Source organism: Malaclemys terrapin, chromosome 2 (assembly GCF_027887155.1).
Source record: "Malaclemys terrapin pileata isolate rMalTer1 chromosome 2, rMalTer1.hap1, whole genome shotgun sequence".
Taxonomy (NCBI): Eukaryota; Metazoa; Chordata; order Testudines; family Emydidae; genus Malaclemys; species Malaclemys terrapin.
The window spans coordinates 132,582,550-132,723,146 of NC_071506.1; the positions used below are offsets into that span (position 1 = coordinate 132,582,550).

A 140,597-nucleotide genomic window follows, 5' to 3' on the forward strand; every position below is an offset into this window, starting at 1 on the left:
CCTCACGCTGTGTGGGAAAACTGCAGAGCCCTGCATTCCTGGTGCTGGGCGTGGGGTTTGTAAGTGTGTAGTGGGGTACACACAGAGGCATAGGCAGATGTGCAAGTGTAGATACAGGCAAAGAGTACAGCCCCTTCTCTCTCTCACACACACACCGTTGTCACATGTGTTTTAATAGTGCAGATTGTATTTGGAATGCACAGGTTCTCTCCTAGACCTGCCCCTTATTTATTATGCAAAAAGAAGAACAGGAGTACTTGTGGCACCTTAGAGACTAACAAATTTATTAGAGCATAAGCTTTCGTGGACTACAGCCCACTTCTTCGGATGCATATAGAATGGAACATATAATGAGGAGATATATATACACACATACAGAGAGCATAAACAGGTGGGAGTTGTCTTACCAACTCTGAGAGGCCAATTAATTAAAAAAAAAAAAAAAAAAAAAAAAAAACCTTTTGAAGTGATAATCAAGCTAGCCGAGTACAGACAGTGTGATAAGAAGTGTGAGAGTACTTACAAGGGGAGATAGTCAACGTTTGTAATGGCTCAGCCATTCCCAGTCCTTATTCAAACCGGAGTTGATTGTGTCTAGTTTGCATATCAATTCTAGCTCTGTAGTCTCTCTTTGGAGTCTGTTTTTGAAGTTTTTCTGTTGTAATATAGCCACCCGCAGGTCTGTCACTGAATGACCAGACAGGTTAAAGTGTTCTCCCACTGGTTTTTGAGTATTTTGATTCCTGATGTCAGATTTGTGTCCATTAATTCTTTTGCGTAGAGACTGTCCGGTTTGGCCAATGTACATGGCAGAGGGGCATTGCTGGCACATGATGGCATAGATCACATTGGTAGATGTGCAGGTGAACGAGCCCCTGATGGTATGGCTGATGTGATTAGGTCCTATGATGATGTCACTTGAATAGATATGTGGACAGAGTTGGCATCGGGGTTTGTTACAAGGATAGGTTCCTGGGTTAGTGGTTTTGTTCAGTGATGTGTGGTTGCTGGTGAGTATTTGCTTTAGGTTGGGGGGTTGTCTGTAAGCGAGGACAGGTCTGTCTCCCAAGATCTGTGAGAGTAAAGGATCATCTTTCAGGATAGGTTGTAGATCTCTGATGATGCGCTGGAGAGGTTTTAGTTGGGGGCTGAAGGTGACAGCTAGTGGTGTTCTGTTATTTTCTTTGTTGGGCCTGTCTTGTAGGAGGTGACTTCTGGGTACTCGTCTGGCTCTGTCAATCTGTTTTTTTCACTTCAGCAGGTGGGTATTGTAGTTTTAAGAATGCTTGATAGAGATCTTGTAGGTGCTTGTCTCTATCCGAGGGATTGGAGCAAATGCTCATTTTAATTAATTGGCCTCTCAGAGTTGGTAAGACAACTCCCACCTGTTTATGCTCTCTGTATGTGTGTATATATATCTCCTCATTATATGTTCCATTCTATATGCATCCGAAGAAGTGGGCTGTAGTCCACGAAAGCTTATGCTCTAATAAATTTGTTAGTCTCTAAGGTGCCACAAGTACTCCTGTTCTTCTTTTTGCGGATACAGACTAACACGGCTGTTACTCTGAAACTTATTTATTATGGGTATTGCAGAAGCACCTAGCAGCCCCAGGCAGGAACCAGGCGCTCACTGTGCTAGGGGCTGTATAAACGCAGAACAAAACAAGGGGCTCCCCCACCTCCCCTCACCCCAGCACTTTCCCCTCCCCCTTCCACCACCACTGTCACTGGGCCCGAAGCGAGGACGCGCCACGTGGTCCTCCTGGCTTCCGAATGGGCGTGTCGCGGAGCCAGCAGAGGCGTGGCTATGCTAATCGACGCGGGCCAGTGGCGAATGGCTGTGTGCAGGAGGCGGAGCCTCTGGGCTCTCCCCCTGGTACGTAGCGTGCGCCGCCGGTGCCTTGCAGCTTGCGCGGGCCCGTGCGGAGCTGGGAAGTGGCCGGGCTCGGGGCCGAGCGCACAGCGCCGCGGGGCCGCGCCGGCAGGTGAGGGCCGGGATCGGGGCCAGACTGCGGGTGGCGGCCGGCGCTCGGCGCCGTGGCCCCAGGGGCTGCAGCTCGGGCGGTGAGGTCAGGGCCGCGTGGCTAGGGGTCAAGGTGCTGGAGGCGTGCTGAGCACAGGGGGTCGTGGCACTGTGGGGTGCTGGGCAGAGGGTGGTGCAGAGATCGGGGGTGCTGGGTGGGGGGAGTCAGGGCACTAGGGAGTGCTGGGCAGAGGGGGTCGGAGTAGGGGGTCAGGGGTTGCTGGGTGGGGGGAGTCAGAGCACTAGGGGTTGCTGGGCAGAGGGGGTGGGGGGCACGGGGTGCTGGATGGGGGGAGTCAGGGCACTAGGGGTTGCTGGGCAGAGGGAGTGGGGGGACAGGGGTTGCTGGGCAGAGGGGGTGTTGGGTGGGGGGAGTCAGGGCACATGGGGGTGCTGTGTAGGGGGTGTCTGAGGATCCGCAGGTCCTGGCCAGCAGTGGAGGTGAGGGCTGCAGGACTTGTGGGTGAGTTTGCAGGGTCTAGGCTCCAGGAGAACTGGGGGTTGGCACAGGGGGGGATGTGTGAAGTGGGTGTGATGGTACATCAGAGTTGGGATGCTAGTGCCGAGCTGCTGTGATGGGCATTGGCTCTGGGTCCCTGGGGCACCGGAGTGACACCAGGGCAGGTGCTGAGGGCACTAGGAATTGGGCAGTATCAGGGTGGCAGTGAGCGGGTGGTCTGCCTGTGGGGCAAGCGGAGAGGGCCCTGGCTGTGGAGTATCAGTGGTATCTGGGGGTATGACAAAAGGGAGCTAAGCACCAAGGAGATGGCAGGGCACTGAGTAGGTAGAGAGAGTGCAGAGAAGCCAGGTGAGGGGGGAAAGAAAGACTTTATTGTGGGTGGGGAAGGGGGCTCTGCTGGGCCTTGGGAGTGGAAGAGGTAGTGGCATCTTTGAGAGGGGATAAGAGAGGCAGAGGGCTTGGAGAACAGCTGATATCAAGGCCTGGGCAGGGGCATGTAGGGAACAGAGGTAATTTGTGGACATTCATTTGCCTGAAGGGACACTGCAGGACAGGCAGGGACACGCTTGGGGAGAGCAGTGAAACTGGTGGGCTGTTCACAGTCTGCACTTATGCCTAATGGGTGCCAGGAATAATTCCTCCCAGAGGACTGGATGCTGATAGAAGCCAGATATTACACTGGAGGGGCTGCTCTTCTCTTCTTCTTTGACAAATCCCAGAAGGTACCCTAGCTCCAGGTGATTCTCCAATTGTTGGCCAAGACTGCAGTCCTCACATAGAGCACATGCGCTACTCACAGCTCTGGGAGGGAGGTGGAGGGTCAGAAGTCTTGGGTTCTCTCCTGGTCCTACTATTGACCCCCTCTTTGGGCTTGTGCAAGTCACTTACTCTCTGTGTCTCACAGAAAGAGATAGGGTTACTTCATAGGTGGATTGAGAGCTGCTGGGTGGAATCTGCTGCTTGGTAGAAATGCTTGGTAGAAATGTTTTAATCATTCAGACCCTTCCTTTGTGTTTAAATATTTCCCTGTCACAACTTTCCCTGCTTTGCCACTTGGCCCTTGTGGCATTGGGCTGAGGCTGGAGAACGGGGAAAATGGTTAGAAATAGTAGTGGAACTGGCTACTCCCTTATCTCTTGCTGAGCTGGGGGAAATGCAGAAGACCGACTAATAGCATAAATGCTGTGAGGTCAGTTTCACTTTCAAATGCCCATCAGTTCTAATCACCAGGTGTGTTACTAGTAGTGTGGACTTCTTGTTTGTTTGGTTTTTTTTCTTTAAACATGATTTTTAACCTGCTCTCTTCCCTTGTTTGTGAATTGCTGTGATATCCGTAGATGCAAAGCAATACGCAAGGCAAAGGGCAGCTGGTATGCAATTCAGTCCTTGCCTTCTGCAAAGAGACTGCCAACAAGTGGGTTAATTATTGCCCCTGGTGGCAATGATTTTTGCTGTCTGGACACTTGCCTACGGGGAACTAGACTGAGACGCACTATCCCAGGCCATGTAGGACTGTCCGTTTTGAAAGAGAAGGCATGTAGGCCAGATTTAGACAGCCAAGAACCACTTAGATGGGCACACCTATTCCCAGTAGGTGGTAACGGGGATACCATTGGAAGGCCATATGCAGTACTGGTGTGAGCAGGCACAATTCTGGTGATGTCAGTGGAGTTGTTTCTGCTTGCACTGTTGGCCTGTCGTGCATGTGGTGTAAGATTGTGGCGTATTGCACACACCTTTATGGTTGCAGTGAGCAAAAGTGTGGGGAGAGAATGTGCTTTAGAGGGTTGAGAAACATGCCTGCAGTGAGAGAGAAGAGGGGAATGCTAACGCTGGTACTACAGCAATGATGCTTCCTATCCACGCTCTGGGAGGAGAAGGGGGTTAAAAACATCAGTGTTGAAGGGGCTGAATAGTCTGGAGAAGTCTGACCTTAAAGCATGAAGGGAGTGGTTAGGCATATGGAAAATGTGCCCTTTTGACCTTGTTTCAGTAAAAGCTGCAATGACTTCTCCTGTCCCCTCTGCTGGAGGTTTCAAATGCCTTTCATGTTGACACAGCCAGTGTCTTGGGGCTGTTTCTGGAACGTGGCGTGGGTTGGGTGGGATATGAAGAGGGGCGATGCTGAGACATCCCGGGATCTTTGTCAGAGGATTGCAAGCTGATGGGTAGCACCTTACTAGTGAGCAGAAAGGGGAAGGTAGCATGATGTAACACCACCATGTGCTTTTAACTCTTTCTAATTTGCCTATGTTTGAACAAATAACACAAATGCTTGAAAATAATAACTTTCTCACATCAGGGTGTCTTCTTGCCCTGGGAAACATTGGTTCTCCCTCTAGCTGAAATTAACATGTTACTTCCAGGCTTGTGTTCAAGCATCACAATAATGTGTAATACTTCGCATTTCCATTGCACGTTCAAAGAATTAGATACACTTTAAGGACTAGGGTCTATCCCTAGCTCTGCTCCTGACTCACTGTCTCCCTTGGGCAGGTCGTTTTCCTGCTCTGTAAGATGGGGTTAATGACGAATTCACAGGATTCTGATTTTGAGTCCTCTACTCACTGTGTTTCTTCCTGACATTCAAACATCCTGGGGTTTGAGAGCAGTGAGCCAAAGGTGGGGAGGGAGACAAGGACGAAATATTGCTCTCTTCAATTCCAAGTAGGTCAAACGTTGCTGCTTTTGACTGTGTCATTTCCCAAGTGTTGGGGCTGAGCCATCAACAGGTGCTTGGGGGCAAGATCTGACCCGATTGGGACTCAGGCCTGCCACCCCCTCTGTTTAAAAGTAACGCTGCAAATCTCCTTTCAAATGAAAACCCAGCAGACTTTACACCTGTATCAAGAATGTTCCTGGTCAGAGGGCTCAGTGGGCTGACAGAGAGGCTAATGGGTGTTGAATCAAACAGAGGATACCTCAGGAGGTCAATCTCTGGTGGGGGTGGAGAATTCTAACATGAGATGGAACAGGCAGGATGCCAGCCAGTCTAGCTGTGGATTTCTGAATGTGTGAGAGAGGCGGGGAGGTGGTGGTTTTCCACTAGTTGTGTGAGGTGTCTCTTGTAACCATTGCACGTGGGCAGCTGGACTGCTCTTGTTTCCAGCGAGCACTGGAAATTCCTCCCCCTCCTCCGTTCAGAAAGGGATGCTCCAGACTCGCGGCTTCTTTTCTTTCCAGGCTATTGCCCTGTACTGTTAGTCTTCGCCTGTTCTCAGGCTTTCATCGCCTTTCCTTCCTGGGAGGCCCGCTATCCTGTCCTGTCTTTTCTCTAAATGACACTAGTGGCTCCAAAAAAATGAAGTAGTGAATAGGGGACAGGTGGGGGTTGATTCCTCCAAGCATAGGGAAATAAATATTGAAAGACATCCTCCATGCATTTCTTTAGAACCTTTCACTCGGCAGCATGGGAGTAGCTGTCTAGTGACACTCAGGATCTGCACTGTAGAACTGTTCCTGCATGTTGTATCATCATTTTTCCTGCATGCTCTGGACCACGTTTCCTGCATGCACCAGGGATGCCAGGCCTGCTGTTGCCAGTCTGAAAGGGTCCCTTAGAAGAAACTTCTGCAGTCTCCCAGTGCAGCAAAAATGGCTGCAAAGCAACATGGGGTTCTTCTGACTGGGGGTTTGCAACATTCTGAGTGCTACACGTTGTGTAGTCATGATCTAGGAAATGCTGACAAAGGACAAGAGGCACCATGAGGGTGTGACGGGGAATCTCCTTGTGATTAGATCCTACCTGTGGGCCCAGTATACTATCAACTGAGAATGCCTTTGCTAGCTGGAGAAGCTTCTGAACCTTTAAAAAAAATGAAGAAAAAACACCCTGCTCCCCAGTGCCAGTGAGGTTCAGACTGAGTTCCTGGAGATCTAACCCTTTGTAATTCTTGTAGTGCTAGTGAAATGTGCTGGCTGCCATCCCTGGAAAGTGAACCAGCCACAGGGCAGGCACAACATGCGGCTCATCATCCCCTGCCAATGCGTTTCAGCTTCACTCAGGAGGAACTTCCTTTAGGGAAGCGAGGAGCTTGCTCCCCATGGCCCATTCCATCCTTGGTCTCTTCCAAGATTGCCAGCAAGGGCGTGGCAGTGACTTGTGGAACTGACACCAGTCCACCAGCTCTTTCCAGGTCTGCCACTGAACAGGTGTCAGCGGAATGAGTTTTGAACACTAACAGCATGGTCTGGTTTTGAACTGCCAACTTCAGAGTGAGACTGAATCCTGTCACCAATCCTCTTTTGCCATTGCAGCCCCATGTAAACCCTCATAATGTACTATGACAGGTCTCTCTCTCTGGCTGCTCTTGCATTGTTGTGCTCAACTCTGCAGTGGTTATGGGGTATGTTCTGTCACAAAGAAGACCAGGCACTTTAGTTTTACTGCGAGGTAAATTTTTCCAGAGGTCAGCTGTGGGTGGGGTGGGGTTTCCTGACTGTTTATGTGCTTGATGTGTGTTGTGTTTTTACCTTGGGATAGCCCACACATATTAATCATCCTGAGGTAAAAAACACACCACCGTTAGCACTGAAGACAGGACCCAAGCCACATGCATTGCTTAGCAGGCATCTTTTTAAACTCTAAAGCTCTGACATATGTGAGAGCAGTGCTGTAACTTTTACTGAATTGAATAGTCTTTCTTGTTCCACGCCTGCACCTCAGGATACAGAGCTGGCAGAGAGAAACTTGGGAGTGGTGTGATCTTAGTGACATTCTCATAGTTTCCATGCATTCCAGCAGCTCAGACTTCTGGGAAGGTTTTTTTGTGTGAGTGGTGTTAGTTAAAAATTTCTTCTGCAGTCAGTATAATGCACTTACTGTATTTACTGAGCAGATGACTTAGGTTGTCAGTTTTAAGCAAGGCAGGAGGTGGTTAATAGGGTGTATATTTGACCCGGAGCTGTTTAAATATATTTAATCTGGAAAAGGGGGTTGGACAGAGAAGTGGCTGCATTTGCAGTGGAGACAAACATTCGCGGGTTAGTTAGAACTAAAGGATTATGAGGAACTTCAGAGGGACCTAACAACATGGTATCAAATGAAATTCACTGCAGGTATGCTGGAAGCAACAATTTGAATTACTCCTACATGTTGATGGGGGGGTTCTCACCAACAGTCACCATTCAGGGAAACAAACCTGGGTGTCATTCTGGGCAGCTCAGAGAGGAAGTGTTTAAGGATTAGACATCCCTGTAAATGAGGATATAATCTGCAGTTACAGTAGCTAGAATAGAAATGTGTAAGGGGTAAAAGTCTTCACGCCTCTGGGTACCAGCCAGCCACTAACTGCTGGTGATCAAGAAGAAAATTCCTATGGGCAGGTTATTGCAGGGTTTTACACTCTTGTCATTATAGCACTGTGCATTTGGACCATTGATGTGATCTGCTCTGACAATTTCTGTGTTCTATGGTGACTGGCTTAGTATGGGTTGGGGGGATGGAAATAGCTGGTAAACTGAGTGCTGGGAAGGGGGGAGACAAGAAACCTGAGGCTATTCTTCCCTTCTCACCTAGCTGCCAAGCCCATCTAAAAAGACAGAGGGGTAGCAGCTATGTCACACTCCATCTTCCCAAGGGTGAGTATGTGGTCCGGCTGGGCTGTACCTTTTAACCTCAATCTCCTGTCTGTGTGCTGCAGACCTTTACCAGGCCTTGTCCCCAGTCCTTTAAAACAGCAAGGAGCTCTGAGACAGGGTGGGAGCAAGGGGTGGGTCCTGCAGTCTTGAGGGGGATTGGTGGAAGTGTTTGTGTCCCTGGCACGTCCTGAAATCTGTGCTGCACTGCTTCCTGATGCATTGCCTTTCTCCGGATTTGGGAGGGGAGGGGTTAAATTGACAAATCATCCCCCCTAAGCCCTTGCTAAAACCTCCCCTGCCAATTCTCTCTGAAGGAATTCCTGGTGCTTTTTAAAAAACAAAGATTTCAAAGTTGCAGTAAGCTCTTGAGACTGTGAGAATGTCGATCCCTTTTTAATAAGAAAGCGGTGGATGTGGCATAACAACACCATTGGGCGCCTGAGTTTGGTTTGCTTTGAGTAGCTTTGACTTGGCAACAGCAGAACCTCTGCTTCTCCCACCCAGCCCCAGTCAATGTGAGGGGCTGGGAGAACCGCTCCTTGCAGAGCAGACCCGTCAGGAGAGGCCTTGCCAGTTCAAATATGGCTCCGGCCAATGAGCCAAACTTTTATTTTCAGAACATTTGCTTGGGTAGGGTCCAAAAACACCTTAGATCAACTTCTAGAGGAGACCAAAGTCTGTAACACATCAGCAAAGGTTTGTTTTGAATATGGCTGTGGGCCTAGTGAACGGGAGCACAGACCGCATTCCCCTCTAGGTCATAGATAGGTGTGTGTGTGTGAGCAGAGCAACAAACGTCAGTGTCTTAAGTCAATGCAATGCTGGTGTGACACCCTTCAGGCATAGGGCATGTTGCACCTGCATCCCACCCACAGCAGGAGCAGCCACCACTAGGGGAGGGGAAGGGAGATCAGTCCCCCTGGCCTATTCCATCCTGGCCTCTCTGATCTTTTCCCCCCAGACTCATTTCACAGAGAGTACTAAACAGCTGCCAGGAGGGAGCGACTTTGAGTCCCTGCCAGCCTGGGTTGAATACAAACCACCTCCAAGGCCCCATAGTGAATTACACACCCCTACGCCTTGCAGTAATCTCTGTGTCAAAGTATCGGAGTGTGTCAATCTTCAATGCACTTATTCTCACCACACCTGTGTGTGGCAGGGGAGTGGTGTTATCCCTGTTTTACAAATGAGGAACTGATGTACAGAGAGGCTAAGTGACTTTCCCAGGGTCACACAGGACATCTGTGCCAGAGCTAGGAATTGAACATAGATCTTGGGAGTCCCAGTCTTGTCCACTTCACCATCCTTCTCTTGGGCAGTTGAAGTAGTTTATTGAAGCCCAGAGTCCTGAAAATAACTATGCCCACAGCAGGGACTCAAAGCAGCTTTTCCTCAGGCTTAATGGCTAAGATACCCCACTTGCTAAAATACTGGGCACCAGCTGGGGATGTGCTGCTACTCCTGTACCAAAGTCTGCTTCAGCAGCGTATGGCCTGAGATCTGGGGAGAAATCGGGCAAGGCCTAAGCGAAGAACGTAAACCATACTGAAGTGTGCAGATGACCTTCCTGGAGAGAGAGTCAACATTCCCTGGCACCCAAGGTTTTTTCCCTGATAAGGTCTCAGCAGCACAATGTGTCAATGTTCCTGTGTCCCAGAGACACAACTTTCCCCTCCCATGGAAACAGTCCAACTCTGCAGTGCTTATCGGAATTGCAAGCCGTAGCCTCGTTCCTAGACTGCAGCAAGAAGCCCTGTCCGTGCAAGTGTCTTCCATTTCTCAGCCTTGTGGATTTATATGGAGGCTTAATTATTTGTTCTGTGCTGGATGCCATAATGCGCCTCCTGTTGCCATGCTGGGGAATGGGGGGAGGAATGTTTTCCTGACTCCAGCTGGCCATGAACCAGCTGCACAGAAATAGCTGGAGTAGCCACCTGAAGCCTTCCCATGGGTGCCAGGTGGCTTTACCTTGGAGAGATTTGCCATGCAGAGCACAGTGGGTGAAATTCTGGCCCCACTGAAGACAGTGCTGCCACTGCCATTTAACTGGGCCACTGTTTCACCCAACACACTGTGGTGACTTCACTGGACACATGAAACATTACCTACAGTAAGGCATTCTGTAAGTCTGTTTATTAAACTAGGTAGGAGAAGTCCTAGATCAGCTCCTGTGCATGGTCTGGTGACTGTCCTGGCAGTTAAAGGACACTGGTATTGGTCAGTAATATTTATAATGGTATTTTTTTAATAAGAGCCTGGAAGGATTGGGATTTCAACCCTCATGCTTCAGGGCTTCAGCTTGTCTCAAGGTATGAGGGGTCAGGAGGAAACATCCTCTGATGGCAGATAATTCCATAACTACCTTCTACAAGGTTCTTGCATCATCCTCTGAATCAGCTGGTACTAGCCAGTTCCAGAGACAGGATGCCAGGCTAGATGGGAGCACAGGTCTGATCCAGCCTGGCAATTCCTGTGTTCTTATGTAGGCCGCCCTCTTTATGCCTCAGGACATATTGTGCGGCAGAGCTGGTGCTGCCCAGTATTGTAGCGCTGTACAGTTTTATTGATATATTTACCTGGCCCTTGCCAGATAATCTTTTATATAAAAGAAAAATACATATACGCCTCCGCCTGGGGAAGAGGACACTGGGATATGGTTCAACTTGTAATTAGCAGCATGGTTAAAATATAACATAATGGACACCTCTTATTGCTGAGGCACTCAAGCTGCTGCATGCTTCTCCTGGGCTCCCAGACAGCTCAGAATGACTCGCTACAGCCCAGCACCCAGGTTTCCACAAAGCTGCACTGCTGATCGCTGTGCTATCGTCTGCGTGCCTCCTGTCTGAATGTGGGTCTGAGATTTGTGTGAGTTAGGCTGGAAGCCTGTGGAGCAGGGGCCTTGTCTTGAGTGTGCAAAGCCTGCACTGGGGTCACTCTAGGCCCTGGATAGGCCATCAGGGTAACTGACCATATGGGGAGGGGTGTGGTCATAGGGGCCCAGGTCTAAAGCCATCATCACTGAAGGCTTTGAGCAGTGGTTGTAACTTAGAAGATACAGAGGAAAGAGAGGGTGAATAAAACCAGGCATGGTGCAGCTTTCAGGCCTGGAACGCTGCACTCGGCTAACACCCTGGCTGTGGTGCCCATCCATCTACGCAGAGGGGGGTATAAATTCTTGGGGGCAGTAGGCGGGTACAAATTCTTCCCCTGCACCCTCTGTGGGTCTGTATGGAGGGGGCCTTCTGGCGCTCGGTGTCCAAAGGAAGCGAAAGCTGCCGCAGCCAGCTGCCAATTCCTTGGCCTGGCCCCTTCACAGGAAGTTTCCCAAACCTCTGATCCGGCTGCTAGGTCAAGGCTGCTGTGTTCAGCCTCCAGGCACTGCGGGGACTGGGGCGATGTTTGCGCCAGGGCAGTGGTGGCTGCTGGCATGCGGGCTGTGCTCCGGAGAGCTCTGCAGTCTTGGAGGAGGTGTGTTTCGTGGGCTGTCTCCCCCAGGGCCCTGTAGACGTGAGCGTCTCCTGAAACGCTCTGCTGCATTACTGCAGTGGCTCTGCTGGCCTGGTGTGCTGAGAGCCTGACGGCCTCGGTGCTCTGGCGCGAGAAGATAAGAGGTGGGGGAAACAGCCTGCACCTGGCCCATCCCATGCGTTGCAGAAGCACAGAGCCGTGTGATGGGTCTGGGACGAACTCCTTTCAGCAGGCAGCCTTAGCCATGCATGTAGACAAAACCCTTTGCCCCTTGGTAGCTCCTGGCTCACTGTCCCGTCCCCTGGGCAGAGCGTTGTGGCAGCAGGAGAGCAGCATGAAATGCTATGGTTCTCCCGCTGCAAACTCCATCCTCCCTTTACACTGCCTCTCCCCCTTCCAGGGACTGTGAGCTCCGCTGCCCGTGAGCGTTCGGCGTGCCCTGTTTGCCGGCGCCTGTTCCAGGTTACTCCAGCGTGTTTCTGGGCCTGACTAAGGTGAGTGCCCTGCGTCGGGGGAACGCTGCTGTGAGCATGGCGGGGGTTCTCCAAAGCAGGGGAATACCTGTGTGGTTCTGGCAGCGGATGCTCTGGGGCTTCTCCATTCATTCCTGACACCATGCCTCTCGAGGTCTGCTGTCACGGTGGGGGGAGGGGAGTGAGTGAGGCAGTGTGGCCCTGTCTGCCACTCAGGGCTCAGTCCGTGCTGCTTGGCTGGAGAGATGGACAGTCCCCTTCCACCTCTGAATCCCTTCAGTGATGCAGCGCTGACTGGCCTCCCAAGGACAATTCCCGTGTCTGACGGAGAGCCCTTCTGTGGCTTGGGGCAAGTCATGGCTCTCTCTGTCTCAGTTTCCCCACAGGCCAAACGTTGGCAGTAATCCTGACCGCCTCGTGTCATGGGGGTGAATGTTTCTGTATGTGCTGGATATCACTGTCCCAGGGAGAGGGCTGCCAGCCAGGGAGCACTGTGTGGCTGCATGAGCAGTTGAGAAGCTGCTAGGCACAAACCCAGCACAGTGGCCAGTGGAGACTGAAGTGGTGGCTAGTGGCACCGTTGCCTGAGAGTTTGGAAATTACCTCCCAAGTCTGATCCGCAACCTGAAATGCACATCGCCCCCATTCCCGGCTCCTGGAGCTCCCGGCTGCTGTGAGAAGCACTGTGTCCCTGGGGGCTTGCGTGTGCTGCCACCCCCTCATCTGACCTCATGGCGTGCCGGACCCCTCCATTAACTTTCCTGCCCATCTGCATGGATGTTGGTTTTCTCCCTTAAAAAATGTTGACATGACTTGACCTTCCTGGAGTCACTCGACAGCAGCCCTGCAGCCTCTCTCTCCCCTTCCGCTCCAGCTCCTCACATGCCGCAGTTCAGCAAGCAGAGCCTTTCCTGGCAGGCCTTGCGGCTGTGACCCTTCGGGAACGGGCCACGTGGCAGAGCTCCTTTCCTGGCAGTGTCTGCCTGTTTCTCCCTGTGAAATTCCTACATGGTGCAATCTCTGGTATTTAGTAGAGCTGCCATGGACCTGGAGTCCTAATCTGGGTACAGACCAGGGGGGAAGACTCCAGGTACCTTTCCTCTGCCAGAGGGATCGGTGCTTTCGCTACTAACCATGGCAAGTGTTGGAATTCTGTTCCACACTGAATCACTGTCCCTGTGCAGGTGAGGGAGTGCCTGGCAGCGTGGCTGTCACACTAACAGCTGGACGCCTGCAGGTGGCATGGGGTTCAGTGATGTTCAGCTGCAAAGGGAATCTGCTGCCCCCTGCAGGGCACACTGCCATACCTTCACAGGGCGTAGGAAGGCCTGTGTCATCCTCACCGCTGGGTGCACGTTATCTTGTGTGGGGAAGTTGAATAAAGGATAGGACAGCTGGAAGGATGGGGCCTAACCCAGCCAGGCCGAGGTGCTGGAACAATTTGTATAGTGGGGGTGCTGTATAGAATGGAAACCACTTCAAGCCAGGGGGTGCAGGAGCACCCCTAGTTCCAGCCCCTGTGCAGCCAGCCGTGCTCACTGGAGTGGGTCTTACCCAACGAGGTGCTGGCTGCATGCCTTAGCACCTAGGCTGTCTGTGCCCTTTCAGTCCAGCAGCCAGTGGCTGGTGTTGGACACAGAGACCGTTGCAAGGAGCTGTCTGGAGTGATTCCCTTAGTGCTCAGGTCTGCAGGGAACACTAAAGTTAACCACAACTCCTGTCTCCTTTTTCAGGATCGCCTGGTCACCATGATCCTGGGTTTGAGTCCCCGATGCCCCCTCCTGGTGATGCTGCTCTACCTCCTGGGCATCTCCTGCCAGGCGCGGGCTGGCACGGACGCCTCGCCGCAGCCCGCCGTTACTGCAGCTTCCTTCCTGCAGGATCTCCTGCACCGGTACGGCGAGAGCGACGTGCTGACCCTGCAGCAGCTCAAGGCCCTGCTGAATCGCCTCGACGTGGGGGTGGGGCACGAGAACATCTCCCGATCGGAGCCGCAGCGCAGGAACCTCTCCCGGGTAATGTGAATTCCTGTGTCCCCCCCTCTGCAGTGCCCCAGGAGGGACAGCCTGAGCCGCTGCCCCCTCGTAAACACAGTGTGGGGTCACCAGGCCACTGGCTAAGCTTGTCTGGAATGGATGATCAGATGGGCCGTGTTCTCTGCAGGGATACTCCTTGGGCTCACGTGGGCCCTGTGTCACCCATGCAGGGAATCTTCTTGAGCTCCACTCTGGAGACAGTTGCTTCCCCTGCTATATTGGCTTGCTCCCCTTGCTGCCCCAGCTGCTGTACATTGTGTTCAGTGTTCGGCTCCCAGGGAGCCAGCTGGTTAAGTTGGGCAAAAGGTGTGTGGGAGGGAAATCCTGGCCCTTGTGGGTGGAGGAATCCATTACAGGCCAAGCAGAACTGCTGTGATGGTGGGAGACGGGATATTACCTCTTGAGTGGAGAGAATTCTCAGGGAAGGGGGAGAAAAACAGCCCCTGCAGCTAGGTGGTTTGTGGGACCATTAGACCTGCAGAGGGAGCTAGGGCCTCACATGCAATGGGATAGGCCCGAGTCCAATGAGCGGCTGCTGTGTGTGCATTGTGCCAGGAGGGGAAGGTGTTGGGAGGAGGGAGAGGATGCAATCAAGGAGCCCTCCGGGGATGCCCATGTTACCAAGCCGGACAGCAGAGCACAGTCATGGGATGCTCAAGGTCTTTTTCCCCACGCCAGTGCTTCAGCTCCTCCGAGCTCTTCGCCACCCACAACCTGAGCGAAGGGTCCCATGTTGGCCCGAGCAAGTTCCAGGAGTTCTGCCCGACCATCCTGCAGCAGCTGGAGTCTCGGGCGTGCACGGCAGAGAACCTAGAGAATGAGGAGAACGAGCAGACGGAGGAGGGGAAGCCCAGCTCGGCGGAAGGTGAATGGATAGCCAGTGGGCACAGAGAGGGGACCGGGACCTGCTTTAGCTTTAAAGGCATTGCTGAAGTGTGAGCTTTCTGAGCGCCTCTCTCGAGTGCAGGGCATAGATACTTTTTCTAGCCCTCACTGCAGAAACGGGGCATATTCTGGGCTTAATGTAATAGCGCCTGTTCATAACCCTTCTCCTTCCCAGCCTGCCAGGGCAAGCCATGGCCTCAGACCTGCAGCAGGAGCGACGCACTGGGACTGTGCAGTGCATCCAGAGCTCTGTCTTTGGCTGACAGCAATTAGAAAACGGCCCTAGCCTGCCCAGAAAGAGAGGAAGCATGGGATGGAGGGAATGGAATCATGGGATTTTTGGGAGTTTGACTCCCAAGTCCCAGAATTCCACTAGCTTTGCTATACATCCCACAATGTGCAGCGAGAAAAATCCCAGGATGCACTTGGCGATGCAAAGGAGCATGGGATACCCACCTGGAATGCCACAGGCTTAGCATGCACCATGCCTGCCGTATGTGCACAATGTGAATTGAAACGGCACTGCTGTCCCACGTGCATGCTGTTAGTGCAACTTACGTGCCACGCACCAGCTAGTGTGTGTCAGCCCAGTGTGAACTAATTCCCCATATAGACAGGCCCTTTGTTACACGGGAGTTGTGGGGACAGAGATCCTAGACAGCAGGGGTCTTATTTTACATTAAACCACAGCTTTCCAACAGGTAGCCCTTTGAAGGTGCTTTCTGAGTTGAATGTGGAATCGGGCTGGCAGTCGTGATGGGGCTGCTTGTTAGGTGCTAGCCCAATTAATGCTAGATGGCAGAGTGCAGGGGAAGGGTGGTCTGAGTCGCCATCCCCCAGTGTTACGTTACAGAAAGTCACATCAAATGTCCCCACATCTCCGTTTTCCCATCTTTAATCTGTGTGGCAATCCTTACCTGCCTCCCAGGAGGCTTGTCTGAGATTGCAGTGCTTTGGGATGAAAGATGCTGTCAGAATGCACTGTACAGCTATTAAGCCTGTCCTCTTAGTGATGGCTTTGGGGCAGTTGTTTGGAAGCAGAGGGACTCCAGTAAAATCACCCCTCCACCCCTGCGTATGCAAGGCTGGATTTTCTCTTTCCTTAGATCATTGCAAAGACTTTTCATGGTCGGCGGGGAGAGACATTTCTCTTGTGACAACCGTGGAAAGTGAACTTTCCAGGGGTAGCTTGGAATATTGATGGCTTTTCCCCAGTGTAATTTTCTTGCAGGTTCCATGGAAAACGCAGAGGCACTAATGTTTGCAGCCTGTTGAATCCGCCCTCGCCTTCCCTACCAATGGCACTGCAGGGCAGAGAGAGAGCAGCAATTGGACCATAGACAATGCACAGTGGAGAATTTGCTGGGGGATATGTGACTTTAGTTCCCAGAGCAGTCAGTGCTCTCTTGCTCCGTAGTTATAGCAGAGGCAGTGCTGTCTATCAGTGAGAAAGTAGTGATTGATTACCTGTGTTTGTGCCTGCTACCCCAGCCACATTCTCTCTCACACTTGTTCCAAGTTAATTCAGCTCAGCAGGGCCTGTTTTTTATCTTTCACTAGCGGATCTGGTTGCAGGTTAATAAATAACAGGGATTTCTATAGCCCCTTTCATCCAAAGCACATTACAAGCTGTTTACATGAATTGCATTTTGCACACCCCTGAAACCACTGCCACCTCTGAGTGGACCCCGGCAGCTGTCTCAGTAGCTACACAGCAGCGCTGTGGGACAGACTGTAAAGAATAGCACGCCATCCATCACGCGGCAATTACGGGAGGGTTCAGGGAAGCAGCATGCAGTTGCTCAGATTAGAATTTCCCACGAATGCCAGGGTGCTGGTGGTTTGTATTGTGGTAGTGTCTCAGAGCCCAGCCATGAACCCCGTTGTGCTAGGCGCTGTGCAAACACTGCCCCAAAGGAGCTTATCAAAATAGAGTCCTAGGTTAACTTTCCAAAAGTGCCAGGGGACCTGTAACAATCAAAAGTGGCCCAGGCCTCTGGAACGATAGCGCCCCCTATTGGAACACACAGTTATTGTCTCAGGAACTCCTTGTTAGACCATCTCTGATGCCTGCGATTCTCCCCCCGGCTCACAGGCGTTCCTGGCTCTGGCTCACTTTTTCCAGCCTGTTAATGGGCTACAACTGAGCACATAGCCTGGAGCATAATTACTCCCAGTGCCCTTTAAAGTAATTCAGAGACATGGAGAGGCATTAACCAGGTTTATTTCCACACCCTCTCCCTGTCTTGTAACTGTCCCACCGTTAAAGTATCCCAAGTAGCACAGCGGATGGGAGTGATTCTCGGTCACAACAAGGCCCCCTCCTCAGTGAGGCCTGACTCTCCTGGCCTTCCCTGCCCAGCTGTATCCAGAGCTGCTGGCGTCTGCCCCTCCCCACCCCCAAAGAGCCTTGGTAATCCAGCCCTCATTTCTTCTTGTTCCACAGTGTGGGGCTTTGGCTTTCTCAGTGTGTCACTGATTAACCTGGCCTCCCTCCTTGGAGTCTTCATCATGCCCTGCACCAACAAGGCCTTTTTCCGACGGGTCCTCACTTATTTCATCGCGCTCTCCATCGGGACGCTGTTCTCTAATGCGCTCTTCCAGATGATCCCAGAGGTGCAGTAGAACACACCCTGCCCTTCTCTCTGTCTCTCAAGGGGCTGACTCTCCCACTGGCCTTTACAGCCCAGCCCCTGCCAAACATTTCTCCATCGCCAAGGCCGAGGGAAACTTCTCTTCCATGCTGGCTTCCTGCCAGTGGCTTTCCAGGTCCTTCCTGCTCCTCTGAGCACCAGGAAACATTGCATGGTCTCTTCAGGGTTAACGTTTGGTGTTCAGGCAGAATGGGGAGCCCTGTGCCATCCAAGCTTGCTTCCTCCTTCCTTCCTGTGGGGTTGCCTGCAGCCTCTCTGAGAACAGCAGTATCCTGTAGTTGCAGTGCAGCTGGCAGGGATCCTAAGTCTGGAGGGAGGGAGAAGATAGCTCCCTCCCCCATGTGACTCCTGCTGGGTGGTCACACAGCCCCTCTCCTCCTCCCGGTTGTAGTGGTTGGAAATATGGGTGGTCCTAGCTCCAGTGAGATCTCTTCTCGTGTAACAGATTGTAGTAATAAAGATCTCTTGCTCTTTGTGTTCCTGTTAGCATTTAGTTGCCAAAGGGGAGACTTCCCAAAGCCTGCCTGTGATGAGTGGCACTAAGCATAGACCAAGTATATGCAAGTACATCAGGCAGTGTCTGGGAGCTTTAAGAGGACAGGGCACTCCTGTGCTGGGTTGGCAGCAGCTGTGCTGCGTCAGCGTTGGTCTAATGGGCAGAGCCTGGTGTAGGGGCATTCCTGGGACTCATAAGAAGGGTGTGTGGAAGGAAGGAAGGAACAGAGGGTAAAAATGCACAGAAGGAATTGAAGAAACCCTTCCTGCCGGGGATCCCAGCTTTCTCCTGGCTCCCGGTCTTGCTGATTAAAGGCGGCAGAGCCCCTGGGAAGATCGATGCAAAGTGAGGTTTCCTGGTGCCCTGATGGGTTTGTCAGATACATTACAAACTAATTTTTGTTTTAATTGCACAATTCTGGAGCTAAATAAATATTCCCATGTGCTTTACAATCAGGTGTTGGAAACACACACATTCCTCCAGCATCCTGCTTTCTGGCAGCAGGATTTTCTGAGCAGGGTCTAGGTGCTTAGGGACTTCAAATCCATTCAGATCCTCAAACTTTCAGCCTAGAAGTCATGGAATTAAAATAAAATCTCAGCTTTTCACTGGAGTCCTCCTCCCACCGTGATCCCAGGGCTGCTTTGCATTCAGCATGTGTGTGTGCATTGTACTGCCCTGAAGAAGACAGGGTATCTAATCGTTAATTACCCTTCCTTGCCAGTGCTCCAGAGTGCTGTTTCAGTCAGCCGCCTGCTGGCAAGCAGAGGGAATTGGGAACAGCAGGTTTGGTGCTTGTTTCTCTCGGCCCCTTGCAAGCTAAAACAAAGCTAGTACGTTTCATGTTGGGTCTCCCAGGCTTGGTGGTCTCAACCTAACTCCCAGTATTCCTGCATATCCCATGCTGGCAAGGGCTGTTACCACATCTCTAAACCAGAGTCTGATGGAGCCCCTTGTTTGTGGGACTTGGGGAGGTATTTTTCAGCTCCAGAACTGTAACTTTATTGTATTTTTTTTCTCTTAAAAACCAAACAAAATGCCTTGTTTCCTGATCTGATGGGAACTAAAATGATGGCGTACACTCCACCCCCATGGGATGCACGTTGCAGGAGAACTTCCACGGCATGGAACGTAAACACAGGTTAATCCCTTAGGCTGGAAGGGCCTCGTACAGCCCAGGCAGAGTGCTTGGCCTCTCTGATGTTGTCTGGTGCCCAGATACTCCAGTGATGAGTGCACTAGGCATGCACAGGGTGAATAGGCTCTGCTGTGCAATGAGGGTGGAGTGTATGAGATGCTGGCTGTAAAACTGAAGTGCTCCATAGGATGCTGGAACTCTGACACTCTTCTCCCCCCCCCTCCCCTTAAAGGGGCCTTATGCCCTTGGGAATGGCATGTGCCCACTGGGAGCCTGACAAGGTCACCGGGAAAGTGAATCTGTTTTGGGAATGGAACCCTGATTTTATTTCTCTCTTCAAAATACACTTCACGTCCACCTGCCACAAGCTAACCTCCATTCTTGGAGTGTTTATTGTAAAGTAAGAGCCTTGTTAGGATGAGGAATTTCATTCCTTCACCCAAACCCCTGCTTCCCCAAGGAGAGAATCCATCCTCTCGTCAGTCTGTGATGCAGTTAGTCACAGCAGCTGCATCCTGCAGTGTGGGCTGCAGGGCCAGCTCCGCTGATTCACATTCCCTGTAGCATTACAGCCGCGATCCTGCCCTCCCCAAGGGGGCCGGCATGTCAGAGTTCCAGAGCCATCTCGTACCAGGTTTGCTTCTGGCCTCCCTGAACCAATTCCAGATTGATATGAAATCACTAATGAATGTCCCCTTTTCTCCTCCCTTCCCCCCTCTCTCTCTCTGGTGTGGATTCACTTCTTTGCTGTCCTGTGTTGATTTCCCCGGACTCTCCTGCCCTCTGTGGTGTAACTGGGGTGGGGTTGGCACGCACGCTGCAGTCTGGGGTTACGGTTTCCTCTGCGTGACCGTCATCTCCCTCTGCTCCCTGGTGGGAGCCAGCGTAGTGCCCTTCATGAAGAAGACCTTTTACAAGCGGCTGCTCCTCTACTTCATAGCTCTGGCGATTGGAACTCTCTACTCCAATGCCCTCTTCCAGCTCATCCCCGAGGTATGGTGAGGGCCTTTGGGCCTGTCGTGTGTGTGTGTCGTCTGTCTGTCTGTCTGCTGGTTTGAGGAGAAGCCGGTGGAACTTAACGAGAAACATGAGTGACTGTTGCAGGGAGACAAAGATATGGTCAAACCTGGTCTGTGTCTGTGTCTGGTGCTGGAAATATTTAAGGCCCATCAGCAAGGCTAAATTCTGCTGCATGACTGTGTTAAGCTCCTAGCTGCATTGCCATTGACTGTGTGACCATGGACAAGTCACTTTCACCTCACCTTTCAGTGCCTGTGTGCCCAATGGCCCTGATGGTATTTACTTACCTGCCAGGATGAGGTGTCTGGCCATAATCTAGCACTGCTCAGAGGACCTCAAAGCCTTAGGGTACGTCCACACTACGGAGACTCCATAGCTATGCTGGCATAACCCCATATCTTAGAAGCAGGCTGCACCAAGAGAAGGGTTTTTTCCATTACTGTAGGAAGACCATCTCCCTGAGCTATAGTTGCTGTGTTTTTAAAAAAAAAAGCATTTGTCCATCGGCCTACCTACGTCCACCGTGGGGATTAGGTCAGCATAACTGTAGGTTGTTGTTTTTCTCCTCACACCTGAGCTATGGCAACCTAACTTTTAAGTGTAGACCAGGCCTTAGCCATTCTCAGGCCATATAAAGAAAGTGGCTTTGATGTGTGAACAAAGCCAGGCTTGACTGGGTCACTTTTATGGTAGAGAGCAGATGGGGTGGAAAGAAGACTCCATGTTGAGGGGAATCTTAGCTGCCTGTTGGTGCCACTCACGTCCTTTATATAAGGCTCAGTGTTCGTGCTGGCCGAGAGTGCACACGCTCCAGGCTATAGTCTCACTGGTGAGTTCATTGTGAGAAGTGGTTTAGACAGTCTGGGTTTTGAGATAAAAGGGTCCCCAAGCCCATGTGCTAGAACTTGCCGAAAACACCACCTATGCACACAAGAAATGAATAAGCTGAGAAAGGTGGAGTGTTACTGTCCAGAAAACCCCTACTCAGGTGCCTGATAAGTGATTGTTGGTGCAGTTGCTTCTCCTGATTCTGTGCTCAAGAGGAGAGGTCAGCTAAAGATGTTTTCTGGGAGTGGGCTTGCTAATACAAGAGATTTGATTGGCCCACCTGCCTGTGTTTATATTCACACCTGACTTGTGAGAGGAGGGACAGTGAATTTAAAAACCAATAGATTTAAAGCAAAGGCATTTTATAATTAACCTGTGGAACTCACAGCCACAGGATATCAAGATGAGTAGCTGAGTGAGATTTATAGAGGTATTAGACACTTTAGATTAATGTGAGTAGGATCTGCAGTGGCACTGTGTCTGAGATAAAAATGAGATGGGCTAACAGTTCTCATGCATCAGGGCATGAGCTGATTACATCTGGGGTCAGGAAGACATTCCCTTCTAGCATGCAGTAGTATTGCACAATTAGGTGTGTTAAGCCTTTCCCTGAAGCATTCATTGGGGGAGAAAAGACTAACTGAAGTGCTGTTCTGCTGTCCCTGTACTGAGAGCTCCTAGAGACAAGGGTAGGGGAGACAAGGGATGCTGCTGGAGTTCATGGTTCTCAAACCTTTCTCTGTTGCCCCTTGTCTTCAGGCCTTTGGATTCAACCCTAAGGAGGATCATTATGTCTCCAAATCTGCAGTGGTCTTTGGGGGCTTTTACTTGTTCTTCTTCACAGAGAAAATCCTGAAGATGCTTCTCAAGCAGAAAGATCAGGTGAGGTTGAGCTAGTCCCATGGGGGAGCGGGTTAGGCATTCCCAGATGGTATCGCTGCCAGAAAGGTGCTTCCCAGTGGGCTTACTCAGATGCAGTTTTCAAACAGGTGCACTCTGGAAAGGCTGCCTGCTTTACTGACTCTTAAATACTGTGTGAAGAGAAAAGCTTAGATCCTGGGTGGCCAACCTGAGCCTGAAAAGGAACCAGAATTTACCAATGTACATTGCCAAAGAGCCACAGTACTAAGTCAGCAGCCCCCCAGCAGCTCCCACCACCCCGCTCCCAGCCCCTCCCGCCCACCAGTAGCCCTGCCGATCAGCCCCTCCCCGCACCTTCCAATCAGCTGTTTCGTGGCGTGCAGGAGGCTTGGGGGGAAGGAGCGAGGGCATGGCAGGCTTGGGAAGGGGCAGGAACGGGTGGAGTGGGGGCAGGGCCTGTGGCAGAGCCAGGGGTTGAGCAATGAGCATCCCCCAGCACATTGGAAAGTTGGCGCCTGTAGCTCCAGCCCCGGAGCCGGTCCGTATACAAGGAGCCGCATATTAACTTCTGAAGAGCTGTATGTGGCTCCGGAGTCACAGGTTGGCCACCCCGGCTTAGATCTTTGTATAACAAACAATGGTTCCCTTTTTACATTTAGGGGAGGGTGATATTTTTGACAGAAAAGGGGGAAGTAAGAGACAGTTGGGCATGATGCTGTATGTTTCTTCCTTCTCCTGATCCACCCCAAAAGCTGTCACATGCCATCCCAGAAGTAGCTGTAGTGACTTGTGCGTGTGTGTGTAGTTTGTATAGTCGGTTAGCAGAGGTGGAAGTGCTCTGGGATGAAAGATGCTATGAGAATGTACAATCACAATGTTGGGTTTTAATAACCAAAGAGACTAGTTTCCTAGTGGTTTTAGTCAGCTTCAGCATCGCTGTCTCTGCGAGGTTTCCTGTTCTAGCTTGTGGGCAAGCTAAAATAATCAGCATGCCCCAGGCGTTTGAGCCGGAAATGTACAAGTGACTGCATGCATCCATGCTGCATGTGGCTAAAGCCTGTAAATCTCTGTATCCTTCCAGCACCATCATGGGCACAGCCACTACAGCCCTGAGACCCTCCCCTCCAAGAAGGACCAGGAGGAAGGGGTCACTGAAAAACTGCAGAATGGGGACATGGATCACATGATCCCTCACAGAACCAGTGAGCTAGAGTGCAAGAACCCATCTGTGGATGAGAAGATCATTGTGGGCTCTCTGTCTGTCCAGGTTAGTGCTTCTCTTCCCTGGGGTTGTTACCAGTTACAGCTGTTGATTGGAGGCGTTGGCTTAGTCTGCAGAGATGGGCATGACACTGGGCAGCGCAGTAAGACAAATGGAGTTGTCCGCAGTATGATGTGGGTTGGTGACCCAGCCAGTGGGGTTCACATGTGACTTTGGGTGCTCCCTTGCAGGACCTGCAGGCTTCCCAAAGTGCGTGCTACTGGCTGAAGGGGGTGCGATACTCTGACATTGGCACGCTGGCCTGGATGATCACCCTGAGTGACGGGCTCCACAACTTCATCGACGGCCTGGCCATCGGTGCCTCCTTCACAGTGTCTGTCTTCCAAGGGATCAGCACCTCCGTGGCCATCCTCTGCGAGGAGTTCCCCCACGAGCTGGGTATGTGGCTCTTCAGCTGGGCACCCTAACTGCGTTTGGTCCCCAGCCAGCCAAGTATTTAAGCATGTGCTTAAGTCCTTAAGGAAAGAGTGAAAGCACTTGTTTAACTTGAACCTATTTCACCATTTTCTTTCAACCGTCAACAAAATGTACCAACTTCTCAGTCAATGCAAGAGAAGTGTGTGCGTGTGGTGGAGGGTGGTATGTGAAACCAGGGGAGGAAAGCTGCTGAATCACATTGTGTAATCTGTTCTGAAAACCAGGAGAGTTTTTGGTTAAATGTAGATTGTGAGACAGCTGGTAAAACATCTGTTTTGTGTTTGAATATCAAGAGTTATACGTGGAAGTAGATGTAGACCTTGGGCACCTGGTGAATCGGCGAGTCTGTCAGTGTAGCAAAGTTTTGGTTCCTTTGTGCGAGGGTGACCTTGTTCTTGCAGTTAACTGCCTTGATGGGGCTTGACACAAGATGGCTTCTTAAGCAGTGTAGTGCGGTGGATAGGGCACTGCTCTGAGGCTTAGGAGGACCTGGGTTCTATTCCTGCCTTTACTGCCAGCTTGCTATGTGACCTTAGACCAGTCACTTCCCCTCTCTTTTTACTTCTGTTTCCCCAGGTGTGAATCAGGATAATGATACCCTACTCTTTAAAGCACTTTGAGGTCTATGGATGAAGATGCTCTATAAGAGCAAGGCATTGTTGTTATTAATTTTATGTAAGGCCTTGATTCAGCAAGAGGGTTGAGCATTGAAGCATTTGAAGAGACCCATTGACTTTGACTTCAGTGGGGCTACTCACATGCCTCGAGTTATGCACGTGCTTAAGTACCTCAGTGAGTAGGGGGCCTAATTGCTGAGTGCTGTTCTCCAGTGGGATGCTGCATTTGGACAGGAGTTTGCTGATGCATCCATCCCATAGATGGCCATGTGTAGCTGTCTGTCTCCTCCTCCCCTTACATTTTCCTCCCTTTTGCAGGTGACTTCGTCATCCTGCTAAATGCCGGAATGACAATCCAGCAGGCGCTCTTCTTCAACTTCATCTCGGCCTGCTGCTGTTACCTAGGACTGGCCTTTGGGATCCTGGCCGGCAGCCACTTCTCTGCCAACTGGATCTTTGCTCTGGCTGGTGGGATGTTCCTCTACATTGCATTGGCTGATATGGTAAATCCCAAACCAAGAGTAATGGAGGGCTGCCGACTAGGGGATGGGAGCATTGCAGGGTTGTTGTTTTTCCTGCAGTGACCACTGCCCAATGAGCACTGATGAGCCAGGGTCAGGATTATTGTTGCACTGCAAAGCTTCAAGGATGCAGAGCTCTGGGAACTAAGAGGACTTGCCTAACGGCAACATCATGTGCGGTACACCAGGATTCCTGCCCGGCTTTTCACAGTGAGGCCTCTGGGTGATTTTTGAGGCGGGGTATTGACTGGCCTGTGTAAGTCAGGAGTATCTGCAACCCTGGGTACGGAGGGGAGAATGGTGACAATATCGTGTACAGAAGGATGGTTATTCCCTTGTGCCCACCAAATGGAGGGTGTGTAACTAGCCTATAGCCAGACCACTTTGAGCTGTAAATTTATCAGATCTTAGCCTAGCAGGGTTGGACGGGGTCAGATCAAGAACACTTGGCCTTGATTGTGAACAGCTCTATATAAATTAATGCCTAATAAGAGATCTGGGGGATACAGCACTGGGATCTGCAGGTGCCAATTCGCAGGGAGCCTGGAGGGTGGAGAATTTCCACGACTGAAACCTTCCAATTCTTTTCTCAGTTCCCAGAGATGAATGAAGTGAGCCAGGAGGACGAGCGGAACGGCAGTGCCTTGATTGCCTTCGCTATCCAGAATGCAGGGCTGCTGACCGGATTCATTATCATGCTGCTGCTCACCATGTTCTCAGGCCAGATCCAGATAGGGTAGGGACCGGCCTGGTTTGATTGGGCTTTCCCACCCGCAAGCACACGGACTGACGGCACCTGTATGAGACATCAGCGTTGCAAAAGCACTACAGAAAAGAGGCATTTTTTTAAAACTATCCCATAGACTTTGTATCGTTTATTTCAGGGGGGCTGATGAAGCTCCTGGCCCTAGATCTATAGTGACCCAAGGACCTGTATCCAGTGTAGCGTCCCTTCCTCTACTCTCCTTGCATCAAAGGGACTCCTGGGAAGGACGTGTGAGAGGATCAGGAGAATGGACTCTCTGGCTGCATCGCCCCCTTCAGAGAGCTCCAACCATGGACATTACTTCTTCCCTTCCTCTTCGGGTGGCTGCGGATGGGGGATGGATGTGGTGTCAGCGCTGGACGGGAGGCCACTTTACCAAGGCAGACGCTGTGCTTGAGGCTTGTACTAGTTCATCCCTCGTACTCCATCCCTCCACGGGCAATGGAAATGTGAGGCATAGGAACAGCCGTGGGTCCCAGGACAGCCCCAGTATTTACATGCATTACCTGTAGCCTCCAATGCTCCGGTTGTGCAGGTAGCCGGTGTTTCTCTTTAGCATGGGGAGCATGCCTGCCTTTTGGACCTAAATATGGAGTCGAGAGTGGCTCTCTTTCCTCCAAAAGCTTCACTTGCCAGCGTCTCTGCAGTGTGCGCTGGGCTGGAGGAAAGGGGCGAAGTGTGAAAGTGAGATGAAGAGGTCTGGGAAGGTCGCACAGGGAGAGGGATGAGCAAGAACGTATCCTGCTGCTGTGCTGGAACGATCCTTTCCTGGCACAGGTAGTGGATACTGAACTGGGCAGGCAGCCTTGGTTTCCCTGCTCTCCTAGTCACAGCTGTTGCTGCTCTGGTCTCTTCCCACTGGCTGCATGGGCAGCACTGAAGATACCAGGGCAGGAGAAGTGTTTGACATGCGGTCAGACTGGCTTCGGGAGGGGGAAGGGGGGAGTTATGCTGCTCCTGTAGGGGTTTAATGAACTATACAGTTGCATCTGGTGGTCAGAATTACTGTAATGGACGCTTCTGGGTGGCTTCCAGGAGGTAGAACAGCCAAACACCGCTGCCCCTTGCAGGAGTCCCTCCACAAAGAGGACAAGTGCTTAGATCCCTCCATCCTAACTCGGGACACTTTGAGAGCAGAGGGAGCGGAGCCGTGAAGCGCAGCTGCTGCAGGATCTCACCATTGCAAGGGAAGAGCATGGCAGCTGTAGTCAGACCAGGGCGGTGTGGAACACCAGTCCTGGTGCCAGTTTCTCAGGCCTTCCTGCGAGAGCGATCCTTACACTGTGACCAGGTTCACTTGGAATTGGACATCTGGTTTTAAACACTGACACTGCTGAGTTTCAAGGTTTTTTAAAAATACTGTACGTTTCTTCAGGGCACAGGGTCCCAGGAACACAAGCTGTGGAACTGGAACCCAGCTCTGGGTAGCAGTAAGAGTTGGGAAGGGAGTTAAAGGCATTTCAGAGCTCTGCTTCTGGGCTAGCTTTCCTCTGATTCACTAGGTGAACAGACTTATTGTTAATGTTTGGTCCCTTCAGCTTGGGCAGGGAATGAGGTTCCAGACTCTGCCTCCCATGATTGTGAATTTATGGCTGCTGACTAACAGAAGTTCCTGCCTCTGCTACTAGCGTGTTGGGTGACCTTGGGCTAGTCACTCCCCCCCCCCCCCTTCTGTGCCTCAGTTTCCCCATCTGAAAAATGGGGATAATGATGCTGACCTCCATGGTAAAGTGCTGTGAGATCTACTGATGAAAAACACGAGATAAGAGCTAGGGATGATGATTATTCTTATTATTTCTGTGAGGGGTGTCGAGTTTGTTGCTGCCACTCTGTCTCTTGTGATCATTCCGTCTGCCTGATTGGCTGCCTGGTGCGTAAAGGAATAGTTGTTGTCCAGTCCCTTGTCTTGTAACTTGTTGGTTGATGCACAAAGTTGTGTTGCCTTGTTATGCTGTCCTCATGGCAGAGGCTGAGCAGAAGCGATTCCTGATGGTTTCCCCCTGCACCCTCTTCAGAAGAAAGGTGAAAAGCCTGTTTGCTTATCATATCCAATGCTTTCACACCCCACACCTCAAGGATTTAGGCCCCTCTTTGGTAAATGTGAGCTAGGCAGCTACACCCAGGCCCACTGCCTGCCTCCCTTCAATGAGGGCAAGCTGACATAGGAGTAACTCCAAAGGAATAGATCTCATAACCAAAACCACCTGGGACAACAACTGGCAGGCACAGCGCCTCCAGCAGGATCATGACTTGCTTTGACTGCCTTCTAATGCTTAACTTTAACTTGCTCAGTAAAGACTGGACATCAAACCCCAGTCTGCTGTAGCTGTCAGTCATCTGTTCCATTGCACTAGCACAATTGGCTCTAATGGAGAGATACAGCTGGGTGTCATTTACATATGGCAGCAACCATAGTCCCTGTCTCATTCATAGCACTGAGTGTCCTTGTAAACATGTTGAACAGCGTAGAATCCTGTAGTACCTGTGCAATACAGACTTTTGTTCGCATGACCAATTATCCATAATAGCCTACTGGGCTATCCTATTTTAAAAACAGTTTCAGAGCAGCTCTGTTAACTTGGGCAAAGGACTACAACCTTGTCAATAGTATCTCATGTTTACTGCCTGTATCTTAGGTAGCTGGCGTGCTGTCTTCCTCCACAGCCAGGAGAAAGTCTTTGCCCCACGCCATTCTTGCTTTTTATGGCCCAGACCTAAATCCTAGTTAGTTTACACCATCTTTTTATGGTGCTTCACCAAAGAATGCTTGATATGGGTTCACCCAAACTTTGCCAACTCCATTTCACCAAACCCTTCCTTGACATGTTTATAAAAAGACTAGAATAGGGGCCTTTGGAAAGCAGCAGAACCATCTCCTTTCCCCTGGGAAAACCATCATTGTGGGATTCCTGCTGCCCAGTTGAGAGGTGAATGGAATAGGATGGCACTCTTCTGTGAGTCACACGGGGAAAATTTTTGGTCAGGCCAGCTTCTGTCAGCAGCAGCTGACCAGGAGAAGTTCTCATTGTAACAGTGAGGAGGCCAGCTTCTGGGAACAGTACTTGAGAGGGAAACGGCCTATGATCAAAAAGCATGCACTACCACTGGTAGGAGAGCCGCAGCGCTGTATCTGAATTAAGTAATGTCTGAGAGTGAGAGATTAAACCCTGTCTTAAGGGGAAAGGTCTGGGCTGCCTATTCTCTCTCTAGGAAGTATTTAGAAAGCACATGCCATCTAGTGAAGTGCTTCTCAAAGCCGGGCCGCCGCTTGTTCAGGGAAAGCCCTTGGCGGTCCGAGCTGGTTTGTTTACCTGCCGTGTCTGCAAGTTCGGTCGATCATGGCTCCAGGCCAATGGGGGCTGCGGGAAGGGTGGCCAGCAAGTCCCTCATCCTGCACCGCTTCCTGCAGCCCCCATTGGCCTGGAGCAGCGAACTGCGGCCAGTGGGAGCCTAACCTGCGGACGCGGCAGGTAAACAGACTGGCCCGGACCGCCAGGGGCTTTCCCTGAACAAGCGTCGGCCCGACTTTGAGAAGCACTGATCTAGTGCATTCCAAAAGGGAGAAGATGGCTTAGCTTTTTCATAGTGCCAGAGCTCTCTCTGGCAAGGATGGTTCAATGGTACACGGAGAGGAGGCACTGCACTGCCAGCATCTGGGAAATCTGCCCCTCTCCTGGAACAACACCCTCCCCCCCCCCCCCCCCCACCCCATCGTCCTTAGTAACAAACCAAAACTAGAAACTAAGCTGTGCTCCAGGTGGTAGAAAACTCTAGAAGAACTGATATGTAATTTCCTCTGGGCTGTTCCAAGACCTTGAAGATAACAGAGTAAATCCTGAGTCCTTTTCTCTAGTTTCCCGTCAAAGTGTTCTTGGGAGCTGACTTTATCAAGAAATTTGCAGGCTGGAAATTTGGGTGAATTGCAGGGGGTGCAAAGACCTTCATAGGAATGAAGCTCCTGTTAGAGAGTTACCTATGAAACCCTCTAAAAACATTCTCTACATGTGTAGCTGGGGGAAGCAGGTAATCAATGCATTAATTAAAAGGGGTGCTTGGAAGAGGCTCCTGTCTCTCGTTTGTGCAGGATGGTACAAACCGGAAGGAGGGAGGGTGTGTGTGGGAGGAACTGGAGGGATGGCTGAGAAAGGAAATTGACATAAAGCTGAGCTTGTGAGTGTTTTTATTTATATTTCCCTTTACACCTCTGATTAGCAACTCAAGTTCCATCTCAGTATTTTAATATCTCAGGTGTTATAAGAAATACTTGTCGAAACACTTGTTGAAACAAAGAACATAACTTATGTCTTGTGAACTGTAAAGTTTATTTGTAAAATTCCATAAATTAAAATCTATTCTGTAATGAAAGAGAATTGCAAGTGTGCTCTGTGCGGTATCGAATTCTGATTAAAGGCAGTACTGTATTTAGCCTGAAAGGTTGCAGAATAGTATCCCTAGGGAAGAGACTGAAACTTCATTACTTCAGATGTTTAAAACTAGACTGGGGGGTGAGGGGGACTTGAGGGTGGGCTGGAGGGAGCAATCCTACATTAGAAGGCTGGGCTGCATTGGATGATGTAATATGACTTTTCCATCTATAACTTCTGATTACCCTGCTTGTGCGGACGCTGGCTTTAAGTGCAGTGCTGCGTTTTAAACAGAAGATGGCACTGATGCCCACTCATGCATCTGTTGAATACTTTGGTTTATGGTGCCCCTTTCTCACATTTTCACTTTCTAAGTGTTCACCTTCTTAAAATATGTCCATTCAAAATACTGTCTTTGGGCAGCAAGCCAATTGCCTATTAGGACTTTAGAGTCCTCTAGGGGGCTTCGGGATGCCTGGTGGATTTCACTCTAGTTCACGTGAAGCGAGTCTGGGCCAGCAGTGCCTGTGTCATTCTTGCTGCTTTTATTTATTTTTTTTTTTAAATGAGCATGGTCAGTTTCGACTCAATGTCACATTCCAGGCTCTTGTACCATAGCCCAAAACTGCAGTAGCCTGGTTGTAACAACTTTGTTTGAAAGCAATAAAATATTTATTTAAAAACAACTGTTTCCTACTAGGTTTAAACAAACAAACCTTGAACTATCCTGGCTGCCCTTACAATAAATAACCCTGAACAATAATTTTGGGACAAATGTGACTTACTGCTGTCCTCCTATTGCAGTGTTTGAGTTGAGGAATCAAGTATGCTCATCCGGACCGTTGATCAGTAAGGTTTCTTCAGTATTAACGTGGCTCTGTTAGGCATAGACCAGAGCTTCTTGACTGTTTTCAAATCATGGCTCCCCACGTGCCCATTTTTTCTGTCAGCAACTCTGTACCTCAGACTATTGGCTCAGTTTAAATCCCAGAAACTTTTGCAATTTTTGCTACAGTTAACCCCTCTTCTTTGCTAATTTAAAATTACTTTTTTCCAACTGTTTCAATGAGCCATTTTTAAAGTTTTCTCTAAAGATAGATGCCTGTTTACCAATAATTCTCAAACTTCTGGTTTCAGTCACTGCTACCTATCCTTTATCTCTAAATTTGTCAGTCTCGCTCAATTACTCTGCTTGTACACAAGTACTTGCAATTCCCCTTTTCCTGTTTAAAGGTGAGCTTAATATTATTGTTTTGTTAAATGCACACCATTCAAATAGTTTGTCAGGTTAATGGAACCCTGTGTTCTGAGTGTGTGGTGTCTCTTTTTGCCTTTTGACAGGCTAGCTAGAGCCCTGTGGATAGAGCCATCATCCCTAAGTACACTGTAGCCTGTTATTTCTAGGGGGGAGAGGAGGCACTGTGTATTAGCATGTAATGTTGGTGGTTGGACAGAGGGGTGGCGGTAGAGGCAGTGGCCTGTGTACATTGCAATCCCTATACATGTTGTTAAAGGAAAACTACTGCACAAAGCTGGGCGGAGGGGTGCATAGGGGTGTCCTCTCCCTGCCATGTTTCACTGTAGGATGTAAAATCCTGTGATTTGTGCCATGCTTTAAGCCTCTGGCCTGTTGGGTATGAGGCCTTTCCCTTTAGGATGTGCCTTATTTGAAAAAATAAGGCTGGGTTAAGGGGTCTCCTGCAGCTCTGTCCTCAAAGGGGGCAGCCCCAGCCCCCTGTTTCCAGGGGGGCAGGGAGTGAAAGCCTGGGCCTCCAGGAGGGGGCATGAGCTCTGCTCTACGGGGGTGAATCAGGCTCTGAGCTTCCCCCCCTAGCCCTGGTGCCTGGGCTCAGGCTGCCTCCCACCCTAGGCCGCAGGCCCTAAGCAATGCCGGACCCTCAGCTCTTAGCAACCCTGCTCATTCAAGATGGGGGGGGGGGGGGGAGAAGGAAAGGGTTCCCCGCAGCTTGGTCACGTGACCTCGAAGGAGGCCCGTTCCTAAAGGCGCTTGCGGGAGACCATCAGCGCGGGTGGGGGCAGTGCGCGTGCGCCAGGAAAGGGCCGGGCGGGGGTGGAGGCGAGGAACACCAGTTGGCGCATGCGCGCAGAGAAGAACAGAGACGGTAGGTGGCGCCTGCGCACGAGAGGAAATGAGGGGGTTGGCGCCTGCGCGCGCTCTCCTCGGGAGGTGGAGGCAGGTTGGCGCCTGCGCGCTAACGGCGTAGGCTCGGGGAGGGGGTGGGGAGAAGAAGAGCTCGGGAGGAGCCGCTGCCACCGCCGCCCGGACACCGAGCGGATCCGGATCCCTGCACCGCCGTCGTCAGCGGGGCCTGCTCAGCCGCGGTCGGAGTCCCGGCTCCCCGGGGGAGGCCGCGGGGGGAGGGGCGGTCCGGGAGCCGACGCGGGGAGGCGGCACCATGACCGGGCGCGGCCACAACAAGCTGCCCACGACCGAGCGCATCGTGAAGGGTGAGGGGCCGGGGCGGGGCTGGGGGCCCCTCCCGTTCTGTGGCGGCGGGGGACCGGGTGGGGGGGGGGGCTGCCGCGCTGTGAGTACAGAGGGGAGGGGCCTGGGGGTTCCCGCTGTATGGGCCCGTAGGGGGAGGGGGACGCTGGGGCCGTTGGGCTGGGCACCGTTAGAGGGGGGGTTACTGCGCTTGGGAGGGGGCCCCCGAGTGTGCGTGCGGGGGCTGGGGGGCCCTGCGGGTGCACTGTCTGGAGGGAGCAGGCGGGTGAGTGGTGCAGGCTGGGGAGCTGTCTTTCCTTCACAGGTAAAGGAGGGGGAAGAGATCAGGGAGTTGGGGTTTGTGCCCCTTCCCCTTAGGGCGGGCACATGGGCGACCCCACTTGCCCGTTTCCAGTCTGGGCATTCAGACTTACGGAGCCGAGCAGTGGCCAGTGCTGATATTCTTTCTGCTCCAAGAAGGGTGGAGATTTCCCCTTGCTATCCCGAGCCCCTGATGTGCAATGCACCTCGTTTTTTGCCTGCACCTGAGTGTCTTCCTGAAGTCTTCCTGTTTTGACATGCTGTACTTGGTGCACACTGCCCTGTGCTGGGCACCTCCCATAGTAGATGCTATTTTAAAAGAGCTGATGATGTTGGAAGCGGTTAATAGAGAGGAGGGCAAAATGTTAATCGAGAAGTTCCTGGATTAGTTGGAAGCTTGTACAATGTAGATTTAGCTGTCCTAATTAATCTAATGCCATCTCTCATGCCCATGTATTGAAGAACATCTATTTTATACGTCGTATTTGTTTAAATTTTTGCTCAGCAGCCATCACTACTATACAATTGCACAGTTACAAAGGCTGCTCACTTGGGCATCTTAAATTGTTATATTTAGTCACACTACCCTTAACCCATCCTGTTACAGGACTGAGATATGGACAGGAATATGTCAAATTTCACATGTATGGAGCCTCTGCTGACCATTTAGATGCTTACACTGTCACCTCTACCTGCTACTCTAACCTGGGCCCAAATGAATTTTTACCTGTTGTGTTCAGGTGTTAATAGCTGCTGCTTGATACATAGACAAAGTGGAACAGGGTGGCAGCCTGGACCCTGAGGTTCCTGTGAGTTGCTTAGATGTTTAACATTCGGTCTTTTGTTGTGATTTTAGTTTAATATTGCTGCTAGAAATGAGAGGGTAATGTCAATTCAGCTGTCTTCTATATCAACACTATCTTAGTTTACATTGTAGCTGAGCCTTTGGACTCCTTTCTGTGAAATCCTATTAACAGTTATGTGTACATTGTGGATGTACTGGATTGAATACATTCAATAGAGAGAGTAGCTTTGGGGGTTAGCCAGCAGTGCAATATCTAGAAAGCCAGAGTTTGGGAATGGCCTTTGATAATTAGTCCTCAGCCAGGTGGAGCTCACACACATGTAGTGAGTTATTCACTGGAGCTTAAAGGGAGACAGTATGATCATTCACTACACAAATGCATGCTGACAGCATGTAGTGAAGCCTGGGGGATAGTCTCATAAGGAGGTTGCCCTATAGATAGAGTGCTGTGATTATGGATGTCATTCCTGAGGTAGACTATGAACCTTATTTGGACTGGCTGTGGATGCCTGGGGAGGAATTTCATCCATCTTTAAAAAAAATAAAAAAAAATAAAAGGAGAATTTTTACTAAAAGGTGGTGCATTGTTTGCAGTATTTACATTTTAAACCTAAAGAGAAAGAAGAGCTAATTTTGTTCAGTTCCTGCATTGAAAAAGTCTCTCCTGTTCTGTTACATATTTTAATAATGCTTATCTTACGAACTTACATTTCCCAAGGGCTGTGAAAACTTTAGCCTTAATTATGTTCAGTCATAAGCAAGTGGAAACATTGTAGTTCCTCAAGTTTGTCTACTTACAGCTATTATTTTAAAGCAGCTCAATTTTTCAATCCTGTGTTAGGCCCCCTTGTATTTCTGGTTCATCAGATATCACTATTAAGCAGCTCGGCATATAACCAAGTGATGTCTGTTTTAACCAAACATCTTAATTTTCCAACATAGTTAATGGTTTAGACATGGCCAGAAGTAGGTCTCAGTGGAAGCTGTCAGGATGTTACTTGAAGCAAAATCACTCAGCTATTAAGATAGGTGTAGTTTTGTGCTTTTTTTTTTTTTTTTTTTTTAACTAAAAAGGCTTGGCATAGATCAAAAGGCTAGAAATGCAATAAAACTTCAGAATGGTGGAATGTGATACTTTAGTCAGCTGTAAGCCCTCTGAAATGGGACTGCAAATAAAATTTCTCTACAGTCTCCTTATTAGCAGTCTCAGCAGTGAGGTTAAGAATTGGGTGGATCATGGGGACTGACTTCCCTTCTCACACCTATTGGTGGATCATCCAGGACAGAGGTGTGAAGTATGTTGTCAGGGAATAATGCTGTATACCTCTCTTCTGGGTAAATAGGGCATTGATCTACAAAGAAGTAACTTGTAAAAATAGGCCTTCAGACATGTCCGTTGTACAGTAAAGGTTCTATTTTATTCTACATGAAGTATAAACTATCACCCTTGGCTGTAAAATAAATCCTCTGGAAAGTAGTGGTGACAGTGAGAGTAGCTGTCTGCGGTGGGGATCCTGATTTTTTTTCTTAACCAAAAGTTATGGCCTGATGACTCAAGTGGACTGGAGAGAGCAACCTGACTACTGAGCTATATTTATGTTTGTCTTTATGAAGAATTCTTAAAAAAAAAAAAACTTATATTGTTATTTAAACACTTGACCAGATCAAGGCAAAGAAACAAGAGCCTCATCTTAACTTGGTGACTTTTTTTCAAGAAGTGATGTCAGTGTGTTGGGATCACTATGAGGAACTGAATTGCTAAAATTTAGCATTTTCTCTTTTGGCTACAACTACCGTTTCATGTTTCTCAGTAATCAGCGTAATAGCTTTATAATGTAATACTTAACACTTATATAATGCTTCTGGGTAGCCACTAATTTGCAACACTTCTATGAAATAAGGAAGCATATTCACTGTTTTACAGCTGGGGAAACTGAAGCACAGAGAAATAAAGTGACTTTCTTAAGGCCATGCAGTGAATGATAGCTAATGCTGGGATTAGCATTTTAGCAGTTCCTGCTTTGGTTGAGACCACATTGATAGACATCTCCCACAAACAAAAATTGTTTTTTCGGGTTAAGATTGAGTTTATCACATTTCAGAACTCCCTGTGTGCTTCTCTCTCACAAACACTTAAACTTTGTCAGTCTCATAGCTGCATATCCAGTTTATTTGTATTAAGGGAACAGCATAAGAGGGAGTGAGTTTAAAAGCCCTCAGCTTTTCTTTGCTAGTGTTTGACCTGCTGCTCTGACAATTCGCCCAACAAGTTTTATCATAAGAATGTTTAGTTCTTAAGATAAAACTGTTTCCTTTCTTGTTTCAGGAGTCTAGTTCTTGGTTTGGATTTTTCAAATGTGAGTTAGATCTTAAGACCTATGGCAGCACGCCATTGAGGAGTTAGCTAAGAGAGTAAATAGCAAGTCTAGGAAAGAAGGACTCCTAATAAGAGGTAGCCAAAACTTGGAGATTTCAGTATTTATGGGAATGGAAGACACTGTGTGCTGGTCAAGGTGATGCCTTAACAGTATGCTTGTTCAGCTCAGATGAGGCATAGTTTTTGAATGGAATATAAATGCACAAAAGATGGCTCATCTCGCTCTCTTTGTGCATGCCATGTTCTATATATCATTTGTGGCATGGGCAACTCTTAGTATAGGGCAGTATAGGGGTCTGATTATGCAGTCCATATTCAGGCAAAACTCCCAATGACTTCAATGAGAGCTTTACCACTGAGTGAGAGCTGTAGTGTTGATGCTAATTTGGTATATTCTGCTTTTCTGTGGCTTTGAAGGGGTTCCTTCAGATTGTGGCAAGGCAAATCAGGATGGAGCTAGAAAATTTGCTGCTTTACCTTGCTAAGTCAAAACTGTTCTGAGACCTTGCACTTCATAAAAAGTTGTGGTTTTAAATTATATACCTTGTTAACATACAGTATTCTTATTTTGAAGTTGAATATATTTCTCCCCCATCTGAGGTACTCACAGATGCTGTATAGCTATTTCATAACACAACACATGGATAAAAATATCAAACAAATACTAGCCTAAAACTGCATACACTGGGAATGGGAATCTTATAAGGAGGCATAGAGATGGACCTTAATATGAGGGAAATCTTTATTAAAAGAAATACATGTTTGAGGTTCTTCATAATAGCTGCCATAATATTTAATGTTCTCTTTTGTGAGATATAAACTTAGTTTATCTTGTCTAATGTTGTAATAATGACTGAGAATTAATTTATGAAACACTTGGGGGGGGAGAGCTATAGGTAGTGGTTAAAAGTAGGGGCAAAGGGTGCAAACTTGTTTGGGGGACAAGGGGAGCTTTCTCAAACCTTGGGAGCACCATGCTAAAAGTGCCAATGCCAGCTGACTTAAGACACCTCAGTGGGATCCTTAAAAGCCAGGTGGTGTCACAGCACAAGTACTCATCTGGACAAGGCTCAAGATCTTGAGCATAGACATGGCTATACCATTAAGGGCTATAGAAATCTGGAGATATCGCTGAATATTCCTTAATTATTAACTGATCTTTTATGCCCCACAGACTCTTCTTAGCTCAGGTGGTCTTAATTTTATGTGGTTTGAAAAGGGACAGCTTGCAGCCTGGGCTTGGATTGTCTGCTGCAGAATTCATGCTAATGCTGTCAGATCATGTGATGATACATCCAAACATGCAACAGAAATCAAATGCATTGCAGACCATGGCACTCTGACTAATACCTTATGGGAGAGTGGAAGATTAAACTATAATGTGCATCTGGTATTAAATGTCTCCTGCCCAGTCCTGTATATTAGCAGTGGCACCACCAGTTCATGTGTCTAGCAACCTTTATAATATGGACCTGGCTGGAGCAAGTGCCCTAAACCAGGTCTTGGTAGCTAAAAATATGACTGCTCTCTCTTGTCATTATGCTGTTCTCTGATTTATCTGCATTTTAACAGAGGTGTCTGTGCTGCTACCAAAGACTAAAATATGGTAGCAAAGATATAAAATCATTAGAAATCATTGATGAGGCTTTGTGAAAATATAAAAGACTGGGGTGCATTTGTATTTCTTTGGAGAACCACATATGGAGTGTCGGAATGGTGGAACAACATGGAAAGGAGGGGGAGAATCCCATGTGTAAACGACAAGAGTTGCTGTTAATTTGTGAATCGTCTGTATATAATGTGATTTTTCTCTATTCCTCCTATCTGGATATTCTTCTGTGAAAAGTTAACTCCGTTCTTCATATTAAGGTCTGTACCTGCTGCTCAGAAGCCCAGTTCTCTAGCAGTCAGAACAAATGGGTTCAAATCAGCCAGGTATCTTGATGAAATGAAAATGCTTAGCATTTTTCATTTAATAAAAAAAGAGAGACATGACTTGAATCTACCACTTCGAGCTGTAATATAATTTTCAGTGTTTAGCTGGTTTTATGGTTAGAAAATGAAGGAAGGCTGCTTCCTTAGGAATTGAGTCTGTAGGAAGTAGGGCAGGGTGCCTGCTTAAAATAGTAATGAAGGCTGGCCTGTTTGTGATGAACAGAGCTATTTAGGTAAATCCTGGAGTCCCAGTGGAGGTAGAGCCACACATTAATCTCAAGATATTAGCTTGTAGACCAGTAATTGTCTGAGTTTATCTCTGACGACTCTTTATTGGTTTTCAGGCATCTCCTATTCAGTCCCTAACGCTTCTGTACAGATTGCCTTGCAATGCCGGGTATGTTTACTAGCTGTACAGTGTGTTAATGGGTTTAGACATTATTAAGCAGTTTGAAGCAAGGGAGCGGGCTATGTGAAAGCAGCAGTGTTAATATATAAAACTCAGCTGTAAAGCCCTTCTTCAAGACTGGTCTCTTGGCCTGCAGTACTGAGCTGGTTTGGAGTCCTGGGTCAGGAGTACAATGAAAGCTTATGGAGAACAGAATGATTTCTGTTTGATGGTATTGGTGGGCTCCACAGTCTCTGTCTAGAAGGCAGATGGGCTGACAGGATGAAAAACAGAGTTGGGAAGATGGGGGTTAAAAATGGGATGCATGAAGAAAGTCCACATTGATGTGGCAGGCCCCAGGAGGGATAGGAGAATGAAATCCTGTTCTGCTCTTTTTAAAGACTTAATTTGCAGAGAGTGGTAGTGTTGTGCTATCTGGACTGCACTCCTGACTTCAAACCTCCAATCTCTGAAGAGGAAGTCTCACTGGCTTCTCTAGCAGCAGCATCTCCAGCTATGAAGCTATAATAGGTTCTTGCTATGTTCCTATTAGTAGCAGAGGTGGATGTGAGTGTATTGAGTAATATGACCTCTTCCAGCTGGGAGCCTGGGTATGTTACTTATGTGAGACTCCTAGGTTTTATTTATATGAGATCCAGAAATCTAGATCCAGAAATCTAAATCCAGCTCTTCACTGTTGATTTTTTGGGGGGGTGGGGGTAGAGGTAAATGCCTTCTGGCTTCTGCAAGAGCAATGGTGATGGTTTCTGACACTTAAATTTTGAACCACTTCCTCTGCCCCCACCCCAAGCTGAGCAGGACCAGGTGAGATAGAATATGCAGTGTTGGCTCCCATAGCTAGCTACAGAAGGCTTTCGATTTCATAAGCAGGCGAGGGATGGTGATCAGGCATAAAATGGCTTTAAAATGAGTAGTAAGATAATTCATCTTATAAAATTGCAGTGTTCAAATTTGTAACCTGAAGATTTCCTAGAGCATGGCCTATAATAAAGATATGCAGAAGAATTTTCTTTCTGGTGATGGTTGTAGGTTTCTTTGTATGATTACTGTAATGTGATTTAACTTTTTACCTATGTTCACACCTGTAGGATTAATTTTATGGCGCTTACCAGGTTTTATAAGTTATTTATGAATAAGGCTGTAAGAAAGTCATGATTTTTTGGTTCAAAAGTTGTTGCCACGGTTTGTTAAAGCTGTGGCTTTGGTGCAGGGCCAAATGTGAGTGTGCCAGGTTGCAGTGCCATTCACTCAGTTGGCCTGATCTCTTCTCCCTCCCCCGGTCCTGATAGAGGGGCAGCTGGGCCAACTCTGAGTGACTGACGCTGCACCCCTGTGAGTGGATGGCATGATGGAGAGCTGGCCAGACCAAATTTGAGTGAGCAGCATTGCGACCTGGTGCATGTGATCGCGGTGCTACTCAAATTTGTGGAAACTACAAGCAGATGTGATATATGTTAAAAGTTTCTGTTTCTGCAACAAAATCACAGCCTGTGATTTTCTTACAGACTTATATAAGAATCTTTTGATATTCCACCCCATTGTAACATAACTCCTCTTAAAGTGGTGATTGAATTTTGGTGATCTTATAAAAGGGTTTGCTCCTCCTTATCTTTGTACGCTGCTTGCAGGTGAACTGCTCCCATTGAGCTCTAATATAGGCTCTTTGGGACTGGAGGGTTAGGTTTTATAATCCTGTATGTTGCAACATCTTTCTTACAAACTATCAGTGATTACAAGACATTGCCTGGGTGCAGATGACCGAGAGCAGTGGAGTAAAGACACTGTACAGTGATTTAGACTCTGTAACCAGAACTGATCCCAGTGTAAACAGAGCTTACATTGAAGTATTCAGCCATATGGTGAGTATTGGAAGGAAGAGAAATTGAGGCATCCACGATTATACCGTGTGACTTGGTAACTTTTTTGTAGTTGATAATGCAAGTAATTGAAATCTTTTCTACTGGTAGTGATTGTCTCTTGCTCAGTATAATGCAACACTTTGGTCAAAGGTCTGCTGGCTGGGCTCTGCATGCCTGTGTCACAGTTGGCGGTGGAATCCGATGAAAGTGTTTGTGGACGTTACTTTGTTTAGGTTTCCCATATGGAACAGGTCAGCTTATGCCTACAAAGCTGGCTTGAGTCTGATCTTAAAAGTACACTATGTGCAAAATCATGTTCACTTAAAGTAGGTTTAAAACTAGAGCCAACCTCTCAGCCTCCCCCCCCCACCCCCCCCGCACGCCGCTGGTAGCGTCAGATTTACATTTACCAGCAGGTGGGGAATTTGTCTTTGACACAAAGACCCTACTGTTTTTGTATTAATGATCTATTAGTGGACTAGCTGTCAGCTTGCTAACCTTGTGAAAACAGGTGGCGAATTTCCCTGTCTGCTGACATCTAGGAATCCCCTCTCGTCTCCTTTGGTTAGCTCACTTTTTTAAGTAGCTGCAGCTGTTTGCTGTGGACCTCATGCTTTTTTTTTTTTTTTTTTTTCAAGCTTAGTGATGACCCTCTCAAGTCAGCTGAGGAAATCATCCAATCTGATAGAGCTGATGAAAGGAAGATGACAGATCTGATGCTGGGTGGCATGCTGTTGAGTGATTGTTTCATAGTAATATGTGTATTTTTAACTGCTGAAAAGTCTGTAGAGCTTCAGTGTCTCAAAGATTTTTCAGTCCAGTTTTCAGGGCTTATCTGCTCTCCTTTCTCTATGGCAGCTAGCAGTATGAGATTGCAGTTCAGGCTCCTTATGTTACTGAACCATCAGCGTAAGTCATGGTCCCTGCCCCAACAAGCTTAAAATCCAAGACAGCCCAAAGACGGCAGATCAGTCACTCAGCTTTGGCTCATTAGGAGCTGGAACCATTGCATAGCAGTGCAGACACTTCAAAACTAAATTCAGCTTTCCCAGGCAAGTAGAATATTGGTGTCTTAATCAATGGGAAAGGTGGGCAAATAGATTTAGTGTACCAGTGGATAAATTTTCGTAACTGTCTTGCAGAAACTGAAGTAAAATAGGGCTTCTGCAGTAGAAGGCTAGCATTACTGGGCTTCCCAGAAGACACGTGTCATGAATTTGGGTCTCAGCTGCAGCCGAGATGTTCAGCTTGGTTTGCTGGGAAATCCCATTGGCAGGAAATGAATCCATGCATGAAGAATTAATTTACATAATGAAAGTTTTGTAACTGCTCTTCTTGCTATGAGTTGGGTGGCTGATGCATAGCGGCAGTCTTAAGTTGCCTCTGTTTTAATTAGTACTCCTATTTCAAATCTCACGGCACTCTTGTGAAACCATAGAAAAAGGGAGTAGCATGCCCTCCTGTGCTTGCGGAGAGTCTTATAACAACAAATTCCATTAAACAGAGAGTTCTGTACTGTCTTAGACTTAGTGTGCATTGTAAAAGTTTTCCCAGCATAGCTATACCAACAAACGCCCCCAGTGTAGATGCAGTTTGTCTTGGCTAAAGCACTTAATTGCATCTGCTTGAGGGCATTTGCCAAAATAAAAATGTAGTTGGGGGGGTGGGGGAGGAATCTCACCCCAACCGACAATCATGTGCCAGCAGAAGTTTCTAGTTGTAGACCTGGACTCGGAGCAGTAGCTGGAAGGTTAGGCTGTGTTGTATATTGCTTCCAAACTGTTCTTGTGGACTCAGATTTAGTTGGCTTTTATTTTCTAACCTCCTTGTATTTACCAGTAGGTCCCTCCACAGGGTGGGAAAGGCTGTGAGGTGCACTTTCAAAAGGAGCTTTAAAAGTGATTACACTCTTGGCGCGCACATATTATGTTTATTTGCATTTTGAAACATGAAAGTGTAACTTGATTATTGGAATTAGATGCATGTGGCTTATAAATAGACATTGAGGGCCAAATTCTGTTACGCTGTTGGAACAGAAAGGCGAACTTGGCCTCAGAGGTTGAGCATTGCTCCCTTACTGGAATGCAGTTGATAAGCGATGTAGTGGTGAGACTTCAGGTTCTGATTTCTAAAGGGAGCATTTCAGTTCAATGGTATATCTGTGAGACTTGAATCTAGTATTGTGATAACTTACTGTGTTTCCCTCTTTCCCCATGGAAAAAATTGTTCAACTTTAGTATGAATGATTTTTTTAAATATTGTGTAGATTGTTTAGGATTTATTATAGGCATTATCCTAATTTCAGAAGAAATGATCTGGTTCAGTATGAAGGGTAGGGTAAGCTTTCTGAATCTGTTCCATAGAAAGGATTAATTTTCATTCAGAAGATATAGCTGACTTAGACCAGTTTCATATTGGATCAAAATTTCTGGTGAGCCCTAAAATCACCCCTAGGAAATCAGGTGCTTAAACACTCCTAATTTATTTGGGGTAGTCACTATTCATTTAAAAAAAATGGAGTATGCTGTAAAAACAGGGAAGGAGGGTAAGATATCCAGATTCTGAAATTCAGCATATCATCGTTAATAGGGACATTGAAAGTGAATCCAGGGACTGTCATGTCACCTTGGCTGTCTGCAACAGTAAATACCCACATGATGACGATTGGCCTGACTTTCAGGGTGCTGAGAATTTGTAGCTCTTGTCCACTTCAGCTGGATTTGTGGATGTTCTGAAATTCAGGCACCATATTCATACCAAAAAAGGAAAATTACAATCTACAGGGGAGATACGAGAATCTGCAAAAGTTTAGGGGGTTACAGAGGAACAAAGAGCAATAAAGTGGTGTAATAATAAGCATTTACATAGTGATGTGACAGTCCTGCGAGGTAGATTCTCATTTTATTAAGTGGCCTGCCCAAGCAAGGCATGAATTGAGTTTGGATTAATAGGATCAAACATTAATGGAGTAAGTTATATTCTGGGGTGGGTAACAGGTTAGAGGAGCTGTTCTTTGCTTCATGTTGTGATTATTTAATTTCCATGGTGCTTATTTAGCTGAAGTGGTAATTCTGCTGAGGCACATCAATATCCCTACTTGTGCCAGAGTTGCTTTAAACTGAATAATGGCAAAGATTATTTGTCTGGGCTGGTCCATGCTTCAGAAAGTTAGGATGAAACACAGATCTATTCCTGCAGACGCTTAACTTCAGCTTAGTGCGAGGGAACATCACATAGCTCAAAATGGGGCTCTAGGAATGAAGAGCTCCTGGGGTTGTGTGACCAGAGATTTGTGCAGATGATCATTTCAAGAAGAAAACTCTAGCTATAAATATATTGGGGAACTAACAGCAGATTTGAATGTGATGAATTTACTTAAATGTTAAGGGTCAGACGGGGTTCAACCCATTTGTGGTATCAGTCTGGGGAAAACTTAAGAAACCTAACTTGGTTTCCTGTTTAGATTGTACACCTATAGCAGTTATCCATATTACAGGAATAGGTTTTTTTTTTTTAATATTATGGCAAGCCTCTGCCTGCCATTAATGTTTACAGCTCTGGTTGTAAAGAAAACTTCATGCTAGGTCTCTTCCACTTTACAGCCTCTAGTTTTAAATGTGATTTTCCCCCCACCCCCCAAATTTCCACCTTTAAGCTATGCATGGTGGTTCTGTCAGATCTCGCAGGTGAAACAGGGTTGGATTGGTCCTAGGTGCTGCAGGCAGGGCTGACGAGAGGGGAGGGGAAGCCGAAACAAATTACCGGGGCCCGGCTTCCCCCCCATTCTTGTCAGCCCTGTTTAGCTGGTCTGCCCTTGCTGGGGGGCCCAAAAAATTTTTTTCACCGGGGCCCGAACCCACTCTCGGCGGCCCTGGCTGCAGGAAGCTTGTGTTGAAGATTTAATATGTGGTATTCTCCTTCTGAGTCAGTATAGACCCAATGCCCCAGCATATTGCTAAGGACAATATATTATTTATTTGTATTCTAGCACCTAGGAACTGCTGGAGCTGCTGTTAGCTGGGGTATAAAAACTGAGGTACTGATGGCTTGTTAAAAATTCCATAGTCCTCTTTTCATGTGTCTTAGAGATGTCAACCCACGAGTTCTGCCCAAATTCCATCTGGAGGCATTACATGCTGCCTACCTATCATTCCCTTTGCAATTTAACTTGGATGCAGTATTCACTATGTCTGTTCATTTCCTATCTCTCTGCTATGTACTTGGTTTGAACTGTTTCTAAAATGGTCTAAGGCCTTGGGATGAAAGGTGCTATAGAAGGATAAATTAGTAAGTTATTCATGTGTGTGGTGATGGAAGTTTGCAGCGTAACACAGGCTGTAGGAAGATCTTGTTATGGTGCCATGGAATAAAGAGAAATAGTGAAACAGATTGACTAGACTATTGCTGTGGCTGTATAAAGATGTCATCCATTGCTTGCGATCCAAGTATTTGTTCCCTGTTAATTACTGTTACAGCTTTGCGCATTGCTGAAACTTTAGCCTTCTGTGAACACAGAATGGCACACTTGTTACCTTTCATCACTGAACCAGGTGGATTTGTTCAGCTTGAGCCAATTGACTATGAAGCAATAAAAAGAACAGGAGTACTTGTGGCACCTTATAGCCCACGAAAGCTTATGCTCTAATAAATTTGTTAGTCTCTAAGGTGCCACAAGTACTCCTGTTCTTTTTGCGGATACAGACTAACACGGCTGCTACTCTGAAACCTGTGAAGCAATAGTCTGTTTGAACCCTAAAAATATGCAATCAGCTCTGTGGAGTAGAAGAATGTTAGGTTACAAGTGGACAAAAAGAGATCTCAGGAAATATAGCATTGCTATATTTTGTAATAGAAAATGCCAGAGACCTGACATTCATGCTATTCATAATTTAACACAGGAGAGAGTTTCTTGTAACCCTTTAAAAGGTTTTACAGAACTGAATCCAGTGCAGTATTTTTATTGTGAATGTTCCTACCTTGGGCATCTGGGTCTGATCTTGGCAATAATTAGACCTCTGCTGTGACAGGTGGACATCTGTTATGAATTGTCAGACTGTTAGCTGATTGTCAAACTTTTTAGATGACTAGTTGCAAAGTGGTGGAAAGCGTGAAATATTTGGAAGCTGTTAGTACCTAAATCTATTTAAGTTGTTCTAAAGGAGACTCTTTCAAGCTAACCTTTGTCTGAGTGTAGAAAATGACAGTCTAGCCAAAATCCACTGTGACTTGTACCAAGATGAAACCCTATCTGAAAGGGTACGGTTCTAGTCAGAACTGTGTTAGCTGTTCTTTCAGAATGCTTGAAATGCCTTTTTCCCCCCAGAGGAGGCTTTTAGCCATCTGTTGAACTAACCAGCTGTAATTCCTCCACCCATCTGACTAGAAGCAGACAGGAGAAAGGAGCCCATTGCAGTGAATGACTTTTCAGGTATGCTTCCATATTGGGTTCATGACTTGCAGCATTATCTCTCTGATGTTCACTGCTGAGCAATACTGTCATTTTAATCCTGAGCTGCTGTTTTTGGCTGGAAGACTTGGATGGTTTGAAATGTAAAATCTGTCTTCTCTGTCTGGTTCTGTCCATCAGAACCATTAATGGAGGGCTTGGGAACAAATTAGTCTGTACCAATCGTTATTTTAGGCAAATACTTCTTATTCCTTTTTCAGTAATGAGTATTGGTTATTTTGTACAATTGTCCGAGTAATGGTAATATGAGAGATTTTGTGTTTCCATTTTCATAGCATGGATCTGTTCTTTTTGAAGGTGTGGATTACTTAATTCTGATCTTGTTTAACGTTTGTTACTAGCATGATTTCTTTGACCAGTGATAAGCATTTTTTATGAACACATTAACCACAGTGTTATAACACTATGCTACAGATTGCATTGCCTAACCCAGTCTATGCTTGAGAAGACTATTACCATGTTTAATAGATGTGTAGCATTAGTGCAGCTGTAACAGTATTATGAACATTTTAAGCTGTAATGTAGAAAAAGAGCAGGCCTTCTACATAAAGGAGTATGGAGATTTGGCAGTGGCAGAGTGACTTTTTTGTAGGTGAGTTGGTTCCACACTTGAGCTGCCTGATATCTGGTTTTGCAGTGTTTCAGCGAAGTGGCTTTTTGTCAGGTTGTCATTCTGTAAATAGCCTTTTGTCATATTCAGCCTCTTAGTTTGCAGGCTAAGAATACCTACAGTTGGTGTGTACACCTGGATTTGTAAATATAGAGCATGTTAATTTCACCAAACATCCATTCTTGCACTGCAGTTTGGCAAGGATATTGTCATCCTCTTTCTTTTACTGAACTCCTTGAAACACGACTAACCCCTTAATCCATTTTAGATCATGGATGTTTACGTCTCAAAGTTCACGTGCGCTTGTGTCCCTTAGTCATTGCATGGCACGTGGTATAAAATGTGTGCTGTTTTGCTAACCAGGAATTCTAATATATTACTCATTATACTGGGTGTGTATGGTGCTTTGCAAAATCGTAAGCCCCTGCCGCAAGGATTTTGTAGTCTAAATTAGATTTGACACAGGGCATGACAGTAAACAAAAGGAGTGGGCATGAGGATCTTAGTGAATGATCATGAGAAGTTCAATGTTATGTGCACCTTTCACCCTCTTTGAACTTTCTTAAACTTAGTATTTATGGGCAGTGTCTTGGGAGCCTCGTGTCAGATCAATTTAGTACTTTTCATCTTCAGAGTACTTTGACAGTCTAACGATCCTTCTCATTCCCCTCTGAGGTAGGTAAGTATTTACACCTTTTACAGATGAGGGAGGATGAGGCCTAGAGAAAAATGTATAGCTCCATGGTCTGAGATGATGGCAGAGCCAGGACTTGGGCCCAGTTCTCGTAGCTCCCAATCTCTCGATCTAACCACTAGATGAAGCAGTCTGTACCCTTTGCAAACTAAACGTAGTATTGAGAGAAACTTCCTCCACAGCACCTTCTTACAGTATTGACCATTTCAATGGGGTTGAGTGCAAATGAGGGCATAATCTATAAAGGTGAAAATTAGTACATGGGATAATTACTTGCACTGAGTTGATTAAAGCCTTTATACAAGTTATGCTGGCTAACAGGATTATTTGCTTTGGCAACACTGATTACTTAAATGCTCATCCTTATCACTTACTGTGTGCAGGAGACATAATCATTGCTTAATAATATTGGGTGGGTTTTGTTTTTGTTAGAGCCTCCAATTTTGACCCCTCTGTCTAGTTGGGTGGATTTTTCATCTGTCCTCCTTGTGGACTCTGGCATATTTGGTCCTCTCCAGATATCACAACATTCTTAATTACTATTCCAGCACCTTACTATAGTACTAGCTTAAAAAAACAGAGAACACTCTTTTTGGCTTGGTCTGTAGGAAGTGAAGTGAGGAGTATATTCCCATACACAGTAGGAGATGCAGTAGTAATGGGCGCAAATTCTCCTCCTTGGTGTATGTATGCAGCACCCATTCCTCTAGGGTCACTGCAGAGTGGTGGACAAATTGGCAGAGCAGAAAAGAAGTTGATCACTTATATTCGATTTCATCTGGGAGTTAACAGTCACATAAAGATAGCAGTGAAAAGTACATAAAAGTTCTTGGCTGCTCACATCAATGGATTGGCACAAATAATCCTCATTTTATCTTGCATAAGACTCTACTTACTAAGACTACTGGGAAATGGCAAGGCAGAATTTGCCAGAAGTTTTTCCTGGATTGTTTCTGAATTGTGGATGGGCACTGCCTCTTCTATGATCACATACCTTTTTCATTAAACATGCTATCCTAAATTCTGTGGTCTGACTTTTTCTTAAGAGCTTTAAAAGCTTAGGGTGATGTTAGAGTTACTGGCCATCTTGAAGACTTGAGAAAGCAGTGACGTGGTATATTGGCTACATAAAATAATTCCTGATTTATCGTGAATTTTCTTCTCCCCCTTATGAGTCATTTGACTCTCAAATTCTGTGAGCCTGCCATAAGGACAGATAGGACAAATGCTGAGTTCCATACAAGAATTAACTTTTAATATGATTGATTAGTTACAGTAATGTCTGAAAGCTCCAATCAGGATGGGGCCCTAGTGTGCTGGGTGCTGTACACAGATTTGTACTCCACTCATTGGTGTCCCTCTCCTTCCTTCCCCTGTATCCAAGCCTACCCAGCTACCAAATCCTGCAGTTTCTTTCTGACAGTGAGTAAAGTTGTCACATTATTCCAGTCACAGACTGGGTCTCCTTTCATTACAGCCACTCTTGTTCTCCTTCTGTCCTACATTCCACATTATTGGAAAATAATGTTCAGCTTCTAAGACACTCTGGATATGCTTACACTGCAATTATACACCCTTGGCTGGCCCATGCTAGTTGACTCAGGCTTGCAGGGCTCATGCTAAGGGTCCCAGGGCTCAGGCTCTGGCCCCAGCCTGAACAGCTACACTGCAATTAGACAGCCCCTTAGCTGGAGTCAGCTGGCAGAGGCCAGCCGCAGGATTTTAATTGCAGTGTAGACATACCCTCTGGTACAAACTTGCTGTCTTCCCCTCTGCCCCTGGGTTTCCAAACTAAGGGCAGGTCTACACTATGGGGGGAAGTCAATCTAAGCTACACAATTTCAGTGACATTAGTAGCGTAACTCAAGTTTGCGGGGTCCCCACTATGCTATGTCGAGAGGAGATGCTATCCCGATGACTCCCCTTACTCTTCCCGTTCCGGTGGAGTACCGGAGTTAATGGGAGAGCGATTTGTGGTCAGTTTAGTGGGTTTTCACTCCTTAAGGCTTGTCTCCACTTTCATCGTAAGTGGAGACCAGCCCTAAGGAGCTACTGTATTTGCACTTAAGAGAGATCAGTTACATTTCTGTTAGTCACTGTATTGTTTGATAAGCAACCTTACCATGCTTATAAATTCAACAGTTTGGCATGTTGAATGTCTTTCACTGGTGATTGCTAGGGACATCAACTTCATTTGCATTTCAGTAATATTTTTGTGTTGCATCTGGTTTAGAGTTAAGAGCAAATCCATTTTCCCAGTACATGGTCATAACATTGAAGTTGGAGATAGGAAAGACCTGATACCTTATCTAGTCAAAGTTGGGATTGTGTGCTGTGACACTTGGAGATGCAAGCCATGCAGGCACACCCAGGGGCGGGAGTGACTAAGGTGTCTTTAAGCCACGTTTGTGCCATCACGATTCCAGGGGCAGTCCCCAACTGCTTGTGGACAGCAGTGCTACCACAATCTCCACAGAGATGTGCACTATGGCCCTATCCCCTATGTCACAGCTGATGAGGGATCTGCATAAACAGTACCTGCACCACAGGAATTTTCCCTGACCAGTTAAGGGTTTTTTCCTGTCAATTTACGCTCACAGTAGTGTGCAGTGTCCCAGGGGTGTCCCTAGAAGTAGAATTCCTCCTAATATATCTGTACCCTAGCCTCTTCTTCCCAATGCCGAATTGTTCCCTGTGGAGTGTTTCCTAGTAATGCTTTATCTTGAGCATTTAGATACTGCAGTGATGGGGGCTGTAGGAGAAAAGCCAAGGGTAGATGGTTGAAAAGATACATGGTTATTTAAGATGTTTCTAAAAGGAAATGGATTCAGGACCCAAGATCATCTCTACACCACATCTTTGTGAAAAGAGAGGCAAATAGCTACATGCAAGTCACGTTGTATTTGGCACCACCTTTAGTTGGGGTACATGCTTTTACATCTGCTTGACAGGATTTTACTTTTAGTCTCCCTTTCTTGCTGTTTCGAGAGCACCCTCAGCATTCAGTCTTTCTGGAGGTCATTTTTCAGAACTAGAAACACTGTATCCTTGAAATACTGTGCAAGGGTCACTTGTTTTTTTTTTAATTTATCCTGACCTGAGAGATGGCAGGGGGGAATCTTAATTTGATCACCTCTAACAAATCATTAGAGATTTTTCTTCCAAATTTCAAATACTTCCCTTCTGCTGGAAGCCGTTAACAAATAACACAATTCTCTTTCATGAAAGTATAGTGGCTTTTGACGTGTCACCTTCTTTAACATGGTGAAAGTTAAGCAGTGTATCTCAAAGGTATGCTTAGATACTGAAGTGATGGGTGCCTTAGAATATGTACAATAAATGAATACAGGGTATCAACATGACTAGCCAAGTGCTACCCAGAGCTGAGCCTGTATGAGTCACACTTAAAATAGTGCATGTGCTGAATAAAGTGCAAGATTATTGTAAAGGTGAAAGCAACTTCCTGATAAACTATGTAGGTTGAGCTGCAAGCACTAATGCTCATCTCCTAAGCTCCAGATAACCAACACTTGATTTCTGTTCTCTACAAAAAAGTATGTTTGGTTAGTTATTCTGCTGGTATACAATATTTGCACCCATAACCTATCCCTTCTAAAACAGTGTTATGGTAGTGGTTTCCCTCACTGAAGTCAGGAAGCACTTTAGTTCCCACATCAACTGTAGTTTTGCACCCCTGTTACCCGCCCCAGGTACGCAGATAACATTTTGCATGGCTGTATATGGTGATTTTTAATGTGAGGCTGTCTGTTAACTGGGTTGGAAGCATAACTTTGATATTGTTGCATTTGAGAAGACAAATGTGTATTGAAACAGATGCTTGTGACTGTTCATGTCTGAGTGCTGGACAGAAGTCTAATGCTGAAATGTGAGTATGAGTCCCTTTAAAGAGACACATTGCTAATGTCTTTTCTTCTGTTTTCTAGCTGTCCCATTTCCTCCCACGCAGCGGCTCACATTGAAGGAAGTGTTTGAGGATGGAAAGCCCAGGCTTGATGTCTTGAAAAGCCACTTGGTGAAGGAAGGGCGGCTAGAAGAGGATGCAGCATTGAAGATAATCAATGATGGGGCTGCCATTCTGAGGCATGAGAAGACAATGATTGAAGTAGAGGCTCCAATCACAGGTCAGAGAGAGCTTTCTGAAGCTGACGTCACATATAAGGGCTGTCTAGAATCGCAAGCTGCCAAAAATAGCAGATCTGCTGCTGCGTGTTCTTTCCATCATTGTTCAGGCAGTGGGGTTTTAAAATTGCTTTCCATCCCAGAAGATGGAGCATTTTGGTAGCATAGATAAAGTTTTCACAGAAGCTGTATATAATGCCACAGTAGCTTAGATCAAAGTGAAGCCATGCTCCCTGTTGCTGCCATGACCTTCCTCTTCTTAGAATGTAATTCCCTTTTTTTGCTGTCCTTCCTCCCTTAGTGTGTGGTGACATTCATGGGCAGTTCTTTGACCTGATGAAGTTGTTTGAAGTTGGAGGATCACCCAATAACACCCGCTACCTCTTCCTGGGAGACTATGTGGACAGAGGCTACTTCAGTATAGAGGTGACAAATAAACCTGTGCCTTTGTGGATTACCATGTTAAAGACTGAACTCTAAGCTTAACAAATATTTCTCTTGCACCATTTTTAAGTTCTAGTATGCTTCTGCATATGAGGAAGGCACGTTGCTTATAGGTCGTCTACTTGCAGTGTGATTTGTTAGAAAAGTTTTATTAACCAATGGGACATTATTTTTGAGGCAAGTTGAAAGTTGTGCCCTCAATATGTAGAGACAGGAAAACAACTGTGGCAGGGCTAATGTCTAAACCAGAGATTGGCAACTTTTGACGTGCGGCTTGCCTGGGTAAGCACCCTGGTGGGCTGGGCCGGTTTGTTTACCTGCCGCTTCCACAGGTTTGGGCGAGCCGCGGTTCACTGCTCCAGGCTAATGGGGGCGGCGGGAAGCAGCAGCCAGCACATCCCTCGGCCCATGCCGCTTTCTGCCGCCCCCATTGGCCTGGAATGGTGAACCACAGCCAGTGGGAGCCGCGATTGGCCTGCCAGGGTACTTTCCAAAGGTTGCCAATTCCTGGTCTAAACTCTTGATTCTGAGTCTGTAGTTTTAATTTCGCATGTGGCTGTTGGTCTAATTGTGAGCAGAGCAAGAGGGAGGGTTGATCGCAGGAGCACTCCTCATATTGCCCATAACACACAAGGGAGCAGTGAGTTTCCTAGCAGAGGAAGAAGAGATAATATCTACCCATTGGCCCCTGAAGTATTTAGTGTTGCATGAATGTAGAAGGCTGGAGTTAGAGGGTGGAATTTTACCCAGAACATTGGCCCAAATGAGCCACACAGTAATCACAGTGCAGTGTCCTCTGACTACATACCTAACTATGTTGTAGCTACATGCTTTGTCAGTGTAATGTCAGTCATCACACCAGGATTTTGTGGCTTTGTGACTCTGTTCACTGATCATATGGTATTGCAGCTAGGCAAAGTTGAGAACTGTTGGTCTTAAAGGACAGATTAATTGACTTAGATCAGTAACAGTTAGCTACTAGCTCTCTGAACAGTTCCTGGTAACTGAACAAGCACATAGTACTCGTGTCAGGAGGTGGTTGGGACTTGTCTCCATGTGGAAGAGTTACTAGTAAATGCTACAGACCCTGCAGATGCTATCTCAGTTTGCATGAAAGTGGAGTTGACTGTTAGAGGAATGCTTATTCTAGGTACAGATGCAGCATAACAAGTGACATTTGAGACTATCAGAGGGCATAAGATGGTCAAACTAATGATGCCAGGGCTAGTGGGTCTTGCTTCTAAAGGCAATGGAATAAGATGCTGCATAGCAATTTCAGTTAATGTCAGATATGAGAACAAAGGTAATGAAGACTTGACCTATTGGAACTCAAGCAGAATTTCTGTTTGCAGAGATCAGTTAAAATACAAGTGCGGGACTACCAAAGGCAGCAATACCGGTATTTAGTGTAAATAGTTCTTTGAAGGATATTTACTACCAGAGTATTTAGTGGGGTACCACTGGCAGATTGTGTTTTGGCAGATGCCTGGCCTCCTTCCATCCTAATACTTTTGTGCTCCTACATATTGACTTTAAGCCAAGATGAGACACTGAGCAGTTACTGGGATAGTGGACACATTGATGCTTGAGAGGTTGCATTTCTAATGTTCAGCCAATAGGATTTCTGTAGTGCTGGCACTGGTGCCTTTGTGTATTATTTCTGGAAGGGAGAAGGAACGACAGGAGTTTCATGCTATTCCTAGTTAAACAGTTTGGTTTGTGCATACTCCAGTGTTGTGTGTTTAAATGTATTTACCTGCCAGAGATATTGTCGAATGCCAACTTAATCCTTCAGTGATCTGAGGAATATTTATTTTGTGGTGTTAAAGTTGGTAGGTGAGAAGTAAAGTTGTGCATACACAACAGCGTGCGCTCTACAGAACGTGGACAGGGAGGTGGCTTCCCATCCCTCAGCCTTTGATCCTTGGATCATATCACAGATAGGCTAAGTTGTCTAACATGTGGGAGGAAGATTAAGGAGTAAGCGCTTAAGTACTATGATGGTGGGTGCAATTTGGACTAAAAATGGGAAAGCGTCAGAACTAGGAAGAAGTGTGTGCAGCAGGCAGGAAAATGGATCACTGAGTAGTCTTGCTGGGGAGAGGATTGAGCTGAGAAAAGCTTATAACAGAATAAAGGCAGCAAATTTGAGTTAGTCAATTTTTTCTCAGTCTGGTCCCTTTTTAAGCCTAATACATCTTAAGTTGGAGACCTTTGTAGAGCAACCCAACACTTTCAGTCTTTGGAGACATTTGGGACAGCTGTTCTTTGTAAGCTGTCAGCATGAATCCCTTTCATGCCATTCTTGACCCTCCTCTCCCCCTTTCCCTGTGAGTCCGCAGGGGAGATAAAGCCATGAAGCATTCTCTTTCCCCACAGAGCAAGCATTGATCTTTCACGAAGCAGGGTGGGCTTTGATTAGTACACGCGGGGGCTGATCCAAATGTCACTGATAAAACAGAGTATAGAAGACTTGCTTCCCTTGTGCTTATTGATGTGTGCCTTTTCTTTCCACCTACTGCAAAGTGCTGCCTATATGTTTAGAGAGATTCCCATTTGGGAGTGTAATAAACTGCAGCAGCACCAGTTTCTATAGTGAAATGGCAGCAGTTCAGCAAACAGCTTAGATAACAGCTGTGTGGGCAAAGAAGTGGCTAGTTAACAAGTGGTTAATCTAGTTCTTTATGGTTTTTTCAGGGTTTCTAACATATACAGTGCAAACATTTTCAGAGGTAACTGGATTCAGAAGGCCGGATGCTGTGATCTGAGATACTTGAGTGCCTTAGTTTTGCAGGCATAGTCTCTTTATCACAGAGATTCAGGTGGCTGTAAGGCATCCAGATTTTGCTGTGCTTTCCAGTTTAAAAAGGTGAAGAATGCTGGCATCCACAGGCCCTTTTGTGAGTCATGGCACAAGCTTGTGCATCCATATGCTGGGAGGGGATATTATCAAGTGTCTGCCCAGAGCTACTGATAATCATGACCTTTTAACTGAGTGAAATAGGATGTAATTGTATAATTGCATCCTGATGTATGCAGTCAGGAAGCAGGATGCAAAACTGGGGACCAGGGAGGTGTTAAGGCAAAATGTATTAGTTGTTAGGGACCCAAGTGACCCCTGAAAGATACCTGTGTTGCCATGAATATTTGATGGATTGCTAGGGTAAAAGTGGCTGTCTATAGCATATGAGCTGAGTATTTAAATATGCCCGAAAGTCAGTTTGGTCAGCTCAGAGATCTTTACCAGATTCTTTCTGGACCCACTGTTTGTGTGTTGTAGTTTTAAAAACAACATCCTGTGGTGATAGTTAAAATGAGCATAAAGATGCAACAATTTTTTTTTGTATTATACAGAGGTGGAGGCTTCTCATTCCAAAAGGGAAATAGTCTATGGAAAATGTTTGGTCTCAGTGCCTGTCATTTAAACCCATCATTGCAATTGGGTCTAATGAGCTCTTTATTTGGCAGCCTTTGCGGAAGACCGGGATTGAATAGGAGCTAGAGACTGAACTCTTTCTCTCCAGAGTGGGGTGTTGATCCATATTGTGTAGCAGTCTGTGAGGGAAGCTGGCATTGTTGCTATTGCTGTTTTTGTACCTGTTCTAGGGATAAACAGAGGCATCTGGTCTCCAGAGCTGTCAGCACTAAACTCACACCCAATAAGTTAAAAGTAAAGGAAAATGTTCTCATTCCTAGTGATCTCCTGTAGTGACATGCAGTCTGGATGCTATACTGTAGGCTATGTGCCTAGCACAATGGAGCCTAACCTGCAGGCAATATCTGTGCTAAATAACATACTTCATTTGTTCCCTTTCTCAGATGCAAGACTGTAAGCCATTATATTACAATATTCAGAGGCTGGTTAGAATTGTGACTCAGATTGAGATCAATTCCACGTAGCTTCCTCTTTATGAATCTTTCCTTCCTTTCATATCATGGGTGCCTATCTCGGAAAAAGATTCATTTTGTTATAGATAGTACTGTAGGTCTCCTGCAGGTCTGGTGGTAATAGGGTGACCAGACAGCAAATGGGGAAAATCGGGACAAGGAGTGGGGGGTAATAGCAGCCTATATAAGAAAAAGACCCCAAAATTGGGACTGTCCCTATAAAATCGGGACATCTGGTCACCCTAGGTGGTAAAAGCTGACTTATATTCTTGCTCGTAAGGAGCCATGATCTTGCAGTCTTTGTAATTCTATTATGTAAGTTCTGGCTGTTCACTGGACTGTTTTGTTTCACATGTGAAATGTCTAAGTTTAAAAAATAAACAGCCTGTGCACTAGCAAACAGTCTTTCTGCTGCCAGTGATGTGGAGGGTGTTTAACTGATTATCCCCATAATCTGGAAGTGAGAGAGGAGCTTCTTTTTAAAACATGCATATAATATTTTGTGACTTCTATCAGATTTTTAGTCAGACACATTCTATGCATCTTCCACTTTTGTGGGGGATCTCCTGTCGTAGAGGCTCCTACATACAACTGCTTAAATGCCTGTATGTTTCCCAGTGTATCCTGTGCACTGTATTCAGAAAAGGGTCTAATGTATAAGCACCAACAGCAGGAGTGACACCTTAACCTAATTTTTCCCCTTTAAGATATCAGCTGCTAAAGGACAGGGCACTGGACTGGGACTCAGGAGATCTGGGTTCTACATCAGATCTGCCAATAACGTCTGTGACATTAGACAATTCACTTCCTCTCTGGCCTCTATCTTGTCTCTTGACTGAAAGCTCTTAGGCATTGGGAATATCTTTCACTCCATGTACAGTGCTTAGTGTGATGGTGCTCTTATCTCACATGGAAACTCTAGATGTGCTACCAATACAATTAATAAAACCCTATTTTATTAAATATAAATTAAAAGAATTGTGACCAGAAACAGAATCAGTTTTATTTATCAGTAGAAGTGAAGTGATGGTGCAGACCTCTTCTAGATTAATTTACCAAAATAGATTAAAATTAGATCTAACCGATCTTGTTTTGGTTTTCAGGTATATGCCCTGAGTAGAATTCCTGTAAATCTTAGTAACACTAGAAGGGAGTAGTAAAGAGGTGTGATATAAAATTGCACACCCAGAGTGCTGAGTGCTTTCTTTCGTTTGCATCCCTCAGTTTGGAGGGCAGATGTACTTTTTTTTTTCCATGATAAGAGGAAATCACCAAAAATTGACCTTCGGGTTGACACTCGTGACTGGCCCAGGTAAAATGAGTTTTGTCTCACTCCAGTTCCAATTCCCAGTAGAAGTGCCCATAAAAAAACCCACAATAGCTGTAATAGACCCAATTTCTGGAGCACTCCTCAGAGTGGCCAAGCTTGACTGGATTGGGGAAACCAAACCCCTAGAGATTGTCCAGCCAAATAAGGATTTAGACACGTTGACAGGAAACCTTGCATGGCCATTGTAGTTATTCATTGTGGTTTAAGAGAACTTTGTTCTCTAGAGTGGGATTTGTAATTTAGCATATTTCACAAAATTCAAATTAAAAATTAATATTCTAGTAGACTTAATGTGGGGCCTGCCAACTTTGACAATGTCACTAACATTTCTAACAAGTGTGCTTATCACAGCTTGGTTGACCCTGCTGATATTGCATCAGAGAGCAAAAAGTCATGAATGTTTGAAGGGAAACTGACCCCTCTCTGAGATGGGAGGACACGTTTTGCCTTTGCACCTTTTTCTTTCAGTTTGATTCTGTTCTGTCTTGTTAGCATTATTAAAGAAAGCAGTCATAAGCTTCTCTTGCTAAACCATGTACACTGTAAATTCACTTCAATTTAACATACCAAGTTATGTGCAATTGTAAATAAAAACTGGATTCATCTCTACCCCATCCTGCAATAAGATTGCTATTTGAAAATTTTATGCCAAAACAGATATTGAGAATTATTCAATCATTTAATCATATTCCCTTGCTTTGTCCATCCATTACATTAGCTGTATCCCAGAATACATAACACATTAAAGAGAAAATGTGGTCAGAGCATAGGTTAGACTTCTGAAACTCTTTTTCTGTTCCCTGCTTTGCCAATGACTGCCATTCTCTTTCTTTCTTTCTTTCTTTCTTTCTCTCTCTCTCTTCCCCCTTCCCCTGCACCCCGGTACCAGTTTTCCTGTCTATAGAATGGCAATACTTGCCTATTTCAGAAGAGGGATGGAGGCTTATTATATATGAGCGCTTTATAAATGCAATTTTTATTCATTTGTAAATCTCAGCTGACTTTTTAAAATGAACATATCTCTGTTTATAATGCTAGTTATGTGTTTGCATAAAGGGACTCTTAAAAAGATTCTTCAGTTTGATTCCTTATGCTTCATTTAGGAAATGTTCCATCATGCTTTACTGTCGCAGTTCTGATCTCCTTCTTGTAAGTAGTGGTATGTTACAAGAGTAAATCTTTTGTATGAAGAACAGGAGTACTTGTGGCACCTTAGAGACTAACAAATGTATTAGAGCATAAGCTTTCGTGGACTACAGCCCATTTCGTGGACTACAGCATATGCATCCGAAGAAGTGTGCTGTAGCCCACGAAAGCTTATGCTCTAATAAATTTGTTAGTCTCTAAGGTGCCACAAGTACTCCTGTTCTTTTTGCGGATACAGACTAACACGGCTGCTACTCTGAAACCTGTCTTTTGTATGAGTGTCAGTTTGTAAGGGAAGAAATGAAATATTCATGTATGCCTTGGTGTGTGACTTCAGGCATTAAGGTTACAGACAAAAGGGAAGTTGCATTCTTAAATCTAGTAATCCATAATTGTCTCAAGTTGCTACTGAGATATTGTAACCATTTAGTAATCTGTTTCTAGGCACAGAGCCTTGGAAAATCTGGATAAGGGATCTCTTTGTAAAACACCAACTAAAAAATCACATGAATGCAACTGTAGTTATCTCTATTACTTCTTATCATGGGTCCTGTAGAGACATCAACAGGCTGTTCAGTGCTCTTTGAACCATGTTTCCCCTTGTGTTACCTTTCTCAACACCAATGATTTTTCAGGTAGTTGTGAAATATCCATACACCATTTGAGACTAAAATGTAAAGTCTGATTTAGAGTTCTGTAGATTTTGTTCTGTTGTCAGAAGTATCATTTCATGGTTACATCCATTATTCTACACTATTATATTTTTTTAAAAATATGTATTTTTAATAGCTCTTCCCCAGGTTGCTAACATGATGAGACATTGTTAAAACTGAAAGAACTTTTAAACTCTGATTTCCACTCCATCAGTGCTATATCTCTTTCCCCCCCCCCGCCCCCCCGGTATTTTACTCGGGCAGTGAAACCAGCTTAGTCAGTTCCCTGATCTTCTGTCTCCATCCCTCACGTCAATTTGTCATTTATAGTAACTTTCATTTTCTGGTTCTCATGTGCTAGTCCTGGTCTATGACATTGAGGTTGCAAACACACCAGGATAAAATTGAAATTGCAGAATATTTAATTTCTCCTATAAATAGTCTTAGTAAAACATTTTATTGTGGATCTAAACAGGCAACCTAAATTACCTGACAAAGTTGCGTTATCTGTAGTAATATTTAAAATTAGGTTTGTGTAAGCATGTCTCTTTAAGGTTTAAATTCAGAACTACATGGGACTCTGGAAATCCTTACGTTTACGTAGGCAGAAAGGCTCCTATTCTCTGGAGATTTTAACGTTTCAAATGAGTAAAATCAAAGCTTGCCTGGAGGTTCAGTATTTAAGTACCTTGATGTTTTAGCCATCTGTAATAGAAACTGGATTGGAGTTGGTTTGTCTCTGCTCTGGAACTAATTTTTATACCACAGCAGCTGGCTTCTGGAATACTGTGCACCCAAACCAGCATGTATTAAGTACAAAATTTGCTTTCTGATGTCAACCTTTATCTTTCATGTTGTGAAAGAATGTACAGTTTTTGCAGCATGTCAGCCTAAAGGGCAAGTACTTGTTACAAACTTTAATCCAAGCCATACTGCTTGTTGTCATAACAGATTATCTTCCAACTCTCAAAATCATCAAGGCAAACTTGATATCACTTCTCCCATGTTAGACAAATCAGCTGGTTAACAGTCAGTTTGCCAACCACAGGATGATATAAGTATATTCTCTTTAAAACATTTATCTTCAGAGCTTCCTTGGCAAGCTAGCCTGGAGTATTTCCCTGGCCCTAGTAAGGCTGTTGTGGCAATTTGATATTGGTCTGTTCCTCAGTGACATTGAGGCACTTGTTCAGTGACACTATTCAAGCTTGTGAAACTTTTTTCAGCCCCCAGTGGGTTTTGAGTTTTTCCTGTTTGGGGCTTTTTCATTTCTTCTAGCATCTATATCACATGAATATAACACGTACTCGGAAGTTTTTTTTTTTTTCCCCCCATACTAAAACATTAGCCTCTAACTAATATTCAACACATTTGATATAATGGTCAGCAAGGACTTAATGATCTCCAGTTTACGTTGCAGATGGGACAGCTGTAGAGATACTGTCCATCTGTTTGTGCTTAGCTGCTCTGAAAATGAGTGCTCTTGCTTTGGTTTCTGCTGACAGGGAGGAAGGAAGGAAAAGCTGCCCCCACCCAATGCAAAGTTGGTTTCAGTTGAATGAGATCTCATCTGTCAGTTCTCCAGCTCAAGCCTAATATAGAGAAATGTGTGCTGTGGCTTTTCCCCCACTGGTGAAGTTGGCTAAGATAAGATCTGATGCTGCTTATGGAACTAGGTTGCTCTTAAAGTTCTACTTGAAATCAACTTTTGGGTGAACTTGAGTGCATTATTAAATGAGGATATTCAGGAGCGCCGCCAGCTTTTCTGCCGCCCTAGGCGGCGGAAGGTCCCGCCTCGAAATGCCGCCCCACCACAGAGGCAGTGGAAGGTCCCACTGCCGAAATACTGCCGCGGTCGCCGCCCCTCAAATTGTAGTGCCCTAGGCGACCGTCTAGGTCACTTAATGGGTTGCGCCAGTCCTGAGGATATTGATATAACAGGCACCATAGAAACTTGCTGGAATGATGATCATCAATGGAACACAGTAATACTAGGGTATAAAATATATAGGAATGACAGAGTAGGTCACACTAGTGGGGCAGTGGCACTATATGTGAAAGAAAGCATAGTCAAATATAGTAAAAACCTTAACTGAATCAAACACAGAATCTCTATGGGTAGAAATTCTGTGCTTGAATCAGAGTATAGCAGTAGCAATATATTACTGACCACCTGACCAGGATGGTGACCATGATTGTGAAATGTTTAGAGACTAGAGAAGCTAAAAAATCAGAAAACCAATAATAATGGATTTCAGCTATCCCCATATTGACTGGGAACGTGTCACGTCAGGATTGGGATACAGAGATAAAATTTCTAGACATCATTAATGACTAGTTCTTGTAGCAGCTAGTCCTGGAACCCACAAGGAGAGAAGCAATTCTTGATTTAGTCCTAAGTGGTGCACAGGATCCGGTCCAAGAGGTGAATGTAGTTGAGCCACTTGGTAATAGCAACCATAAATGTAATTATATTTAACATCCTTGGGGAAAATACCAAAGAAACCCACTACAATAGCATTTAACTTCAAAAGGGGGAACACAAAAGTGAGGAGGCTAGTTAAATGGAATTTAAAGGGAACAGTCACCAGAGTGAAATGCCTTTAAGCTGCATGGAACCTTTTAAAAAACACTGTAATAGAGGCTCAAACTATATGTATACCCCAAATAAAAGAGAAAACAGGAAGGAGCGCAAAAAAAGCCACCTTGGCTAAACAACAGAGTAAAAAAGGTGGTTAGAGATAAACCGACCTCTTTTAAAAATTGGAAGTCCAATATGACTGAGGAAAATAGAAAGGAATCATACAATCGTGCACCTGGAAGGGACCTTGAGAGGTCATCTAGTTCAGTCCCCTGCACTCATGGCAGGAGTAACGAACATGCACTCTGGCAAGTCAAATGTAAAAGTATAATTAGGCAGGCCAAAAAAGAATTTGAGGTGCAACTAGCAAAACACACAAATCAACAGCAAATTTTATGTACATCAGAAGCAGGAAACCTGCCAAACAATCAGTGGGACCACTCAACGATCGAAATGCTAAAGGAGCACTCAAGGAAGACAAGGCCATTGCAGAGAAGCTCAGTGAATTCTTTGCATTGCTAATCACTGCAGAGGATGTGAGTGAGATACCCCATCTGAGCCATTCTTTTTAGGTGACAAATCTGAGGAGCTGTCCCAGCTTGAGGTATCAGTAGATGAGGTTTTGGAACAAATTGATAAATTAAACAGTAATAAGTCACCAGGACCAGATGGCATTCACCCAACAGTTCTGAAGGAACTCAGATACGAAATTTGCAGAACTACTAACTGTGGTATGTAACCTATTGCTTAAATCAGCCTCTGTACCAGATGACAGGAAGATAGCTAATGTAATGTTGATCTTTTTTTTTTTTTTTTTTTTTTTTTTTTTAAGTATCCAGAAGCGATCCTGGAGATTATAGGCTGGTAAACTGAATTTCTGTACTGTCGTTTCTACAAATTTGCCTGGTACTGAACACAATTATCAGACGCTTAGATGAACACAATATGTTGGGGAAGAATCAACATGGCTTTTGTAAAGGGAAATCATGCTTCACTAATCTATTAGAATTCTTTGAGGGGGTCAACAAACTTGTGGACAAGGGTGATCTAGTGGATATAGTGTACTTAAACTTTCAGAAAGCCCAATGTCCCTTCCCAAAGGCTATTGAGCAATGTAGGCAGTGTGGGATAAGAGGGAAGGTCCTCTTGTGGATCAGCAACTGGTTCAAAGATAGGATAGGAATAAATGGTCAGTTTTCACAGTGGAGAGGAGTAAATAGCAGGATCCCCAAGGATCTGTATTGGGGCCAATGCTGTTCAACATATTCATAAATTACGTATAAAAAAGGGGTAAACAGTGAATTGGCAAAGTTTGCAGATGAGATGAAATTACTCAAGATAGTTAAGTCCAAAGCTGACTGAGACGAGTTAACCAGTTTTGTGAGATCCCTTTGTATCTGTGGCAAAATGGCAAATGAAATTCACTGTTGATAAAGCAAAGTAATGCACATTGGTAAACATAACCCCAACTATAAATACAAAGTGACAGGGTCTACATTAGCTGTTACCACTCAAGAAAGAGATCTTAGAGTCATAGTGGTTAGTTCTCTGAAAACATCTGCTCAATGTTCAGTAGTTATCAAAAAAGCTAACAATTTAGGAACCATTAGGAAAGGAATAGATAAGACGACAAAATATCATAATGCCACTATATAAATTCATGGTACACCTTGAATACTGGTTGTCCCATCTCAAAAATGATATTAGAGTTGGAAAAAGAACAGAGAAAAGCAACAAAATTTATTAGGGGTATGGAACAGCTTCCATATGAGAAGAGATTAAAAAGACCAGGACTGTTCATCTTAAAAAAGAGACTAAGAGGCAATATGATAGAGGTCTGTACAATCATGAATGGTGTGAATAAGGAAGTGTTATTTAACCCTTCACATAACACATGAACTAGGGGTCACCCAATAAAATTATTGGGCAGCAGGTTTAAAACAAACATAAGGGAATATTTCACACAACATACAGTCAACCTGTGGAACTTGTTGCTGGGGATGTTGTGAAGGCCTAAACTATAACTGGGTTCAAAAAAGAATTAAATAAGTTCATGGAGGATAGGTCCATCAATGTTTATTAGCCAAGACAGTCAGGGAGGCAACCCCATGCTCTGGATGTCCCTAAACTTCTGACGGCCAGAAGCTGGGACTGGATGACAAGGGGTAGGTTACTTGATTAATTCCCATGTTCTGCTCATTCCCTTTGAATCATCTGACACTGGCCACTGTCAGAAGACAGGATACTGGGCTAGATGGACCATTGATCTGATCCAGTATGGCCATTCTTATGTTATTCCCAAAAACTCTCAGTAAAGTCTATAGATGATTAGTGCCCTATAAAAGGTTTTATGACATACCATCTTCTTCCATCTCGTTTGTAGTGTGTGCTGTATTTATGGAGTTTAAAGATAAATCATCCCAAAACGCTGTTCCTGCTTCGAGGGAACCATGAGTGCAGGCACCTCACAGAATACTTCACCTTTAAACAGGAATGTAAGTATACCCAGTTCTCCTCAGTAATGACATAGATGCACTAGCATCTGGCCAGGTCAGGGCTCTCGGTCCTCTATTGGCCCTGTCTTGGATGGCCTAGCTGGCTTTGGCAAATGTATCTGCACTTAGCTGTCCTCTCATTTCCAGTATTCTAGCACACTGCTTTAAATGCTGTTCAGTATTTTGGGTTGAACCAATCCTATGGAGTGCTGAACATACGCTAAAGTAGCATTTGAGTTCTCTTGGTAAAAGGAATATGAATGCAGATAAAAGGAGTGCAAGCCCATCTCCTGTGTTACTGACAAATGGTTGCATGCAAAGTCCCCTCCTTCTCCCCAGTTTCTAGACCCAGCACCCTATAATTACTGCCAAGTGACTTTCAGTTCAGTTTGTGCAGCTGGAATTGGTGATTACAGCTGGAAGAAAATAAAGGACTCTTCCTAGTGTTTGTACTGGGCGAATCATTACCTCTAAGATAATTTTATTTTAGTTAAATATAGTATTTATAACTTTTTAAAGTATGTGAAACTAGTGCTGGTGAAAGGTCAAGTGGCATGCCAGCACTGGAGACTGAAATCCTCTCTCCACACAACAAGCATAGCAGAGGCAGCAGTCACTTCGACCCTGACCTGAAAGAGTCGTCTCTAGAGGACAGATAGTAGTTCAGTTCTGTAGCTCAGCTGGCTGTCAGAGGGGTAAAGTGTGACAGGAATCTACCTGTTTGTTCAGAAATGAGCTGAGAGGCATCAGCTTGCTTCATGCTGAATACCGAAAAGCCATCTGATGATGGTCATTATTTCTCTCTACTGAGCTGGGCTGGATTTGAGCCAGTGATCTAGAGGTTAAAGGTTCTGTATTCTGTTCCCAGGATCCCCTGTTGAAAAGCATAATAAACAAAAACCGCCTTTTCTCTTCCTGTACATAAATGTTTCACTACAGAAGCCTTTTTGAGCCACAGAAATAAGGGAGGGAGAAAATGAAAAATTCAGTAATATCACCCTTTCCTTGTAGATGAAGGTCAATCTTACAGTAACAGTAAGATTTTTTCCAAGACATGGTTGTGGTGATACATCACCATCTAAGATGGCTGCCAGACATGAGACCATGTGTACTTTGATGTGGTGATCTCCTAATGTGACTACTTGGTGTTGTAGGGTCTTACTACTTCAATAGCATCTGACGGGGGACGTTTCTGAATCTATCTGGCAACTGGTTGTGAAAACTTAGTTTCTGCTTTTAGGAAACCCATATCACTTCCGTGACACTTACTGAAAACCTTCCTAGCCTATCTGTTAAAACAAGCAGCAAACGATATCAGATTGCAGAGCATTAATGGTTAAGCCAGCAGGTGTCTAGACATACTGCTGCTTAGAACAGCACCTCCTGTTGTATCCATAAAAAGAAATCTAAAACATAGGCTTTTAGAATGCATTTTAAGGTGGAGATTGCGGGATGTAACTTTTTTTTTTAAGCCCTTTGGGCCAACTCAGCACGCTAAATAAGAAAACTTGTTCTCAGTGGCTTCTTTTGGGGGAATCAGATCATTTTGTGTTCTAATCTGTTCAGGTCTCAGGCAGAAAAGGTTGGGTCAGGTCAGTACTCAGGAGCCCTTGAAATAACACAAGTTGCAGGGAATGGTGCTGAAAGTGCACTGAAGGGCTCTCTTCTCTCTGAATCAGTAATGAACTAGTGCCTCAGCATGGTGAGAGAACTGCTACTAGTTGATTGTATCTCTGACATCAGGCTGAGGCATAAAGCTGAGAACCTGACCATATGTGGACATTAAAGATTATATGCTATTTTTTTGTAAGACTTGGTGTGTTAACCCCTGGTAGCCTGGTCAAATTCTAGCTCCTTAGCCTCCCTGAGCCTCCCTTGAAGCACTCGTATCCAACCGAAACCACAATTCCTTATCTAAACTGTTATTGGTTGTGCCAAGTTAAACAGCTGTTGCAGTTCCTAGTGTATAGTCTGCATAGTAGTTGAAGCTTGTAAGATTCTTTGGGGTCCTTTGAGATGAAAGGTGCAATATGAATGTAAGATATTTACATGATTTTATTAGTAAACCAAGTTCTTTCTAACCCTTGGCAATGCTGAGGCGCCTCTTCCAGGAAGTTCTTGCTATGGAAGTTAACATGCACTAGGATAAGTTAATTTCTGAGCTTGAGGGGAGAAGATTAAAGTAAAAGTTCCTGACTGGGGCCACATTGGAAGCCTTTTGACTTTCAGGGTCATTAAGTATTTTCTAAGACAGCTCCATTAATGTGCTAGAGGAAAGCTTTGCTTAGAATGTCATAGGTGTAGACTGTTTGTTTCACCTTCTACATTAGCTTCCTCTGACAATGCTACAGATCAGTATGTTAGTCTGAATGCATGAATGGCCTGGAATCTTTTCATCCAACTTGATCAACTCACATTGGGTAGAAGATAAACCATCTCTCTCTCTCTCCTGCCTGCTCTCCCCGTTAGGTCGAATCAAATATTCGGAGCGAGTGTATGATGCATGTATGGATACATTTGACTGTCTTCCTCTTGCCGCCCTCCTAAACCAGCAGTTCCTGTGCGTCCATGGAGGACTGTCTCCAGAAATCACATGTCTAGATGACATTAGGAAAGTAAGTAATCTCACTCGTCATTCACACAGACATTTTTATTGCGCACTTGTATTACTAGGGTTCCATTTTAGTTGCATACTCTCACAATCCATCTCTGGTGGATATGAGAGTTATCGCTTCCTCTGGAATCTTGGATTGTTGAAGTTTGGTCTTAATAGGGCTTTCTTTGATCCCTTTACTGAAAGGGTTTGACTGCAGTTTAAGCATCAGGTTTGATACCCTCCTGGGAACCCAAGATCCCAGCAGGAATATAACAGCTTTTTTTTGTTCCGAGGTAAAGAAATTGAGTTCCAAGCAGTTCAGTGTGCGTGGGCCTTTTGGACAATATGTTAAAAAGCCAAAGCCCTGTCAGTTGCATGGACAGTACAGCTCCTTAGTCCTTATTATGGAGCATTCTGGGCACTGGTTAACAGCCTTTGCATCCCACAGGTGGCTGCTGTAGTTTGATGTTCTTTGTCGAAAAACATGCTATGCACGTTTGCTATTCCTCCATTTTATCTGCTGTTTCTGATACTCCCCCATGTATCTTGAGACCGCAGCATGCTCTGTAGTTCTGCAGCACAGCTCAAGCTACTTTGAGTGTTTGAGGGTAATGGATCACACACTTTCCTTCCTCTCTCCCACCTCATCCTTAATTCTCTCATGCAGCCAGAGCTGGTTGGTTGCAAGGGCCTGGCAGATTGTCCCAAGTTGGGCCTTCCGTCAGCAAAACTCCAGGCTAATTTAAAGGCCTTTGGGTTGGTTACTAAGACTTGGTTCCTGCTCTTCTTCCTGAATTGCTACCTGGTAGCGTGTCATTGACTTAGTTTGCATTTTTAAGTCTGCAGTATGTTTTTCATTATTATATAGAATTTACTTTTTCTGCCGCTATGTAACAGGTTAATAACATCCTTGATGCTGACTGCATTGAATTTCTGTAGACACTGAGTGTAGGTTCTCTAGTGGTTATACCAGGGAGCTTCAAGTCAGATAGTATGTCGGTTCTCCCACAGTGAAGATCTCTTCTGAATGTTTTGAGGGAGAAGAGAAAGCAGGCAGGGGCAGAAAGCCAGGCAACTCATGAGCATCCAAGTGGTGATCAGATGGCTGCCACTCAGACCTTGCTCCCCAAAAGATGGAAAAAGAGAAGGGAGGAAGCTCAGAGCTGTTGAGTAGACTCAGTTTTGGTCTCAGTAAGAGAGGAGGTGTCCAAAGCTCTAATCCTAATTCATTCGAACTAGCCCATCTCCAGAGCTCTTCTGCCTAGAAGCATGTACCCCTTGGTTACAAAGCCACTTGACCTCCACAATTGTCCTCATTTTGTGTGCACCTTCCAGTTAGACAGGTTTAAAGAGCCTCCAGCCTTTGGTCCGATGTGTGACCTACTCTGGTCTGATCCATCAGAGGATTACGGCAATGAGAAGACGCTAGAGCATTTCACTCACAACACTGTTCGAGGTTGCTCCTATTTCTACAGGTAAGCAGAGTTTCAGTGGGGCTCAGATAAACTATGGCTTCTGACTTGCCCTGGGTAGTGTTTAAAAGCGAATGGAGAGATGGAGTGAAATCCAATTGTTGTGTTAAATGCCCCTACTTACCAGGTTCTTGGGCTGTCTGTGTAAGCACAGAAATGCATGAACTTGCATTAAAGCTGTTTTTCCCCTATGGGAGAGCTACTTGGGTGGTACCTGACTCCCTGAAGCTGCCCCTGGATGCATCACTCGATGAAATCGCAAGTATCTAAGATTGTAATAAGACTTCTGGTACCTGTTATGGTGCTTTTGGAGATAATTTCAGGGACCAGAAGGTATCAAGGGGATTTTAGAAGGAAAGAAATAATTTTAAAAGATAATTTTCTATACTTGACTCCTTGCAACCTGCCTGGTTGGGATTTAGCGTAGGAATCCAGACTGACTATTGTTTCCAATGTGCTTTGTGATTAATCTTTAAAAGATGGCACTGTACATAGATGTGGCCTTATTTCAGAGGTGCTGGGCGCTTGCAGCTTTCATTGGCTTTGAAGGGTATGACTACACTGCAGCTGGGAGTGAGCTTCCCCGCCTGGGTAGACAGACTTGTGACTGCAGGACTCTAGCTAGCATGCTAAAAATAGCATTGGGAATGTTGCTGCACTGGCTGAGGCTCACGCTAGCCACCTAAGCTTGAAGCCAGAGGAGCAGGTGGGTCTGAGCTCGGCGGCTAGTGCAAGCCTCTGCTGGTGTAGTAACATCCACACTACTGTTTTTTAGCACGCTAGCTTGAGCCATGCCAGCGTCAGTCTGCCAGCCAGGGTTGGGGGCTCACTCCCAGCTGGAGGGTAGACCTAGCCAAAGATGCTCAGCACATCTGAAATCAGCCCACAACTGTGTGCAGTGCTATCATTTAAAGATTAATTGCAAAGCTCACGAGATCATTAACGCTCTGTGTTCTCATTTCTCCTGCCTCCCCAGAGGAGGGAGGATTTTTGTCTTTGCTACCTACTAATGTATTTAAAACTCTTCTCTTTAGTTACCCTGCAGTCTGTGAATTTTTGCAAAACAATAGTTTGTTATCTGTAATCCGAGCTCATGAAGCCCAGGATGCCGGGTAAGTGCTGCAGTGCTAGGACTGTGCAAGAATGTTTTTTCAGTTTTTCTACCCTTAGCAAGACCAGAATGCTAACACCATGCCCTGCCTTCTAGGTACCGAATGTACAGGAAGAGCCAGACAACAGGCTTTCCATCGCTAATCACGATCTTCTCTGCACCAAATTACCTAGATGTGTATAACAACAAGGGTAAGGCTGGCAAGGCCATGTCTCTGCAGTTGTTTTGGATGCCAGTGCTGTTTGAATATGAACCCTTAGGAAACCCCTCTCCAATTTCCTCCTCCTGTTTTGTTAGCAGTAGCCCCAGTTCACTCCATCCTTCTCATTTCAATGAAACCTCTTCCACTTCCCTAGGTGTGTGCACAGCCTGTGAGCCAGAACATGCTAGCCACTGAGCCAACTGCATCATGCTAGCTGCTGTGTGCTGCTACCCCTCTCTTCCAGCCTGGCCTGACCTGCTGATATGATTCTACTCCCACTCATCTGGTTCTCAGCTTTCAGGGGGAGGTGGGTGTCTGGGAAGTGACAACTGGGGAAGACGGTGGAACAGCTCAAAACAGGCTCCTCAAGATCCCTGAAGTTAGTATTACCTTTTATCTGCCACAGTGGTCTGATGGAATCCTAAGAAAACATCTCATCTTCAGTGTGGTGTGTGCCTGGGATAAGCTAGTGTTGAATCCAAAAGAGCTTCATTAAGTGTCAGTTTGACAAAAGCCTGTAAACTCATAGTGAAGATTGCCACTCTGTGTATGACTTGACCCTATCCCAACCCATGTGTTGCAGCACCAGTGCGCAAAGGAATAAATAAACCATGGAGTTAGTAGCTTTGGTTCTGAATTTCTTTCCTTTAGTCAGTTCAACTTAGATACTTCAGCATCACATTATTTTCCTTTTTTGGATGGTGGCACTGAATGAAAAGTAGCTCTGCTATTAGCTTTGCAGCTGCATTCAGATTGGCAGCAGATTGTTGTGGTATTGCTTACTGAAGTCACGCACTGTTTCACTGACATCATCAGGTCAGTGGGTCCACAGGACACACTATAGCTAGAAGCGTTTGACATATGTAAACACGAAGGAGAAGGAAGAAGAAAATTGTTCAGAATAGTCCATGGTGGTTATAAATACAAATAATGGGATGAAAATGAGCAAAGGTAAAATTTAGGCTGAGAGCAGGAACTCTTTCCTAAGAGCCTGATCTGGAGGGCAGAGGAATAGTCTTGAAGAGGAGTTTGTGGCAATCAGTTACTCTGGACACAGCCCTAGTGTATGCTTCAGAGGGAACAATCTTAAACTGCTTGGCCAAGAGTACTTAATAGGCCTTCACCTCTGATTCTGATATCTGTGGGAATGTCATCTTATATCATGCATCCGAAGAAGTGAGGTTTTAACTCACGAAAGCTTATGCCCAAATAGGTCTGTTAGTCTTTAAGGTGCCACCAGACTCCTTGTTGTTTTTGTAGATACAGACTAACACGGCTACCCCCTGATACTTGACACTATCTTATATCATGTCATCAGGGGCTCTTAAATTAATATTGACATGCATTGGGAAAAGGAGCATTGCTGTGAAATTAGAACCACACTAAGGACTAAAAGCAGCTGTGAATCTTGTTTCTAAAGCTAAAAGCTAAAGTATTTATTTATGTATTTATTTTGTCTAAACTGGACTAAGTAGCAAACTTAAACAAGACCCCTTCTTTCGCACTCTGAGCCAGAAATGGCTTACCTGGCTTTAACTGATTATTAAGATGACAGTTTGCATGCTGTTACAACTAAACTGTCAAGTTATAAGCCCTGGGGGAATGACATACATGCCTGTAATGGCAACTCACCAGTAATAGTGACTACGCCGCTGTAACATGCAGTTGCTGTCCATGTTCATAAACTTTAACCCTTCTGATATTAAATAAGGAGTGAGGGAAACTTTCCACTTATCTTTCTAACCTTAACTTAGGACCAAGAGTTTCTAGTTCATGGTTTCTTTGAGGTGACCGTTTGAAGCTTCTGAGCAGAGTGTACTTTTTCTTTAGAGTCTCATTATATTGTCCTGAGGAGCTATTTGGAAGATGAGCTATTGTGAAATGTCTAAAACTTCATGCCCTGTAGTTGATAAACTGAAAATACCACTTAAGCCTCTTAATTCTAGATAAGTAGTAGTTTGGTGCTGCACAAATTGAACTAGTTGTCATTGTGTGATCACTAATGCTCAGTGCTGAACGAACCTAGAGGGAGACAGTCTTTGCGCCTCAGAGCTCACCGTGCCTGCATATACACATTCTCTCTCTCTCTATTCTTTTTTAGCTGCTGTGCTGAAATATGAAAACAATGTCATGAACATCAGACAGTTCAACTGTTCTCCACACCCCTACTGGCTTCCAAACTTCATGGATGTCTTCACATGGTCTTTACCTTTTGTAGGGGAAAAGGGTAAGAAATAAAGCATTCAGATTTCTGTTTGGCCTAAACAGTGACCGATCAGAGCACTGTATGTGTTAACATCCCCCTGAGGGTAACTAAATATCTGTAAATATCAAATCAGGGGATTATCTAGGAAGTTTTAAATATGTGGTACAGCTTGGCAGTGTAAAATGGCATTGATAAGTAGTTCAGACTTACCATGACCTATTGTACAGTAGTAGAACTCTGATGGCTAAAGTTCCCCAGATTTTAAGTTTCTTTGGCAAAGAAGGTCTGCTTTTCCATTACCAAGAAGTTAAATAAAATGGTCCCCATTTCACAATATTTTTGTACTGTAAATAAATAAATAAAATAAAATAATAGATATCCTATCTCCTAGACCTGGAAGGGACCTTGAAATGTCATCAAGTCCAGCCCCCTGCCTTCACTAGCAGGACCAAGTACTGATTTTTGCCCCAGATCCCTAAGGGGCCCCCTCAAGGATTGAACTCATAACCCTGGGTTTAGCAGACCAATGCTCAAACCACTGAGCTATCCCTCCACCCTGATTATCTGTGAACCAGCCCTGATTATCTGTGAACCAGCCCTGATTAGGTAATTCCCCCAACTGTGCTGACATCTTCCATGCTACATAAAGAAAGAGATAAATATCATGTAGATGTGTGGCCTATCAGAGCATTCACCACAGTCAGGGAGAGGTTTTGATTTCAGTTTTAATAAGGTACAGCTGCCTAAAAAAACCCCAAATTTTGCCAAAATTCCAGCTTCTTAACAAAGGAGCGCTGTCCTCTCCCAACTAGTCTAGATTTTCATTCAGGGCTTTAGGTTTTGGGGATAGCTTAAAGGTCTAAAATGTTTACTCTGTGGAACCAAAGGTTGAAATCCCAGAAGAGCCAACATTCCCTGAAACAGATGGCGTATTATGCAGTTTTTGTGGGGTGGGGGGAGTGAAGGAGATTGGGAAGGGACCTTAACTGAGACCCAATCTCTTCTGCATGAACACTATGGATACCCCACTCCCTGATCAGTTCCCATGCAGTTGTGCAGCATTCTGTGCAATGCTCAGATTGCACCCACCTCTGTGACAGAGGGTCTCAAGTATCTAATCCAGCGTGTTTTGGGATCCTTTGCAATAAAAAATGCTGCAGAATGTAGCTATAAAATATCTTTGGGCTCCCTCTTCAAATGTGTAAATGACTGATATCATTGGTTCAATCCGGCTCACCCTCCTCCCTTGAGCAGTGTGAGCGCCAGCCCCCTCTAATCTTCCTACCTATTTGTCACTACTTCTTGCAGTCACAGAGATGCTGGTCAACATCCTCAACATCTGCTCTGATGATGAGTTGATTTCAGATGGTGATGAAACTTTGGAAGGTAACAACCTTTATTACAAGTTGGGCTGTTAACAGTGGTGAGGTAATAGTTTAAAGCTAAATTCAGAGAGATTGGAATCCACTTTAGAACCAAATACCAAACTTTGTCCCCTTGCAATCCAGTGACAGTGAAGTGCATAGGGTTGTACTTATTTGTGGCACTAGATCAGGGGTTGGCAACCTACGGCACGCATACCAAACATGTCACGTGAGCCGATTTTGAGTGGCACGCAACTCCCTGCGGTGGTCCCGGCCCTCAGCCCTCCCGCCCACTGCTCTTCCCTGCGGGGGCAGGAGGCAAAAGCTTGGTTCCGCGGCAGCCAAGCTTCCCCCCTCCCCCGCTTCTTCCCCCAGTGTGGTGCTTTCCTGCCCTGCATCCTTTCTGTCCCTGGCCAATCAGCTGATGGCCCTAACGAGGGGGCGGGGGAAGAGCGGCAGCGTCCACACAGCTCCATAGAGGAGGCAGAGAGAGGTAGGGACGGAGCCTGGGGGAAGGGAGTGGAACAGGGCATATCCCTTCCAGCCCCCTGCCATGAGCCGCTCGGGGTAGGGGGCTGGGAGCACCCCCACGAGCCGAGCACCCCAGCCCTCTGCCCTGCACCCCCCACACACCCAGCCCTCTGCCCTGAACCACCCCCACCCCAACACACACTCAGCCCTCTGCCCTGAACCCCCCATACCCCAACACACACTCAGCTTTCTGCCCTGCACCCCCACACACCCAACCCTCTGCCCTGCACCTCCACAGCCCCATCCCTCTGCCCTGAACCCCCCCACACATACTCAGCCTTCTGCCCTGCACCCCCATATCCCCAGCCCTCTTCCCTGACCCCTGAAACACCCACCCCCAGGTCTGGGGTCTCGGCCGCAGGCCCTATTCGGCCCACTGCTGGCCTAGGTGAACAGAACCCCAGGCTGGCAGCAAGCTGAGCAGGTTGGCGGCGTAAGATCAGCATTTTAATTTAATTTTAAATGACACTTCTTAAACATTTTGAAAACCTTGTTTACTTTACATACAATAGTTTAGTTATATATTATAGACTTATAGAAAGAGACCTTCTAAAAACGTTAAAATGTATTACCGTCACGCGAAACCTTAAATTTGAGTGAATAAATGAAGACTCGTCACACCACTTCTGAAAGGTTGTCTACCCTTGCACTAGATATTCTGAAGAGTGATTTCCTGGCATTACCAGGTCATGGGACTATTCACCATGTTATTTTTTCTCACTCAAACATTATTACCCAATTTACTGTGTAGACCGTCTCTCCGCTGCTACTCTGCCCTGCTAGATCTAAACTTTTAACACTCAAGCACTGGGCCAATTTGTTCTTCCTTTTCATACTAGCTCCAGAAATAGCAGCCAATTATTTGGTCCTGATTAGTGATTTTTGAAGTGATGATGTGTGAAGGAAGCTGAATGCAGGTGGGGCACTACATACATTTTGATAAATGGAAAAGTATTGAGAGAAAATAAAGTAAATGCGGCATGGAAGCAGTAGGAGAGGTATAATGTAACCAGGTGCCACTTCTATCAACAGGTCAAGACTTTAACCCGCTTCTCCCATTGAATTTCATTTTTGATTATTTTTTTCCCCCTCCCTCCCATGAAAATTAAATTTGTTTCTTCTATCTCTGTCTTCATTTCCTTGTTTCTTGGTGTCTCCTCTCCCTGAAGATCACTACATTTCAAGCTATCAGAAAGGTACCCCGCTAGAATTTGCTACAAGCTTAATTCTCACTGCCTGTGCCAGCAGATTCCTTGGAGTGGATTTGAATAGCTGACTAGTTGGGGAGGCTCTCCATCCCCCTTTCAGCTTTAACAGAAGCGCTGTGTGTTTTTTAACCCTGCTGTGTTCCTCTAGGAACTTGAGATGGGGTCACATTTCTATTTGACTTCCTAATGCAGCCACCTAGTGCATGGCAGAACCATTGGTGCATGTTCGATCTCCAATGTAGCTTGTACTGTTCTAATGTGTGATAGTGCCATTTGAAGAGTCTGAGCTGAGAGAAGATGTGTCTATCCTATTTTATCATCAATCACCTTCCATGCTTTTCTCCCAGTGTGTGTAATAAAAGGGGAGTACGTCTACCTTGCTGTGTTTGAGCGAGGGTCAAAGCAGAGTTGCAAGGCTCCAGCCAGCCATTCACTGTGTGTGTTTATGCCAGAGGTGATGCTTGTGTGACCACTCTCTCTTCTGCAAGCACAGCCCAGCATTCCAAGGTATTCATCAGCAGTCAGATTTGTCCGTTGTCTGCCTTACCAAGCTGTCTACATGGCTGAGTCATTTTTGTTACATTCTGTGTAGTGTGATCTGACCTGTCGAGTAAAGATCTGCTGCTTCAAGCAAGAAGTGTGTGATCCATTCTTCTGGTGGTTCTACTCTTTCCTTAGACCTTTATTTTGTCAGTGTCACCATCCTCATTTCCATTCCTACCCCCTCCAAATAGACTGTTTTCTAGAGAACATAGCTGTGAATTTGTAATCCATGATTTCTCTTTTCTAGAGCCAGACAGATGGTGCATACTGACATTACCTGTGGCTTTAAAAGGGGGGCAGGAAATTCTTACACAATTTTTTTCTTTCAAAGCAGGCACGACAGTCCGTAAGGAGATAATCAGGAATAAGATCAGAGCCATTGGGAAGATGGCGCGTGTTTTTTCAGTTCTCCGGTAAGAAGGCAACGTGGGAGTGTTTTGTGTCTGAGCTTAATGTGCGATCTTGGTCCTGGGGGTTGCTCCTCTGTCTGACCTATATGAGTGAAGGTAGTAGTATGCAGGCAGGAATCCAGCTGAGAGAGTCTGCAAAACTATATCAAAATGGGGGGTCTGGGTTTGGGAAAATGGCTCCCATGTATCTGTGTCTGGTGCTGCAAAGCTGATGGTCAGTCCTGTTCTTCGGGTACTACAAAAACCTCCATCCCATCAAAGCTAGCATCCTCATAAACAGAGAAGATTAGACCTATAGTAGGGATCCCTCCAGATCAGAGATGCATTTCATGTAAACAAGGAAGTACATCTCTACCCCGATATAACACTGTCCTCGGGAGCCAAAAAATCTTACTGTGTTATAGGTGAAACCGCGTTATATCAAACTTGCTTTGATCCTCCGGAGTGCGCGGCCCCACCCCTCTGGAGCACTGCTTTACTGCGTTATATCCTCATTCGTGTTATATCGGGGTAGAGGTATATTGGGGCAGTGATGGCCTTGATGTTGGCTTTGCTGCACGTCATCCTAGTAAACAGAGCACCTCAACTTACAAGGTTGTATTAAACTTCCTGATAGAAAGACATCAAATGTAAGCTGTTTGGATCACCTTCAACAGTTTACTGCCAAGATAGTACAGACCTAGGCTTGAGGGTTACCCAAAGGTAAGTATGTAGCATTCCCCTATGAGGGAAGGAATATTTTAGTGATCATGCCTCTGGCTGTAACCCTCTTGCCTAAATGCTGGCTTTGGTAAGAGTAATCCATCCTTCTGCATCCTTTTTCCAGAGAGGAGAGTGAGAGCGTGCTGACTCTCAAGGGCCTGACTCCCACAGGTACTCTGCCCCTGGGAGTCCTCTCAGGGGGAAAGCAGACTCTACAGACTGGTGAGTACATGCGAAATAACGCTTACACTGTGCATGGAGCTCACTGAATCTCCTGCTCCAGTGTTACAAATGTACATAGGTGCTTCTTGACGTGTGGTTTGGGACGCGTGAGGGAGCCACCAACACTTGTTTGGAGGAGTCATGATTCTCTATTCGCCCTATCTGGTGTTCTGCTGAAGCAGAGCTGGCATGGAAATATCTGGCCTTCAGGTGCCACCATAAACCATTGTGCCAGTTCCTACAGTTCCTTCCCTGCAGCACCATGGGAATGGGGGAAAGGATTCTCGGGAGGAACGTTGTGTGGGGTCGTAGGAGGGAAAGGTTGAGAACTCCTGTTATAAACTGATACAAACTGGGGGGGGGGTCTTTTCTAAGATACTAGTATAATCTCGTGGTCAGTAATGGTAGCAAGGATTGAGACTGAACAGCATCAGGCTTCAAGCATGTGTAGCATCTCGTTTGTTAGAACAACTCTTAAGGGTTGTGCCTCCCCTGCCCCCTTAACATTGCCTCCAGGCATTCTCTGCTTCAGCTACTCTGCTGCTGCTGCTGTGTACCAGTGTACATGAATAGTATGATACATGAGTCTGCTTTTTAGTTCTTTTTATCAAACTAAATCCCTTTGTTTTCAACCCTAATATTCTGATTCCAGGAGGGGGAAACTTATATTTTTACTTTGAAATAAGTTAATTCTCTCAAGTCTGTTTTTAATGTTCAAACTTGGTAGTCCTAGTGACTTGGTCCATTGGGTTTGAGTAGCTTTCCTGTATACTTGTTACTTTCTCTCTATTTTTGGCAAGTACACTTGTGGCTTCCCACCAATCGGTCTCAAATTATATTAACGTTCTGAGAGCGGCATTGATCAAACCTCACATAAGTAGAGTGTTTCAGGCCACAGGGAGTGGTGATTGGCTGGTGGTCAGGGAATGAGTTATCGTAACGTGTCCCCAGAGAGAATCCTGTAATCTAGTGTTTTAATCCTTTCCTGCTGCCAGCCCTTCAGTACTGGCATATAATCGGCCTGCTTTCCCTTCCTATCAGCACTGGATGGTTTCCTGATGGCTCAGAAAGAGGTTTGTTCTGGGACTGGCTGGCTTTGATTAAATATTTCATGTGTGCGTGAGAGAAGAATTGCTGTAGGATCCTATTGGGTTTGGAGGATGTGGCATCTTCCCAAGTTTTGTAGGTTTTCTTTGTCCAAGGAGATGTGCGAGTTTACTTTACGCTCTGTCCAATGTGATTTCTGTCACACTAATTAAGCTACGGGCATGAGAATAGAAAGTCAGTAGGTGAGAAAGCAGGTGTTCACCTTGAACGTGCTCTGATAACCTTGGGATACAAAAGACTGGAGCCAGGCTTAGTCATGTAACATTGTTTTATGAAGCTCTAGTTTGAAGGATGATACATGTTATAGATGGGAGAGGTGCAAACAAGCTTAGGAGACAGACTTCTGTCTATTGCTTTTTTTAGGTTATTCCTCTCCCCAGAACCCCCACCTCCTCAGAGGTGAGGTGCAATGCAGACACATCCCAAAGTTTCCAAAGAGCCACGCTTTGACCTGAAGTGAAGGATTTTAGCTTTACACAGTTTCATAATGAGCTTTGTGGTTTAATCAGAATAGTGAGAGAGATGGCAGATCGATTAGATCATTCCTGCTGCTCTTACCCTGTTCTCCCTCCTCTCCTTCAGTCTCTGTTGACTTCCCCTCTTCTGCATGAAGTCTGAGCTTCTCACCAAGGCAATCCATAACTCCACTGCTACCTGCATCTCCATGCTCAGCTCCTAAGCACCGTCTTGCTTCTTATGCCCTCCCCATGCTTCTCTCCTCATCATTCCTTGTCCCTCTTGTCCACTCCTAACTTCATGCTGCCTTCCATGCTACCCAAATGCTTGGAACATGCACTGAATGACCTCCTTCAAAGACCACTCTGGAAACCGCCCTGTTCTGTCATGCATTCCACAGATAATGGCCACACCAAGCTGAGAGCATTCGGTGTTGTATTGGGTCATCTTGCACCCTCATTGTCAGGGCGGGGAAGCTGGTTTGCTCCCCTTCTCACCGTCTGAGCCTTTTACAGATCTTTAATAACATGAGATTAACAAGAGTCAACTAATGATCCTCAAGCCAGAGCTACGATGTTAATGCACAACGCTACCCCTTCCTCACCCTATGTCTGGAAGCCCGAACACATGACCTGTGCATTATGCCACAAGGATTTAATCTCAGGCACTTTCAAGCCTAAAGGGGAAGTAGATTCCAATTAAGGTCCCTCCATTGAGAATGCCCTGCTACCAGGTGTTCTGACAGGGATTACTAGCACAAGCACGTTGACAATCGCAGCAGTTCCAGGAGCGGAGGGAGACATGGCATTGCTGAAACCTTATGGTGTCTTGTTGCTTAGTAACCCTTTTTGTGGGAGGAGTTGAAGCCAAGTAGATTTGAAATATCTGCCTGTGTTGTGTTCTACTTCAAGACATCAGGAGCTGAACAGCCTAGTTACTGTGCTACTCAGCACTCCACTCCCAGAAAAGGAGCCAACCCCCTTTGCTTCCCCTCCTGTCCAAATGCCAACCTGTTGGTTAAGGTCAGTTTCTTCTTTAAGTGACAAAGGCACTTCTGCCACAGGTAGGTTTGTGCACTGCAATTTCCATGAGGCAGTGAGTTCCATCCATGGAACTCTCCTTCCCAAAGCATCACTAAGCTGAAGGCGATAGCAGGTGCCCATTAAAGGTTGGCTTTGCAAACTAATGGAAACGGGACACACTTCAGTCCAGGAGGTACCAGCCCCATGGCTATCATGGGGGACACATGCTCCTGGCCCAGGAGGTGCTGAAGGGCCAGCCCTGTTAGTTGCTTTGTTACTCTGTTTTGGACTCAGTAGTTTGACATGTATGGTGAAGTTCATGCCACTAAGAGGAAGGAGGCTCCCAAACAGCCTGAAGTTTGACTCCTCGGCTGGAAATCCCAGCTGAGTGAAATCCCCTTCCAGCCCTTCTGTCTCTAGCTCCTGTCAGTCCTTCTCTGCCAACTGATCTTCATCATGGTCCTTACTGGGGCGGGGAAGGTTGTGGGTCTCTGTAATGGCAGCAATAATGTTAGTTCACTCACTCTTTTCTGTCTTCATTTTTGCATGCCACTGTTCCTCCTGTATTACAGCCACAGTAGAAGCGGTAGAGGCACGGGAAGGTATGGCTAGAATCCTGCGAGAGACTCAATCATGTTTGTCTGCTAATTTTAAGGAGCTTTATCAGCAGTATGAAAGCTTTTTACTCTTGCATCACCAAAAATGGGGGAGGATTGGCCCCTTCTGGGAAAATAAATAAAATATTCGGCTATCTCAGATCTTTCTCAGCCTTGATGTCACAGAGATGAGTTGGGATGCTTAATTTCATAAGACTGGGCATCTGGGACTGCTGTATTCCTGTAGCAGGAGCCCAGACTGAAAATTCTGGTGTCTCATCAAGGTCCTAGTGTTGATTCCTGAAACTTCATCACTGGATGGATTGTTGCTCAGCTCAGGCCTTTGACAATATGTTTCTGAAGGCTGCAAGAACAGTTGACCAAAACCATATAAGAAATATTTGATTGTATTTATTGCTATCCTGGCTCCTTGGGATCTGATCTCAGCCTTTGCCTTCCCTTCGGGTGGAGTGAGACAGTGTGGAGAGGCAATACCCTCTCTGCAGTTAAATACCAGAGTAATGAAATTACTGCTTTGGAAACTTACATTCTCCTTCACAATTTCATCAGATTTCCATTGGGTAAAACCGCACTATTCAGAGATCACAATATCCGAAAGAATTTAATCTTTAAAAACGCTTGAAGCAAAACCTTTTACTTAAATCTATTGTAAAACAAACTAGCTAAATGCTTTGTGCAGGGCAGTCCCTGCAAGGGTCTTGAATTACTGCAAGGTTGAGTAGAAACAAAGCATACGCATCTGCTCTGTCCCATGCGTTTAGCTCCTGGTCATGCAAGATAAAATGCTTCCTTTCCGATCCAAGGATTAGCTCTTTCTCCTCTTTGTGGTGTTGCAGTGCCTGGTTTTTGTGTTGAAGTAAAACGCCCTTTGTTGATTTGTCCTCACTGTTTTTTTAGTATTATGTTTTTCAGCTTTGAAAGTGTGCTGCTATTTCACTGCATTAACTCTTCAGAATACAGGGCACATGTCTGGCCTGCAAGTTGCCCCCGCTAAACAGTATTGCGAGGGAAGTCATAAGCGAAAACAAGGCAAATAAGCCCTGGGTTTATTGGTGCTGCTGAGTAAATTGAACTGGACCCTCAAAATTGGTTTAATGAAAGATAATGCAACTCTATATATCACCAGTATAACTTTGCCAGTTCATGAGACACTGACAAAATCATACACAGATCCGCTGCTTACTTTTTCTTACCCAGACATGTGCTCTGTAGCCACGACTCTCGGTTCTGTAGTATGGTGTATGCTGATAGGCTGTTCCTTGGTATGCTATGGCACAGACTGACTCTTCTTTGCCCTCCTTGCTCTAGCCATCCGTGGATTTTCACCGCAGCACAAGATCCGCAGCTTCGAAGAAGCCAGAGGGTTGGACCGCATTAATGAACGCATGCCGCCACGCAAAGATTCAATGCACCCAGACGGGCCGGTGAACTTGGTAACCTCAACAAACTCTGCGGAAAAGAACGGCACAGGGAAGAAAGCTTAGTAATGGTTCTAATGCCCAATCTGCACCACTAAAGGATCCAAAACTTAATGAATTTTATTTATTTATTATTGGGGTGGGATAGGGATGGGGAGAAATAAACTTAACCTGGAGGCACGTTCATAATCCAGTTTGCATCCATTCTGTAAGAAAGGTGACCATTTTGTAATTTTTTAATTTATGTTCAGTATATAAAAAGTCCATCTTTTTTTTTAATTTAGAAACCAATCTAATTGCTAGTGCATATATGAAGTGTTGTGCTGTACAGCTGACCTCTCCCCCACAGAAGGGGAACCTCTGAGGATTTAAAAAAAAAAAAAAAAATCACACTGAGTCCCAAGCAACTTTGATCTTGACTTTGGTACAGTTTTAAATTAGCCTGTGCTTTCAAAAGCAGCATCTTTCATTTTAAAATGTTTTCACAACTGTCTTCACGGAGTTGGCTGTTATTTTCTTCGACTTTTATTGTCTAGCTGCAGCCGCTGCTTTAGCAATTGATCTTGTGGAAGATGGCATGCTGCATGGAGCGACTGGCTCAGACCCAGCCTTCTCTTTTTGGAAGACTTTATCCTAGGTGACGTTAAAGTGGATAGTTCATATTCCAGCTGGGGTGTTGGATTATCTCTTGGGGATAAGGGTGTGAATTTTCCAAAACTAGCGCATTTTTCTTCAGGATTCCAATTTATTCCAATAGAACAAAAAATCTCTTAGAATGACCTGGAAGGTGGGCATGGGAAAGCATCTCCTCTAGTCGCCATTCTTTCTAAAGCTTCTGGTTTTCAGACTCTGAAGCAAACCATTTGCATCGTTCCATCAGTACAAACAACACTTGAAGTGCATCTAAACGTTCTTTACAGAACACTGTGCGTTTTGATTTGTAGTCCATTGAAACAGGAGTAGGTCAGTGCACACTAGGGAACATTTAGTACACAATAGCAATGTCCATGTAGCCAATTAGTGCACTAGGCTTTACACCCCAGCTTGCCGTGCACTTACTGTGTCTTGACAAGCCCTTGGTGTTGGTGTTGCCACAGACAGTAGCAACCAGAACACACACGCACACACACACACGCACGCATAAGGGATTAGGTGAGCAAGAACCTAGTGACTAGTGGAGGTATGGACGATGTATGCTGCATGGAAGATGGTGAGCCATCCAGGGAACATCAGGGACTCCATCTGAAAGAGGGAGTAATTTACCTGGCCTCAGATAAGTGGATAGATGGGATGGGGAAGGATTGGTGATCCATACTGATCGTTGGCCCCCTTCCCCTAAATATTTGTGCTGTTGAATGCTCAGTGCAGAGAGGGACTTGTGAAACACGTACGTTCTTGGAAACATCTGTTTCCTTTGCTTGTACTGAGGAGGGTAATTTTTAGAGAAGGAAAGTGGCTTGGAGAACTCAGTGGATCTGGGCTAGAGATTCTTGAAGGCTGTTTGTATAGTACATCTCTTTAGTGAGTTGGGGGAAGGAGATTTCTTTAGGTGATGGTGGGTTTCTACTATAAATGCACACTGGGGATGCCAAAAGAATGGCCTCTATACATTGTAAAGTGTTTTGAAGTTGGAATCTAAATGAGCAAAGTACCCAGTTTGGTTCATTTACTTATTCAGACTTTGACTTAATCCATTTTTGAAACAGACCTTGAAAAATCCAAACCTGGTTGCTTATTTTTACAAAATGCAAACTCCTCTCTTTCTGCCTTTCCCATATGGGTCATTTTAGCTGAATCCCCTCCTGCTTATTACATTGCATCAAAGCAGCATCACTCAAATGCTAGGCCTTTGCTGCTTTTCGCTCCCCTTCCCACTTGAACAAATGTATGACGACATCTACTGCCACCAAGCAGATGAGCAGGGTTAAACTCTACCCTCTAGGTGATCCATGCACCCTGTTCTTTATTTTGTCTTGAAGCCTCTTGATGTTACTATCTTCCCTTCATGCTGTGGGCATAGTCTTTGATTCCAATCCCAGAGGAAGGCAGCTGCCTCACAGGAATCCTTTAAATTGTCACTTCTAATGATATGTCACAAACTTAATTTCATACCAGTTATTTAGGACACTGCATCTGAGCAGAAGGGGGTTTTAGCGATGGACTCTTAAAGTCACGTGTCACCATTTTTTTTTTTACATGACTGCCGCTTTGTGAAAGTGAGTGTTTTTGGAAGGCTTGTCTTTTCTTACTCCTGTGTGGGGCAAGGGGTCCCTCTTGATATCCCTCTTCTTTCTATGGCATCTGTTCCAAAGCAGGAATAGACTTAAACATTGCATCTTCCTTTTAAAACTGGCTGGTTGTGCAGTGTGCTACCCTAGTGTGTAGTGCACACACTCTGACCTGGCTGAGATCTTCTCTGAGCAGCATCTCTGTTTCAAGAGCCATGTGACAGGTACCAGAATGAGATTAATCTGTCCCTCCTTAGGGGTTAGTGAATAACCGTGGGGGGGGGGGGGTGTTTGGCTAGGTGGGAGCCCTCCTGTCCATAGTAATGGTGGGAGAAGACACTGCAAAGGTATCCTCTGCTCATCACCCTTTGAAAGCTTAACACTGAAAGTTGTTTCTGCCCCAGTTGCAACGGAAGCTTTGCTCATGGATTCCAGGTTGCTGGTGTTGGCTTTCTTGAAAAGAAAAGGCGTTTGTTCATGAAACGCTGTCCTGTTCTGAGGTGTGGTTTGTTTGTTTGTTTGTTTGTTTTTTGTTTTTTAAAGCAGGTTGCAGTTCAGCCCTACCAGCTTCTGCTGTGACCCTCTTTGCCCTTACTCCTCAAAGAAAGATTAGTTTCTGTTTCAAAGCTGGAGGCTCACCATAGCATTGCTTAAGTGGTGTTTGCAAAGCATGGAGCTTCGAAACCATAGTTACTGGAGCTGCCTGCCTGCCAAAATTATCCATCCTCAACTAATCAGGGGGCATAACTGGGGGTGACAGCTGGCTTCCTAAATTCTGATTGGCTTGTGACTTAGCAATACGTTGAGCCAGAGGGGGCTTGTTTTTAAGCATGTTAATTGTTGGGTGTTCCTTAAACAGGAGTCCCAAGTCATCTGCTAATTGTCAGTCAATGAGGCTGTCTCCGATGGGGAGGAGCCCAGCTCTCACATTAGTCACAATCAGCTCGAATGAGCAGTACTGAGCGGCTCTGATAGCAGTCGCTAGCCCAGTGTGTTGTGGGCGGAAGGAGCTCTCTGGATGACTCATGGCTTCCCCATGCAGGAGCTATCGGGTCTTCCCCTCCTTATTCTATCAAGCTGAGAGCTGCTGGAAACGTATTCCATATCCCACACAAGCACATGCAGATAGGATGCTGTCAGGCGAAGCACAGTCTCCAGTTGCTATGGGAACGTTGGTGCCAGGGTCTGTGTTTTTTCAGCACAGTATGCAGTGTTCTTAATGGGGCGAGGGGGTGAGCAGCAGCACAGATTGGGGAGAGTGGGTGTTAATTACCCCCTTAATTGATGTTCATCTTGTAACCTTCCCTGTCCTGGCTTTTCCTCTTTAATTCAGAGGTTAACTAGCTCCTGTTGCGCCGAGTGGTGCTGTAAATGGGTAGCAGTGTCTGAGCGGTGGTAATCGTGCATTGACAGTAGGGGAGGAGTGTACCATCACCAGCTGCAGTTATCTTGGGCATGTTGAGTTTTCACCTTCAATCGGAGTCGGGGCGGCCAGGATTTTTGCTTTTAAAATATAAACACAATATGTGAACCAACCTTCAGTGCTAAGCATTTAAACCTCACAGTCCCCTTCACTTCTGTTCTTTGTATCCCAAGGAAGGAGGGGGAGAGAGACCTCTAAGCATAGGCTTTGAGTGCTGGGCAGCTCTGGAAAGAAAGTAGAGCTCATTCCCAGCAAAGCATCATGCCACAAGCACAGCATTTGGTGCGAGAGGGGCTCCTGCACTTCTGCACTGTAACAGACGAGTGTAAAGAACTGTGGCCTTCAAAGCCATGTCTGAGAGAGGGAGGGGCTTAAATATTCCCCCTGCTCCCAGTGCAAAAGTATTGCAGAGACTTGAAGTAGTTTCTCCTCTTCCAACTTCCCATCCCATCTCCCAGAAACCCAGCACTGGTTCTGCTTTGGAACTATGCATGTCTGAAGAGGCTTCATCTCAGAGCTCCATTCCGTCCTCTGTTTCCATCCCCTCTTGCCAGCCAGCTGCAGAAGCTTGACAAATGAGACTTTGCAAAAAAAAAAAAAAGAAAAAAAAAGAAAAAGGAAAAAAAAAAAAGAATAAACACAAAAGCCAAGGAGTACAATCAGTCCATGGAACTCCAGACTATTAAGGGCAGTGCCACTGCACTCCTTTCTCCACAAGGCTGTCCCTAGCAGCCTGTCTTATTTTTGCATGTTATAGCAAGGTGCATGTAACAAGGAGGGAGTCAGCAATGGGATATTTTAGCATTGGGAACAAAGGTGCATTTACCTTGTTTTGGGAGAACCTTTTACTGTGATGCCATCCCACACACCTATTTTTAAGGGCCTTTCTTGGCACACCACCACACTTGGGTAAATCTTACCTAGCTAGATTCTTGTAACGGAGCAGCTCGGAGGCTTGTCTGCCTCAGACCCAAAGGACCGTAAAGCCCCTAAGAACATGTGTTGGATATGGTGATGATGACTTAGGTTCTCGCCGCTGAAGGAGCATATGCCCGTTGCCTGGAGACTGCCTCCTTTTTTCTTGCTTTTTTTAGTTATGTTTAAAGAAAAATGGTGAAAAATGTTATTTATTGGCAGAAATTATTTAATATAATTTCTCTTTTTTGTGAACAAGGAATGAATTTGTTAGAACTGTCTTAATGTAAATTGGAAGTCATCTTTAAAAAAAAAAAAGTTAAAAATTAAATGACAGTCATTTGGCTCTGGTGTCTTTATTCATAGACTCATAGACTTTAAGGTCAGAAGGGACCATTATGATCATCTAGTCTGACCCCCTGCATGCTGCAGGCCATAAAACCGTCCCTACCCCTTCCCTGGACTCTGCTGTTGAAGTCCCCAATCCTGTTTTAGGTGACTTCAATCGGCAGAGACCCTCCTGCTAGAGATCCCTGCCCCATGCTGCGGAGGAAGGCGAAAAACCTCCAGAGGCTCGGCCAATCTGCCCTGGAGGAAAATTCCTTCCCGACCCCAAAAATGGCGATCAGTCAGACCCCGAGCATATAGGCAAGAGTCACCAGCCTGACCCCTGTCAGCCATTATACGATTTACCTACCATTGTTTGGTTTTCCTTGACTACTATGTTTTACCATTAAACCATTCCCTCCATAAATTTATCTAACTTAATCTTAAAACCAGACAGGTCCGTCGCCCCCACCGTTTCCCTCGGAAGGCCGTTCCAATATTTCACCCCTCTGACGGTCAAAAACCTTCGTCTAATTTCAAGCCTGAACTTCCCCACGGCCAGTTTATATCCATTCGTTCTCGTATCCACATTAGTACTAAGCTGGAATAATTCTTCTCCCTCCCTTGTATTAATCCCTCTAATATATTTAAAGATAGCAATCATATCCCCCCTCAGCCTTCGCTTTGTCAGACTAAACAACCCAAGCTCCTCTAGTCTCTTTTCATACGACAGGTTTTCCATTCCTCTGATCATCCTAGTGGCCCTTCTCTGCACCCGTTCCAGTTTGAGTTCATCTTTTTAAACATGGGAGACCAGAACTGCACACAGTACTCCAAGTGAGGTCTCACCAGCGCCTTGTACAACGGGAGCAGGACCTCCTTATCCCTACTAGATATACCTCGCCTAATGCATCCCAAGACAGCATTGGCTTTTTTCACTGCCACGTCGCATTGTCGACTCATAGTCATCCTGCGGTCTACGAGGACCCCTAGGTCCTTCTCCTCTTCCGTTACTTCTAACCAATGCGTCCCCATCTTGTAACTAAAATTGTTATTAGTCATCCCCAAATGCATTACCTTACACTTTTTACTATTAAATTTCATCCTATTTCTGATACTCCAATTCACAAGCTCATTCAAGTCTCCCTGCAGGATATCCCTATCCTCCTCCGAATTTACAACGCCTCCCACCTTCGTATCATCCGCAAACTTTATCAGCCCACTCCTGCAATCGGTCCCGAGGTCAGTTATAAATAGATTAAATAAAATGGGTCCCAAAACCGAACCTTGAGGCACTCCACTAGTAACCTCCCTCCAACCCGACAGTTCACCCTTTAATACGACCCGCTGCATTCTCCCCATTAACCAATTCCTTATCCACCTCTGGATTTTCATATCGATCCCCATGTTTTTCAGTTTAACCAATAGTTCCTCATGGGGTACTGTATCAAACGCTTTACTGAAATCCAGGTATATTAGGTCCACCGCATTTCCCTTATCTAATAAGTCCGTTACTTTCTCAAAGAAGGAGATCAGATTCGTTTGGCACGATCTGCCCTTCGTAAAACCATGTTGTAATTTATCGCAATTGCCACTAACCTCCAGGTCCTCAACTAGTTTCTCTTTCAGAATTTTCTCTAACACCTTGCACACTACAGATGTTAAACTAACAGGCCTGTAGTTACCCGGATCACTTTTTTTCCCTTTCTTGAAAATAGGAACCACATTAGCTATTCTCCAGTCTAACGGGACCACCCCCGAATTTACAGATTCATTAAATATTATCGCTAACGGGCCTGCTATTTCCCGCGCCAATTCCTTCAATATTCTCGGATGAAGATCGTCCGGTCCTCCCGACTTAGCCCCATTAAGGCAATCAAGTTTTGTTTCTACCTCGAATACGGTAATCCCCCATCCCGAATGCCCCGCTGTAGTGGTGCTAGTATCCCTAATACCTTCATTGGCCTCATTAAACACCGATGCAAAATATTCATTGAGATATTGCGCCATGCCTAGATTGTCTTTAATCTCCTCTCCGGCAATAGTCTTCAGCGGTCCCACTTCTTCTTTCTTTGCTTTCTTCCTATTTATGTGGCTGTAAAACCTCTTACTATTGCTTTTAATTCCCCTCGCTAGGTCCAACTCTACATGGCCTTTGGCCTTTCTCACTCTATCTCTACATTCTCGGACTTCACTAAGGTAAGTTTCTTTACTAATCCCTCCCCTCTTCCACTCTTTGTACGCTTTCTGTTTTTTCCTAATCACCCCTTTGAGTCGGTCGCTCATCCAGCTCGGTCTAAATCTCCTGCTTTGTAATCTTTTTCCCTTTTTTGGAATGCAGGCCTCCGACAGCTCATGCATCTTTAACTTGAAGTAATCCCAGGCTTCTTCTGCCTTTAGATCCCTTAATACGTTTGCCCAATCCACTTCCCTTACCAGTCCCCTTAATTTGTTAAAATTGGCCTTTTTAAAATTATAAACCCTAGTCTTTGACTTAATTCTGTTACTCCTCCCATGTATTTTAAACCGAATTAGCTCATGATCACTGGAGCCCAAATTGTCCCCCACTATCACTTCCCCAACGAGGTCCTCACTGCTTACCAGAATCAAATCTAAAGTGGCCTCCCCCCTCGTCGGTTCAGCTACCACTTGATGAAGGAATTGATCAGCAAGCACATCTAGGAACATCTGAGCCCTATTATTACTACTAGCGTTTGTGCCCCAATCTATATCCGGGAAGTTAAAGTCCCCCATAATTACACAGTTTCTATTAGTAATTACTTCTCTAAACACATTAAATAGTTCCTTATCCATATCCTGGGTCGATCCCGGCGGTCTATAGCACACTCCAAGCACTATCCCCGGAGAGGCTCTAGTAGTCCTTTTACCCAGTGTGAGTATTGCCCAGACGGACTCTGTGTTATCTAATCCATCCACTATTATTTCTTTACAGCTTATTTCACTGTTGACATACAATGCCACCCCCCCACCTTTACCTTTGTTCCGGTCTTTCCTAAACAGCGCATACCCCTCCATACCTGTGTTCCAGTCGTGACCGTCATTCCACCACGTTTCTGTTATTCCTACGATATCCGGTTTCAGCTCTTGGACCAAGAGCTCCAATTCCTCCATTTTATTACCTAGGCTTCTCGCATTGGTGTATAAACACCCTAATGTATGTCGTTTAGCCTGTCTCCCATTAGCAGCACTATATCCGATTCACTGTGGTGCATCTGAGGATCAGTGGATTTCTAGTCATTGGCATATAAGGCTTGGAGAGGAAAATCCTGTCTGTGTTTGCTCAAGGGTTTGTTCCTCAGAATGGTATTTTCGGGGTAGGAATTCCCTTTCCATATCACATGACCTCCAGCCACACCACTGTTGCGGTGATCTCACATGTTAACACTGCTACCTCTTATGTATAACACTTTGGCCAGAGATCTCACACCCCGTACAAAGGAAAATCTGTATTTGACAGATGGGGATTTGGACCCAAAGAGGGGAAGTAATTTATCCAAGTCACCCGGCCAAGCCAGGAATAGAACCCAGGTCTCCTGACTCGGTCCATTGCCTGATGCACTGGGCCACACTGCCTCCTGCAGCTAAGCCTGGCTGGGCTGAGTTAGGACTTAATGGGAGACTTCTAAGAAGCAGGTTTGTGGTGTAGGAAGTTCTGTTTTATTTAGCAAAAAGAAGAACAGGAGTACTTGTGGCACCTTAGAGACTAACAAATTTATTAGAGCATAAGCTTTCGTGGACTACAGCCCACTTCTTCGGATGCACTCTGAAACCTGTTTTATTTAGGTGTGTTAATACCACGCTTATCACCATGGCCTGAGAGTACCTCTGTGGTGCCCTGGATCCAGTAGGTGTGCTCCTCTTAGCATGGCTCACGGAGCTGTGGTCTAGGATGGAGTCTTCTGCGTAAGAGGGGCTGAATAATCATAGTGTTTAAAGATGTGGGTGTTTAAACACAGTGAAACTCCAATTCAGGTAACTGTATTCTGCCTGGCTAAATTCCCTCTTTTGTTTCAGATGGACACTCCTTCCCTTTCTACCTTAAACTGGTATAGTGCATTCACTACAGCTGCTGCATTGCAGGCTAGAGGTTGCTCATATTCCTATATTTCACCTCCCTCCCCAGGTAGGTTGATGATTAATTATAGTTGTAAGGTGCTCTGATCCTTGTCTGAAAGGCAGTAAAGTAGTGGGTGATACTATTCCAGCAAATGCCCGTGAGTTGTCCCCAGGGCCGGCTCCAGGCACCAGCCGAGCAAGCTGGTGCTTGGGGTGGCAGATTGAACGAGGCGGCATTCCGCCCAATCCTAGGGTGGCACAGATGCGTGTTTTGTTTTTTTCCCCTCCCCTGCTCCGGCCACCCTGTAGGGGGCGGTGGCGCGGAGGACAGGAGAACCCTGCAGCAAGCCCAGCAGGGCAGTCCTCGTCCTTCCCTCCCCACTGATCGGAGCAGAGCCCTCCCGGCAGGGGGCAGGCGGCACAGCAGGAGGGGCCACGTGGCAGCGCCCCGCTGTAGCCCTGGCCGCCCTCCTTCTCTCCCTCTCCCCCGCTAGCCGGTCCCCCTGCACCCGCGCCCCTGCTATTCGGTAAATAGTGTCATCTTTTACAGTCCCAGGGCTTTCATTGGGAAGCCTTATGGTTTGAAATGGGCTTCATTTTTAAATTGTACTTGGAGGTAGCTAGTCTTTCCCACCCCCTCTACTGAAAACTCTACAAGCCAGTGCCTGATTCCCTAGTACTGCCTGGATTTGCTGTGTTCACTGCTCATGCTGCCATTACACCAGCAGAGGGTGCTGTTGCTCTTGCAGAGAATCTCAGGTCAGGTGCTGAGATGTTGGTGTTGCCTTACTTTTAACATTCAAAACTGAATAGGGTTTATTTTACTGATCAGTCACTTGCATCCAGCCTCCTCCACTGTCTCTCTTTCCCCCCCTCCGCCCCAGCTACTGTTTAGCACAAGCTGGCAGGAGAGACATTTCTCCCAAGTCAAGTGCAAGGATCTGAATGGATCTCAGCTAAGGACTCTTACCTCTTATGCTTCTTTTTTTTTTTTTTTTCTTTTTTTTAATTCCCTGGTCATGTCTGTGCAGAGATAATTTCCATTTTCTGAATTGTGGCCATCTAGTAAGATGTCGCAGGTTCACAAGTGGTCTTACTATTAATTTATATTCTAGGAGGGCCTCAAATCTCCACCTGAGACCAGGGCACCTATGTGCTAAGTGCTGTACACACTCAGGTTGGGACAATCCCTGCCCTCATGAGCCTTCAGTCTCACCAGACAAGATAGGCGTAGCATGGGACGGGGAAGGGTTTTGCCCAAGGCCACACACAAGTGAGTGGTTGAGCAGGAAATAGAACCCAGGTCTCCAGACAGCCTGTCTGGTGCCCAATCTGCTAGGCCCGGCTTTCTTTTGTAAAGCTGAGTGGCATGTAAACGGCCCAGTAAGCTTCCAAAGCTTGGCTGATAAACATTTTATATGGTGCCCATGTTTTATGGTTCCTCCTTTAAAACCCCTACCACTTCCCTGCTATAGAGCAGCAGTTCTTCCCCCGCCCCCTCTCATTGGCATTACAGAGCAGCAATTGAAATCCCTCCCAGTTCAAGTTTGACAGGGAGGGTAAAGTTCTTACGAGTCACGTGACATGTGAGTTACAAAGACGCATTAAAACTAGGTTAACCTAGGATTGAAACCTCCGTGGAGGAGGGGAAAGTTCACCAAGGAGGACTGAAGGAGGATTAAGTAATGTGTATAACATGACTCTGACCTTGCACAGCAGTTAGAAAACACTGCTGGTCTTAGTTCCTGCTTTATTACTGTAAACAATGATTGTGTGTAGAGCTGTGCCAACTGCCTTTTAGGGCCCATCTGCCCCTCCCCTGTAGTGCTACAGATGCTGTAGTGACAAGAGCCATGTAAATACCAAGAGAGAGCTCCAAGCCTTACTGCACCTTATTACTATGCTGTTCTCACTGTTTAAAACGATCTCTGCGTGAGTCAGGCGCCTACGTTTTAGACAATCATTGATGTCCATTTATCACCACCCCTTGGAATATGTGCAAATGTCTCCCAAATTTGCTGTAGGGGATGGAGCCCTGTTCTGTGAGTGACTTCCTCAGCAGGGATTAACTTCATTCTATAGCTTGTTCCTGCTAGTGTGCTGTGTCTTTCTATGGGCTTTTCAGAGGTTAAACAAACATTCAGCTATCTGGTTCTCTTGCTGGCCTAGATCTTTGAATTGAGTTCTACCTGCCAGAGTTACGCCTGCTGTTTCTCTTTAGAATCCTATTTCCCACATCCCCGGCTAAATTCTGAATGGTGGCTTTGCAAACATTACCAGTCTCATGCTGCTCTTTGTGGTCACTTACCAGAACCCCCTTGGGGCTGTGGCAGGTCTGAGCAGAGGCGATTAGAAGCTGTAGCTGATGCCTTAACAACAAACCACAACAAAACCTGTTCTACTTATCTCCTGCTGTTCTACTGTATTTCTATTCCAAAAATGATCCTGCTGCAGGCAGAGCTGCCAGAAGAGCTATACCATATACCCACAGGCCCTGTCCTCTGTCTTCCATTTTAGGATCTCCAAGCACTTCACCAATTGTGATTCATTCAGCCTCTGTGTGCCCATTTTGCGGATGGGAATCAGAGATTCATAAGCATTCAGTAACTTGCCCAAGGTTACATCGCAAATTAGTGCCAGGGCTGGCAATAGAACCCAGGAGTCCTGGCATCCTGCATTTGTCTTTTCTCCCTTTGCAACACTTTTTATCTAAGCAGCACAGGTCATCCTGTGCATGGGGTGGACCTGATCCTCTGTGGTATGGAAAGCCCTCGCTGACTGCTGGAGCGTATGCCTTCCTTGCACAAGTGGGCCATTGTGCAAAGGCTATGCAAATAGATACACGGCTGCCCCTCTGGGCTCGCGGGGACTCTGTCAACATTAACCTAGGCCAGGCACAAAGGAGCACACAAAACCAGCTGCTAGAGGGCAGCAGCAGTGGCTGTCACTTGTGCCCTTCCTGGAGGCATCTGAGTGGGTGCTGCCAATTCCTTGCTGATCTGATGGGGGCAGCGATGGAGTGCGGCTTTTGAAATGTGTTCCCTCTCAACGGAGAGGGGAGCCAGGTCAGTTTGGTCTGGTCAGGTTCTGCTTCCCGAGCCTGCTGTGGATAAGTCCTTGGAAGGATATGAGCATTAAGACCAAAGGTAGTGCTAAGCCAAACAAGTGATGCAGGGCCCAGCTGTGGCGTGCTTGATAGGCTTGTATGGTCACTGCTGCTTTCTTATCAGCTTTCCTTTCACTTTGTGAAATCTAGTCAGTTACCTTCAGTTCAACAACATATACCCATAGCTAGATGGCTTGCCCGGCCCTCGTTTAACATGTGTTGTTCAGCGCTTGCCCACCCTGGTGTCTTAAAATACTTCTGCTGCATCGATTCCATTGAATAATGGTGAGTTCATCTTTAAATATACTAAAGGAAGAACACCTCCCTGCAGGACAAGTGGTGTTCTGAGCCTGCAGCTTGTACGTAAGTTCTGTTAGGCAGGTGAGATATCAACAAGCAGCCCTAGCCCCCTGCTTGCACTCTTGTTTATTCTGCCCATTGGGGTATGCTTGGCCATCCAGGGGTTGACTTGTTTTCCTAGGGTAAAACACGGGGTTAGCCACGGGAAAGTAGCCAATGGCAAGCCACGCTGCCTGCTTATACATGAATGCCTAGTGCAGCCGCTTGCTGGACCTCAGTCCCCTGCGAGAGCTTTCTGCTTGAGTTATGGAAAATGAAGCTGGACAGAGCCCTGGAGAGTATACCATAGGGAACCATACTGCATTGGCCTGTGGTTCCATAGACAAGGTGTAACCTCATCTGTCCTTCCCCATCTCTCTTTTCTATGGTGCTTTCAGTGTGAAATAGGAGGCCAGTGTCTGACTGCAGGCACTAAGCCAATGGTCCTGAACTATAGATAGCCAAACTTGCATAGACTTCAGCGATAGCAGGAGGAGGTCCCATATCCTAGCCCAGGCAGGAGGACCTGGGCAGCAGCAGAGTCAAAGGGTAGCATGAAATCTCTCTCCCTGCAGGTTCCTCTATATCCCCCATCACAGTAGAAAATCTGAGCCAGAGCTGATGCAGGTACAATTTATTTTTCTTTATTACTATTCACGAGTGTAGCATTAGTAAACAAAGGCCTCTAACCAGTGACTGGGACCTCAGGGGCATACAATCTAAGGCCTGGTCTACACTTAAAACTTAGGTCAGCTTAGCTATATTGCTGACGACTGTGAAAAATGTCACGCCCCTGGTAAAGTAATTAAGTTGACCTCACCCCCGAGTGTGGGCTCAGGTAGGTTGATGGAAGGATTCTTCCCCCCCCCTCTGAGAGGTGGATTTACTACAGTGCTGGAAACACCCCATCCATGACTGCAGGAAGTGTCTGCACTGTAGCCAGCTGCAGCTGTCACTTGTTGTGTGGACATGTGCTAAGCAGGGGAGCATGACGTAGAAGACCATTTTGACTAGTGTAATAAGCAGCATCTCAGCTGTAGAAACCTGGCTGCACTGCTGTGCATCCCCCAGGATTTCCTTTCATGTTCCAACCAGCCATACCCAGTTCCCTGCTAGGGTAATCCAGCAGGCACTTTCCTGAAGTTGGAAGTACTGTATTATAATTGTGGCTACCGCTAGAAGGTGCTAAACACACTATGTGCCTATATTGCTACATTTCAGGTATTATTTTCCCTTTCCTTAGGGCATTAGCGTTGTTATGGCTATTTTAAAACAGACTGGGTCCTCATCTCTTCTCCAGTGCCCCAGTCCCTAATAGTGTTTTCCCTCTGCTGGCTCACTGCCTCTATCCCCTCGGCCTGCCCATCTCTCACTCAGTTTGCCCCATTTTCCTCCACACACACCCCCAAATCATTCAGTTATGTTGGACAGAATAAATAATGAGAAGGGATAAAAGCCCCACCTGCTTCAGAGCACTGACTCATGGAGGTCTGGAAGGAAGCCCACTCATGGGTAGGTTATTGCCTAATTAGCCACTAGGGGACTTCCTGCACCTAGCTCTTGAAACAGCCAGTACTGGTCATGTCAGAGCCAGGATACCAGGCTAGATGGGCCCCTGCTCAGATTTCGTCTGGCACTTCCTCTGGTCTTGTCTGTTTTCTCCTCCTCACTAGGACTGGGAACTTATTTTTTCTCATCTGCATAACTCAAACATAAGAATGGCCATAGTGGGTCAGACCAATGGTCCATTTAGCCTGCTATCCTGTATTCTGATAGTGGCCAATGCCAGGTGCCCCAGAGGGAATGACAGCACAGGCACTCATTGACTGACCCATCCATCCCGTCATCACTCCCAGCTTCTGGCAGTCAGAGGTGTAGGGACACCCATGGCATGGGGGTTGCATCCCTGACCACCTTGGCTAATAGCCATTAATGCACCGATCCTCCATGAACTTACCTAGTTCTTTTTTTAACCCGTTTATAGTTTTGGCCTTCACAACATCCCCTGGCAACAGGTTCCACAGGTTGACTTAGTATAGTGTGAAGTACATCCTTATGTTTGTTTTAAACCTGCTGCCTATTAATTTCATTGGGTGACCCCTGGTTCTTGTGTTATGAGAAGGAGCAAATAACACTTCCTTGTTTACTTTCTCCACACCAGTCATGATTTTATAGATCTCTCTCATATCCCCCACCCTGGTAGTTGTCTCTTTTCCAAGCTGAAAAGTCCCAGTCTTTTTAATTTCTCCTCATACGGAAGCCATTCCATACCCCTAATCATTTTTGTTATCCTTCTCTGAACCTTTTCCAATTCCATTATATCTTTTTTGAGAGGGGGCGACCAGAACTGCCCACAGTATTCAAGGTGTGGTCGTTCCATAGATTTATATAGAGGCAAGATGATAGTTACTGTCTTATTATCCACCCCTTTTCTGATGGCTCCTAACATTGGTCGCTTTTTTGGCTACTGCGGCACATTGAGCGGACGTTTCCCTGGAACTTGGTGTTCTCTTTGGAGATCTCCTTTGCACCATCAAAATTCCCCAGGCACCCACCCACGGCAGCTGCCTATCCAGCGTAAGCTTTAAAGCTGCCCCCTGCTGGGAGTCAGCACTTCTGGGTTCTATTCCCAGTTCTCCCTCCTTGGGGAAGCCACAGCCTCTCTGTAAATTGGTGATAGCATCACTGGTTTAGGTAAGAGACCCCCACAAAGCGTTTTGAAATCCCTGGATGAAAGCTAAAGCCTAATGTTGCGAATGCAACGCCAGGCGAGTGAGTGCTGTAAGAGACATGAGCTCTGTGCACCCGGCTTTCCCTGCTGGAAGGGAATAATATCTAATCAATCAGGCCATGGCTGCATGCTCGTAGAGCTGTCTGGCTAGCACCCTGCCATCTAGCAAGCAGGAAACAGTTGAGCGTTGTTGATTCTGTCACAGTCTGCGTGTTAAATATTTATCTGCAACCGAAGGACGGACCGGGCTCAGAGCAGCAGGAGCAGTGCAGCGTGAGGGTGATGAAAGCTTAGACTTTGAGAAGCAGGATTGCAGGGCGAAGACCACTCAGCAAGCAGGAGCCGGGTAGGTGAGTGGGGTGTGCACGTACTTTGTGATGACCCTTGTGGTCGTTAGCTGGTTTGGTGGGAGCTCTCTGGGTCAGCAAGGCACGTGACGAGGTGGGACTGTGGCAGTGCGTCTCAGGCTACAGCACGCTTTGAAAAGATCGTTGGTAGGCAGCTGCTGTTTCTCCTTAGGGCATTGTATGTGCATTGGGTACAAAGGCCACCAGCCTCTTAGGAGCGGAATGCATGTCATTCAGATCTTATTGCAAGGGCCATTTTCAGTGAGATCTAGGGCACTGGTTCTCAGACTTTCCCATTCTGGGACCTCCCACATCTAACTGGGATCTACCCAGCAACCCCCAACCATTTAGCAGAGAAAGGCAGGGTGGTCAGAACCCCTCAGCACATGTTTGTAACTCCCAGATTGAGAGTCCCGGTCTAGGATTTAACGTCTGGGATTGATGAAGTGAGCTATTGACCCTCCTTGCCTGTGTAGTATAGAAGCAAATGTACTGTTTTGAGGGAAGATGGGCTAGAATTTACTTAATGAAATAGGAGAAATTCCACTAGCAGAGACCAAGCCAAGTTCTTGTCCCTCCCTGTATTACCAAGATCACCAGTGATTGTTAAATCTCGCTCAGAGGACTGTAAAAATCCAGCTTGTCACTAGCTGTTGCTTCCTCTTTGCATTTTTCAGTGTTATTTGCATTGTGGTAACTCCTGGGAGCCCCAGTCATGGATCAGGAGCGCACGGCGCTGTACAGACCGAACAAAAATACAGTCCCTGCCCCAAAAAACGTAAATGAATCATGATAAGACTAGTCGCTTTCCTAGTCAGTTTCTTCTGACCCGGCTGCAATGAACACTTTGAAAACCTGGCTGGGGACTGTTCACTTAATGAATTTATTTCACTATCTCCACTGAAATTTAAAAATGGAGGAGGGGGGAATCCTGGGAATAGTTCTGTTGGTCTGAAGTTTTGTGAAACTTTTTTTTTTTTAACCAAATCTAATTTTGGGGGATCAGATTGGATCTGACAATGTCTGCTTGCATATTAGAAACAAAGGCCCCAGTCCTGCATTACATTCCGTGTGGACCAATCTCTGCGCCCATCTCCTGTCCTCATCATGTGCACCCCCCACTGCTCACTGCAGCTTTGAGGTTTAACTTACTGGCACTGTGTGCCGTGGAAGGGGAGTGCTGGTAGCACAGAGCCTATTCTCAGCCTTTTGACTAAGATCAAGTCTGCTATTACCCATAGTGGCGATCCTTGCCCATCTCAAACGACTGTGATCTCAACATCGGAACATCATGACTGACTGGAATCTGTTGTGCCTCTCGGCCTGCGGGATTTAATTATTTTAGTGGGCCTGTTCTTTTCTGATTCTTCATTTCTCATCCTATTTACTCCCCAGCCTCTTCTCCTTTGGAGGAAGGCTTTTCTTCCATGATGCTCTTATGTTTGCAAGCCAGCAGGAGGTGCCCTGTTAACTCTTTTCAGTGGGAGGAAAATGAGTTAATTGTTTAAACACACATACGCCCCACTCTCCAGCAGGTGCCGGACTTTCTGGCCAGTCTTTAATTGAAGGGCTTTGCTGGGGAGAGCAGCTTTCCGTCTCTGTGTACTCAACTCTGGGCTACATGCCTTCAGTAGCAGGAATGCCCACTGAGACATTGGACCAGCTCTATGCAATTCCCCTAGATCTTTCCAGACCCTGAGTGGCTTGTGCCAACACTAGCTGTTTATACTCTGTCAGCATTAAAGCAATGGGCTGGTGCCCTGTTTCTCATGCAAAGGCAACGTGGAGTATTTGGGGGACAGGAGGTGGGGGATCTGCTTTAGCCAGGGCTCCATCCTCTCTTCCAAGATGTCTCTTTATCTGGCTAGCGGGGATGAGATGGACTCATTGAGGGAGAGCCCAGCAGGCTCTTGCTGCAGAGGGGTTGAAGATGAAAGAGCAGGGGGCTCTGGGAATTCAACCACAGCGCCGTTCTTGTGTGTCCGAGGCTCTGGATCATTGGAGGAATTTCTCAGTTCTCTGACAAAAGGAAACTAACCAGGAAGGTAGTGTAGGTTGCTGAGCTGACGCCCCTTTCCAGAGGCTTTTCACCCCCTTGCAGAGAGTGGCGGCAGCTTGTCGCTGAGACACTAGCTGGGAACTCCTGGAGGATGGGGCTGTTGGTAATAAGTGACTTCTTTGTCCCTCCATCCAAGGAACTAGAGCATTTTATGGATATTAATGATTTCCCCAGTGCAACAGAGCAGTATTGTTATCCTGAGTTTGCAGGTGCCAGCATACAATTTCGGTGCTCCAAGTTTTCTCGTGTTCAAAAAGACATTCAGAGTGTTTCCAATCACTGAATCCTTCAATAAAGGCATGTGTTTTGGTTGAAAGAAGTTTGCAGGCAAAGCAATAACCGTTTCCAGAAGATGGCGAATAAATAAGCCAGGGCTGTGTAACAGATTCACCATTGTGCAGCCAACAAGAGAACAGATCTTCAGACCGCAAATGTGCCTTCCCTCCAATCAGCTGCGCAGAAGCAGAGAATTGTTTAATGTTTATATTTTGACAAGCAGCTGAAAGCATCGCAATCCAAAAAATCCTGCAACTTTCATCAATATTATTCCACAATGCAGGATCATGGCTAAACTCATCTACTTGTATTGCATTTATCTCATCTGCATAACTTCAGTCCCGGCTCGCCTTCCTCCCACAGATTCAGATCTGTACTTTCCTTCTCTTGAAGGCCAAGGGCTCCATTGCCAGCAAGAGTGTCTGCCGAACCAGCCTTGTCGTCTTCGTCTGCTGTTTCTCCTCTCTCTCTCTCTCTCTCTCTCTCCTTGAAGTATCGATTTATTGTCGGTATCTTTTGTGGCAAAGCGACTTCTTTAACCTCCTTTGCTCGTTTCAGCTTTCTCTTAGCTCTCCCGCTTAAGTAAGGCCGAGCCCATATTGTGGGTTTCTTAAGCAAATACAGTGGCGCTAAGATTTTATTTTTTACTGTCTGTCAATTCTAATGGACGCTGTTGGCATCTGACCAACACGCAGCAAGTCATTTGCATATTGCAACAGGGGTTGTTTGAAAAGACAAATGGCTGTTAAATGTTCCTGATATAATTAGAAAGAGAAAGGGATGGGGGAGGTTCCTTGGATTTTTTATTTTCCTAGTTTTATTGGTGTAATGACATCCTCAGTTGCATCTTCAAACCATCCTCCACTCTCCTGCATCACATGGGGCCATGTTGGAGATGAGTGACAATTTTACCCTATTCGTCTTGGTGGAGTGCCAAGAATCCCTCTGTCTCTAAGAGCCCAGTGGAGGGGATATCTAAAAGCCTTTGGACCATCATGGTTTGGGGCATGAGTCAACCTCCAAATGTGTCACCTACTTAGGAACTGTATAAGTGCATCTTCCTCAACTCAGGGCACAGCAGGGTGGGGGGTGGCAGTGTGGTCCCTGGAGCGGGGGCTTGGGTGGGGAAATCAGGGAATGGTGGGACGCTCTTTTCCACGGCGCTGGTACTTACCTCCAGAGGTGGATTAAGATTTATTGGGGCTTGGGGCACAAAGAACATTTACCACACACACCCCTGCCTTCATGGGGCCTGCCCACTGCTCTTCCCCTTCCCCCAAGGCTCCAGGCCTGCCTGGAAGCCAGGGCCATGATAAGAGCTGCCCCAGCGAGCCCTGGATCCTCCACCTACCCTGGGCGGTGCACCCTAGGGGGGCAGGAACATGGGCTGCTCTTGGGCACCAACATCCTCTGCCAAGGGCTCCCCACAGCTGCCCAGGCTCCCTGGGTGGCTCTTACCACAGCCTAGGACAGTGGTCCCCAAACCGTGGGGCATGCTTCCCTAGGGGGCATGGAGGAACCATCGGGGGAGGGTGCTGGGGCCCAGGTCAGCCCCCATGGGGGTGGGGAGGGAGCTCCACCCAACTCTGCTTTGCCCCAAGCCCCAGCCAGGGCTCTGCTCCTGGCCGCAGCTCCTGGCCCCACACTGTAACCCCCAGCTTCTGCGCCTGGGGGTGGGGGGGGCCGCAACTGAAAAAGTTTGGGGACACCTGGCCTAAGGTGACCATGCGTCCTGTTTTGGCCTCAGCTGTCCTAACTTTTTTGGCAAAACTGGGCCTTTGTCCCGCGTGCTGTTTGCCCACTGATCACTAGTTAGTAAGAGCAAGCGGGGAAAAAGACCCAGTTTTGCCAAAAAGGGGCTGGGGCCAGCTCAGCAGGGTGTGAGGGGGAATATACTTCTACAGGCTCTGCCTGACAGTCTGACCGGGGGGCCATGAAAGAGGAGGAGCAGTGGGCAGGGCCAGAGTGCTGGTGCTCCTGTGGGGTCCACTGGGAACGGACCCTGTGCGGTAATCTGCCACTGCCTACCTCTCATCCAGAAAGGCTGGGCTTGTCTCTGGCAGTGGAGCAGCTCCTCCAGGCTTCAGCAGAAGCTGCCGCTCTCCCGGCACTCTGGGTGGAGAGGTTGATTTCGGTTACTCCAGTAAGCGAGATTTTAGGGTCCGGTCAGCAGTGCTGTCCGGACACTCAGGCCCCTTTTTCCATCTGACTTTCCAGTGGAAAACCTGAGACCTGGCACTGGCCCCATGATATTAAAAACTGTCTGGTGGGGTGGGAACTAGGGGCTTCAGACCCACAGTTTCTGCCACCATGGCAGCTGGAGTGCCTGAGCTCGAGGCTTTCCACCCCGTGGCATCTGCCAGGACTCTGGGCATGGGGGCTTCCTGCCTAGTCTGCGCTTCTGCCCCTCAGGGTGCCGGGGCTTCCCCCTGTCCATCCCATGGCTTCTGGCGGGGCTCCAGATTCCGGTTGCCCCATGGTAGATGATGCTTGTCTGCTGGGGTGCCCATTTTTCTGGGGCTACCCAATTGGCTGGGGCCCCTGTGCACAGACCCTATGGGCCCATGCGGTCATCCACCACTGCATAGTAACACTAACAGACACAGAAACGCCCAGGAGCTGGGGAATGTGATGGAAATGGGAGGGGAAAACGTGAGCCTGAGGGGGGCTCAGTGCGGAGTCCTGCTCCCCCAAAACAAAGGTGCCATTATCATTGCACCTGTGCCTCCCCAAGATGTGGAACCCACTTCAATTCTGTGCCCTGGGCAATCCAGTAATTAGGGGCTTCTCTTCCCGGCAGTGTTCGCTCCCGATAGAACTCAAGTGCAGCCCTGTCCTGACCCTCATCGGCACACGCCTCTCTAGCCCGCAGTCAGTGGTGCTTTCATCTTGAGCTAGCTGGCTTGTTAGTGGGTCTGGGTTGAAGCTCAAGTGCTGCTGATGCTCAGCCAGTGAAGCAGTGGGGGGGATGCAGCTCCGGGCTACAGCTTGAGTCTGCACAGCTCAGCAGCTGCTGCCCCAGTGCCACTGTGCTGCTGGAGTGTTTGCAGTGGAGCCAGGCCAGCTCGAGGGGAGTCACTCGAACCAACGGGTGCAGTCCTGAGGGGTTAATTGTGTGCGTGAGAGAGTGCACCTGTGCACGTGGGCTCTGCCAGAGTCCGAGAGAGCTATTGACTAGCAACACCCGGCAGCCCTCCAAAATGGCACTCTGTTGCGCAGGCTCTGCTAACCTACAGCTGTGTTTAAGGAAGGAAATTTGGAGACAGTTGTGTCTGGTTTTTGACTCAAATGCCCGGTCGAAAAGGGACGCTGGCGGCTCCGGTCAGCACCACTGACTGGGTATTAAAAGTCCGGTCGGTGGCACAGCGGAGCTAAGGCAGGCTCCCAGCCTGCTGCGGCTTTGCGCGACCCCCAGAAGCAGTGGCTTGTCCCCCCCCCCTCCAGCTTCTACACATAGGGACAGCTAGGGGGCTCCGCATGCTGCCCCCACCCCAAGCGCCAGCTCTGCAGCTCCCATTGGGCGGGAACAGCGGCCAATGGGAGCTGCGGGGAACGGTGCCTGGCCATACCTCCACGTAGGACCTGGAGGGAGGACATGCTGCTGCTTCTGGGAGCTGCTTGAGGTAAGCGCTGCCTGGAGCCTGCATCCATGACCCCCTGCCACACCCCAACCCCATATCTCAGCCTGGAGCCCCCGCCCATACTCTGAACCCCCCAGCCCAGAGCCGCCTCCTGCATCCCAAACCCCTAATTTCTGGCCCCACCCCAGAATTTACAGCCCCAGCCGGGGGGGGGGGGGTGGAGCAAGCAGGGACAGAGCCTTGGAGAAGGGGCAGGGCAGGGATGGGGCCTCAGAGGAGGGGCGGGGCCAGGGTGTTCGGTTTTGTGGGAGTAGAAAGTTGTTGACCCTAGTGTGGAAGGGCAGCCTAAGAGCCAGTTCAGCCGCTATCCCCAAGTCTCCCTCCCCTTTGTAGGAATGTTGATGAAAGGGAAATGCAGGTAAGTGCCGTGTTGCCTTCAGCTGCCCCACACTGGGACCTGGTGCACAGTGTGCTGAATTAGTCCCTTCCCCCTGGAGATCCCCCTTGCTTTTACTTCCCTATAGCGGCAGCAGCGTGGAGTCTGTCCCACCGCACAGGGCTCTGGTTTCAGTGATGGGAGCAGATCAATGCTTCATCTGGGCAATGCTGGGTCGGCTCTGCCTGCTCAGGGCACAAGATAACTAGAGCTCTCAAGTCAGGGCTTGGGAAGAGCAGGGCTGGGGAGGTGTTGCCCCATTTCCTGTGTGGGTGGTGAGCTGAAAGAGTAGTCAGAGGGGAAGGCCGGCCCAGACAGTGCAGGAGAGGGAAGTGGGGAAGCCCACGATGTGATGCAGCAGGGCTGGGGAGCAAAGCCCCTTGCGCATGCCCAGATGCACAGCAGTGCAGGTCGGTGCTGGGCTGGTGAAAAGGGTGCGGGGGACAGAGCTGGGGCGTAAAAGCCACTGTGGCTTCCAGGATAGTGCAGTCAGGTGCAGAGCTGGGGAATGATGCCTAGGGCAAGGCGTGGTGGGAGAGGGGAGGCCGGACTGAGGAATTCTGCCATGGGTGCGGGGGTGCAGTGCTGGGGTTAGTGGGATCAGACAGAACTGGAAGGAAGGTAAGGCTCCTAGCTTTGACTAAACCCTGGGAACTAAACCCACAGGCCACTTCCCTGTCCCCTCTGGCCACAGCGACATGCTAAGGGAGCTCTGTCCCTGGGTGTAGAGGGACGTAGGGCTCTGTGCAAGTCACCATTGCTTTTTGGGCATGAGGCTGCAGCTGGGGACGAGAGGGTGGGGCTTCCATTGGGGGGCTGCCATGATACTGGAGCAGGAAGCAAGAGATTAAAGCATTGTCTAAACAACCTTTGCAGCTGCCCAGCTCCTCCTCCAGCGCGGGACGCTCGGGCTCTGTCTAACTGCTGCCAGCCCCTCACGTGCACACGCCAGGGATGGACCTGGCTGCTGTCCGTCCTTCAGCTGGGTTCCCAGTACAGCCCGTCCAGGGTCCACTCACCTTTAGGGATCTGCAGAGCTCTCTGTGCCTTGTGCTTCCAGTCACGTGGCACTGTCCCCTGGGAAACCTGTCTCTGCGTTCCCTCTCCAGCATGTGCTCCTGTCCATGAGTCCCAGACAGCATGATGTCCCCTGAGCATCAAGCTGGCCAAGGAGGGGAGGTTTAGCTCTGTGATGCACCTGCAAAGATTTGACCCCAGGAGTGGCCGCATGCCAACAATGCAGTCCCCCCGCTGTGCAAGAACCAGGGTAGCTCTCCCTGCAGTGTTTGACTCCCCAAAGCCCTGCCATCACCCCTCTAGCCATATCCCTGAGAGCACCCCTGCTGCCGGGGCGCTGGCCCTGCTTGTCTGCCACGATGCTCCTTGCCTGGTGCATGCAGCTCTGCAATGGTCAGGGGCTCCATTTGTTCCCAGCCTCCATTCCCCACCTCCCCAATTTGCCCGACCCCCTTGAGTCCATTGCTGGTGCTGAGAGGATGGAGATCGCTGCAGAGACACCCGGAGGGTTGGGAGGAGTCGCTTCTTCCCAGATTTCTGTCTCACTGCTGGACGCGTGTTGGGGCTGGGAGTCGAAACTCCTGAGTTCTATTCCCAGCTCTGGGAGGGATTGGGAATCTAGTGGCTAAAGCGGGGTGTGTGTGTGTGTGTGGGGGGGGGATATATCAGGACTCCTGGCTTCTATCCTTAGCTCCAAGAGTCGCCAGTGAATTCTAGTTGGTAAAAGAATAGATGGGGTTCTGCTCTTGGCTATGGAGGCAGCAAGGCCTAGTGGTTAGAGTAGGGGATTGTGAGTCAGGACTCCTGGGTTCTATTCCCACCACTGCAGAGTTCTTCGAAAGGGCCAGCGCGCTCCGAGTGATGTGCGTGCCTGGCAGAAGGAGGAGCACCGCAGGTGGCTGTAGTGGAGGGGGCGTTAGGACCTGGCTCACTGCCCCTCTCTGCGTGTTGCTTGGACAGCTGGTTGCAAACGCCCCAGCCTGGAAACCAGGCTCATCCGGACCAAAACCAGAGGAAAGACACAAGATGATAACCTGCCTGTACAATAGCTCCCGCCAGTCATGCCTGCCCGTTTCCACTCCATGACTTCATCTCTTCCCTCCAGGGAGCTGGGCTCAGAGAGCCAGAAGCTGGATCATAAGGCTAAGAAAGGTTGCTGCCAAACTCCCACTGTGCACCAGGGATGGATCCCTGAAATAACCTCATGGCCAACTCAGGGGGGCAGTGGCCCCTTTCAGCTCAGGGAAGCAGCTCTCCCCCCGCCCCCCCCAGTGTATCCCACCCAGTCTAGTCTCTACTACCCCCATTTCTCTTCCATTCCTCCTGCCCGGTCTGCTTCTGCCTTGCTCGACCATCTCCCACACTCAGGTGATCCCAGGTTGGTCTGCAGAGCAATTGCTTAGCCATGGGGATGGTGCTGCGCAAGACGCCGTCCACAGCATATTCGTCTGGCATGCAGCAGCGGATGGTGAGATGAGAAATGGGCTGAAAGCAGAACCTTTGAGCCAACTGACTCCCTTCATCCCATCTCCTAAGTAATGTGGCTTGGATACAATAGAAGCAGGGTGCAAAGAAGGTGAAGAATGGCTCGCACGTGGGTGGGGTGACTAGACCAGGGGCTACGGCATATGGAGGCAGTCACGGGTTCAAACACAGCCCAGGTCGGCAGCAACTGCAAGTTCTTCCTATCTGGGGCCCGTGTGTGAAATGAGTTCGTCTCAAACCAGCTCCTAGCACGAGAGGCGTCCCCAACTCCAACACCTCAGCAGAGGGCTCTGGAGTCTGGCCACCCTAGGTCAGGACTGGTGCAGGTTGCAGGGAGCTTGCTCTGCTGTTTCTGGGGCAGAGGAGAGACAGAGATCTCCAGGCTGCAGGGCTGGCAGCCTGTCCCAGACTTTCCAAGGAGCAAAGAGAATTGATCAGGGGAGTGAAATATGCATGTTGGAAGGGCATGCCTGGCCAGTGGGTGTGTCGGGCAGAGGCTGGCACCCTACCCCTCACTGGACTCTGCAGGGGGGTCTGGGCTGGCATGTTTGTGCGAGTGCACTTTGGGGACATGCTTGTCTGCATATGTGTGCACATATGTTTGCATGCATGAATATGCACATGAATGACCGCTTGTCGTGTGCCTTCATATGTGTCTAGAAGTGCATGTGTGTGCGCGTGTGGGGAGTGCATAAGTGTCTCCATGTATCTGTGGATGAATGCATGGCTCTAGCATGTATGCTTGTATGTGAGAGCCCGCGAGTTCTCAAGGCCTTCGTGTTTTGTAACCAGGCGGCGTGAGCCAAGCTCCGTGTGTGTGCAGTTCATTATTTGAGCGCTCTGGCTGGGCTCCCTCTCCCTGGAACGCGTCCTCACTCCCACACTCTGGAAATGTCACTGGAAACTCTGAATGGCCTTTCGCCAGCTCCAGATTCGTGTTTGTTTTCACTGCAATGCTGCACGGTGCTGGGAGCTTTCCGGATAAGCCAGGAGGGACAGTGGTGGGCTGGGGAGGGAAAGGACAGACTTCTTAGGCACTCTGTGGGCAGGCCAGAGAGGATTTGCTCAGCTGCTGACCTTGCTAGGGTCACTAAAACCCCAGAGTGATGGGCAGCTTGTCCCCAGTGACTTTCCCCTGCAAATTCTCTGCTCCTCGGAGAGTGTCCCCTTGCGTCACTATCCGTATCTGATGCTTACTGGCAGGGGACATCCGGCCCTGGGGGAAGCTGTCTCAATCCCACAGTGTGTGAGTGACGGAGGGCTCTCTCTGGGGCTTTCTTAAAAGAGGGATTTCTCTTGTGCTGGGGGCTAGCTGTAGGAGCATGGTGCTAGCTGGCTAGATGCCCCTGGAGCAGGGAGGGCCAGCTTTCCCTTCATCCCCTGGTGTCAGAGGGCACGTTCCTTCTCCGCGGATTGTTTCCCCCCCAAGTTTGCTTGTTTTTCTGTTGTGTGTGAGTTGCTCCCCCTGCAGCTCGCAGCACGACTATTAGACACAGAATCCCACACACTCAGCGCAGTGGTGCCCTCCCACTGCACCGTACTGCTGCTGGGAACCAGCCCTTCGGACGCTCTGCCTGGGTTAGCAGCAGGCATGGGACTCAGTCAGCGCTGACAGCTGCCACCCGGGTCTTGCTCACCGTGCTAGCTTGGGAAGTGCCCTGCTCTCTGGGAACATCGGACGGAGTTCCTTGCCAGGCTCCTCTAGGAAGGTAGGGAGCTGTCTTCTCTCTCTGCTGTGTGTGTGTGGGGGGAGGGGGGGTGTATAGGCCAGGACGGGAGTGGAGGGAGTGGAATTCTGATCACAGGAACCCTCCTATTTGTAAAAAGCCAAAGGCATGAAGGTTGTTAGAACGATCTTTATCAGACATCTCCTGCCCCCTGCCCCTGGGTGGTGCGATTCGAGCCCAGCCTGGATTCCCTCCTGCACCAAACCCTACAAACTCTCAGCTTCCCCCTGCTTTGGGGGGAGAGAGACCAGAGCTACAGGCGGTTTGTGTGCAGAAGGACCGGAGCCATGGCACTGCCAGCCTGGAGCATGACTACACTTGCAAACGGAGATTGCAATGTCTGTTGCCTCTGCCTGTCTCATTCCTGGATTATAGGGTACATGAGCGGAAGGGAATGGGATCCAGTGGTTAGAGCAAGAGGGACTGGGACAGGATGCCTAGGTTCTCTTCCCAGCTCTTGGGGAGGAGTGTGGTCTGGTGGTTAGAACAGGGGGCTAGAAGTCAGAGCTCCTGAGTTCTTGGCTTGGATCTTGAAGACAGTGTGGGAGGCTGAGAGTCAGGACTCCTGGGTTCCTTTCTGTAACCATGGGCAAGTCAGGTCTCCTCTCTGTGTTTCAGTTTCCCCCCTATAAATCAGAGATGATAATAATCCCCACTTCACACGAGGGCTGTGAGGCTCTGTTTGTTCTTGGTAATGGTGATTCTTGTGTTTCTAATGTGACTCTCAGTGCAGCATGCAACTGAAAATAACAGCGCTCAGCGTGTCTTCAGCCCAGCGCCCTCTACCCCAGGCTGTCAAAGTGCTGCACCCAGAAACCACAACCCCCCTCTTGCTCTCATTAAAACGAACAGCCAGAGGCAGTGCAGTCCAGTGAGCAGGGCACTAGACTGGCTCTCAGGACACCTGGGTTCCATTCCCAGCTCTGCCACTGACCTACAGTGTGATCTTGGGCAAGTCACTGCCCTGTCACTCTGCCTCAGTTTCCCCTCCTAGCCTTTGTCTTGTCTGTTTAGTCTGAAACTCTTCAGGGCAAGGACTGTCTATAAATATGTGTGTACAGCACCTGGCATAACTGGACTGAGGGAGGGATATAGTTCTCATTATCCATATAAGTGCCCAATCCTTTTTTGAGTCTTGCTAAGATCTAGGGATATCTTGTGGCTGTGAGTCCCACAGGCAGATTGTGTTAAAAAAAATAAAAAAACATTTCCTTTCAGCATTTATAAATGTGCTGCCTTTCAGCTTCATTGCCCGGGACCCTGATCATGTATCATGAGGAAGGGTAAAGAAGGGCACCCCATCTCCACTCTCTCTGCCATTTAGAATTCTGCCTGCCCCTAGCCTGTCCCCTCTGAGCCATCTGCTCTGCTAACTGACCCATCTTTGTAGTCTCTCTTCACACAGGAGTCTCTCCAGCCCCTCTATCCGCTCTTTCCTGATCGAGATGGGTGACCGGTGCTCATCACTCTAGCTAGGGACACCCCATTGATAATGTCATCATAATAGGGTCATCTCCTTTGGGTTGCTCTTTGGACTTACCCCTGATTGGGCCCGGTATTTGTAAAGCACTTTGAGATCCTTGAGTGCCAGGCCCCGGAGAGGAGTGACTGGTGGTGATGATTATTGCTCGGGGTTAAGCTGTCACATTACAAGCTGGGGGGGTGGTGGCTGGGTGGGGAATGGAAATGTTTGAGGGGACGCCAAAGGGAAAAATGCTTCATTGGCTCTCAGAGAGCTCTGCACTCCACCTAATTGCATCCAGACCCTTGCGAGTGAAATGCAAGCCCCAAGCAAAGAGTGATGCAGGCTCTCTGCAACTGAGCCATCCTGAGCCAGGCACAGCCTGGGTTTCCTGGCAGGGGTCTGAAGGGAAAGTGTCGGGCAGTAACTGTAATAGATGCCCCACCCGGCAATCTAGCTCTGGGGAGGGAGTTTCCTTTCTCAGAGTGAGGATTGCAAGAGGCAGATAAATGCACTGGGCTGGCACCATCAGGGCTGGCTTTAGGCCAATTCAACCAATTCCCCTGAATCGGGCCCCGCGCCCAACCCCGGTACGGCATACCGGTGTGGCCCGGCTTCCCCAGGGGGCAATTTAAAAGCCCTGGGGCTCCCAGCAGGGTCTGGAGCCCCAGGCCCTTTAAATTGCCACCAGAACCCCACTGCTAGAGCCCTGGGGTAAGGCTGCGGGGCTATGGGGGCTATTTAAAAAGTCCGGGGCTCCCGTTGCTTCTACCGCCCCGGCCCTTTAAATAGCCACTAGAGCCCCGCCGCTTCCCCAGAGCTCCCACGGCTATTTAAAGGGCCGGGGCAGTAGAAGCAGGGGAGCCCTGGGCCCTTTAAATAGCCTCCAGAGCCCTGGGGTAGCGTGGGGCTCCAGGGGCTATTTAAAGGGCCAGGGCTCCAGCTGCCTCTGCTGCACCCCCTGCCCGCACCAGCCCCGCAACCCCTGCCCTGCCTCCAGCCCCGCACCTCCTGCCTGCACCAACCCCACCCCACCCCCTGCCTGCAGCCAGCCCCTGCTGCACCCCCTGCCCACAGCATTGCTGCACCCTCTGCCCTGTCTCCAGCCAACCCTTGCTGCACTCCCTGCGGCCCTGCCTGAAGCCAGCCAGCCCCCTACACACCCCTGCTCGCACCAGCCCTGCACCCCCTGCCCTGCCTGTAGCCAGCCCTGCACCCCCTGCCCTGCCTGTAGCCAGCCCTGCACCCCCGTCTCCAGCCAGCCCTGCACCCTTCGCCCTGCCTGCAGCCAGACCCTACCTCCAGTGAGCCCCTGCCCTGCCTCCAGCCAGCCCCATGTCCACTGGTGCCCTGCAGTTCCCAGGGCAGTAACCCTGCACACCTGCTTCAATGAGGGGGGCAGGGAGCAGCTGGGACCCACACATGTGCACACCACTAGGGTAACCAGACAGCAAGTGTGAAAAATCGGGACGGGGGGGGGGGGTGCGTTAATAGGATCCTATATAAGAAAAAGACCCAAAAATCGGGACTGTCCCTATAAAATCGGGACATCTGGTCACCCTAGCACACCCCCAGGGAGTGGCGGGGACCCACACATGTGAAACAGAGCTCATTAATAACCGATCAACAGCATACATGACGCAATGTACATAATATATAATTTTATTATTTATATAGTTATGGAAAGTAAATAATACGTGGAAGAAATCAAAGGCTTTTTTTTACATTTTTTTTTTTTTTGTTAGTCATCCTGCCAGGGCCCCGCCAAAAATGTTCGAATTGGGCCCTGCACTTCCTAAAGCCAGTCCTGGGCACCATGAGAGTTAGAGTTTTGCACTGTGCAAGCATTGGCTGGGCACGAGGATGGTGAGAGTGGTGTGGGCACTGGCTGGGCGTGGGAGCAGTGAGAGTTGAAGAGTGAGTGGCTAGCTGCCCCTGGGTGAAAGCACAGAGATGGGCCCTTTCTGCCGGTGGCGTTCCAGCCCATTCCTCCTCAAAGGTGAACTGCAAAGGGTTCATCGCTGCCCCCTCAATGGTGGGGAAAGGAGAGCAGTGTGGGATAGTTATAGGAAGGGGTACAATGGGATTGGAGGTGGGGGGATGGGGAGCAGTGTGGGATAGTTATAGGAAGGGGTGCAGTGGGGTTGGAGGTGGGGGATGGGGTGCAGTGTTGGGTGGTTATAGGAAGGGGTGCAGTGGGGTTGGAGGTGGGGGATGGGGTGCAGTGTTGGGTGGTTATAGGAAGGGGTGCAGTGGGGTTGGAGGTGGGGGATGGGGTGCAGTGTTGGGTGGTTATAGGAAGGGGTGCAGTGGGGTTGGAGGTGGGGGGATGGGGAGCAGTGTTGGGTGGTTATAGGAAGGGGTGCAGTGGGGTTGGAGGTGGGGGGATGGGGAGCAATGTGAGGTGCACTGTAGGGGAGGAGGGTGATGGCTCAGGTGTCTGGGTAAGTAGTTCTTGGATCAAGACAAAGGCCTTGCTCCAGTGCAAGGGGCAGTCTGGGGTGTGTATGGCAGCGACACAGCACCGGCATGTTCGAGTGCTTCACAGGCATTAACTCATTACCTCTCACAACCCCCTTGTGCCCTGGGGAAATAAATACTGTCCCCATTTCACAGATGGGGAAACTGAAGAACAGAGAGGGAACATGACTGGACCAGGGTCACTCAGTAGGTCAGTGGCACAGCAGGAAAAAGAACCCAGGAGTTCTGGCTCCTAGCCCCTTCCTCTAACTCGCTGGACCCCACTCCTCCTCCCAGAGCTGGAAATCGAACCCAGGAGTCCTGGTTCTGCTGTATGTTGAGCAGGTTGAGGGGCTGGTTAAGGGACCTGTGTTCTGCCTGGGAAGAACGGAGCAGCGTGAGAGACACTGGGACACACTCCCCGTTTCCTGCTCCCCTGCCCTTGGTGCAGTGCCAGGCCTGGCTCTGCTTTATAGCAGTGACTCATCCCCAGAGCTGGGGGGTTGTCCTTCCCCTCCAGATTGTTCTCCTGCTCCAACACGCTGTTCCAGCCCTCCTCCCCCCCCCCCACCCCCCCCCGCCTGTCTCTGCACTGTTTGCACTGGGACGGCACTTGGCTCTGGAAATATTTGCACACCAAACGTTTCCCCCTCCCCCACTCCATTCTCCTGCCAGAGCTAAACCAGTGCAGCGAGTTTATCCAGCCTGAGGGACTATCCCTGGAATCAGGGGGTGCCCAGCTGGCGGGATGGGGGTGCTGAGGTTCAAGGAAGGGGTGTCCCCTCCCAGGAAGGGGAGCAGGGAGGTCAGAGGGGGACTCATGGGAAAGGCACTGCTCAGATCTTGTTGCCAGGGCTCCTGCCCAAACTGGTCCGGGAACAGTGAGCGCATGCCCTAGTGAATGTGGTTTCCATGCACTGGAGACTCCAGCTCCGTACCCGCCCCTCATCCCAGCAGTGGGGGAGACTTGGCCCTGTACAAGGCAAGCAGACACCCCTTCCTCCCCCGCCTTAGCTAGAGCTGCAGCCCCAGGCACGGATGAGTTGGTGGCAATCTCAGATGCCGGTGGGGAATAACGGATCCTCCTGGTGGTCCTGCCCCTCCACTCTGCCCTGGGCATTGGCACCTGGGTACCCACCTGGGGTCCCCCTTCCTGGCCTCTGAGCAAGGCTGCAAGACGGCAGCAGCAAGCTGGCTGGGAACAGAGAGAGAGAGACTGGTCTGCATTAAGGACCGTGTCTGGGGAGAAAGCTTTTTGCTGAGACGGTACTGCCCGCAGGGGAATCCCAGCTGGGTTTCTTGGTGGCTGGAAGATGGGGGCAGATCTGGCCAGAGTCGCTTTTCCTCAGGCTGGTTTCTTCCCTCTCCATTTTCTCCCCCTCTCGCTCACCCCCTGCTGAGTTAACAGCCACAGTGCCAGAGACATCTGGGCTCAAGGATGCAGGGTAAAACCGCGGGGTGGGAACTGGCAGCTGCATCTCCCTGCGTGCTGCCAGAGAGCTGCCAGTGTGGGCGAGGGAGATAAAAGAGACAGGGTGAGTGTGTGTTTGTGTAGAGGGCTTTACTAAACAGTAACAAACAGATGCAACCACAAATACTACAATGTTTTGGTGTCTGTTTCCGTCAGTTACTAATGGGTTTTGTTTTTTCTCTTTTATGTAGAGTTATGTACACGTACTCACACACAATAGTATGTGATCATGTCATCAAAGACAGTAGGGAACCTTTAGATCCACCACACAGATGTCTGCTGCTTGAGCTAACAGAGTGACTGATAGCAGTAGTAGGTTGTCATCCTCCAGATGGACCAGGACTCTTGGATTCCATTCCAGGCCCTGGAGGGGAGTGCGTTGCAGTGGGCCCATTCCCCTCCAACCAGTCCTGTCTCTTCTGCACCCCTGACTCCTCGTCCAATTCTGTTCACCTAGCCAGTCCAAGTCTCCACTACTCAAGCTTCTCATTCCAGTCCCAGTCTCCTGGCGCAGCCCTGCCCAATTTACCCTTCCACCCCTTGGCTCCTTGAAGCCACTTGCCCAGCCAATCCCAGTTGCCTCCTCCTGGCTCTTCATCTCTTCCCCCCACCCTCCACCAGCCTTCACTCACCCCCCCACCGATGTTCCCCATTCCCATTGGCTCCCAGGCTCCTCGTCCAGTCTCAATATCCTCACTTTGACCTGGCTCCTTCTGTCAGTCTCTTTGTGCAGTTATTTTAATCCAGCAACTACAGGGTTAATGAGTTGTAGCCCGCACATGGGCTGAGCTGGAGTCCCATGTGAGCGGCTGTGTTTCTGTTGGCTGGAAAAGCCTGGGAAACAGTGTATTTCCCCCTTAGATTGCAAGGTTTTCAGGGCAAGGCTCTGTCTGTAAAAGTCCGGGCACCCTGTGGCTGCTATATAAATAACATCACGTTGTTGCATCTGGTGTTCTAGCCTGCACCTATGCTTGCTGTGCCGATGACTGTGCAGGCAGAACAGGGCTGAGGGAAGCATGCTGGCTTCCCGGAAAGAGTTGGTTAAGGCGCCCCCTTGTCGGGACTGTGCAGCCGCGGGGGGGCCAGGGAGGAGAAGCGTCTGAAGTGGATTTCTGCTCCTGTGCAGAATGGGCATGGATGCTGGGAACAGCACCAGGTGTGTGTGTGGGCATGTTGCCGGCACAGGGGCCCGAGGATAGCAACAGTGAGGTTCGGTGCCCGGAGTGCTTCACGCCAATAAACATACCGGGGTGGAGAAACAATCAAAATTTATTTGAGATCTCAAAGTGGTGCAAGGAGACAGGCAAGTCTCAAATCGAGCACACCAGCAAAAACAGTTTCTCTCTTCTTTATACACTTTACAACTAAGCCCCCCCTCTCTACCACCCCCCCTACTCCCCCTCCCCTCTCTACCAAAGGCATGTTTATACATTTAAGCAACTAAATCATTCTAGGGCTATAAATCTAGTTTGTTAGTAACTTCTCTCTAAACAGTTATTTGGTCCTGTTTACCCTTAGTTTATTACCCCTTCCTCAGCTAGAAACATGCAAACCTCATCATTATCGTTTGGTACCTGAAATGAGCAAGGTCGTAATTGCTAACTAGCTATTTACACATTCCAATACCTGTCCTTGGCTGTTAAGGTCGATCAGAGTTAAACATGGAAGAACTCTGACTCAGGCAGGCCTAGTAACCCCAACAGTTACCCCAGCTTCTCCTCGTCCCCTTTTCCGCAAGTCCATGGCCCTTCTGGCTGTGGTGGAAGGCTTCTTCCTGAGCAAGAGGGGTTAGGCTATAGGTCTGCGCTTCCCACTCCATCGAACTTGGCCTGGAGATCGGGGCTCTCCTATTCCCATCTCAGCCCCGCCTCCCGCCCACCATGGATAGACCGGGGCTGGATCGTTCCCTGTGAGCCCTGGCCCCAGACACTGCCACCTCCCTTCTGTTAACCCAGCACTGCCCCCAGACAGCTCTGCCACTCCCATGACGATGGAGCCTGGCAGTAGCTCAGACTGTAGCTTGTTGTTCAGGGCTGAATACAAGGCCGTGGTATTGTCATAGCAGCAGGGAAAGGCCAGACACAACTTTTGCTCTGGCAAAGAAAGGGGGCCGGCGCTGACCTCACGGTGGACACCCACCAGTCACGGGGGGAGGGCGGAAGGATGGGGCTTTGTTTCCCAAGAGTGCAGTGTGCAGTTCTGACGGGTTGGCACCCAGCTGTGGCCAGGATCTCTCTGGAGCTGGGACTCAGAGGCTCTCCCCTGCTGCGTCCCGTAGCTGGGAAGGAAGGAAACAGAAGCCATCTCAAATTGCCCCCCAGCTCTGTTGGATTCTCCCACCCTGAGAGCCCCAGTTTGCCTCTGCATGCAGGACTCTAATGCTGCTTCACTGGGTCTCGTCTTGCCCTTGGAGCACAACGTTGCTGCCCCAAAGCCCTGGCTGGCTATTGGCTTGGTGCCGTAGGTGCCCTCACCAGCCTGAGTGCCAGGCAGCTCTGGTAGAGGCATGAGGCTGCCAGGCAGTGAATCCAGCCTCTGGATGGGAGCAGAATGAACAGGGACGGGCAAACTGGAGCCCAATTTCCCAACCAGCGAAATCAGCTTCTGTGCTGCCCTCCATCCTGGCTCAGGCTCAGGGCCGCGGTCACATTTCTTTCCCTCTGTTTTGCAGAGCCCTGCTGTGCTGACCTCCATGCTCCACCCTCCCGCCCCGTGATTCCAGGCAGCTGAGAGGCATGAGACAGCCATGGCGTTCCAGGCAGCCGGATCTGGGACACTGCAGCCCCGGAGCGTAAGGCGTTGATTCCACTGAACTCGTGTTGTTTTTACCATTGCGGTGTCTATGTGCGAATAACAGGAAATGCTCCCAAGCGGCCCGAGCAGTGGAACAGCCTCCCCTGGGAGCATGGGACACGGTTGTACTAGAGCCAGGGTAGCTAGAGCCATCTGCTGGCAACAGTCCTTTGCTGGGACAACGTAGGCCCTAATAGATCTTGGCCTGGGAGCCAGGACTCCTGGGTTCTATTCCCGGCTCTGCCACTGACTCCCCTTGTGACTGTGCGCCCGCGTGCTCCAGCGACACCGCACCCGCTTGATGTCTCTCACCTGCCAGCTGCTCCTGTCTCCATGTGCTCAGTGCTGATGGCCTGGGGCTGCTCGCGGGCGGGCAGTTGGATTGGGGCGATGACGGTTGCAAAGCAAGGTGGCAAGGGAACATCTGCTCAGCAGGGTCAGCTCCAGGGTTTTTGCCGCCCCATGCGGCGAAAAAAAAAAAAAGCTGTGATCGGCAGCAGCTCCACTGCGCCGCTTTCTTCTTCGGCGGCAATTCGGCGGCAGGTCCTTCCCTCCGAGAGGGACTGAGAAACTTGCTGCCAAAGAGCCCGACGTGCCGCCCCAAGCACCTGCTTGCTGGGCTGGTGCCTGGAGCTGGCCCTGCTGCTCTGGAATCAGAGCGTTGGGCCCCGGTCCCTTCCCAGCGCAGGGTCCTGGCAGGGATGGCTCAGGGGAGTCACATCTTAGTTCCACACACAACAAACACTGCAAAGGTGTGGTCCCCGGCTCAGGAAATGGAGGGAGGGGACTGTAGGGCAGGCCTGAGAGGCAACAGCAGAGCTGTTTGGTGCTGGGAGCTCCAAGCTGGAATAGCAGGAGGGGCTCAGGGTTGGGATTGAGGGACCCACGGGAGCCAGGAGGGGGTCCAGAGCTTGAACGGGGGTGGGGCACTGCAGGACAGGACCGACAGAGCTGGGCGGGAGACCCAGGCCCGGAACAGGACTGAGGGGCACTGGCTGGGTGTTGGCGCATGGTGGCAGAAACGTGCCCAGCACCTGGCTCTGTCAGCCCCCTACTCTCATCAACAGTGATCTCATTCCTGCCTCTCCCACAGGTGCGACCCCTGGAGCCTCTGCTGCATGGCTGGGGACCGGAGCCTGCTACACAGAAAGGGTTCCTCGGCAACTTCTCTCTTCCCACTCCCCTGCATGGGACATTCAGGGCAGCTGGGAATCCCCACCTCCAGGAGAGAGACGGTGCACATCCAGCAGGAGCAGGGGGCAGCAGCTGCTTTCCTCACCGTCTCTCCTCTCCACCCCCCCGTGCCATGGCAGGGGGCTGTCTGAACCCTGAGGGGCCCCAGGGCCTCAGCTTGAAAGACTTTGTCCCATCCCACCTCCAGAAGAGGGAATTCCTTCCTGCTGCCAGGAGCCCGGCAGCCCCCACAGCCACATCCCCTCAGCCGTCCCCGTGGGTCCCGCTGCGACACAGAGGACCCAGGGTTAGTGGAGCCTGCCCTGCCCTGCCCTGTCTGGAGTGATGGCATGCCTGCCCTGGAGCTGGGGGCGCTGCTTACACAGCATGGGGAGAGCAGTGCTGGAGTCAGAGCCGCCTAAGCTAGCAGCCCTGCTGTCCCTGCAGGGTCTCTGGCCCAAAGACAGTGGTTGGGGCCAGATGGGCAGGACTGACCTTGCAGGGACAGCCCAGGCAGCATGAGGCTTCCCCCACACATTGCCCCACCCGCGTGTCTCACCCCAGCCAGCAGTCCCTCAGGCCCGTTCAGCCCTTGGCCCTTCCCTGGGGGCTGCCCACAAAGGGGGTGACTGGTGCCGATGGGGACGGTGGCCTTTGTGTTGTAGATGCTTTGCCCCCTGGGCTGAGACTCACCCAACCGGCCTCCCCCTGGGGCCGCTGAGCGGTCGTCGGACAGTGATGGGTTTTGGTGCCGGCCAGCCTAGGCCGGAGTTGAACCGGTGACGTGGGGGTGGAAAGCTCTACGGGGAGTCTCTTTGCTGTGTAGTGTTGGGGCCCGTGTCTATGGGAGGGGCAGGCAAGAAATACGTTCAGCCCCCACTCCAAGTCCAGACTCCTTCCCCACCTGTTGTTGTGTGCTGCTAGTTCTAAAATCAGAGAGGGGAAACTGAGGCCTCAACTTCTCTGGCACCTGCAGCCCTCTAATCACCCCAGCACCGGCTCCCTGGCACCCAGTGTGCTGTGACTCCTCTGCCCCTCAACTCCCCCATGCCTGCTGTAACCCACACTTCCCAGTGCCCTCTGTGCCATGGCCTCTGACTCCCCTGCATCCTGACTCCTTGGTGCCCAATGTCTGCACCCTGCACAGCAGAACCATGTTGTTTCCCTCCCCCATAGGTGCCCGTGATCCGTAACTGCGGCTCCAATACCCTGAACTTTGAGTTCCATGACACGTCTCCCCGCACAGCGTGCAATGGCACCGCCGAGCCTAGGAGAGCAGCCCCCAGGAGCTCAGGTAACTCCAGACAGGGACGGTGCCGCACAGTGCCGGGTTCAGACAGAGACCCGGGAGAGCCCCTTCTGGCTCAAAAGCCCTTTCCAGCCAGCCCTGTTTCTGGGGACCATGGGCCACGTGACTGGATGCCCAGATCTCAAGGTGCAGCTGTCTCAGTGCATCCCCCTAGCAGTGGCTGTCGACCTGCAAGCTGGAGGTCCCCAGGAGGACAGAGAATTCTCAGGGGCTGAGAAACAGAAGAAGCTCAAATCCAGGCCACTCCCTGTGCCAGGTTTCGGCCCAGCTTCTCTCCCAGATCAGCTCTGACTAACGAAGCCGGGGGCAGCCTGGGGGAGTCACCGAGCTCAGCCAGCCTGGAGAGGCACCTCTGGCAGGGGGCAGGGAGAGAGGTGTGGCCCCTTAGTGCCAGAACGGATGTGCTCCCTTCTTGGGTTGGATAGTACCGGGCAGTCAGAGGATCCGGGCACGTCCCCACCTGGAGCAGCCCATTGCCACCACAGCCCTGCTTGCGGGAGGTTGGTGCTCACGGTGTGGGGTGCCCCCAGAGCTCACAGGGCAGGGACTCGGATCCACCTTTCCCAGCGCTGTATTTAAAGAGTGGTGGGGAAGAGACACTGAGTGGGGAGCTGGGGCCTCCCATTAAAAATAACGTGGCTGTTCTGGGGTCCCTGGACTCCTGGCCCTACACCTGGACACTTGGTGTGGCAGTCTGTCTGTCAGCCCCTGTGTCTGTCCAGGGCCCTATTATCAATGGGGCTGCCATTGTGCTCACCGCCCAGGCCCTCTGGCATATAGCATAAGTTTTGGACTGCCCATGCCCTGAACCCCATCTCTCTCTCTCTGTCTCTCCCCGCCTTGCCTGCAGTGAGCGACTGGTACCAGACCTGGCCTGCCAAAGAAACGAAGCCGCTGAGTTCCCAGGCAGTGCCTGTTCCCCTCCCAGCTGAGTCGGCAATGAGCCCCCTGGAGAACGGCCCGCCGCCTGTGCCTCGCGCAGCCCCCTGGTCTGCCACCTGGACCAAGGATAGCAAGAGGAAGGACAAGCGATGGGTGAAGTACGACGGGATTGGCCCGGTGGATGAGACGGGGATGCCGATCGCATCGCGATCCGTGAGTCCAGGGCGGGAGTGGGTTTAACGGGCCTATAGAAACCCCACTGCTGGGCTGGCCTGCAGGGAGGGGAAGCGTGTAGGAGGTGCTGGCCTCTCACAGTCGGTTCTGATCCCAGTGCCCTAGTGCGGTGCAAAGGGGCGCGGTGCTGAAGGGTAGGGGGCTCAGGAGGAGGCACTCTCCCCTTGCAGCCAGTACTGACCTCAGTGTCCCAGTGCAGTGTTAGGGGGCGCTGTGCAGCAGGAGGTGGCGTCTTTTGCATACGAGTTAAATGCAATGTCCTGGCCATCATTTGACACCTGGCTAGGGCCAGTTGCCCTGCCCCCCCAGCCATGGCATATCGACCCCACTGTAGCTTTCTGCTCCCCCCTAGTCTCCTTGCTGCAGGGCTGCTGCTCCTGATGCCTTGTGTGTTTGCTTCCCACGGCAGAGTGTGGACAGGCCCCGGGACTGGTACCGGAGCATGTTCCAGCAGATCCACCGCAAGCTCCCAGGTAAGGTCACCTCCTCTCTCGGCTCCCCGTAGAGCCACATGCTAGGTGCAGGGGCCTTCCTGCAGCAGCCACGCACCTCTCGTGCCCTCCTCTTCCCTCCCCCAGTCCTGTGGCATGTAACAAGTCTGTCATTCTGCCAGCTCCCCTGCCACATGTGTCTCTCTTTATCCTTATCCCCACCGCCCCACTCCCCTGTGCCTGTTCCTGGCCACATCCCGGCTGCTCCCAGAATTCCCAAGGGCCTCCCCCCTTGCCCTGCTTGTTGGGTTGGGTGAGGGAGCCTGCTTCCCGGCAGACAGGGGAGAGAAGGACCCAAGCTGGGGAGCTGATTTCTGCACCCCTAGCATGTGCCACACCAGACTTTGCCCTGTCTCGGAATCTGCTCACACCAATCTCCCTCCTCTTCCAGAACCGCAGCTGGACTGGGATTTCCACCACTGCACGGGTAAGCATCACATCCTGCTTGCTGGGGACGGGAAGTATCAAGTCCTTTAACATCGGGACTGAGAGCAGGGCCTGGGGGTCCCCTCTCTGCAACCACTGTTCATAGAGAGCAGGGATTGGGACTTTCCTAGGGATCACAGCTTCCTGCCCCCTGTTCATAGGGAACTGGACTTGGGGTGTCCATAGGGACCACAGCTCCCCTCACCAGTCCCTGCCTCCGTGTTCATAGGGAGCAAGGCTTGGGGTGTTCACAGGGGAAACCCCCCGGGAAGGCCCTCACCGGGCTCTGCAGCCCCCTGTGCACAGAGAGCAAGCGGGGTGGAGGGTGTTGGGCTCCTGGGTGGTGCCCTGCGGGAACACACAATCCCTTGCCTGTCCCTCCAGGAGTCTGCGCTGCACCCCTTTCTGCACTGGCACTGACCTGTTTGTCTCCCCCAGAACCACGCCCTCTGGCGCTTGCACGAAAGGGCCTCACGCCAAGTGGCTCCTCTTACCTGCAGAATGGCCTGGACTGGTGAGTATAGAAGTGGGAGTGCTTGGGGGGATGGGACATGCACGCCTCTCCTGTGGGGCAAGCCGGAGATGGGGAGGGGAAGAGACAGGCCTCTAGGCTTCCATCTCTGCCCTGGAATAGATCAACGACTCATCTGTCCACTGTGGCACTTCCTGACATGTCAGCTCAAATAACTGGCCAGGCGGTTCTGCAATCTGACCTGGTGCTGTGCTGGAACAGAGCAGTGGCTGATCTAGCCAGTTATCCTGCCTCTGGTGCATACAAAACCCTTCCTGTGCCACCCCAGTGTGCATTATCATCTCTTGTGAGGACATGCCTTCCTGGCCCCAGGTCTTGATCAGCTTGTACCCTGAAGGATGAGGACTGAGGGCCTTTCTAATCTGATGCTGGCTAGGGGTGGAGGTGCAGAGTCTCTTTGAATAAAGCGATGAATTCAAATTTCAAACCACTGGCCTCAGCAGCAACATCCTGCAGCAGCGAGTTCCACAGGATAACAGCACTGTGTGGAAAGAAATGCCACCTCATCTACACAGGCTTTTCCTGTTCTTTGTGCCCAGATGAGTGTTGTCCTATTGCACTATCCCAGCAGGTATGTCCCTGCTGCAAAGGCCAGGGAGGGGCTGCTCCTCTTCCATACAAACCCTCCACCAGCTTGCAAAATGAAGTTTGTTGGAGCTTTTCCCCCCAGTCTGTCTGGGACCCTGCTGGCACGGCGCAGGGTTGTGAGAGCCAGGCAGCAGGTTTCCATTCACTGTTAAGCCACAGCCAAAGAAGGTCATTCTGTAAATGGGAAACCCTTTGTGTCTAAGGTTTAAATTGTGATGCTTGGGTTTGGTGTGACTGGCTGCCTCTCTGGGACCCTCTCATGTCCGACTTTGTCCCCTGCAGGGATTGAGCAGCCCCTAGTAGATAAGGACAAATTGCGGGGGCACTGGTGAATCCTGCGAGGTGGTGGGATCCCCAGCATGCTTCTCTCCCCGTCACATGATTACACCCAGCTTAGCCGCCACTGGACAAAGCCCCTCTGCTTCACAAGGGTCTGCAATGATGGGATGGCTGTTAAAGGAAAAATCTTGGTGTCTTAACAGCCACTCAAGTGCCTCTTATAGCTCCCAGCCCTGAGGCCAGGGGTAAGGGCACCTGGAACCTGGGCTGCCGGCGGCCGGGTGGGTGGCACTCCCTCCTCTGAGTCAGTGCTGATTCCAATGCCCCAGCATGGCCCTAGGGGTGCTGTGTTATAGGGGTGGGTGGCTCAGTAGGGGGCGCTCTCCCCCTTGCTGATCACAGTGCTCCAGCACAGCCCCTGTGCTGCAGGGAGCGGTGGGAGGCATCTGCCCCTCCGTGTCGCCCATGATCGGGAGGCAGGGAGCGCCGTGCAGCCCTGTTGAAGGGAACAGCAGTGCCCTTTGCAAGCACGTTGGGATGCCCTCGGGAGCTAGGCAGAAGGGCAGAGCTGCTGTCACCCCACTCCCTTCCCCCGCAGGAGGGGCCAGGAGGCCGCCGCCGATGCCGCGATGGAGCCCAGGAGCATTTTCGACTATGAACCCGGGAAATCGTCCGTCCTTGACCATCCCAATCCAGTAGGGAGCCTTCCCCGCCTGGGCACCACCCCGGGCCTGCTCTGGGGGTAGGGGTGGGGAGCTCTTGGCATTTCCTTTGGCACAGACGTGTCTCCACACAGCTTAGCTCCGTTATACTGGCTAGTTCTTGGGATGGGGGCATTTTCTAGGGGGTCTGCACTAATGCGGGACAGCCCGAGCGGGGAAGCAGAGCCCAGGCTGCGCTCCGTCTAGCTGCGCTGGCGTCTCCCGGCTGGAGAAAGCCTGCACTGATCTTGTCGAACTCTTGGGATCCATCCTGGGTCAGCCCCTTGTGCCGGCGCTGCTCCAGGGGTCGGCCCCAGAGCTGCACATGAGAGCTGCAGCCTGCTGTTTGCCTTCCTGTGTGCCATTCCCGCCTGATCACTGGCTTGTGCTCCGTGGCGCTGGGTGGGAGGGCTGGGAAGCGGGGCCTGAGGCTACATTGGGGGTGGGGTGGGGGGGTGACAGCGTGGCCCGGCATGACATGTACGTGTGTGGCTGCTGTGCAGGGCGAGATTCCCAGGCAGCAGCTCCAGGAGTGCTGGCCGGGGCCTGACATAGGAATGTGCTAGGGTGGCTCTCTCTGTCTGTCCCAACTGCAGGCTGCAGAGCCCCAGGCGGGACGTGCTGACAGCTGGTACCAATTTCTGAAGGAGCTGGAGACGGGAAGCCTGGTAAGAGCCTCCTGGTGCTCTTCCCCCTCCCCCGCCCCCAAGCTGCTATGGGGGCAGTGGGATCAAGAGGGCTGCCTGCCGCTATCTCAGCTCCCCCCATGTCCTTTTGCTCCCCCTTTCCTGCCATGTCCCATCAGTGTCTTCCCTCCGCAAGGGACTTTCCCTGCGGCCCCATGAGCCCTGGGACCTGAGTCCAGCCCCACCTGTGACACCCCGCTGGCCTCGCTCAGTGTGCACTGGCCCCCACACCAGCCCCGCCTAGAGACGGGCTGCTGGATCCCTGCCCCACGCCCAGGGCGGGCTCACCACCCGCCTTGCAATGCAGGAACCCTGAGATCCTCCTGGAGGGAGCACGGTGGCCGGAGAACAGTCAGCGGGAGTGGCAGGAGCACCACTGGGGGGTGGGGGGATGATCCTGCCGCGCTCCCTGGCTGGAGCGGATCCACCTTCTCACAGTCCCTGCTAGAGCTGGTGCTTTGCTGACTGCTGCCCACTCCCCCCACCCTGTTGACTTTTGCAGCCTAAGAAGCCCCTGGCTCCGTTTCCTGCAGAGCCTCCCCCGCAGTCCCAGCCGATCGAGGTAAGTGCCGTGCAGCTGGGCCAGCCAGGGCATGTGCCAGGCACGTGCTAGCAAAGCCGGGGCTGCCCTGCGCCCTGGGATGCCGCCCAGTGAGCGTGTGCTAAATGCCTGAGAGGGGGGAGGGGGTCGTGGCTGGGCTATGGCTCCTCCCCCGCAATATGCACTCCCCGCCCACCCCGCTCAGCTGCTCTGCAGCTGTGTTCACTGGCTTCCATGGTGCTTTGTTCCCCCGCCCCCCTGCCTTTCACGGCATGGGAGGTCAGGCAGAGGTTTAAATTGGTCAGCAAAGGCTATAGTGCTGACAAGGCAACAGCCACACCATGTGGCCACAGCACCGTGGCATCCTCACCCCGTGGCACCGCCACGCACCGTCGCCGTGGCAACACCACACCATGCCAGCGTGGTACCGATGCACCTTTGCGGAGTCCTGGCACTGGGGTATCACGTCAATGTGCATCCCCCACCACCACCCCTCCGGCACCACCGGGCAGGGTCACACCCTGGCATCGGCCCGGCCTCACCCCCTCCGAGAGTGCGACCAGGCAGGGTGCTGGCTGGGCCCTGACGCACGCTGTGTCCGTCTTCCCCCCAACCAGGTGTTACTGGAGAGAGAGCTGCAGCAGCTTAGCGAGGAGTTGGACAAGGACATGAAAGCCCTGGAGACACATCGGCACCCCTGCAAGGTACCCCCCCTGCCTCCACTGCCCGGGGGCAATCCTTTCCGCATAGCTATCGCTGCTTATTGCTTCCAGCTCCCGCTGACCAACTGGCTCAGCTGGTGCCCTTTCCCTTCCACATCCTCTTCTCTCTTCCACTCCGCAGGCCTTGCCAGCGCCTCCTGGGGCCTGCGCTCATCACTGCAGAGCAGCAGGGGCTGGTGTGCGTGAAGGGAGGGGTGTTTTGTCTCGACTTCACATCTCTGGGTTGGCTCCGCGTGTAAATGACATCCGTTGTGTCAGCACACGGCGCTGAGTTTGCATCCCGACGGAGAGCTGTCCGTTTCTCACCTCCCACTGGCAGAGCTCCTGCTGGGGACTGGTGCCTGGATCCACACTCTACGGACATATTGTCCGTCCTTATACAGCCCTAGTGCCTGATGAAGCATCAGTACGTACCCTTCCCCGTGATACTAGCAACCAGTGGGACACTGGCTTTCATTTGAGACCTCGCATGACGGTCTTTGGTGAACCACAGTGAACATACCCAAATCAGGATATACCTCTGGGCCCCTTGACAGCTGGCATTAAGAGGTTCTTGGGTCGCAGGGATACAGGGCCTCTCTCCCCCTCGGGGGCACTGACTCTAATCCAGCCCCAGATCGTGGGGCTGGCTGGCTCAAGGGGACAGGGAGGTTGATCCACATGCTCACAGACCCTCGCTCTCCTCAGGAATCAGGAGCTTGGCGTTGACTCTGTGCCCAGTGGAGACGTTGCCAGCAGCTCTGCTTGCTGGCTGGGATCGGCGGGCAGCGCCAGGGTACCCCAGTATCGAGGGTAGGGGAAGCTCTTACAGACCCCGCCACCAGGGTACAAAGGTCGCACGGGCCTGGATTGGCTGAACTAATCCCCAGCAAGCGTTCCCACACGAGGCACTCTGCAGGTAGCGGTGTCAAAGCCTCATCCAGGCCTGGCGCTGCCCAGCCCTCTCTGCCAATAGCCACGCGGGGTACCAGGCTCTATCTCTGGACCCTCTCTGCCCCCAAAGGCACTGTCTGTTTAGCTATTTTGTAACACCTGCCTACCCCCGCATTCATTCCTCTGTCTAATCTAATCTATTGCCTATCCCGAGATAGACTCTTCCTTTATCCACCTGTCGTAGTTCTAACACGCCGTCACCATAGCATCTAGGCACTGTCCGTCTGTCCTCCATCCATCTGCCAGCCTTGCTCTCTCCCTCCCCCCGACCCCAATAAAAAGAACCAGTCCCAGGTCCCCCATTCGCCCTGACAAACCCCGTGGGCCCGGGTTTGGGTGGCAGCTTGGGAGTTTATGCGACACACCTCTGTCCCTCCCTGCCTGTCTCCCCATCTCTCTGCCTCCCCCTATCTCCATGGCCCTGGCCCTCTGTCTGTCTGATTGCAGGGGTCGGCAACCTTTGAGAAGTGGTGTGCCAAGTCTTCAGTAATTTAAGGTTTCCCGTGCCAAAATAAATTTTACATTTACAGGGGCCCCTGACAGAACCCCAGACTGGCAGCGGGCTTAACGGGGCCGGCGGCAGGGACCCCGGCTGTCAGGGGCTGGTGGACGGAACCCCAGACCCGCAGCAGGCTGAGCAGCTCAGCACGCTGCTGGTCTGGGGTTCTGTCTACCACCTGCGCTGCCGGTCGGGGGTTCCGTCCGCCGGCTCCTGCCAGCCGGGGTCCCAGCCGCCGGCCCCGCTCAGCCGCTGCCGGCCCGGGCTTCTGTCCATTCAGGCCGGCAGCGGGCTGAGCGGGGCCGGGACCTCAGCTGGCAAGGGCCTGGCAGCCAGAACCTTACACCGGCAGCTGGCTGAGCGGGGCTGGCGGACGGATCCCAGACCGGCGGTGAGCTGAGCGGCTCAGCCAGCTGACGGTCTGGAGTTCCAGCCGCCGACTCCTGCCAGCCGGGGTCCTGGCTGTCGGCCCTGCTCTGCCTGCTGCCGGCCTAGGATTCTGTTCACCCAGGCAGGCAGGGGGTTGAGCGGGGCCGGTGGCCAGGACCCCGGCTGGCAGCAGCGTGCCAGTAAAAATGGGCTTGCGTGCCATAGGTTGCCCACCCCTGGTCTGATTGCCTGCCTCCCTTGCAGTTGTCCCCCTCTCTCTGCAGGGGCCATGGCACCGAGACCCCTGGCCTCCCCCCGCAGAGATGTTGGACTCTAGGACCCTGCTCTGGCCCCACTGGCTGGCTCTCCTTCCCTGCCGGATGGGCCAGCTCTCCCTGCTGGCTTGTTATTGGCTCCTCACTGCCAGGACTTAGACTCCGGCTTCCCGCACAAGACAGCCTCTTGGATGATTAATTTTCTCTTTCCCCCCCGTCTCTCGCTGTCTCTCCCTGCAGACTTCCTCGGCGGCTCCCTGCGCTTGCTCCCCTTGCCCAGCCTCTGTCGCCTGGTGAGTACAGCCAGGTAAAACGGGGTGTTCGGGCTGGTATGCCGGGCGTCCCCCGCCCAGGTGAGGCAGCCTTTGGTTAGCTGGCGTCATCCCGCAAGCAGCTCGGTCCGCCCAGCTGCCTGGGCTGGTGAGCTCAGAGCGGATTAGGAGAGGTGCAGAAAAGGGGGGAGCGGGGGAGAGCTGAAGAGCGAGCGAGGCGGAGAGAGAGGAAGGAAGGGTGTGACGGGAGAAGAGAGGAAGGAAAGAAGAGCCCCTTGCTCATAAGTTAAGCCTCAAGAGTTAGGGCTCCTCAGAACCGCTTGTTCTGGGCAGCGGGGGTAGAGGGCACTTGGGAAGGGATTGGAGGACCAGAGGATTGGTGGCAACTAGCAGCCGTCCCCAAGGGGCCGTGCGGGCCTCTATGCCAGGGTGTGCCTGGGTGAGCACACACCTTCGAGCGCCCCACCGCTGCCCTGAACAGCCTGCTGCTCCCCGGCAGGTAATGGGGCTGCAGCTCCCAGCCAGGTGCCTTTCCCGTGTCGCATGCCCCGTTGTAGGGATTTTCCAGCCAGCCAGCTTAGTTCACATTGAGCTCTGTCAGGTCCCACCCCACAGCAACGCAGATGTTTCCCAGCATAGGCGTGACCTGAGCTCGGAGCCTGGGGTCTGTCTGCTCTTTCCATGCACTTGCATTTTGGAGCAGATCATCACATTCTTTCAGCGTGTTCAGTATCCGGGGCGGTTCCTCGCTCTCTCTCACCATCAGTCACAAGGGCAGCGCCTACAAGGGGTTAAGCAGAATTCCCAGGAAATCTTCCTCTGAGGCCTCAGATTCTGTCCCTGCAGCCACAGGAATCAAAAACAAACACTCCACTTGTAGGTCCTACCATAAACAATGGGCAGTTAGGCCCTGGAAGAAGCCAGGCCTTTGCTTTCCTTCCTGGGGGCTGTAGTGGATCCATAGGGGCCTCCCGGGGAGGAGAACAGGGAGCAAGTCACGAGGGAAGTGCACTCCCTGTCTGTCTCTGGACAAGGGGGGCATAGGGCAAGGTGCCCCTCCCCCAGGTGTCCTGCTCTGCCACACACCCTCTCCGGAGGCCCACTTGTTTTCCCTCTGCATCACTCAGGTGCCTGGGAAAGAGGCGCTGTTCCTTTAAGAATTCAAAGTTAAACTTTAGCCAAGTAGCTGTAGCCTGCCAACTCCTTGTTGTTGCTGCTGTCTCAGTGCTTCCTGCCGCGCGGCCCTGCACAGGGAAGGGAGGAACCAGCGCTACCCGCCTGGCTGCCAGGGTAGGAGCAAACGTCGTGTACCCACTCTGGCTGAGGGGGGCAGGGCGTGCCAGGACCTGGCCAGGGCAATGGCCCGCAGGGGCAAAGAGGAAGTGGCAGGGGCAGCTGCAAGGCCAGAACCCAGATTCCTGTCGTTCCCTTCTCCCAGCTGGAACTAGAACCCAGGAGTCCCGACCCCCAGCCACCCACCCTAACCCACTAGACCCCACTCTGCTCCTGGAGCTTCGAAGAGAACCCAGGAGTCCTGACCCCCAGCCTTCTCCTGGTTTGGCTGTGGGTGAGATGTAGGGAGGGGTTGGCTCTCTGGGTGGGAGCAGGGGTCTGGCTCTTTTGGGGCCATGGGGGAGGAGGGGAAGCAGCCCGAGAGCAGGGGCTGTGCCTCGGGTTGCCTGGCAGCCAGGTGGGGCTGGCTGGCTGCTCAGAGACTCCCCCTGGGCGACTCCAGCGATGGGGCTGGTTTGTTTTCGAATGGGCGGTGGAGGTGGGACCCAGCAGGGACACACCCCGTGTCAGCTGCTCCTGGCCATAGCTCTGCACTGGTGAAGTAATGCCGGCGGTTGGAGTCTGTGCCCTCGGCATCCTGTTAGAAGCAGCCCCTGGCTGAGCTGCGGGTACGCTGTGCGTCTGCTCCAAGGGGTCTGGGCAGGGCTGTCCCCGGGGTGCAGTAGGCTGCCTGGTAGCTCTCTCCCTTCCCTGACTGGAGTCCCAGTTACCCCGCTTCTCCCCCACAGGAACCCACCCCTGCTGGGGGGGGCACGCCATGCTGTCAGCGCCCTGCTTATGTTACACCCCCTAGGACTCCCAAGCCAACCACCACCAGGCCCTTGGAATAGGAGGCTCTAGCTGTTCCCAAAGGCATGGCACCAGTCTGTGGGGGGCTGTCGGGGGGGAGGAGGGGGAGCAGGCATGCAGGGTCTGTGTGTTGCTGCGTGGGCTGTGCGTCCTAGCAGATAATCCCTCCCTATGGATCACCAGCCATGACCTGGTCCCTTGATTTCCTCTTGGGATCAGGCCGGGGCTCCCTGGTTTTGGGCCTGGTTATCCACAGAGGCCCATAGTCTCTCTGACTGACTCTCTGCTCTTGCTCCAGCAGCCCGCTGTCTGCCTGCCATTCCCATCCTGCCTTGGGGCAGAGCCCCCCCGCTGCCCGACACCGCCCGCCTGCCAGCCCCAGCATGGAGAGAGGGGGCCTGGGCCTGGCCACGAGCGATTGGAGCCGGTCTCCCCCCAGGAAAGGTGAGGATCTCAGCACACCGCCATGTCCTTCGAGGAGCTATTCCTCTCTGCCCTCTGACCCCCATTCCTCTGCTGCTGCTCACTCCTCCACTATAGCCCTCTCCAATCCCTCCTTCACTCATACTGTCCTGTCTGCTGGGAATCCCCCTCAAACCATGGAGCTATTCCCCCCGCTTTGAGTACTACCTTGACATCTGCCTTTCCCCTTCCCCTTTTCCCCACCCAGCCTCCCTCTCTGGCTCACCTGTGGTCAAATCGTGGATGTAAGACGCTACATGCACTGGTCTCATCCACCCCTCCGCACCCCAGTGGCATGGCTTCCCAGCTGCCTGCGGACTCAACCCAGCCATCTAAGGGCTCCTCCCTTTGCACTGGGTTTTGGGCAGAGGTCGAACTGGGGTGTGGGGAAGAGAGCCGTACCCTTCCAAGCTCCACCCAAAAACCAAGCTCTGCCCACTGGAATAGTGACCTATTTAACTCTGCTGACACTTAAGTGTCACTGATGGCATCTGAGCTAACCCGCACTGAGATGAATGGGGCAGTTTGCCCCTCTCAGAGCGATTTTTGCAGGCTATCTGCAGACTCAGGCAGATGTCACTGCATTACCTGCATGTATTTCAAGTTTTCAAGGTTTTCTTCCCAACCGCAACGACATAAGAACATAAATAAGAACATAAGAACTGGCTTACCCATCCTGGATAGGTAAGGAAAGGTGTCCCTAGACTCTGTTTGTCAGAGGGTGGAGATGGATGGCATGAGAGAGATCACTTGATCATTACCTGTTAGGTTCACTCCCTCTGAGGCACCTGGCATTGGCCGCTGTCGGTAGACAGGATACTGGACTGGATAGACCTTTGGTCTGACCCAATGTGGCTGTTCTTATGTTTAACATACTCTTTTTTTTTTTAAATGGAAGTGGAGATTCTGGAGAACAAGACAGCAGCTTGTGGGTGCACAGTTGTCTCCTGGCCCAACCCAACCTGGCTCTGGGCCTATTGTGCTGCTCCTTATGAATGACCTAAGAGTGGATGGTGTCACAGACAGAGAGCTGTACTTCGGGCACTGGCTGGTGTAGATGTACCCTAGTAGCAGAGCTCTGGTCATGTTCACTGGGGAGCAGCTGGATTGGCAGAAATTTGCTTATTTGAGTCTATTTTGGTAGATGCAAAGGAGTCTGTGTGCCTGTGAGCTGTCAGGAGAATGTTAATGGGCTGTATCACCTAGTGGATAGAGCACTGGACTGGGGCTTGGTAAACCTGGGTTCAGTTCCTGGCTCTGCCACTGGTCTGTTGGGTGACCTCAGGCAAGTCACTTCCCCACTCTGCCTCAATTTCAGTGTAAAATGAGGCTAATGACACTGACCTCCTGTGTAAAGTGCTTTGAGATCTGAGACAAGCTAGAGGTGCTATTAATACTTTGAGACAGTGAGTCCAGACTGGAGGGGCGGGTTAGAGTGATTGTCCTCAGCCTACAGAGAGAGGAAGCAGCTCGTCCAAGTTCGTGGCAGAGCTGGGACTAGAACCAGGTCTCTTGACTCCCAACCGCTGAACTACGCCGCCTCTTCGCAGTCTGGGAGAGGTGCAGGCACTCAGAACCCAGGTGTCCTGGTCCTTCCAACTCAGCCGCCTGTGGTGTGTGGAGCCCTCCCATGCCCATGGCTGGATACAGGGATGGGAAATGCACCTCCGCTGGCGTCTTGTCTCTGCAGATTCAGAGCATCCCGTTGTATTGGAACAGTGCTGGGTGTCTCCTCGTAACACCCGCCTTCCTCAGCCACGGGGGCTGTCAGGAGAGCTGTGAGTGCCCCACCAGAGGATGACGTGCTCATCCCCCTGTTTCATGGTTCTCTGCAGATCCCCCAGGCCACCCTGGGAAAAGCCCCTTGGCTGATGAAAGTGAGTCCATAGAGGCGGTGGATGGACCAGTGAGGAGAGAGGACAAGAAGGTGAGGCACGGCCTTTTTCCTTGGGAACGTCCTCCACTTGCAGCTGACAGAGCTGGGACACTGGGTTGGTGAGACATGGGAGAGAGCTTGCAGGTGTGTCTGCAGCTGGCGGGGCAGCAGGTCACTTTTTATCCAGCTAGCGTGGGCCTGGGACCAGTCATGGATTCTGGGGATTGCCGTGGTGCCAACTAACCATAGATGCTACTGAGCCAGCTGCAGGGCTAGGGGGCCTAGACAAGGGAGACTGCCACCAGTCTGTGTACGGGAGAGAAGAACTAGCCAGAGACTGGGGCTGGCATCTCTTCAGGGGACCCAGGAGCACTGGGAGAAGTGACCAAGCAGTGGGTGGGTTCTGGATCTCCCTCAGGAATCAGTGACTACAGGGTAGGAGGCTGGGTTCTAGGGACTGGACTTGGCTGGGGGCCTGGGACCAGGACCTTCCTAGGACCCTGGGGCTCTGGCTGTGATCTGATTTGGTTTTGCCCTCTTTGACCATTTCTCTCCCCCACCCCAGATGAAAGCTGCTCGCGTCAAGTTTGACTTCCAGGCTGAGTCCCCAAAGTAAGTGGCACTCAGTGGATCTTTGTTGTTTCCAGACCTGAGGTCCCCTAAGCGGGTCTGTTCCTATCGGTGTAGCTATCCCTCTCTGTCCTGGTGGACCCAGCCACCATGCCAGCTGTGGAAGTGGCCTGTATTTTCTCCCTCTCCTGGGTGGGTTTCGTTGGTCATTTTGAATCCTTGGGGAATGGTGGAGAGGGACCTGGCCTATGCGATGTGGGCTAGCCTCTCTGTCCCCTGGCTGCTCCTGCAGAGAGAGGAGAGCAGCTGGGGCAGGCCGGGAAGAGGGTGCCGACTTCCCCCTCACTGGGTCTAACCTCACCAGAGAAGAATGCATGGAAGTGAAGTCTTCCCAGGGGAGCGATTATGGACTAGAGTGGGGCTGGCATGTCCTGAAGGGTGAACCTAATGCCTGGCTCAGCCTCGGGCTCCATCATCAGGCCCCTTGCGAAGTGGGCATCCAGTGGGACCGGGTCAGCAGCAAGTGAACTCCCTACAGCCAGGCCTTGAGATGTGTCCCTGCTGAGGGCAGGAAGCCAGGACTCAGCCCAGCATCAGGAGTCATAGGTGGTTCTTTGACCCCGCGGATGTCTCTAGGGGCAAGGGAGCTGCTGGCTGAAGGGGGCAGGCGCCAGCCCCTGGGAAGGGCCTGTGGGCCATGATGCTCTGCTTTGACCTTTCAGGGAGCTGACCATGCAGAAGGGAGACATCGTCTATATCCACAAGGAGGTGGACAGGAACTGGCTGGAAGGAGAGCACTATGGGAGGGTGGGCATATTCCCCTCCAACTACGTGGAGGTAAGGACGGGGCTGCTGCTAACACGATTGCAAGCCTGGCGGGAGGGGCGCACGCCCAGGGCGGGTCCCGAACTCGGCATCGAGGCTGGCAAGCTGCTTCCTGGACAAGTGTTCTCAATTCAGCACTTGGCACAGGTGCATGGAGTAATAGAGACGTGCCCTCTAGTGGCCAGTGCTGGTATCACGCCTGCATCTGAACAGGAGCAGCCATCAACACCCTCTTCCAACCCCTCCCGCAGCCCGAAGGTAACTCAGGCTAGGTCTACACTATCCGCCTGAATCGGCGGGTAGAAATTGATCTCTCGGGGATCGAATTATCGCGTCTCGTTGGGACGCAACAATCGATCCCCGAATCCACATGCTTACTCCACCAGCGGAGGTAGGAGTAAGCGCCGTCGACGGGGAGCCGCGGAGGTCGATTTTGCCGCAGTCCTCACAGCGGGGTAAGTCGGCTCCGATATGTCGAATTCAGCTATGCTATTCGCGTAGCTGAATTTGCGTATCTTAAATCGACCCCCCCACCCACACCCACACCCGTAGTGAAGACCTGCCCTCAGACACCAGGACAGCAGAAACCCTGGCAGGACCAGCTGCCCCGCTGTGGGGACGGAGCGCTCCCAGACCCGACAGCTCCCTCTTCCCAAGCCCAGATCTCCTCTCTGCTGCTACTGAACAGGCTGGATGTGCCAAGCCTGCGGAGCTAGAATAGACCAGGCGTTTCCTAATATCCCATTGACATGACTGGCTGATAGCAGGGTACAGGGAGAGGGCCAGCAGCACTGAAAGGTTAACCCCTTTCCCCTACACCTGGGGGTCTTGAAATGGAACATGCCCCACCCCAGCAAGAGGGGGCAGTATCGAGGCAAGGGCTGGATGGGGCGCTCCGGACAAACAGCTTCCCACCAGCCGCTGCCGTGCTCCGCTTACCCTGCTCCCTGTCTCTCACAAACAGATCCTGCCTCCCACCGAAGTGCCCAAGCCCATCAAGCCACCCACCATCCAGGTGCTGGAGTACGGAGATGCCCTGGCTCAGTACAACTTCAAAGGGGACCTGGCGGTGGAGCTGTCCTTCCGCAAGGTACAGAACCCACCCGGTAAAGGGTGCTGGGCGCGGGGAGCACAGAACGGTCACGAGGAATCTCATTGCAGAAGCTGTTACCTTCAGGTCACAGTTCAGTGCCAGCCCAGGCTGGTAATGACCAAAAGTCATTCCCATCTGACAGCTGTTCAGTGGCCTCCATGAACTTTGTTTGCTGGGTCTCAGACCAGCGCCTGGCCCTATAGCTGGCAGCCTCAGGGACTCGTCCCTGACGGGGCGTAGTGGAGAGGGACCCAGCTTATGTGATGCGGACTAACCCCTCTGTCCCCTGGCTACCCCTGCAGTGTAGTTCTCTGCACTGGTCTCTCCTGGGGACTGAGCTGGATATGCAGCATGTGTGGGGTGGTGGCGCATCATAGGACTGGAAGGGACCTCAAGAAGTTTTCTAGTCAAGTCCCCTGCATTCATGGCAGGACTATGTATTATCTAGACCATCCCTGACAGGTGTTTGTCCAACCTGCTCTTAAAAATCTCCAATGATGGAGATTCAACAATCTCCCTAGGCAATTTATTCCAGTGCTTAACCACCCTGCAGTTGGGAAGTTTTTCCTAATGTCCAACCTAAACTGCCCTGGCTGCAAGTTAAGCCCGTTGCTTCTTGTCCTGTCCTCAGAGGTTAGCATCAGGTGATCTTGGCCCGAATCTGTTTTGTGGATGCTCAGAAGGTGTTGGTCTCCAGAGTGGCCAGTCCAGAGCCCTTCCCCAGCACTGAATCCACTTGCAAAGAGCCATGTCGTAGTGACGCCCGCTGGGCTAAAAACGAGCATCACCCTCAGGCGACTTGCTCTGGGGGCTGAGCTGCTCAGCACCAGCGGCACTCCCCTCTGTGGCACAGCACTGCGCAGCCGGCTGGACTGGACATCGCACGACTGGACAGACCAGTGGGGCTAGGAGACAGGAAACCAGACTGGCTGGACCTGCTGGAGCAGGAGATAAGAGTACCAGGGTGGGCTGGTCTGTTCTGAAAGGGCAGGAAGCCTTACGACAGATGCAACACAGGCTGACGTGTGGCATGTCCCTATCCCGGGGGCTCCTAACCTTGCCCCTCTCTCCATCCACAGGGCGAGCGCATCTGTCTGGTCCGCAAGGTGGATGAGAACTGGTATGAGGGACGGATCTCTGGCACCAGCCGCCAGGGCATCTTCCCGGCCAACTACGTGCAAGTGGTGAAGGAGCCGCGGGTCAAGGCCTCAGAGGAGTTCCCTTCCTCCCCAAACTTGACTGCCCCTGCCTCCCCAAGGCTGCTGGCACACGCAGGCTCACCGGCCCAGCTGCACTCGCCCGGTAGCCAGCGTTCCGACCCCTCGTCCTCCTTCCTGGCCGGCTCTCCCACTGCCCAACGGCGCGGCACGGAGGGGGGCACCCTGTCGTCCTCGCCGCGCCATTTCGGCTTCACCTTCCCCGCCTCCCCCAAGCTGCAGCACGCCGGAGTCTCGTCCAGCGTCCTGCAGGGGCCCCAGAGCCCTCAGCTGGCCCCCAGCACCACCTTGGTCTCCCCCCTGACTCTGAGCCCGAGCCCGCAGCCTCCGGCCGCCTCCCGGCCACAGGAGACTCCACCCGCTGCTGCGCCCTCCTCGCTCCCTGGGCAGGTGAGACAGTCGTGCTTCTCCTTCAGTCCTTCCTTCCCCGGATCGCCCTGCCCCAGGGGCCCTGCCCTGCCCAGCCTGCAGCGCAAGGACCCCAGCTCCCTCCAGTGCAGCCCCTGCAGCTGTCCCAGGACAGCTGGTGAACCTGCACGCACCCCTGGAGTGCAACCACCCTCCCCTGTAGCCCCCAATGCGTGGGGGTCAGCATCTGTCCTCTGGGCTCTCTCCCTCCCTTCTCCCCACCACTGGGCTAATTCCCCCAGTGACGCAGTGGGAGTGCCCATCCCCTCCACCTCCAGCACCCTCTCCTAGCGCTGCTCTCATTGTCTAGTGCACCAAACTCTTCCCTCTCCCTTGCAGAGCTCCACCCTTGAAGCCCCAGTACCTGCCGGCTGCCATCTGGGTGGTGCTGGGCACCTCCCCAAGGCCCCCCCATCTGACAACGGCTCCAGCATACAGTGGACCCCGTAAGTGTAGCCGGATCGACGGCTTCCCTGTCTCAGTGAAGGGCGGAGAGGAGCAGGGACCTCCTACTCCATTTGGAAGCCAGCCAAGCCAGCCTGGGGAAGTGACCCGTGCCGAGGGCTGGCTGCAGACACCCCGCTGAGGCGCTGGGCTGGAACAGTGTCTGAATTGTTACCCCAAACAAGGGCCTTTTCAGAGCCGCTTGCGCAGTGAGCTGCGACCAGCGGATGCTGCTGGCAGCTGTACCAGGTGCCCGCCCAACACTGCAGACCCCCTGCTGGCGGGCTGAGTGCCCCCAACACGCCTGTCTCTGTCGATGCAGTGCGGGAGCGGCCAATGGGAGGGAGGGGGCTCTGCTGACTCGGTGGGCCCAGCTCGGTTCCTAGAACCCGCTGTGCCAGGCCAGCGCATGAGCTGTACTGAGGTGGGAGCAGGATCTCACGGGCTGATGGTGCCTTGCAGGTTCCAGGCCATTTATCAGTACAGACCCCAGAACGAGGACGAGCTGGAGCTGCATGAAGGGGACTGGGTGGACGTCATGCAGCAGTGTGACGACGGCTGGTTTGTGGGTACGTTTGCCGGCTGGGAGCCTAACAGGTGGAGGGAGGGAGACTCTACCCATGGGAGTGCTGGGGGGAGCAGGACAGGAGCTCCTAGTGACTCCAGTCCCAGCCTCTCCCAGCGGGGGCGCCGTAGGGGATGGTGCAGGACCGGCCCATGGGGGGAACACCAGCCTCAGGGCCCTCCGGCAGAGGGTGGTGTTGGAAGGAGGTGAGTTTCTCCTGCAGGGCAGCCTCAGACCCCTCCCTCATGGCCCTCCCTTTGTCTTCCCACCCCCAGGTGTGTCCAGGAGAACCCAAAAATTCGGCACCTTCCCTGGCAATTACGTTGCCCCTGTGTAACATCCCCCTGCCCCACATCCCAGCACGAGCCAAGAGGAAGCTGCATCTGCGACTCAGGCTCCTGCAGCCTACCCAGAGCCTGCGTCGCGCCCTGAGACAAGGAGAGGAACGAGGAGATGGGGATTTGGACCAGCCCAGCCCCCGCCCCCACGGACATTCCCAGCAGGACCCTTTTGGTGGCTGTTGCTGGGGAGCTCGGCACTGGGACGGGCCTCTGCCTCTCCTAGTAACAGACCCCCCCTTCCCTGTCCCAGTCACTCAGCTCAGCTTCCAGCACTGCCTCTGGGGCTCCCTCTAACGGGGACCAGTCCCTGTCCTTTCCCTCCCCCATGGGGTTCCCTCTAATGGGGGCCAGTTCCTGTCCTTCACACCCCCCCCATGGAGCTCCCTGTAGCAGGGACCAGTCCCTGTCCTTTCCCTCCCCCATGGGGTTCCCTCTAATGGGGACCAGTTCCTGTCCTTCCCCCCGGCCCGTGGGGCTCCCTCTAGCGGGGACCAGTCCCCCAGCCTTAGGCCCCCGTGGGGCTCCCTCTAGTGGGGACCAGTCCCCCAGCCTTACCCCCCCCTTGGGCTCCCTCTAGTGGGGACCAATCCCCCAGCCTTACCCCCCCCATGGGGCTCCCTCTAGCGGGGACCAGTCCCCTAGCCTTACCCCCTCTGTGGGGCTCCCTCTAATGGGGACCAATACCCCAGCCTTATCCCCCATAGGGCTCCCTCTAACATGGACCAATCCCCCAGCCTTACCCCTCGTGGGGCTCCCTCTAACGGGGATCAGCCCCCCAGCCTTACCTCCGTGGGGCTCCTTCTAATGGGGACCAATCACTGTCCCCCCCGTGGGGCTCCCTCTAACAGGGACCAATCCCCCAGCCTTACCCCCCATGGGGCTCCCTCTAACAGGGATCAGTCCCTCCCCTCCCCAGGGGCTCCCTCTAATGGGGACCAGCCACTTCCCATGGGGCTCCCTCTAACAGGACCAGTCCCCCAGCCTTACCTCCAGGGGGCTCCCTCTAATGGGGACCAGTCCCCATCCCTGCCCCCAGGGCTCTCCCTGGCAGGGAGTCTCGCCCTGTGCCCGCTCAATAAATATCTGCCAGTCTGTGCCTTGCTGCAGAAGGCGTCTGCATCCCGGGGGAAGGGGCTGTTAGTCCTTTTCCTCCAGCTGAACCCCAAAGCGGGACGCTGCTTTCTCCCTGGGGGCACAGAACACTAGATCTGCTCCACCACGACCTCTGAAGGGAAGCGGGCACTGAGCCTGCCCTCTGCACCTCCATGGACCCAGCGTGCTGTGCTGAACCCTGTGCCTGCATGAGTGGGGGGTGGGACGAGGACTTGGGGAGGGCAGACTCCTCCAAGCTGCCTGTAAAGAGCCGGCCATGGAAACCTGATCTGCTTGTCCTCTGTTATTAAAGATCAGCCTCACCCCATGCGAAGGCCCCGCCTGGTGTTCGTCAGGGACGGGCGGGAATCCATGCAGCAGGGCAAAGGGCAGCTTGTGGCCAGTGGAACCCTGAGGCAGACGCCCTTGTTGCCAATGCCAGGATGCACCGCATGTGATAGACCTGCTCTGAGCAGCGGGCAGTGTCCTAGCTCGGATCATGCTCCCCTTGCCCTCTGCTGGGTGCAGCCATTTCTATTCTGTATCAGCTTGGCTGCTCGCCAGTCACCGCAGGCTGAGCACCCCCTAGAGCATCTCTTCACACTCGGTGGGTGATGGCAGACCATGGGGCACGATGTGCCCTGTCAGACCTGCTCAGGCCAAGCATGAATACATAAAAGGTGGTTACAAGGAAGAGGGAGAAAAATTGTTCTCCTTGTCCTCTGAGGATAGGACAAGAAGCAATGGGCTTAAACTGCAGCCAAGGCGGTTTAGGTTGGACATTAGGAAAAACTTCCTAACTGTCAGGGGAGTTAAGCACTGGAATAAATTGCCCGGAAAGGTTGTGGAATCTCCCTCATTAGAGATTTTTAAGAGCAGGTTAGACAAACACCTGTCAGGGATGGTGTGACCGGGGTCCTTGTGGGGAGCCAGCTATGGTCACTCAGTTAGGGTGAACTGCAAAGAATGGGGCAGACAATCCCCATAAAGCTGGTGGATATGCCGAAGCTTTACCAACCAGCACAAAACAGCTTCTCTATTACCTTACTGGTTACTCAGAAGTCCAAACAACACAGTTCCCTTAAAATGATCCAGCCTCCATCCAGGTACCCACATCAAATATGATGAAAATGTCTGTAAATCTTATTTCCTCATATAAAAGAAAAGGTTCTACCAACCCCAAAGGATCGGACACATTACCTCCCCGGTTATTGAATATTCCAGATCTTACCTAAACACACACTACAGCCAATTCTTATTAACTAAACTAGAAGTTATTAAAAAACAAAAGATCGGGAGTATGGTTAAAAGATCAATATGCATATAGACATGAGTTCAATTCAGTGAGGTGCAGATTCATAGCAGAGATGGTGAGCTGTGTCGTTGTAAGGAGTTCTTTCAGAAATAGTTAATAGATTATAGTCCAATGTCCAAATCTCATATTCAGGGTGTACCAGCATAACCGGGACCTCAGTCTTGCAACTCAAACTTCCCCTGGTGAAGCTTAAGCAGATCTGAGATGACAGAATCAGGACCTAAGGATCTTTTATACACTTTCATGTCTTTTGATTAGTTGGGAGTTCAAAAGGTAATTAGGATGACTGGAGGAAGTCCATCATTGGTACTTAGCCATAGAATTAACATAAGGCAATTTGCTTGTTCCTCCACCATTCACAGAGTATTTGCTATACATTTCAAAGAGAGATGAATACAGAGATATCCCATGTTTACAATTCATTTACATGATAGGATGCTCTTTTGACCTCTGAATTATGAGAATGCAGCATAGACAGCGACTGTTGATTACATTGTCTACCTTACTCATAAGTATGTAAATACACAAAAACACAAACATTATCTCCTCACATGTCTTTTGAAGGTCGTTTATTTTGCAGAATGTTTAACCCTTTCTGGCCATGCGTCACAGATGGTCTAAATAATATGAGTGCAGGGCACTGGACTGGATGACCTCTCCAGGTCCCTTCCAGTCCTACCATTCTGTGAGCACCAGGAGGTTATTTCGTGAGCAAAGGGGTGCTGGCGTGTTATGAGAGATGGGGCTGCTCCGAGCTGGGGCAGATGGGATTTAGGAGCCTCCAGCTGCTCCCTCACAGACACTCAACCCGGGCAGCCTCCCGGCCTCAATTGTGCGGGACCAGCCTACACCTACCCTGGAATCTCTTGTAGTGATTCTGGTGGTCGGGGCTGTCGATTCAACAGGGCCTGGCTCAACCCAGGGGTCAGGACAACATTGGCCCAATGTCTGTACCACCCCTTTCGAGGCCTGGCCTCCTTGAGCTGCCTCTCCCCGAGCTCGCCTTGGACCTCCATGGGCAGGGTGCAGAGCCAGTTGGGGGTCTCAGTGATTTGGGCCGCACAGGCCTTTACACTGACCCATCTTAGGGGCAGTGCTAGGACACACGGGCAGGATTCCTGGACACTAGTATCTCCAGGCACTGAGAGAAGGCTCTGAGTTTCCCCAGCTGGAACATAACTGGCCCTCGCTAGGAACAAGGGTGGCTGCAAACTTCCCCCATTTCATACAAGTGAAAGGTGGGCCCTGGGTTCCAGGCAGGCTCTCCGCACCCCAGTGAATAAAGTCTGAGCAGGGATGGACACACTGGCAGCCACCTTCTGCTCTGAGTTACTCACCAGGAAACCCCACTGAATCAGTGGGAGTGGGCAGGGTGTCCCTAGGCCCAGGAGCTGTGTATAGGGGGAGGGATCGGGGCAGGTGGTCCTCAGGTCAGCACCCAGGCAGGAGGAGCTGTAATGACAGGTGCAACGTCAGCCCTTCTGCACTGCGTGGCTGCAGAATAGTCAGCAGGCAGTGCTATTTACCTGCTGAGTGCCATCACTGGAGGGGACAGTGTTGGGATACAACCAGCAGGTGGGCAACTGAGATTCCCCAGAGCCACAGGTTCAAATCCTGGGAGCACTTTGTTCCCCATCAGAAGGAGCTAACCCATGTGCCAGGCTGTTTATTAAGTGTGGAACTGTAAACCCAGGTTCTGTCTGCCCTGCCTTCCCATTAAAGGGTCCAGGGCATTTCCCTGACAGGCTGGAATTTGCCTTTGGCCGAGGTTTCCCCTCACACACCGGCTGCGCTGTGTTGCCAGGTCACTACCTCCCACTGTAGAGGTGGCTGCATTTCCGTGGAGCTGTGCCTAGAGGATGTCAGGATTTGAGGACTCCAGGTTGTCTTGGGGCTGCCAGCAGGAGGGACTAGCTGAGCTATTGTAACAAATCTCCAGCCCCACGGTCCCTCTGCTATGTGCTAGAGAGCATTACACCAGCAGCATGCACAGAACTCAGCTCTCCCTGCTTGAAATCACAGGCCCCTGCCACTTGAGCGAAAGGAGATTCTCCAACACCCGGCAGCAGTGTAGTGCTTATGCCACACAGATGAGCACTTCTGATTCTACCCAGTAGACGGCAGTGGCACGCACACACAGCCAATTAATCGTATCAGATCCTCCAGAGCATCCCTCAACCTGCCACCACCCTGATGAGGGGCAAGGAGCTACAGTGGGGAGGAAGGAGGAGAGAAATAACAACACAGTCAGTTGTCAATGAGGCTGGGCACAGTTCCTTAGCACAGACAACATTGCCTGTGACCCTGGTGTTGCAATCTGGCTCTTCCGAGGTAATGAACGCAGGGCTGTGGGGCCTGTGGCGGGGACGGTGTCTACAGAGGAGAAACGGGAAGGTGGGGAAGGATTGTGTGAGCCTCTGAAGCCCCTATGCCATCTCCTTTCTGTCGTCCTG

At 49.7% G+C, this 140,597-nt stretch overlaps 3 protein-coding genes across 15 annotated transcripts; all 3 read left to right on the forward strand.

The window, feature by feature from the left end:
- The first annotated feature begins 1,913 nt into the window (after window positions 1–1,913).
- On the forward strand, window positions 1,914–29,901 carry SLC39A14 (solute carrier family 39 member 14). 5 transcript variants are annotated; one of them, XM_054017301.1, is made up of 11 exons: window positions 1,916–1,988; window positions 8,005–8,066; window positions 11,938–12,031; window positions 13,744–14,025; window positions 14,725–14,911; window positions 20,043–20,212; window positions 21,827–21,949; window positions 23,010–23,195; window positions 23,381–23,588; window positions 24,563–24,747; window positions 25,359–29,901. In XM_054017301.1, the coding sequence occupies exons 4-11, from the start codon at window positions 13,759–13,761 to the stop codon at window positions 25,503–25,505; spliced, it is 1,473 nt and encodes a 490-aa protein (XP_053873276.1). In that variant the 5' UTR covers window positions 1,916–1,988; window positions 8,005–8,066; window positions 11,938–12,031; window positions 13,744–13,758; the 3' UTR covers window positions 25,506–29,901. The 5 variants fall into 5 exon arrangements, with proteins under 5 accessions (XP_053873275.1, XP_053873274.1, XP_053873276.1 ...); XM_054017302.1 differs by lacking the exon at window positions 1,916–1,988 and adding an exon at window positions 5,202–7,544; XM_054017300.1 differs by lacking the exons at window positions 8,005–8,066; window positions 20,043–20,212 and adding an exon at window positions 17,378–17,547 and having other exon boundaries at window positions 1,914–1,988.
- Window positions 29,902–32,213: 2,312 nt separating this feature from the next.
- PPP3CC (protein phosphatase 3 catalytic subunit gamma) lies at window positions 32,214–85,593 on the forward strand. 6 transcript variants are annotated; one of them, XM_054017304.1, is made up of 15 exons: window positions 32,214–32,364; window positions 50,763–50,960; window positions 51,260–51,384; window positions 63,384–63,495; window positions 65,965–66,110; window positions 67,427–67,566; window positions 68,598–68,675; window positions 68,771–68,865; window positions 70,978–71,103; window positions 72,391–72,468; window positions 74,147–74,173; window positions 75,060–75,141; window positions 75,965–76,062; window positions 79,220–79,249; window positions 80,573–85,593. In XM_054017304.1, exons 1-15 carry the CDS (start codon window positions 32,313–32,315, stop codon window positions 80,746–80,748), a joined length of 1,563 nt encoding a protein of 520 aa, XP_053873279.1. In that variant the 5' UTR covers window positions 32,214–32,312; the 3' UTR covers window positions 80,749–85,593. The 6 variants fall into 6 exon arrangements, with proteins under 6 accessions (XP_053873279.1, XP_053873280.1, XP_053873284.1 ...); XM_054017305.1 differs by having other exon boundaries at window positions 75,063–75,141; XM_054017309.1 differs by lacking the exon at window positions 79,220–79,249.
- A 10,480-nt stretch (window positions 85,594–96,073) lies between these two features.
- On the forward strand, window positions 96,074–138,694 carry SORBS3 (sorbin and SH3 domain containing 3). 4 transcript variants are annotated; one of them, XM_054017333.1, is made up of 22 exons: window positions 96,074–96,174; window positions 114,821–114,940; window positions 116,036–116,422; window positions 117,292–117,409; window positions 118,275–118,519; window positions 118,950–119,013; window positions 119,423–119,458; window positions 119,896–119,971; window positions 121,455–121,551; window positions 122,154–122,225; window positions 122,746–122,805; window positions 123,402–123,488; window positions 125,823–125,875; window positions 128,235–128,380; window positions 130,234–130,325; window positions 130,840–130,886; window positions 131,567–131,681; window positions 132,634–132,759; window positions 133,842–134,369; window positions 134,727–134,833; window positions 135,294–135,400; window positions 135,672–138,694. In XM_054017333.1, exons 2-22 carry the CDS (start codon window positions 114,896–114,898, stop codon window positions 135,731–135,733), a joined length of 2,670 nt encoding a protein of 889 aa, XP_053873308.1. In that variant the 5' UTR covers window positions 96,074–96,174; window positions 114,821–114,895; the 3' UTR covers window positions 135,734–138,694. The 4 variants fall into 4 exon arrangements, with proteins under 4 accessions (XP_053873308.1, XP_053873307.1, XP_053873309.1 ...); XM_054017332.1 differs by having other exon boundaries at window positions 96,075–96,178; XM_054017334.1 differs by lacking the exon at window positions 96,074–96,174 and adding an exon at window positions 106,126–106,738 and having other exon boundaries at window positions 128,238–128,380.
- Window positions 138,695–140,597: the final 1,903 nt, after the last annotated feature.

Coding starts and splice junctions, on each gene's coding strand:
- SLC39A14 (XM_054017300.1), top strand. CDS start 13,759: ATGATCCTGGGTTTGAGTCCCCGATGCCCCCTCCTGGTGATGCTGCTC. Junction 17,548..21,826: donor TCTTCCAGATGATCCCAGAG/GTGCAGTAGAAC, acceptor CCTTGTCTTCAG/GCCTTTGGATTCAACCCTAA. Junction 23,589..24,562: donor GGAGTTCCCCCACGAGCTGG/GTATGTGGCTCT, acceptor TCCCTTTTGCAG/GTGACTTCGTCATCCTGCTA.
- PPP3CC (XM_054017304.1), top strand. CDS start 32,313: ATGACCGGGCGCGGCCACAACAAGCTGCCCACGACCGAGCGCATCGTG. Junction 63,496..65,964: donor CTTCACCTTTAAACAGGAAT/GTAAGTATACCC, acceptor TCTCCCCGTTAG/GTCGAATCAAATATTCGGAG. Junction 79,250..80,572: donor AGCGGTAGAGGCACGGGAAG/GTATGGCTAGAA, acceptor TCCTTGCTCTAG/CCATCCGTGGATTTTCACCG.
- SORBS3 (XM_054017333.1), top strand. CDS start 114,896: ATGGCGTTCCAGGCAGCCGGATCTGGGACACTGCAGCCCCGGAGC. Junction 117,410..118,274: donor AGCAGCCCCCAGGAGCTCAG/GTAACTCCAGAC, acceptor CCTTGCCTGCAG/TGAGCGACTGGTACCAGACC. Junction 122,806..123,401: donor CGCAGTCCCAGCCGATCGAG/GTAAGTGCCGTG, acceptor CCCCCCAACCAG/GTGTTACTGGAGAGAGAGCT.